We start from the raw sequence: 129,766 nt of genomic DNA on the forward strand, positions 1-129,766 counted from the left end.
TGCTGGGTGCTCTCATCCTCCATCAGCACCGGCCGGTACCCTACCTGCCCTAAGCTCTCTCCTGGCCCCTTACACTAAGTCTGAATTTGTCCTGCTAGGTGACCTAAACTGGGACATGCTTAATCCACCTGACCAAGTTCTAAAGCAATGGGACTCCCTAAATCTTTCTCAGATTTTCACCCATCCCACAAGGTATGACTCCAAACACCCAGAAAAGGCTACTCTCCTTGATGTTATCCTCACAAATAAACCTGATAGGTATCAGTCTGGTGTTTTTGGTAATGACCTTAGTGATCGCTGTTTTATAGCCTGTGTTCGTAATGGCTGCTCAGTGAAACGACCTGTCCTGATTTGTCATAGATGCTTGCTAAAAAACTTTAATGAGCAAGCCTTCCTTCATGAACTGGCCTCTGTAAAATGGTATAGAATCAGCAGGATCCCCTCTGTCGAAGACGCTTGGACCTTCTTTTTTGATATTTTCAGTGGTATTGTTAACAAACACGCCCCCATAAAGAAAATGAGAATTAAAAACAGGTTCAGCCCCTGGTTCGACCGTGATCTTGCAGAGTTACTCCACCTCAAGAATTGCATTTGGCGAAAGGCTCGGCACATGCATACTCAAGCTGACTGGCTATTGTTCAGGTAAATGAGAAATAAGTGCACTCAGGCTATCCGGAAGGCCAAAGTTAGTTACTTTAAGGAGCAGTTCTCTCTCTCTGGGTTTAACCCCAAAAAGTTCTGGAATACGGTTAAAGACTTGGAGAATAAACCCTCCTCCTCACAGCTGCCCATGTCTCTTAATGTTGATGATGTGGTTGTTACTGACAAGAAGCACATGGCTGAGCTCTTTAATCACCACTTCATTAAGTCAGGATTCCTATTTGACTCAGACATGCCTCTTTGCCCGTCCAACATTTCCTCATCTCCCACCCCTTCTAATGCGACTATCCCCGATGCTTCTCCCTCTTTTTCCTCTGCCCCACTACAAAGTTTCTCCCTGCAGGCAGTCACTGAGTGAGGTGCTAAAGGAGCTCCTTAAACTTGACCCCAAAAAACATCTGGGTCAGATGGTTTAGACCCTTTCTTCTTTAAGGTTGCTGCCCCTATCATTGCCAAGCCTATCTCCAACCTTTTTAACCTGTCTCTCCTTTCTGGGGAGGTTCCCATTGCTTGGAAGGCAGCCACAGTTCGTCCTTTATTTAAAGGGGAGATCAAGCTGATCCTAACTGTTATAGGCCTATTTCTATTTTGCCCTGTTTATCAAAAGGGTTGGAAAAACCTGTCAATAATCAACTAACTGGCTTTCTTGATGTCTATAGTATTCTCTCGGGTATGCAATCTGGTTTCCGCTCAGGTTATGGATGTGTCACTGCAACCTTAAAGGTTTTCAATGATGTCACCATTGCCCTTGATTCTAAGCAATATTGTGCTTCTATTTTTATTGACTTGGCCAAAGCTTTCGATACGGTAGACCATTTCATTCTTGTGGGCTGGCTAAGGAGTATTGGTGTCTCTGAGTGGTCTTTGGCCTGGTTTGCTAACTACCTCTCTCAAAAAGTACAGTGTATAAAGTCAGAAAATCTGCTGTCTCAGCCACTGCCTGTCACCAAGGGAGTACCCCAAGGCTCAATCCTGTTGCCCCACGATCTTCTCAATTTACATCAACAACAGCTCAGGCAGTAGGAAGCTCTCTCATCCATTTATATGCAGATGATACAGTCTTATACTCAGCTGGCCCCTCCATGGATTTTGTGTTAAATGCTCTACAACAAAGCTTTCTTAGTGTCCAACAAGCTTTCTCTACCATTAACCTTGTTCTGAACATCTCCAAAACAAAGGTCATGTGGTTTGGTAAGAAGAATGCCCCTTTTCCCACAGGTGTTATTACTACCTCTGAGGGTTTCGAGCTTGAGGTAGTCACCTCATACAAGTACTTGGGAGTATGGCTAGGCGGTGCACTGTCTCTCAGCACATATCAAAGCTGCAGGCTAAAGTTAAATCTAGACTTGGTTTCCTCTATCATAATCGCTCCTCTTTCACCTCAGCTGCCAAACTAACCCTGATTCAGATGACCATCCTACCCATGTTAGATTACGGAGACATAATTTATAGATCGGCAGGTAACGGTGCTCTCGAGCGGCTAGACGTTCTTTACCATTCGGCCATCAGATTTGCCACCAATGCTCCTTATAGGACACATCACTGCACTCTATACTCCTCTGTAAACTGGTCATCTCTGTATACCCGTTGCAAGACCCACTGGTTGATGCTTATTTATTAAACCCTCTTAGGCCTTACTCCCCTCTAGCTGAGATATCTACTGCAGCCCTCATCCTCCACATACAACACCCATTTGCCAGTCACATTCTGTTAATGGTTCCCAAAGCACACACATCCCTGGGTCGCTCCTCTTTTCAGTTCGCTGCAGCTAGCGACTGGAACGAGCTGCAACAAACACTCAAACTGGACAGTTTTATCTCCATCTCTTCATTCAAAAACTCAATCATGGACGCTCTTACTGACAGTTGTGGCTGCTTTGTGTGATGTATTGTTGTCTCTACCTTCTTGACCTTTGTGCTGTTGACTGTGCCCAATAATGTTTGTACCATGTTGTGTTGCTACCATGTTGTTGTTATGTTGTGTTGCTACCATGCTGTGTTGTCATGTGTTACTGCCTTGCTATGTTGTTGTCTTAGGTCTCTCTTTATGTAGTGTTGGCTCTCTTGTTGTGATGTGTTTTTTGTCCTATATTTATATTGTATTTATTTATTTTAATCCCAGGCCCCCGTCCCTGCAGGAAGCCTTTTGCCTTTTGGTAGGCCGTCATTGTAAGTAAGACTTTGTTCTTAACTGACTTGCCTAGTTAAATAAAGGTTAAATAAATAAAATAAAATAACAATTGTGGAGTAACTATAATACTGTTGATCCATCCTCAGTTTTCTCCTATCACAGCCATGGAGTACAGAGATGAGGTAGTCATTCAAATATAATCTTAAACACTATTATTGTACACAGAGTCCATGCAACTTAGTGACTTTTTAAGCACATTTTTACTCCTGAACCTATTTAAGCTTGCCATAACGAAGAGGTTGAATACTTATTGACTCAAGACATTTCAGGTTTTCAGTTAAAACATAATTCCACTTTGACATCATGGGGTATTGTTTGTAGGCCAATTACAAAATATTTATATTTAATCCATTTTAAATTCAGGCTGTAACGCAACAGTCTCCCTCAACAAATTATATTTAAAAACAAGTTTTATTAGATATAATTACTGGGAATAACTATAGTGACATAACACATTGTACACAGAGACGTCTAGAGCAGGGATCTTTAACCTTTTCATGCCCAGTGACCCCCCCCCCCTCCCCAACCCCATGTTAGCAACACATTTTGTCTTATCAGGTGAATGATAATGGCAAGGAGAAGTAATCAACATATTAAAATGAATGTATTTGGTAGACCTGCTCTTTCCATGACAGACTGATCAGGTGAAAGCTATGATCCCTTATTGACATCACTTTAAGGATGTTTAACCCTTGAGACAATTGAGACATGGATTGTGTATGTTTGCCATTCAGATGGTTAATGGGCAAGACAAAATATTTAAGTGCCTTTGAACGGGGTATGGTACTAGGTGCCAGGCGCACCGGTTTGAGTGTCAAGAACTGCAACGCTGCTGGGTTTTTCATGCTCAAGAGTTTCCTGTGTATCAAGAATGGTTCACCATCCAAAGGACATCCAGCCAACTTGACACAACTGTGGGAAGCATTGGAGTCAATATCCCTGTGGAACACTTGACACCTTGTCAAATCCATGACACTACAACTTGAGGCTGTTCTGAGGGCAAAGGGGGGTGAAACTCAATATTAGGAAGGCATTTCTAATGTTTTGTACGCTCAGTGTAAATGCCTCATGAGCTTAGTTCAACTGTCATACCCCATCAGAATCCAAAATACAAGCTTGTTTAACTTTGTAAACAAAGTATATAAACACCATATAGCCTCAAAACATGGTTAAAACTAGCATTTGTATATTTTGGAAGGTCACTCCTTGCAACCATAGCTCTATGAATTTCAGTGGTTACATTTCTCCAGCCCCAGTAGTCAGCTTTTTACCGAAACGGGGAGGACGATTTGTTATCGTTTCAACTGCCGATTGCCGCTTTAAAAAGGTCCCCAGCTGAGACAACCAACCCTCACATTAAGTAAATGTTCCTCAATAAAGCAGCCATCACTGAGCTGATCAAGTAAATGAAGTGGTAACCAAAGACTATAGTGGAAATTATATGAATCCCTACTGAACTAAGTATATGGCTCTACTCTGACTGCACAGATCTCAACTTTCACAAAGACCTTCTAGTACTTTATACTGCACATCTACGCATACCTTTTTTCACACTACTGAGCCAAACCCTAGGATTATTCTAGGCCAAGCCACGCTCTACTGTGCCAGCCTGGTTATGAATCCATTGTAGTTGCTAAAACTGTGCTGGAAAGCACCATGTGAAAGCCAGTGCCGTACGGTTGGGGTTAGCACAAGAGTGTGAAAGGGTATGAGTATGCTTAGTTCCTGGAAGTCAATATCAATACCATTTCCACTGACTTCAAATGTTACGGTCAATTATGAAGCACAGACATGTTTTGCAGGAAGTCTGCCAACGTTTGGCCTTTTATTGGACAATGTAACAAAGGTAGATCAGACAACACAAATCAACATTCAAAGGGACAAACACACCAAGAGGTTTTCATAAAGTGCTGACCAAGAAAACAGACAAAGTAACTTCGACATGAAGACCACATAGAAAAGTAAAAATATGATCAATGAAAAGACTCAGATGACATAACAAATTAAAATCTACCTCATGATAAATTCCCCCTCTGTAAAATGATAAATGGCTTTGCTTGTCCCTTAGTTGCCGTCGCCTCTACGTGTTCAAAGGATGTGTAACAGGCATATTATCAGTAGTAATTCGAGATTTGACCATAATAACAATTTTTAAAAAACTCAGTCCGAGCGCTTGTACTTTGTGCAATTCTCATTTGTAAAAAAGATTAAAACCCTAGTTTCTAGTACATTCTAACGCCACTTAGCAACAACAGTCATTTCTAAAGGCACACGAGAAACATTCCAACAGTGCTTAATTTGACCTCTAAAATGGAAAACACCCCATCATCCAGTCTGTGACAAAGAAAAACAAACGTCTATATTTAATCAAACCTCCATCAATGAAAAGCTTATCCACACCGAGGACAAACATTTAGTCCAGTTATATTTCCTGTCAAGCATTTGGTTACAGTAACCTGCTTTGTAATTAATAATTAACATTTTCAAAGTGTGCTGCCTTAGTTAGCCCCCTTTCACAGAAATGACCCTTTCTGAAAAGAAAATGCCAATGTTTAAAAAGTATAACTTATATGCAGAGCAAAATATGTATCAGATCAGATGGACAAAGATAGAGCCCTCACTAGGGAACCTCAAGACATACGAATAGATGATAGAAAGCTTTCAAAAACACTCAAAATGATGGAAAACGGATAAGAAACAAAAGGCTGTTGATGGGAAGTTGGTTTACAACGCTTCCATTGAGTGTTTCTGTGTTAGGCTAAAGGCTGAATTGAGCTGACCTCAGATAAAATCAGTATCATTCACTTCTCAACCCATTCAAAGACAGTATAAAAACGTACTTATTGTCAAATGCTATTGAAGCATGAGCTTTTGACGACAGGACAATAAAATGAGACAAGGTAAGTAACATTAAAAAAAGCTGACCAACTGAGAAACAAATGTAAAAATGGTAACGGTGCAAATGGCGTTTTGAAAGTTACACACTAGCTTGTGTCTTGACAGTTGCTGCATCTATACCCTGTTGGATATACATTTGTGTGGACATTGGTGTTCTGCTGAATCCTGTTTGGGGACTTATTCAGACAAAAACTGTGATGGAAGCACTAATGTTCAGTATGACAGTACAGTCCTTCCCCGTCACGTTACTTCGTCCCCCAACTACGTCTCACGTCTTCTGATGCCTTCTACCGTTCATTTCAAAATAAGGGTCCTCGCTTTTGTTCTTGAGTTGGGTCTTTGTGAGAGCAGTGTTCTTTTGGGAAGGGAGGGCTTTGATGTTGGGGCTGGTATTTTGGGGGGCCGTTTTGGTGGGCTGCGGTTTGAGAGAGGGGGTGATGGCAGAGGGTGCTTGCCTCCGTACTGCCCTCTGGGTAGTTGGTACCGTTCTCTGGTTGGTCTTGCCAACAGCAGTAGAGCCACTAGGGGCCCCTGGTAACCGCCCAGGGGTGCCACCACGTAGAGGCACAACCACTTTGGGGATGGCCCTGGTTTGGGCCTGGCTTTTGGCTGTGGGGTCTTTGCTCTTGGGGAGCGAGACGGTGGATTTGGGCAGGGCTGTTGTGGCAGTCCTGGACGTAGGGGTCAGTGTCCTGGTGGGTTGGGCCGTTGCCGGCCTGGGTGTTGGCACAGTCACACGGGGGGTTGGACGGACCCGTCTGGCAGCATCCAGACGAAGGCGCGAGGCCGGGGAGGCAGGCCGCCTCTGAGACAGGCGGCGTTGAGTGGCGCCGGTTGGGGGTCGGCCCTCTTTCTGGAAGGGGACCCTCGATGGGGCTGTGGCGGGGCGAGGCACTGTAACGAAGGTGTGGGTGGATGGAGTGGAGGAGGAGGGTTTAGGACATTTACAGGAGGGCTCGGGGCACACAGGGCTACGAGGCTGGGAGAGGGCGCCGCGAGGGGACGGCCTGAGCTTCAGCTTGGGGCCAGAAGGAGCCACAGCTGGGGAAGAAGAGGAATGGAGCAGTGGTGCCATCTGCTGGGTCTTGCCACTGTGAATGGAAGGGCTTAGGCCCTGCTGCGAAGACAGGGTGGGCGACACAGCAGCCACCTTCTTGGGGATTGGCAAGGGCTTCTGGGTGGGCTTCTTGGGGGAGGGAAGAGGCATCTGCAGGATCTTTTTGGGTGCTGCGGCTGCTTTCCTGGGCAGAGTAGGGGTCGAGACGGGGGTGCAGGTGGCTTTGGAGGCCGAACCAGAGGAAGACGAGGAGGAAGACGAGGGGATGAGGTTGACTGCAGCGAGAGGGTCCATGTCAGGTGGAGGGGCTGATGCTGCAGAACCGTGGCCCGGTGGACCCTTCTGGTATGCCAGGATCTTCTGCTCCAGAGTGGTGAACTGGAGCACCCGGCCGGGGTCGTACTTGAGCAGGAAACCCCTTAGGGTGTCCCAGCCACCCCCCACACGCACCATCACATGCTTCCCATGCAGCATCTATCACAGTGAGAGACAGGGATACATGTGACACATTGCAGTTGGTCTCTTTAAAGGGTTAACATAGTTATTTATTTAACTTAATTATTCCTTGAGACCCGCATCTACACTGACTCCTACTACTTACCACTCACTCCTACTACCACCACAACTAACCGCCCACTACTCACTCCTACTACCACCACTCATATCACCACAACTAACCGCTCACTACTCACTCCTACTACCACCAACTAATATCTACAGTGCTGCCAACTACCATCTACAGCTACCATCTATTTTTCAGCTGCTGTTTGATGGAAGTGTTAACGCTGTACCTTGGCCAATAATGATGTAATCCCTCCTGTAGGTCCAGTACTAACGAGATCCACTCTGCTTCCCTAATGAGCTTAGGGAGTGATCTGCTGCTGTGTGGAACCATGAGCAACTGAGACAGACCTTTCCTCCTTCCTTTATCCTACACCGCTGCTTTTTACACTTGGCACGGTTTTTTACTTTCCAATTGTATCAGCATTTTATCACCCAACATCGGTACTAAGCTTACTTGACTTTTCCAAAATGTCTTTGTCTCAAGTCTACAGGACTATCTAGCAGGTTGGTCTCAAGTCTACAGGACTATCTAGCAGGTTGGTCTCAAGTCTACAGGACTATCTAGCAGGTTGGTCTCAAGTCTACAGGACTATCTAGCAGGTTGGTCTCAAGTCTACAGGACTATCTAGCAGGTTGGTCTCAAGTCTACAGGACTATCTAGCAGGTTGGTCTCAAGTCTACAGGACTATCTAGCAGGTTGGTCTCAAGTCTACAGGACTATCTAGCAGGTTGGTCTCAAGTCTACAGGACTATCTAGCAGGTTGGTCTCAAGTCTACAGGACTATCTAGCAGGTTGGTCTCAAGTCTACAGGACTATCCAGTCTATAGTATGTGAAGGTATAAAAAGGACCAGACAAGTACTGACCATATAATTACGTAATGTGTAGTAATTTAATCAAACGTGTGCCAGGCCCCGAGGCTGAACCTTTGGATTAGTGGCCAGGTAATGAATGAGGTTACGGTAGAGAGATGTTTCCTGGTCTCTTGGCAGAGGACAGAAAGGGTGCGTCACTAGCTACAGGTCTAATGCTCACGTAGCAGTGGATTTGACCCCAACACTGTTGTTCAACGCTTGGGAGTGTTCAGTGTGTCACTATACGGTGCGTGCTGCTCACCCGGATGAAGAGGGTCTTGTCTCCCAGTCTGTAACGGCCCTCTGACAGGTATTCAATAGATACTCTCTGGGAGCAGTTACACGGAGGCTCGTCCGTCAGATGTTGCTCCTGTAACACAGAGAAGGAGAATTAACATGGGCCTATAGAGTCCTGGCTAAGGATGCAAGAACATGAGAAAGAAATTCTCTAAAACATTGAGAAACCCTGTTTCATTAACCCATCGCCTAAGGATAAAGCAGAGTTGCTAACAGGAAAACGCAATGAACCGATGAACTCAAATGAACCAATTTTAAGTTGCAAAGACTTGAAAGGCTATAGAACAGCATTCAGTAACAGCCTCTGAATACTGTTGTTGAAGAGGACCGCTTTGGCAAACACACTAATCAAAGGCTAAGAGTCATGCAGCTTAGGCTGTGGACACAGGAAGCGTTCTGATGTTCGTTGATGTTGTGACTGCGCTGGTGCCACAGGCTACAGAGTCACATGACCCCGGATGGCTGGAGCATCACAAGGACCATAATGACTCATACAGCCCTGAGCAGCGAGGCAACTAGAGCCACTGCTGCCGCCATTTTGGATCTGATGAACTGGGTCACCAACTAACTATTTTAATAGAACAACAAGAGATGAGACGAAAGTGGAGAGTCAAGTCCCTATTTAGTCAGTACAAATTTAACAATAGCAGTTTTAACTCCTGGAGTGACTTACCCCAGGCTGGTAGAGGCCCCCATGCTGGCAGCACACAGTGAAGGTTTTGACTGCAGGAGCAGGCTCTGTAGTCTTCAGCAGGGTCTCCTCCAGCTCAATCTCCTTCTCCAGTTTCACCAGCACCGGAGGCTCCACTCCATACCTACGGAGAAAAACAGATCAGTTCAGTGCTCTAAAGGGACTGTTAGGAATGGGAAAAAGATGCCACACATATTCATTTTTGCTGCCTTGTCCATCTTTCTACCCCAACAGAGCTGCAACATACCACATTGCATAACTACAGGATCAGCGAAAGGTCAAAACAAAACGTGGTGGTCATGTTCTAGAATGATCTTATCTTACATTTGTCACAGTGCAACACCTACAGTACATACAGTGCCAGTCAAAAGTTTGGACACACCTACACATTCAAGGGTTTTTCTTTATTTTTTTACTATTTTCTACATTGAAGAATAATAGTGAAGACATCAAAACTATAAAATAACACATGGAATCACTGTGGGCGTGTCCAAACTTTTGACTGGTACATCATCTATCAACCAAAGGAAACTTACTTGGAGACGATGCGGCCGATCTCTAGCAGACACAGACACACCTGCCTGGGATCCTTGTGCAGAACTGCGAGACAGAGAAAATACATACTGTAGAGAGACGACATGCTTGTATAGTATAGCAGCAGTGTCACAAACCCATTACTTTTAATGAGGAGGTGTCCACATAAAGAACTTATGTTAATTGCTCTCTATGGTGGATCCTATTATGTCATTAAGGAGGATGGGCTTTAACAAAAGCCAGACAATGGCTGCAGTGGAGGCATCTGCTCCGTTCAGTCATTAAAGACTTACAACTCAGCCCATGTTCCTTTGAACCGATTACACTAAGAAGTCATTAATCAACTCCAAGGGTAATGTAGTAATGTATCAAACAACTCCAAGGGCAACGTAGTAATGTATTAATCAACTCCTAGGGTAATATAGTAACATATTCATTAACTCCAAGGATAATGTAGTAATGTTACAAGAGTGGTGGGAAGGAATGGAGTTGGACCCTACCTCAACTGTACAACCATGGTTCTGCTCCACTGATTACACAAGACTGGATGGGTTTTGGTTTGATTGACACCTGTGGACATTCGTGCTAGAATGCTAAGCTACCTAGAGGCTGCCGAGGAAGAATAACCCAAATATGCACCTCAAAACTGTCTGGAGCGATGGCCGTTTGTGATTAGCCCCTACTTGCTGTGCCTACTGGTCAGTACAGCCTCCCCACCAAACTAAAACACGTACCTAGGCCCTCCGATTCAAACAGGTACGTCTCCTCCACGCCTATGTGGCGACACCAGCCCAGGAAGTTGGCAGTGTTGTCGCGGGCGAAAAAGGACCCTGGAGAGGCATTGCACTTACATGCCACCTTCTTCATGGGAAACAACTGCAGGGAAAGGCATTCAAAAAGTAGAACAAATGAACCACACATGCATTACATCACAGTTGACATATGACCATTCTTGGTTAGGTGATATTTTCAAATGGACAGAAAAACAAATAATTTCAGAACCAAAACGCACCAAATCGTTTCAGATGGGAAACAGACCGCCAACTCAAACTACCCTATCCTTACCACTCTCCCCACTCCCCTACTTTTCCTTAATATCCTGTTCCACCTGCCATTCCTCCCCACAGTTTACCTTGCCCATATCCGAGGCCCCGCTCTGAGAGATCCTGCTCTGCAGAGCTCCAATTAGCCGACACAGCTTCACCCCGTTGTTCAGCTCCGCCATGAAGCTCTCCGCTCTCACCTCCTCTCCTGTGTATCAGAGACAGAGAGGAAAATATTAGCATGAGTGTGTATTGTTGGGAGTGAGGGGTGAGTGACAGGGCGAGACATTGAAGGCCAAATTATTAACAAAAAAGGAAGAATTATAGGCTGCACATCCAACAAACTTCCATTGCCAGGCTCAGAGTACAAATTATGCCACAGGAACAAGACAACGACACAGTTTTTGAATAATTTCCCCCCATGACCCTCCTGGTCTTACCCAGCATCCCGGTGAGCCAGATGGCCAGGTCCTCCTGCATGGGTACCAGCGTGGCTTCGTGGCGCACGGCCAGCCACTGGTCATACTGGAAGACATCGGCCAAGCCCGGCCCATGGCGCAGCGTCAAAGGGCTGCGTGGACTCTGCAGGGGCGTGTCAAACTTCTCCCCGAACCACATCTGCGGGTGGGGGGGGGGGGGAGAAAAAAAACACATTGAGTGACAAACTATCACCAGCTGGTGTCGTTACTATGGGAAGAGGGCAGAAAAAGGTTTTGGGGGCTGACAATTAAATCTTCCTAGCATATCGCTTACATTCATCCGTCATTCAACCCTTCCATTATATTACAAGTGGTGTCAGCCTGGCAAAGGAAAGGTGTCATATTTTCAGAATGGATTCCAGCACTGTAGTGATTGTATCCAAATGCTCGTAGACTAAAGGATCTGCACGGATCACTGGAAGTGGGTTTAGACACTGTTGGCAGTGGGATAGACCGGGGGGAGAAATCCTTCACTCACACAGGCTACTAGAACTCAGCCTCTGGCACACAGACTGCTTTCGTCAGGGCAAGAATAACATGATTGAAGGATATCAATTTTCAAACATGTTGATACTCATCAGTATACAATTTCGACATTTGGCCCCCAAAAAAACTATACAGCTACACTAATAAGATTGAAGTGCAAATAGACGGAGGAAAGGTTGCCTTAGAGATTGAGCAGCATTTTGTACGACTCTAAAATGGAAGAAGAATAGAAATAGGATGTTGTCGAGACAACCAAGTCCTCTGAGACGGCCTACTAGATGTCTGTGGTGATATTCCACTCGCAGTGAGGGAAAGGAAATCAGCTGAGGGGAGGAGAATGCCTGGAGGCTGGAACAAGCCTTGTATCCTACAGTCACATCAGATTAACCTCCAATCACACACACAGCTGACAGTAGATCCGCCGTCGCTGCCTCTCTCCCACACCCTCATTGGCATATCATGATTGAGACTTTCCCTGGGTTTAGTCTCACAGAAAGGTCTCGGTTGTTCTTTGGGAGTTTTTCCACAACCCCATTTGAGTGACTCCTAAACTTCAGTGGGGCAGTGGGGGTAGAGAACGGGGGTGAGTCAAGTTATCACTGTTGGAGATATCGGATGTCACAGAAAACATCCCAGACTGACAAGAGAGTATGAGAGAGAAAGAGGGTATGAGAGAGAAAGAGGGTATGAGAGAGAAAGAACGAGAGCAAGTAGGTGTGAGATAGAAAGAGAGTGAGCGTAAATGTCCCTGCTCAGTAGAAAGTATTTAAAATTCTGTCTGGTTCTCAAAAAGAGATGCATTTAATTAAAACACAGAAATTAGAAGAAATTCTCACAACTCCTCCTCCCCAACCCCCCCTCCCTTACATAACTGTGTTCGAAGGATAAGGTGCCTGGCTGGTGCTCTGGGCAAGGCAACCCCAGAACATATGTTGTTTTCCATCTTACTCGCACCAAATATAGCTAATTAGAGAAAAGGCAACGAGGAGAGGAGTGTTTGAGTTCCATAAACATGTGGAGATTACCACCATAGCATTGGGGATTACCCGTGGTGACCTCTCCAGCATCACCTGACTCGATGCAGGTTTCACAGAAATGAAAGCTTTAGTAGCCCTCACGTGGGCTTATTGCAGTTAGACATCAATTCAACTGATCCTTTACGGTAGTACTTGTGCAGTAGAACACCCACCACCTTTGTGTCCCAATCAAATTGCTAAATGGTTTTGGGTACTGTGAAAACTTTAGACTCCTCCCAAGTATAGGTTTAGTTTTCAGAATAAGGGTGTAGGGGTAGCCTGTGTACAGGCAAGTAGACTAATTGTGGAAACAAATACAGCCTAATCCTGGTAAATCTGGCACATAAGGGAGGGAGATTGTAAGAGTTTTAAACATTGAACTTTAAAGCTCCCTTTTAATGGAACATAGTTAGGAAAGGGATTTAAAAAACAGCAACTCTACATTCCTAACTCGTTCTTAATGAAGCCACCAAATAGCCATTTAGGATGTGGATCGCACAGATGTACACATACTAGGCCTCTTGATTGCATGTTGGTGTGATCACAAGACAGACACCAAGCCAATGAGTTTGAATACTTCTTAAATGCATCCTTTCACCCCTCCTTAACAGAATCACATGATTTGAGTGCAAAAAAACTAAGTTTCCACTATATTGCTTTCACTAATAATGTCACATCAGATTAGTGATGGGGGGGGGGAATAAAATAAAAAAATTTAAGAGGTTTACAGTTACATATCGTGACAATATTTGTGCTGTACCTGCGCAAAAACGCACTTTTATTTCCCTGACCAATCAACACTCATTTTCTCATGGCTCTCATCCCTCTGCAGCAGACATAGGGTGAGCAATATGTTTGGAACATCAAAGCATAATAAAATCAAAGTATCGAATCGTAATACATATTGTATCGGCACCGACGTATCAAGATAATATTGTATCGTGAGGTCCCTGGCAATTCCCAGCCCTACATCAGATCAGTGATAACGTCAAGGACGAGAGGAAGGAAGGATTCAAACAGGGCCAGAGTTACACCTGCTAGTCCTTTATGCTCCTCCTAGTTGTGAAATCTTCCCATGGTTCTCGTTGACCTAGAGTAGAAACCCCACAGGCAGGGCCGTAACCAAGGTCTGAGTTTTAGTGAGGTCTGGACGGGGGAAAGATGAAGCTCATTTACTGCATTTCTATACCATTTAAAAACTCCAAAATGCTATATGAAAAACAGCAAAAATAACCCTAGCCATAATCACATTCCAATCAGTCCATCTACAAATACAGCCTATTAGCTATACAATTAGCTGCTAAACATTAACCCAGCGCCATGATTAAAAACTATAATTTAATACAGAGGGATCTGTTTGCAGCAAAAGTAATTTATTAACAAAAAGTAAACAAATGAGTTTGCTTTACAGAACTCTTATTTTACTTTTACAGACCATTTTCTGCAATTGTACACATTTTGCCACAGGGTGGGGATTTTTTAAATCAGATTTAAAGCACATTCTCTACAATTCTACACATTCTGCCATAACTTATGCCATGTTAATATAATATCTGAGTGAGAGTGACAAACAAAATACATGGGGGCACCCTGGAGGTCAGGGCCCCTGGGCACATGCCCCATCAGTAATTCAGCCATGATTACTACAAATTTAGATAGCTGGCTAAATTAACTGATTTACCAATCAAAACACTTTTTACTGACTATCAGTGAGTAACATAACTGGAAAACTGAAAATTGCACTTAGTGTATTCCACTATCCTAACTCAACAGTAAGTTGAGACCCTTGACTGTGTGCCCCCCCAAAAATAAACCAAATAGTTTATTTTATTTGTTTTATTCAACAACAAAAAATTTACGAGATCCAGACCTCTGTGTCCTCATATGAATTTACGGCCCTGCCCACAGGGTCTTATTGGCCTCCTCAGATATCAGATGGCCTTGAGAGCAAACAGATTATGTTGCTGGAGATAATAGACCAGTAAAAACAGTAAAGCGATTGGATTGGTGTCAATAGGGGCCACGGTATGAGAAGAGGTCTTTGAGGGAAAAGGAGTTACCCCTTCTGAACAAAAAACAAACATTCCAAAAATCCTTGTATGTTCATGATAAGTCATTTTCTTACCTGTATGCCAGCCTGCACTGCCATTGCTGCAATCAGAGGAGATTCACCTTTTCATCCTGAAACAGACATGAGGCTATTAAGTATAAAATATCTAGAAAACAGCATTGGAACATGGGCCACAGCACTGAGGGTATCAAAATCACCAATCTTATAGGAAATAGAGTTGAGAGTTTGCTTTGTGATTATATACCAATTATGGCAACACATTCAGGCATTCACATTCCATACATGTGGCTCACGCATCATCATGTCCTATCCACCACATGCTAACAAAAACACTACCAGAACATCTGAAACATCTGCAGCTGACTCACACATGGTGAGGATGATACAGTCCACAGAGCTGAGAAACATCTGGCAGTAGCAACCATCTCTGTATATTCTGTCATTGTAACTTTGATCACTTAAGAGTAGAGCTTCTCTCTCATCTAGGTAAGGACACTTTTCAAACACATTCGGCTAAAGGGCTGTTTAGCATGTAGTCTGGAAAGTTCCAGTATGGGATGGGACAATATTGATTCAACATCAGTCCATGTTATCCATTACACCTTCCAGCCTTAACAGCTTCTACCCCCAAGCCATAAAACTGCTGAACAATTAATCTAATGGCCACAGTACTATTTACATTAACCCCCCCTCAATTTGATTTGTACACTGCTGCTCCTCGCTGTTTATTATCTATGCATAGTCACTTCACCCCCGCATACATGTACAAATTACCTCAACTAACCTGTACCCCCGCACACTGACTTAGTACCGGTACCCCCTATATATAGCCTCGATATTGTGTTACTTTTTACTTTAGTTTATTTGGTAAATATTTTCTTAACTCTTTTTGAACTGCACTGTTGGTTAAGGGCTTGTAAGTAAGCATTTCACAGTAAGGTCTACACTTGTCTTCGGCGCATGTGACAAATAAAGTTTGATTTGATTGAAAAGGACATGAGTCCAAGTAAATGACATGATATAGGTTAGTGACAAACAAATGAAACTATCTAGATTAGCTGTAAAGCACTGTGCTTTACCTTAAGAGATTATGACTCAAAGATTTACACGTTTTTTATGACTAAGCACACACACAGACACACACACACACACACACACACACACACACCACACACACACACACACACACACACACACACACACACACACACACACACACACACACACACACACACACACACACACACACACACACACACACACACACACACACACACACACACACATACCAACGTATTGGAGGGCCATCACAAAGCCCTGACCTCAATCCTATAGACAATTTCTGGGCAAAACTGAAAAAGTGTGAGAGAGAAAGGGAGAGGGAGGGAGAGGGAGAGCGAGAGACAATAATGAGCTATACTAGCCTCTGACAGTTTAATCAACAAGAAAACACACCCCAAAATTGCTCCCTTTCTCCCTCAGCAATCCACCCAAATCCCCTTCCCAGTCTGTTCTATAGGATAGAGACTGAGAATTTAAACTTCTCTACTGGGCTAAGCTCCAGTACTCAAAACACAAATGTCACCATAGACCCAAGGGGCAGGCAGCACAAACTAAGACCCTAGCACTATAACCACATTTCAATGTCATAGATAGGGTTGCAAAATTCCGGGAACTTTCAATAAATTCCCTGGTTTTCCCGAAATCCCAGATGGAGGATTCACCGAGTCAGGAGGGAAGAAGCAGAAAATCCAGAATCCTCCACCAGGATATCTGGAAAACCAGGGAATTTATTGAAAGTTCCCAGAATTTTGCAACCCTGATCATAGATCCACATTTCAGCTACTTAATACGCTGTTGTCATTTCATACAGCTCTTTACGTGCACAAAAAAAAAGTGCGTTCAGTTACTCTGACACAGCGTGAAAGAAATCAATCCATGTCTCATCTGTGATGCGTTGCTCTCGGCAGAGGACAAGATGACAGCAGCGCAGACAAGCAGAATTACCTTAGGACAAGAGGAAGACAGTAGTCATGTACGAAAAGAGCTGCGTAGAACCCCCAGAAAGTCGGAAAAACCCGTCTCCACCCTGCTTCTGACCGAAAAGCAGAAAGCGCAGCATAAACCACGCAGGCTCCTACTGGCTGGTTCCAGACTTCAGAGTGTGTAATGTCGACACCGAGCGAGAGAATGACAGAGGGAGGAGAGAATGGAGGGAGGAGGGAGAGCCTTGACTAATGAAGTGGCGCGGCTCAGCGCTGCAGAGGCCCCCCACTCCTGCCACAGCCAGTCCTCCTCTCACAAAGCACCCATTGTTACACACACCCCCCACCCCCCCCTTCCAGCCACCCCACACGTCCATCATCCCAACTCTGCAGCCTGCCCTGGGCACTCCCTGAGAGGAGCTAGTGGAAATGGAGGGCTAGGGGGCCGGAGAACCAGCCACTTCCTCATCTCATCCTCCTTCCCCAACCCCCACCCCAAAAAACATGAGAGCAAGGGGAAAGTTTGGTGTGGGGAAGAGAGAAGAGAAAAGGGCCAGGGTTCAAATTACACATTGTGACTGTCCCAAAGTTAGCATTTTCTAATGCTTATGCGGGTGCCCAGGCCAGTGCACAAGTCCCGATTTGCTAAAAGGTGACAAGCACTGCCATAGTTAGAACCCTGGCAAGATTTGTTCCTGGAGGAGATCAGTAGGCCTAAACTAGTGGACAGTAGACAAACAAAGAGGGGGAGAAAGAGAGAACGGGGTGACTTTCAATTTGAGTAGGGAGGCGTATGGGGCTGACAGCAGAGGACAAAGGGAGCACTCGTCTCTAGAATGTGCTGCATCTGGGGCCCCAATGCGCGAGCTGAGAGAATGCCTCCCTGTGGGGACCAAAAGGGCAGCATGTGCGTCCACACCACCAAAAGTCAATGCGAGGGGGGGAGAAATGAAAAGAGAGGCGTTCAAAAACAGAATGTGTTTTATGCTGCTGGGTTGGATGAAGTGAATGTGCGAGTGTCTGAGGAAAGGGCAAGGCTTGACACTTGACAAGGGTCGCTGCCTCGCACATTCTCCAGTGGTTGCTGAAACACTTGAACAATGCCTGTTCGCTCTTGGCAGCCTTGTTCAATCAAAACTGGTCTTCCAACAATGACCTTCGGGTCCAGCAAAAATGCATGTTTGAATGAATATTCATTTGAGCTAGTTTTTGCTTCACAATGTAAACCTTGTTTGGCACATTGTTGGGTAAATTCGATTTCTTTATCTTCTTTGCTACACATTGTTGGAAAAGGACCAGTAAGTAAGCATTTCACTGTTAGTCGACTACATGTGAAATAACATTTTATTTGATGTTGATTCATGTGTTTTGCTTCTGATAGAACCGGGATGTAAAATTAGAAAATAAAAGCTGTCTTGGTAGGAATCAGGTTCTTTAAATGAATTGAAATGGTGGGTCTCCCTTTGTGGGAGTAAATGGGAAGGTTTAATGAAGTAGAGGGACATTAGCCAAGCCTCTCTGTAGTCCTGAAGATAAACATACACAGATGGATGAGGGAGCAGGGGTAGACTGGCCACATGTTCCCCACGCAGGTCATCATCTTGCCTCAGTAATCATTTAAGAGGATCAGGGGCTATTCCAGACATGGACGATCCACCCTCACCGATCACAATACTACAGACAGCACGTGGCACATGGATGGAGCTGCAGTCGGTGTACATCATGTGTTTGATGTGCATTCACAGTGGATTGTAAAGTGTGTGCGAATTAGTGAGTTGGGGGGGGGGGGGATTCGCGTATTTACCAATAGCATGGAGCAGCTGTACGAGTCTAACGTAAGCGTGTAAAGGGGCTGTAAGCCAGCACATGGGGCCATAGGCTTTTTATTTTTACCCTGCTCTGCTGCCAAACGGGGTCTGCTCCACTCTCCCCAGAGACTACCAACTTCTCATTCATTTAACTTCTCCCGCTGAGCCCTTTGTGTCTCAACTTAATTGGCCTGTCAGTTGAAGGTTTCATTCGGTGCCTCTCCATCGGAAATGGCCCTTGTATTCATTATGGGAGTAGGTGCATTCAGGCAGGATTAGGCCTAAGTGTAGCATACAGAATTTCAAACCCATGTCCTTTAAGAAGAGTTGTCCTGAAGATGACGGGTCGCCAGGAAAGCCCCTCATCGGCTTTTAGGTGTGAACTGAGGAGACACCTGCCAATCCCACTTTATCCTGGTTTGATTAGTCTATTACCACAGCATGCACTTTGAGGCTGCTGGGAAGTTTGTCTTGTCAACAAACCAAAAAATATGAGACAGTCGACACTTCTGGTAGGGAGTAAAAATGAGTGGATTTATTGAAGTCTGAAATTGAGGCAACCAAATGAAAGTTGTCAAAGGGAGCAGGCATTGAGTTAGGTCTCCTATAGGGAGATTGTGCCCGTTAAGCTGCGGCAGGCAGGACTGGCAGCTTGCCCATTCATCGGGGGAGTTCGCTCGCTGATTAACATAGGCTAGCTAGGCCACTGAATTGCAAGTCACCGCAGATAACATCATCCCTTCAGAAAACAATATCCCAACTGAAGTAGCTAAGAATATCCCGAAGACCACCAAGAGCACTGATCTAACCTGACAGTTTCATAAATGTTGACATTTGCTTTAAATACATTTTCCAGAACGACTAGGGCTCCATGGCCATACTGACAAAGTCCCCATCAGGAAGAGCTTTTTTGATTATCGCGGAGAGGGTTGTGATCTGATCATTGCAGTGATGGCAACAACTGCAGAAGCTGCTGTATTCAAAAAATGGGTCAGTTGTAAGGACAACGCCGTTAATGACCTCATCTGAAACTGTGACTGGATGATGTCAACAGAATAAAAAAAGGGCTTTGACTTAAAGAGGGTGTTGAGGAAATGCTCTGTGTGAAATTAGGGTATGCTGAAATGCTCTGTGTGAAATTAGGGTATGCTGAAATGCTCTGTGTGAAATTAGGGTATGCTGAAGTGCTCTGTGTGAAATTAGGGTATGCTAAAATGCTCTGTGTGAAATTAGGGTATGCTGAAGTGCTCTGTGTGTATTAGGGTATGCTGAAATGTTCTGTGTGTATTAGGGTATGCTGAATTGTTCTGTGTGTATTAGGGTATGCTGAAATGTTCTGTGTGTATTAGGGTATGCTGAAATGTTCTGTGTGTATTAGGGTATGCTGAAATGTTCTGTGTGTATTAGGGTATGCTGAAATGTTCTGTGTGTATTAGGGTATGCTGAAATGCTCTTATGACAGGAACAGACATATTTTTTTTATTATCTTATGGTATACAAGACTAGTTGTACCTTTCAAATTGTGCGACTTGTGTTCTCCATTGTGCTAAAATTCAAAGAAGAAAAATCCTAAAAAGGAAATTGGAACACAATGCAAGACCAAATATGGGCCTAAGATGTGTAGGCTAATTTGTAACCGGCTTTATCAAAGTGGTCAGATAAGCTGCTAGACGTCCGAGCCCCTGAAGAAGACCCTCACAGATGGTCAGGTAAGGAGGGTTACTTGCCTGTATGATAATCCCAGGGATAGAGGGGAGTGGGACTGGGTAAACCTTTCACCTTAACATGAAAAAAAGCTCAGCCCTCAGTAAAAACAAAAGCTACCATAGACCCTGTCGTCATTAACTAATGACCTGCTGTCATTAACAAAGACCTCCAAACACCCTTTCAGCATCCTCCTCTCATCCTGTTCATTGTTTTGAAACTGGACTCATCATCAATTGTTGTAGAGGAGTCCAAAGACCTCTAGAATTAAACTGGATATATTTCACAGGACGCCTAAAAGAAAAACTCCTCTCACTCTGTCAATGAATCGATGTTCATTGATTCAGGTCAGAGAGGTAATTTCAGTAAGGCCCTACCTATAGAAGTCAGTCAACCCTAGTAATAGAAGACTCCAGGAAAAGACGACACTCAAATCATGTCTGTTTTTATATCAGAGAAACTGAGAAATGTGATATTGAATGAAGTCATTAGCCATGTGGGTTCGGCAGGTAGAGAGTGAGACAATGGAGACGTTCGCTGTTAGCCAGACAGGCTACAGCCCAGCTGAAACCTGGCCAAAGGAGAAGACATTTAAGCCAACAGAGAAACATTTGTGCTGGGTAGTCTATGAAATATTCAAACCCTTGGTGAATGCATCCTTTGAATGTGTACTTTGAGAACCAGTAGCCTAGCATGCCATATGTTTGGCAGAAAGAGAAGAACTGCTGCTGAACAAAATGACTGCCCTAGGGCAACACACCAGAGTTACTACACCAACCAACCTATCCTGGTAATGAAAAAAATGTTTTATCATGAATGTATGCATCACTGGGGGCACACTGCCTGCCCTCCAGGACATCTACAGCACCCGGTGTCACATGAAGGACCTCAGCCACCAGAATCACGGCCTGTTCAACACGCTACCATCTACAAGACGGAAACAGTACTGGTACATCAATGCTGGGACCGAGAGAATTAAAAAAAAGCTTCTAACTCCAGGGCATCAGACTTTTAAATAGCCATCACTAGCTGGCCTCCGCCCAGTACCCTGCCTTGAACCTTAGTCACTTACTAGCCGGGTGCCCCATGTACATAGTTATTGAACACTGGTCACTTTAATAATGTTTACATACCATTTTACCCACTTCATACAGTTAAAGTAGGAAGTTTCCGTACACTTAGCTTGGAGTCATTAAAACTTGTTTTTCAACCACGCCACAAATTTCTTGTTAACAAACTATAGTTGAGACAAGTCGGTTAGGACATCTACTTTGTGCATGACACAAGTAATTTTCCCAACAATTGTTTACAGACAGATTATTTCATTACTGTATCACAATTCCAGTGGGTCAGAAGTTTACATACAAAGTTGACCAGAAAATGTCATCATGGCTTTAGAAGCTTCTGACAGGCAAATTGACATAATTTGAGTCAATTGGAGGTGTACCTGTGGATGTATTTCAAGGCCTACCTTCAAACTCAGTGCCTCTTTGCTTGACATCATGGGAAAATCTAAAGAAATCAGCCAAGACATCAATAATTGTAAACCTCCACAAGTCTGGTTCATCCTTGGGAGCAATTGCCAAACGCCTCAAGGTACCACATTCATCTGTACAAACAATAGTACGCAAGTATAAACACCATGGGACCATGCAGCCGTCATACTGCTCAGGAAGGAAACACGTACTTTGGTGTGAAAAGTGCAAATCAATCCCAGAACAACAGCAAAGGACCTTGTGAAGATGCTGGAGGAAACAGGTACAAAAGTATCTATATCCACAGTAAAACGAGTCCTATATCAACATAACCTGAAAGGCCACTCAGCAAGGAAGAAGCCATTGCTCCAAAACCGCCATAAAAAAGCCAGACTACGGTTTGCAACTGCACATGGGGACAAAGATCATACTTTTTGGAGAAATGTCCTCTGGTCTGATGAAACAAAAATAGAACTGTTTGGCCATAATGACCATCGTTATGTTTGGAGGAAGAAAGGGGGAAGCTTGCAAGCCGAAGAACACCATCCCAACCGTGAAGCACGGGGGTGGCAGCATCATGTTGTGGGGGTGCTTTGCTGCAGGAGGAACTGGTGCACTTCACAAAATAGATGGCATCGTGAGGAAGGAAAATTATGGGAAGTTAAAGCTTGGCCGCAAATGGGTCTTCCAAATAGACAATGACCCCAAGCATATTTCCAAAGTTGTGGCAAAATGGCTTCAGGACAACAAAGTCAAGGTTTTGGAGTGGCCATCACAAAGCCCTGACCTCAATCTTACAGAAAATGTGTGGGCAGAACTGAAAAAACGTGTGAGAGCAAGGAGGCCTACAAACCTGACTCTGTTACACCAGCTCGGTCAGGAGGAATGGGCCAAAATTCACCCAACTTATTGTGGGAAGCTTGTGGAAGGCTACCCGAAACGTTTAACCCAAGTTGAACAATTTAAAGGCAATGCTACCAAATACTAATTGAGTGCATGTAAACTTCTGATCCACTGGAAATGTGATGAAAGAAATTAAAGCTGCAATAAATAATTTTCTACTATTATTCTAACATTTCACATTCTTAAAATAAAGTGGTGATCCTAACTGACCTAAGACAGGGAATGTTTACTAGGATTAAATGTCAGGAATTGTAAAAAACTGAGTTGAAATTGGCTAAGGTGTATGTAAACTTCTGACTCTTAACTGTATGTATATACTCTATTCTAGTCAAGGCTCATCCTACATGTAGCTACTGCTGTACACACCTTTTCTATTCATATACTGTCCAGAGTATTCCAAACATTAGTAACACCTTCCTAATATTGAGTTGCGCGCACCCCCCCCCCCCCCCCCGCACCCCACCCCCTTCAGAACAGCCTCAATTTGTCGGGGCATGAGCTCGACAAGGTGTCGAAAGCATCCCGTGGGGATGCTGGCACTTGTTGACTCCAATGCACAGTTCTGTGAAGGGCAAGACAAAAAATGTAAGTGTCTTTGAACCGGGTATAGTAGTAGGTGCCAGGCACACCAGTTTGTGTCAACAATGTTCCACCACCCAAAAGACATCCAGCCAACTTCCCACAACTGTGGCAAGTATTGGAGTCAACATCGGCCAGCATCCCCGTGGAACGCTTTCGACACCTTGTAGAGTCCAAGCCCAGACAAATTGAGGCTGTTCTGAGGGCAAAAGGGGTGGTGCAACTCAATATTAATGTTTGGTATACTCAGTGCATATATTCCAGACTGAAATTGCACGTGCTGATATTTCTTAATTGACGTGTGTATTATTAGGTATTATTGCACCGTTGGAGCTAGAAATATCAGCATTTTGCTGCACCTGCAATAGCATCTGCAAAATGTGTATGTGACCAATAAAATGTGATTTTATTTCTCTGTCACTTCTCCCTCTCATGTAACCATTCCTCTGCCCCTCTCCCACTGGTCCCAGTCTGGCCATTAGTCAGCAGTACCCTAAATAAATGAGGGGAAAACCAAGAGGTCTTCATGATCTCCATTGCGTCCAGGTGAGATAGCAGCACATATGGGCTCACGTGGGGGTTTGACCCATTAAGCTGTTCATATCTTATCTGTGGCACAGGGCTTTTTGGTTTGGCCTCCTTCTGGAGACTCCACTTCCCCAAAATGTGAGGCATAATGCCAGAGATCAACCAGATGGTGATTCGGGGGTAGAATCGGGGCTGTTTTGGGGGCGCACTCCTCACGCATGCATGCATCTGGATCCAGTCCAGATCTCAAGTATGACCCTATGCCTAATTTTTATTATTTCTGTACAAAAGCTACCACAAGATGGTAAATAGTTGTCTGACAAAAGCAGCACAAAGGGAAAAAAATAACAATCTTTGTGTGGTAGGCCTACATATTATGAGAAATACCTATGAAAAAGATTTGTTTTCACATTACAGCTCAATTCATATACAGAAATGGGTACGTTAAAGAAACAATAAGCAGGTCTACTTGAGTTTCTAAAACGGGTATAGTATTTTGGATCCCTTTGCTGCTGGTGAAATGGTCTTCCTCTGGGGTAGCAGCACACACTTAAGCAAAGGGAAGCACCTGCACAACCTTGCGATTACGGTATTCCTCTAGCAGGAAACCAGGAACAGGAGATTTAGATGGACATAAAATCAGTCTGTAGTCAAACATGTTCTATCCATCTCAAGTTGTAACGGTAGGCTACATAGCCAGAAACATGTATTTTCTGGTATAGCCTAACATTATGTAGGCTAAAAGTAAGCCATAAAATCAAGGGCATCTCCTTTCCAGAGAAAGGTTGGATGGTTGCCAGAAGATATCGATCCAGGGCTCGAAGCCTTGGGTCTGGACACCACCCTCTGCAACTGGATCCTGGACTTCCTACCGGGTAGACCACAGGCTGTGAGGATTGGCAACAACACCCCCACCCTGACTCTTAACACAGACGCCCCCCCAGGGGTGTGTCCTCAGTCCTCTGCTGTACTCCCTCTTCACCCACAACTGCATGGTTGCACAACACCAACACCATGAAGTTTGCTGACGACACCACGGTTATAGGCTTGATAACCAACAACGAGTCAGCCAATAGGGAGGAGGTAAGTGAACTGGCATTGTGGCATCATGATAACAACAACTCCCTCAATGTCAGCAAAACAAAGGAGTTGATTGTGGACTTCAGGACACAAAGGGGGGGAACATGACCCGATCCACATCAACAGGACTGCAGTAGAGAGAGTCACGAGTTAAGTTCCTTGGATTGCACATCACAGAGGACTTGTCATGGACCAACAACACCGCCACCACCCATCTCAAGAGGGCGCAACAGCATCTCTACTTCCTAAAGGCGTCCACATGCTTCCCAGCCGAAACAGTTCAGTAGAGTTTGTGCATATATTATGACATTTTGTGGCATTTTTTCCCTCTTTTGGACTTTGGTGAGTGTTTTTTCAGCAGTTCGGGCACAATTGTTTTCTGGAGGCAAGCCAAAGTTCTGAGCCGAAGTCTACGTCCCTTCATCAGTGATTTGTTAACAGTAGGGACTCTTCAATTAAGTATTATTTTGTCATTCAACGAGAGACGACTCGTTTTCATGAAAGAAAATTCAGTTGAAAAATACTGACGAACACAATGACGAACACATGCTGACGAACACAATGATACATTGAGCAGATAGAAATACAGCTGAAAACTGCCCTTTCCATCCTCATGCTAGCTACCAGCAGTCACAGCAGCCATTTTTAAAAAGTCAGTGTCAGCCAATCAGATCCGTTGTTGTTCAACATCATGTGCCATTCCATAATGGCTGCAGTGGCTACTGGTAGCTAGCATGAGCACGAAATGGGAAGTCTTCTGGGAACACAAGTAGTATTTTAATCTTATCGATGGAGCAGTGTGGATAAAAGTCAAATTTGGAGTACAGTGGCATTGAGGTACGTTTTCCAACCCATATTTCACTCCAGCTCAACTGTGTCAATGGAGCCAGGACATAAAAATGTATAAAAGAGAGTCACACACACTATATACAAGCTCCCAGTAATATATTGGGTAAACCACCAATGTTTCGGCATCACTGTGCCTTCTTCAGGGTCATGAATGTAGCCAGGACAAACATATTTTCATGATTTCACTAATATCATCAAAATCAATAAATCATAGCATGGTTTTGGGCTTATTCAGTAGTTTTTACCTGATAATTCAACTTTATGTCAAAAGTACCATTTATATTCATAAAAACAGTGGTCACAAACTAGTCGATTGTGATCTTTAAGGCATTCCTAGTCGATCACCAAACATTTCTGTAGAAAAGCTAACGTTAAAGGCATAATGGCTTGCGATGCTTTTTTCTTCTTCTCCGTGTTACACTGTTGGCGGTAGGTGCACAGGGTCGGTGTTTCTATTTTGAACAATTTCATTTGTCTGAAAAGACTAACTCTGCCTACCCGGCGGACCAGGAGATCTGTGACTACATCGAGTGCGCATAATGTGCTGACCAATCCGATAGATCAATTCACTGTGCCTACCTACAGCTTCCATGACACCGGGCACAAAAAAAACTTTGATACTAGCCTACGTGAGACTTCATAACTTTTAAACCCATGACCAGAGAGAGAGAGTGTCAAAGAATACAGCAAATACCTGCTGTTTATATGAGTTTTATTCAACACCATTACAAAACGCACTCTACTTCCACTCGCACTGCAGCTGCAATGAATGAGTAGCCAAGTGTATCGATAGCCCTGCATTTTTATTATTATTTGCAGCTCGTTGTGTCTATCTGAATATTGAGTATTTAACTCTCTCTGGTCATAGGAACAATTTGTGCCTGAGGCAGATGCGGTGGGACTCAAGTTGCCATCAGGTGGAAGCCTGTCCCCTCTCTCTGATCAGTCTCAATGGAGGAAGGAGAGAGCAGGGACTGTGAGAAGAGGACCCCTCTGCTGTTCTCTCCCTACCTCCGCTGACACTAATGCCGTCTTTGAAACAACTGGGAACCCGGAAAACTCACTTTCGAGCGTTCAAGACAACTGGGAATTCTTTTAAAAAAACGAGATCCCACTGGAGAAAATCATTTTAGAACGGTCATCCAACTCAGAAACTCGGGCATCTTTATAGAGCTCCGACTTTCCGACCTGAAGTTCACTGACTTCATGATTTGACCTTTGAGGCCAGAGACTTATGGGAGGAGCGCACAATTTATTTTCTAGCCACCATAGCCTGAAAATGACAGTTGCGTTCTAAGTCCTACTACGGACTGGCGCTTATGACAAACACCGGTACTAAACCAAAGATAATGATCTGTTTTAAGGAATAGATTTTGTGACTTCTTGATTTATTTAATTTAACTAGGCAAGTCAGTTAAGAACAAATTCTTATTTACAATGACGGCCTACCCCGGTCAAACCCTAACCCGGTCGACACTGTGCCAATTGTGCACCGCCCTAAGGGACTCCCAATCACAGCCAGTTGTAATACAGCCTGGAATCGAACCAGGGTCTGTTGTGACACCTCTAGCACTGATGCAGTGCCTTAGATCGCCGCAGCACTCTGGAGCCCTATAAACTGCGTGCGCAGTTATAGTCATGATAAACGGATTACTATAAACTTTAATACTAACATCACCAATCTGAGGTAAAAAGGATGGGTATTTCCTGTAATTCGTGTGGTGAAAAAAAATGTGTCTTATGTTGTAACACATTATGTCCACCATGGGTAAATTTGAGTCATAAAACATAATTCAATGTCAAAGTAATTCAACACTAATATATGATCATACTACCTTAACCATGGAGAGTTAAAAAATGCCCGTAAACGCAATTTAACCTGGCACTCAAGACTAGAGCGTCCATAGGGTCTGTGCAGCAGGATGAATGTTTGACCACCATACTTAATGTAAGCATGATTGTGTTCCGACCGCAGTGCAGCTCAGTGTAAACAAGGGTAAAAGGTAGTGTCGGTATCTTCTGGCAAGGTGGATGGTTTTCCAAGGCCAAGCATTTCTGTTCCTTGCGGTTTGTATCCATGGTAACATTTTCAAACACGCAATCATTAGTAGGGCGTCTATAACCTGTGTGACATGATGATGCTCATTATGCAGGTTCAAGCATTGACACGTCGACAAATTTGGAGTTTGAGACTTCTTAGCCCATTTCGACATTTGTGTTTTAAAACCCTTTACCACGGTTTTTCAGAGGTGTACGCCTAACTGTACATTAAATGTAAAACAAGTTCAGTCATCTAAGCAGGCTACCAAATTACACGCCTTTCATTAAAACCATGAGACAAAATCTAGTATATTGTGTAGACTATAATACGGTTTACGAACTTAGAAACTACATGAAATAGTCTTCCACCCGAGAGAGTGATCAGCCACGGGGCACTTGTTGCTTCCTCGTGGGCTGAGAGAGACAAGGACAGATTCGTTCACGCTACGGAATCAATTCTGTAGTGTTAACCCCCCCCCCCCCGCATATACATTACCTGTTCCGTCTCTCGTATAGTTTTCTTTGAAAGTTTCCAAAAGGTTGAATTCTCTGTTATTAGTTGTCAGTTGACCCTCTCTCCAACCGTGCATGCACTGTTCGAAACAGCCAACCAGAGCACAGCCGAGGCTCTTCAAGGAAAAGGGGCGTGGTGAAGCTGCTGCTGGAAGAGCAGGTATACTTAGGAAAACTCAATCAATATTGCAATACTCAATCAATATTGATATAGACAAATAAATTGTGGTTCTTGAATATATCGTGACAAATCAAACCCCATTTATGTTATTTTGTCATATTTGTTTACGATATTTTCAGCTCTCAATTACTTTTCCATCATAGGCTAACTTTGGACATTTATGGACGACTTCTGGAATATTTATTATAATTGTTGTTGTTGCAGACCTCTTGTTGCACACATCTTCAAGTCTTGTCAGTGCCAAGTTGTCACAGATCTGGAATACTGTAAATTACGCACATAGTGGTTAGAGCGTTGGGCAAGTAACCGAAAGTTTGCTGGATCGAATTCCCGAGCTGACAAGGTAAAAATCTGTCGTTCTGCCCCTGAGCAAGGCTGTTAACCCACTGTTCCCTGGGCGCCGCGGATGTCGATCAAGGCAGTCCCCCGCACCTCTCTGATTCAGAGGGGTTGGGTTAAATGCGGAAGACACATTTCAGTTGAAGGCATTTGTACAACTGACTAGATATCCCCCCTTTCCCTTAATTGAGAGAGAGAGAGAGGGAGAGAGACACACACTCACTTGAAATGTCTCTATTCCTTTGGAACTGTTGTGAGTGTAATGTTTACTGTTCATTTTCTATTGTTTATTTAACTTTTGTTTATTATCTATTTCACTTGCTTTGGCAATGTAAACGTATGTTTCCCATGCCAATAAAGCCCTTTGAATTGAATTGAGAAAGAAAGAGGCCAAAGTTCCTCCTATCTGTCTCTGGATCAAAAGCAGATATATACTACCCCTCCAAGGCTGTTAGTCGTTACTACAAGCTAAAGACTGTTTTCTGGGGAGAATTTAAATTGAATGAACTCAATAAACAAATTACATATTCTCATATTCTCTATTAGCTTTTATATGTTGTTTTTTTAAGTCAACCAAAACAAAATGTGTGCTCTTGGTTAAAGATAGGCTAAATAAAAGATATTGAAATTGGGCCCACCAATTGTGTGTGCGTGTGTGTGTGTGAGAGAGAGAGAGAGAGAGAGAGAGAGACACCACTGGAACAACTACTGGGACTTGAATCAGGCTCAGCAGACATCTGGTTTGAGGGAGACCTAATTTGGACAGGGAATTGAGCCAGTGTGACTGGATGGGCAATGAGCACTCTCACACAGTGCAGACAAAATGATTCTAGATGGTGTACTGTCTGTACAATGACACAGCTATCTGATCAGGTTGGGCAATGTCTCCACAAACACCCATACAAAAGAAGCATCCTTCACCCTTATGCAAAACACACAACTTTTTTTTCTGAATAGTTTCAAGTTTTAATGTCACCTTCACAAGTACAGTGAAAAACCTTTCTTGCAAACTCAAAACCTAACAATGCAAAAATCAATAACAATGTAATACTAGAAGAAAAAAACATGAGAAATAAGAAAATACATTTTATTTCCCATAAAATATGTCAAAATGTAATTCTATACATAACATTAAATATAGTGTCATGAAAGAACACCCAAGCACGCTTCAGTCCAGCTTGAACAAAATGGGAATCAGGTGATGAAGGACTTGAAAATGTATGTCTCGTTAATACATTTCTGATCTATGCAGAAACAGGGTGCAGCTTATCTTAATTTTCCTGGATAGTCACCCGCTGAAGTGTCCTGGGGTATGGATTTTTGGGGGGGGATGAAATATAGGGTGCATTATATACATTTTTGCATATATTACAGATTTTCCATGAAAAATACACCATGTGACAGATGGCCTTTATAACTGTACATTTTGCTGGTATGTCTAAAACAAATCAATACATTTTTGCTAATTATTTGTTCCCTGATAATGTATTGGTTTGATCTGTATTAGTAACGTTTCTTACATAGGACATGGAACGTCTCATATGTTTGAACATGAAACACAACATATTACAAAATATTCAAGGAATCTCTTGCAAGTAAGATCTCCACAAGGGGGAGCTATTTTCCACGTTATGGGTTTACCAGCAGTAATAAAATGTTTTCCAGTTGAGATCCAGGAAATGTCAAGGACCTGGAAGACAAGAAGGACGTTACATGCAATTAGAACCCTGCTGAGATCTTTTGTCTAGGTGTGCAGAGGCAGCGTGGACCATGGCCCCATTTACGCCATATGCTATAAAAGGTCTGTCAGACCCAATGAAGACCAAAATGTGACATCACAACTGACCATGTTCATCACTGGATGGACACTGCTTTCAGCTTCACATCTCAAACCAGTGATGGCCGATCAGCTTTTTAACGTCAGGCAAAATATTGCACCTGAATGTATTTATTGAAACCAATACAAAGCTACAGAGCAGTGCTCATACAGTACAGAATCACATTAGAAATGTTGGTAATGTCAGGGATTTTGAGGAGAATTGTATTTATTTTATACAATGGCTAGGTATTGCTGACTGTATCACTGTCTGTATTCTCTTATAAAATTATATTGGCATCTGAAATCTCTTTTTAAGCAGTATCCTGTTCAACAAAGAGAACATGATTGTTTAAAACGTTAATGCCTAGAATAACAGGCAGTTGTTTGCCTGGATATATGCATTTTATTTGACATTATTACATGTTATAAACCCTACAATGCGTGCCTACATGTCATAGAACATTGCATTACAAAAGTATTGCGCTATAAGGAAGTTACTGAGAAATAAATAATATAACATTTACTGTAAATAAAGGTTAAATAAAATAAAAATGTACTGTCGTGAAATGGGTGGTGCCAACAGGAAGGTCTTACTGTGCCTTGTCTGTGTTGCTTGACTATAAAGCTGCTTCTTTCCACATTTTTTTTAATAATGATTGGGGGCCAACAGACTTTACAATAAAAGTTCACATGGCCTTGTAGGAGAGAAAATGTGCACATGTTCAATCTCTCTTGAAACATTTTTATGACATTATCCTGATCTGAGCCCAAGCTGAAACAATGGACATTTGCTGTGAACACTTTCTTTCTGTCTGTTTTAGCTTGATTCAGTATCCAAAAGTACATTCCAATACTGATCCATCAGTTATGTGAATTGCTTACAATGCAGCCACCATTATACATTTTTAGCAGGCCTTTCAAGTAGCTAGATTTTACTACAAATTGTATCCGAATCCAGGGCTTTGTGTTCCATTTCAACAGAGCGCGTGCTGCTAACTAAGCGCGCGAAACTTTGCCTTTCAGTTTATCTGTAGCTAGCCAGCCTGTGAGAGGGCACGTCCATGTAACTAGCAAATGTCTGTGTCAAAACGTGAAATTATTAGCTAAAGTTGTTTATATTCATTGTGAGATTATAGTTAGCCAGTTACTACGAATACGCACATCCCAGCTTCTGCGAACGTTAGCTAAATCAGAAGATAGAAAATTTAGCCAGCTAGATAACGTTAACTAGTTTCCGATAAGTAAAGTCGATATGGTTGTTAGATAAATTAGCTAGTTAACGTTAGCTGGGCAGTTGAAATAAAGTCATGGGTAGACTATTGGGGTTAGCGATTATTGGTTGAGTTTTCAGGAACGTTGACGTAGCTAACGTTAGCTGTTCAAAACCAAAATGCCTCTAACAAGATAGCTAGTTTTAACGGTACCTATCCAATAATAGCTAGCTACGTTGCCACCATGTCAGCAAATAAAACCCTTCTGTTCATGGAAGGAAACACGGAATATTTGATTAATTCCAATCCCATTCATAAACTGTCCTGGATCTAAAACTGGCTAGCTATGTGGCTAACGTTAGCTGCTGGCTAAATGTGGCTGACTAGCTAGCAGCCACCGTCAACTAGTAAATCCGAAATCGAATGCCTCAATGTTGACGAGCCGCTAATCTCAGTATTATTGCCATTTATTTCGCCGAATCGTTGATATCCAGTGGGCAAAGTCAGCTGCATCCATAGACTTTCTACTCTACAAAATGGGGTCTATTAACGTTTGTCTCCGCCATTTTGTGACAGAAATTTCTCTGAGCGCAGGGGTACGTGTAATGGTTGAATGTAGTAACCTCGTCAAGTAGATATCCGTCTGGCAGTTACAGAAAAGGGATCATGAGCAATTTCCATTCATCCCAGGAGACTAAAGTCATTTCTGAGTGCTAGGCTATTGGTTCCAACGCCGGTGATAACCTGGTAACTGGTTGCTCTCAGGCAAGGGCTGCAGATACCTGAATAAAGTTACATTACTAGCTATCTCCAATTAAGCTATGACACAATATGGCATTATCACTTTGAAATTGTAGCTAGATTTGGTAGAAAGGAGAGTTGCGGCTATTGAAACGAGGTGATTTCGTTATCACAATATAACCAAGATAAAGTATTTGTGAACAAACAGTACAGTAATGATACATTATTATAATTTGTCTTCATTTCTACATTGACAGTTTAGAGTACCGTCCTGGACCCAGCCAACTTAGTTATGAACTGTCACAGCTTTGACACAGGTGTAAAGCAATGTGGTGTAATGAGATAACTAATATCATGAACCACTCATTTTGTGGATGAAATGAGCAAAACTGAATTTACTGTGGTGACTTTATAAACTGAAATGATTAGTCTAATAGTTTAGAATATTCAGAGAAAGCAGTCACTTCACCAAACTTTACAATTCATATGAAACCATTACACTACTAGGAAATTAGTTGCATGTCAGTTGCATCTAATATTGATCAACATATAGCCAACTTTGAGAATAAAGTAGGGCTATCACAGCACAGGAAAATGTCTGAAAACTCTGAATATTCTATTTTGAATGGTTGTCAACTTGTCATATTAGAATTATTATAATATATCCAAAAGCTCCCCTCCCCCACGAACAGTAGTAATTCTGTTCTGTTTGCACGGGTCTTGTAAATTTCAGATGAGCTCTAAAAAAGACAACACTGTCTATTGTTCCAATAAACCGCTTTGGACAGTGCAATACCGTTGTTTCTAGTAGAGGGCGCTGCGTGGTAGTACGAGCTCGAGGCCTCAGATCTTTTTGTCTGGAACTGGATCCCGCTGCCGCTCTACAGTGTGTGCGATTGCTTGGAGTCGCGTCCGTAACACACTGTCAAACCACTCCAAACGAACACATTTGATACCAAAACTATTAATTTAGCATATTTTACAATGGCAGTTTTAGTTTACCGTTGAAATCGGTCGTTATTCTGGCTAAGTGTTTATTACAACTTACTGAATCGGCTTGTTTTCTGTGTGTAGCTGTGCATCAGTCTTTATTAGCGAGCTGGCGCTCTTCTTGCTATTAGCTATTTCTTTAACTTTTTTAAACACTCAGCTTCGCGAATGACTGAGCGCCGGCGGAGTATGGGATCCTTGGTGTCTTAGGAAGCGAGTGAGTGGGGTTTTAACCGTTTTTACATGCAAAAACAATGGCAAATTCGACGGGGAAAAATGTACTAGATCAGCGAAGGAAAGGACTGGCTTTCCTGGACGAGCTGCGGCAATTTCACCGAAGCAGAGGGTGAGAATGGGGCGTTTAAATACACCTTTAAACATCATGTACATATGCCTATGGATGCTTACAAACTATAAGTAATACTATTCTCCATGTATTTAATGATTTTTTCCTTCAGATCGCCGTTCAAGAAGATTCCTATCGTGGGTGGGAAAGAGCTGGATCTTAATGCTCTCTATATCAGAGTCATTTCGTTAGGTGGATTTGCTAAAGTGAGTGCAACTAAAAGTGCATTTTCGCACTCTCGGTTTTCAGTGAAGTCTTCAGTGAACCGCTAGAGAACTCTCTTTCGGCACCCCGAAGAGCTATTTCATACTAAAACGGCTGTAGGAGAGAGAGGATTGCGGTCGGCCTTGTGCTAGTTTGCCGTCTATGCAATGTGGTGGCTTGTGTTGTGTATGGTTTGAATTGAAAGTCCGTACCGTAGCTGCACTGCTCGGAGTCTGAGTGCAGTTAGAGCAACTCAAAATTAGCGGGCACGTTTAACATCGATTATCGGCACAGAGCACTGGCTAGGAAGAACTGTTCGCCGCGGGGGATAGGTAACATTTTGTGCAACTAGATTTTTTTACGATAATTTGGGGGAAGCTAGTTATTCGCATTAGCCATCTTTGGCTCTACGGCTGAAGACAAATGTAGGCCGCACACAGGCCTATTTATTGAAAACTGTAAACGTGAAAACAATTCATCAAATAAAGACTGCTCGCCATCATTCCATCATTGTTGCTAGCATTGTGCTGAAGCGGGTCATCGTTGTCTCGGGCTTTGGTAGCTACCACATTTAGCCTGCACGCTTGGCTTGCCAGAAAAGTAATGTTAGCCAGATTGCTAACACTAGCTTGTAAGTAAGCCATCCAGTTCAAGCTGTAGCTAGCTGTGAGTTGTTGCTTGCGGTGATAACTAGATGGCTTGCAAACATGGAATTAAATACACAGTTCTAGCTAATAAAATTAGCACACATTAACATCTTATTAGATGCTAATCAGATTGTTCATGACTGTCTTATCCATATTTTATGCATCCTGATATTGCTTAATTGAAAAATGTATAATAACATCCTCATTTACTTTACAGGTTTCTGACAAAAATCAGTGGTCTGAGCTGGGTGAAGATTTTAATTTCCCAAGGAGTTGTTCAAACGCAGCATTTGTTTTAAAACAATACTACCTTCGGTAAGTGGCATGGTCTTGCATTAGCTACTACACTCAGACAGCATGTGGCAAATGTTTACAAATTGTGAGAGGCTGGAAGCAGGAAAGGACCATGCAACAATCCAGCATCGCTGACAGTTTTTAAAGATGTTGAACACAGAAAACAAAAACACTATACTGGACCTTACACTGGCTGCAATGTTTATGCCTCATAACAGTATGTTTTGATGTAACATTTAGTACATTTTAGTGGGTTAATGCAGATCACTATTTTATATATACCGGTATATATATTTTTTTATATGCCATGTCTTACTACTGGGGATTCTGCCATACATCTTCTCTTTGTAGATGTAAACTATTAGTAAGGGACATGAACTGGGAATGCTTTTTAAATGGTCCGTGATTTGTGTGTTACTGAATGCTGGCTGGTCATTTGTCATTGAATAGGCTAGCCGTTGCCATAACTGTGCAATCAACAGCACGTTACCCTAAACACCTTTTGCCCTCGGTGTAGATGTGGCACCAGCAGCAAGCCTGTGGACAGTGTGGAGCTGCTTCTCTACTCAAGTCTCCTTTTCCCTCCAAAATATTGCCATCGTTGCCACGGCCACCTGCTTTTAAGAGGAAGGATCACATTCACCAGTCTAACCAGGAGGCTGCTTATATAACCCTGCTTTGCCAGTTAGTTGAAGCAGCATATCTTTAATAATCCTGTTCCATTCATCACCTTCACATTTTGGGAATGGTTGAAAGAGCAGTAGGTCAACATAGTCTGCAAGTAACCAATCATGTAGGCATGTCAAATTCTAAACAAGGTTCACACAGACTCTACCTAAGTGTCATACCTGCCTGCAGATGTGGCTTACGAATTTGAACAACTCGGCATAGGCCTGAAGATGTTATTGCCTTCCTCTCTTAAGTCATTGTGGGATTTTATATAGGCCCTACATGCAGAGCCAATGATGGGCCAAGCATTGTAATGAAGTGTTTCCAAAGGGTGCTGGTTATTCCAGCATTTTTAGCAAAGGATTTCATTCTTGGCATCAGATGAACAATAGTAACACTTGATACCCTATAAGAGTTTATTGAATTCAAATATTTGAACATTAACTTCCTGATTTGATATTGGGCAGGCAATTTCACCCTGTGAGGTTGGGTGCAGGCTGTTCTAGCCCAGCTGCAACACCTGATTCTACCAATGAACAAGGCCTAAATGGTCTTCAACCAAGAAACAGGTGTGTTGCTGCTTGGCTGGGTACAAAAGCCTGCACCCAGTGAGACTTTTTTTTCGCTTTGAAATTGTCATTTGAAGAGTCATAGGCTAACTTATGATATTGCCTAACGCAGGGCTCTACAATGTGACTATTTTGCTCGCATATGTGTATCGTCACAGCAAACATGTTGTTGTGACGATACAAGTATTGTGATATTTTATTTAGGAGCACCAGTGTGCCGAGAAGAACGAATGATTCTAGCATTATTACTTCAAATATTTTTTGTTGCGCCCCTAAATTTCTTTGTGCACCTGGCTACACTTTCCAACTTAGGTGCACATGTGCTCCTTGTAATTTTTCCCAAAAAATGTCAGAGTAGAGCCCTGTAAAACAATATTTGACTGAAACACAGAGCTGTAAATAACCTAACTGACAGCACGTCAGCAGGTTGGAAGGAGCTGTTGGGAGCTTCCCAGATGCATGATTTATTTTGCTTCATATATTCAAACAAATGCACAGGCCTAACCCGTTTCAAGCCTGCAATTTGACCTCACTCCCTTAAACTTCTCCTGTGTTTTACCCCATGGCACACCCCACTTGAATCACATGTTAGTTGTAGACCAGAATGGTCAAACTTCTATTCCTTGGAAGGTTTTTTTCACAGCTTATATAGGTAGTTTATTTTACCATACTCCTGTGTCTTTACCAAACAAAAAATTGAATTGGCCAGGTTAAGACCGCCTTCTACCGTTAACTCAAACTGGTTTAAGTGGGAGATGTAGTCCAATGCCAGGTCTCTCTCTTATAGGGCAAGCAAGCCTGTAGCGGTGAAAGTTATTGGAACCAAAGAGCCCTTTGGTTTAACTGGGAGGTGTAGCTCAATACCAACGCGGTCTTAAGGGCAAACGCTGAATAGTCAGAAATGTATTGGAAGTAGGGAGTCCTTTGTTCGCTTGTTGGTCTTCTTGTACCACTACTTAAATTTAACGTTGCCAAGGGCAAGGCACTTGTCATTGAAAATAGTAAGTAATCCTGGAACCTGAGCAAAACCTTAGTTCAGGTGCAGGAGATGATGTCTCTTAAGACTGAGATGCAGCTTGTGAATAGACTGTACCCAACATGATGTTGTTAGCACTGTGATGCCCATGCCAAAATAAGAGCTGGATTAGAACTACCTTGCTGTTTTCTTGCATACGTGAAGTCAATCAAGTTGTCTCATTCACACAGCGTTTGCTAGTGAGATTAGCCTTGGCACCTGAAGAAAGGTGAAACGTGGCCACAGCGTTTATAGATCTAGTGTTACAGATATCAGGGGACAGCAGGGTATGTCTTTCTCTGATGCTAAGTAGAGGGTGCTAAAATGATGTAGCAAAACTCATGTATCATCGAGCTACAGAAAACGCACTCTGCAAGCGAGTCTGCTGAAACTTTGGAAATGCATGTTATTTTTTGACACGGTCAACAGTTTCCTGGTGTAACCCAAGCAGTTTATACCATGTTCATTTTTATGAAAAGTCCGTTTGATTTCTAAACCAGTGTCATATAAATTAGGGCTGTGACGATACAAGTATTGTGATATTTTTTCCATGGCAAAAATGGAAACACGAAGCGGATATCTCTTTGGTCCTTTAAAAACTTGCTGTATGTGAAGTATTGTGTTTTATAGCTTGGAAAACACAGTGAACAAAAATAAACGCAACATGTAAAGTGTTGGTCCCATGTTTCATGAGTTGAAATAAAGATCCCAGAAATGTTCCATACGCACAAAAAGCGTCTCTCTCAAATTTTGTGCACGAATTTGGTTAAATCCCTGTTGTAAGCATTTCTCCTTTGCCACGATAATCCATCCACTTGATGGGTGTGGCATATTAAGAAGCTATTTAAACAGCATAATCATTACACTGATGCACCTTGTGCTGGGGACAATAAAAGGCCACGCTAAAATGTGCAGTTTTGTCACACAACACAATGCCACAGATGTCTCAAGTTATGAGGGAGTGTGCAATTGGCATGCTGACTGCAGGAATGCCCACCAGAGCTGTTGAAAAAATGGAATGTTCATTTCTCTACCATAAGCCGCCTCCAAAGTCGTTTTAGAGATTTGGGCAGCGCGTCCAACTGGCCTCAGACCACGTGTATGGCATCGTGGCCGAGCGGTTTGCTGATGTCAACGTTGTGAACAGAGTACCTCATTGTGGGGTTATAGTACGGGCAGGCATAAGCTACGCACAACGAATGCAATTGCATTTTATCGATGGCAATTTGAATGCATAGAGAGATCATGACGAGATCCTGAGGCCCATTTGTCGTGACATTCATCCCCTGCCATCACCTCATGTTTCAGCATGATAATGCACTGCCCCATGTCGCAAGAATCTGTACACAATTCATGGAAGCTGAAAATGTCCCAGTTCTTCCGTGGTCTGCATACTCACCAGACATGCCACCACCCATTGAGCAGGTTTGGGATGCTCTGGATCGACGTTTATGACAGCGTGTTTCAGTTCCCGCCAATATCCAGCAACTTCGCACAGCCATTGAAGAGGAGTGGGACAACATTCCACAGGCCACAATCAGCAGTCTGATCAAGTCTGACCTTCAACCCCTACTTTTTTTTAAAGGTATCTGACGAACATCTGTATTCCCAGTCGTGAAATTCATAGATTAGGGCCTAATGAATTTATTTCAATTGACTGATTTCCTCATATGAACTGTAACAGTGAAATTGTTGCATGTTGCGTTTTTATATTTGTTAAGTATAAATGTGAATCTGGATGACATAAGGATGTTTGTTTACAACTTTTGGGCTGTTTTCCTAAATAAGTTAAATCCGCTTCGTGTTCTGTTTCCTTGCCACAATAGTAATAAGTATCGCGATGCTGGTATCGTACCACCCCCTAATATAAATATCTGGATTAGGTGTTTTCTATCATCAGATGTAGGCCTAACAATAACAATCCACTAAAGTTGAATCACTCCATAGTTCCCCACTTAGGTCGATAGGACAAACTGCTGTGAATGATGGGCAGCAGAAGTTGTTCACTCTATAAAGAAAGTACACCCGGGAACCACTGTCTAAGAACAGCAGCTCTCCCTACTCCAAATCCTATTTCTAATGCCTGGCATACATTACAAGACTTGACTGGCAAGTAGGACCTAACGTTGTGTGTTGGACAAAGAAAACTATAGAACGTCTGCTTGTTTGCAATTTGATTACAGGTGAAGCACCATTTGCTTAGGTTTTGTTCTGGTTTTCCGCCACTGCTTGAGGCCACTGCTAGCTCTCCCTCAGCATGCTCTCCCTCAGCATGCTCTCCCTCAGCTTGCTCTCCCTCAGCTTGCTCTCCCTCAGCTTGCTCTCCCTCAGCATGCTCTCCCTCAGCTTGCTCTCCCTCAGCTAGCTCTCCCTCAGCATGCCCCCCCTCAGCTTGCTCTCCCTCAGCTTGCTCTCCCTCAGCTTGCTCTCCCTCAGCTTGCTCTCCCTCAGCTTGCTCTCCCTCAGCTATGCTCTCCCTCAGCATGCTCTCCCTCAGCATGCTCTCCCTCAGCATGCTCTCCCTCAGCATGCTCTCCCTCAGCATGCTCTCCCTCAGCTTGCTCTCCCTCAGCTTGCTCTCCCTCAGCTTGCTCTCCCTCAGCTTGCTCTCCCTCAGCATGCTCTCCCTCAGCATGCTCTCCCTCAGCTTGCTCTCCCTCAGCTTGCTCTCCCTCAGCTTGCTCTCCCTCAGCTTGCTCTCCCTCAGCATGCTCTCCCTCAGCATGCTCTCCCTCAGCATGCCCCCTTACTTTGTCACTAGTTATCTGCTTGCCATGCCTTTCTCTTGACTTATTGTAAAACCTTGTCGGCAACAACAGCTAGGAGAGGTTTTGAATCACAGATAAAACAGTCCATAGAGGTGGGGATTGGAGATGTTGGGACTAGTGAAAGCTAGCAACACTACTACTACTACTACTACTGGTTTAGGATTGGGCATACAGTCCCCATTTTCTTTGACTGTGGTAAGCTCTCTGCAGATCACACAAAGAAATGTTTGAAAGTGAGACAGACTTTATAACTTTGCATCAAGCAAACTATACCAGCGGAAAATGTATTTAGGGGGCTGATAAATTAAACTTACCCACCATTCTCGTTATGTTAAGCATGGTCTTAAGCTCAGTGTTTCCTTTTGTCTAATGGCATTATTTTACCTTTGTGATTCCCACCTTGATTGTAGTTGTTAGCTTTCTTCTCAGTGTAGTTTACCATTGTCTCCCCCAGACCAGTTTCTTGTCTTCAACCGAGTACTTGGATTTTACCCACCCCCCACTCTCAGTAGTGGTCTGTATATAGTGCTTCCATTTATTATGTTATCAGCAATAAAACCAGCCTATGGATTGATGTAGCTTTAGGCTACATAATCTGGATTTCTAGTGTTGCTCATTGGTCCCTGTTGTATGCCCCCATGTTTAAGAAGTTGTCTCTGTCTGCTCAAATGAATCTGCAAGCGTAATAATTTTCAAGGTATAATAATATATATATATTCACCTATTTATAGAACCGTAGTAATGCCAGTTTACTCAATCTGATTGTGTTCTTGTCCAACAGGGGGCACCCAATACTCTCTCACCCACACACTCACTCACTGAGGCAGCCTTTATTGAGAGGGTTGCTCTTATGTCCTATCAGCTCTTGTACGATCTGGACGACCTTAAATTACATCAGTTTACAAACAGTCACCATTTGCAGTGGTAGATCTATGGCTTCAGTTGCCTACATTTTTGTGTGCCGTTCAGGTTAATTGAAAAAAGGTCATCTTGTTTAGATTTTTTTGTTGTTGCTGGGGATAAAAATGACAGGTAAGAGCCCTGTTCCACCTTAATTGCTTGTTTTTTTTTTACCTGCTGATGGTATGACACCTGCGATGACACAATTTTTATATGTCAACTTGATTAGACACTGATAAAATGAGGCCTCTTAATTCTGAGATGCTTTTCTGTGGCACACTGGCTGTTGTCTTGTCAGAAGAATGGGAGCTTTTTGCCAGCCATGTATGAAAAGGGAAGTGCAGACATGAGCAGCTGCAACAGAACATACACCCCCTTCCCCTTCTGCCCGTGCCCAGACAAGTGTGTGATGACGCTGTGCAGAGCCCAGGCCCCTCCTCTCCAAACAGAGAGTTGGTGTATTTATAGTCCAGTGTGTCACGCGCCGTGGACGGGGGATTACCTTGGCCGCTGAACCAGCAGCAGCACTGGGACTCCGTTCAGAATGGGGCTCTCACTCTGACTCACGGCAGCACACACACTCCGCGCTTAGCCAGGGCTTTCCACGCTACCACTGCTGAGGTATTTCCTGCTACCACCACTGCAGCATGTGTGTCTGTGTAAACAAATATTCAATGTGCAGATGTGTTGGTCCGTCCCTACCTAAACATGTGAGAGACGGCTGCAACACTTGTTAGACATTAACTCAAGCAAGGCTTTTCAGGTTTTTTTGTAGACTTTTTTTTTGGCATTCGACAGAAAGCTATCAGTCTTTGTTTCATTAAAACTCCCTTTGCTTTTCTGCACCTCTCCCCACCTGAGCGGAGTGGTCATTTGAATGAAGACATCACCCCAGTGTCTAGAATATTCTGTCTGTGCTGGTGATAAGATCATATCATATCCCCACCTGTGTCACATCTGAGCTGAATATAAACATATTAAGGAAGACTGGAATTGGTTGTGACTCTTGATAAACTATTTTGCCCTAAGCAATAGGGCACAAAGGATTCATCACTTGTACTCTGCTTAAACACTTGCACTGTCATGCAGATGGTGTAACACATGTCTTTTGATTTGAGTCAGCTAGGTGTAAACATAATTATTTAATCTATGTCAGAAACTTGGATTGGATTGTATCTCACTCTGGCAGTATTTTTCATTTCATGCTTTGTCTTGTAGTCATTCATATTCACTCTGTCGATAGAAGTAGGCGAGAGACATTGGTTATGTTGTAAGCCCCGTTTTGTAGTTTGTTCCAGTCTGCAGCGGCTGAGTAGTGGAATTGCTTTGCGACTGGGGTTGAAATAGGATGTGGGCACAGATAGCCTGACAACATTAGTGTTGTCTGTAGGAGGACTTTGAAAATGTTAGGAGTTCACAGAAGTAGACTTGAGGTTTAATAGGCCAGAGTGAAGCCTACCAGTTTACTTGTGTAATTGCAAGCATTAACCAAATTCCTCAGAGTGGCTGTCATAAAGAACTCCATTGGCAAATGATATGATGGGAATGTGCCAGGGTGTCCAGTTTTGTTATCAGGGATTTGGAGGCACAACAGTTGATGGTTTAGCCACAGTCTAAGGATGCAGGACTTATCCTAGTTAGGCAGGACTTATCCTAGTTAGGCAGATTTGAGGATCGGGTGAAACAGGATTATTTGCTATAGAGGCCATTTTAGATTACATTTTGGAAGTAGGTGGGGTCTTGGATCAGTCACCCTCTGAGCGTTAAGTTCTCTTTTGTCTACAGATATTTAGAAAAGTATGAAAAGGTCCATCACTTCGGCGAGGATGATGACGAGGTGCAGCCTGGGAACCCGAAACCATCTCTTCCAATTGGTGCAATCCCCTGCTCCTACAACTACCAGCAACACACTGTATCAGGTAAAGCTTTCCCTCTTTTACAAAATATCTTCAAACAACCACAAAGCAATAATTAGCTACATAAGTTTGGCCCAAATCTTCTTGGTTGGGCTAGGACTTGAAATACAATAAATATTCTTGAAGGGATGGCCCCATATTCTGTATACTTCTGGCCCTTCTTGGGACACTGTGTTAACAAACCTCCAGACGAGCTTCAATGCCATTCAACACTCCTGTGGCCTCCAACTGCTCTTAAATGCAAGGAAAACTTAATGGATTCTCTTCAACCGATCGCTGGCCGCACCTCCCCGACTAGCATCACTACTCTGGACAGTTCTGACTTAGAATATGGACAACTACAAATAACTTGGTGTCTGGTTAGACTGTAAACTCTCCTTCCAGACTCACATTAAGCATCTCCAATCCAAATTAAATCTAGAATCGGCTTCCTATTTCGCAACAAAGCCTCCTTCACTTATGCTGCTAAACATACCCTTGTAAAACTGACTATCCGACCGATCCTTGACTTCGGCGATGTCATTTACAAAATACTCTACTCAGACTTCATCCAGTTTGCTATCACAGTGCCATCCGTTTTGTCACCAAAGTCCCATATACTACCCACCACTGCGACCTGTATGCTCTCGTTGGCTGGCCCTCGCTTCATATTTGTCGCCAAACCCACTGGCTCCAGGTCATCTATAAGTCTTTGCTTGGTAAAGTCCCGCCTTATCTCAGCTCACTGGTCACCATAGCAACACCCACCCGTAGCACGCGCTCCAGCAGGTATATTTCACTGGTCATCCCCAAAGCCAACACTTTATTTGGCCGCCTTTCCTTCCAGTTCTCTGCTGCCAATGACTGGAACGAATTGCAAAAATCACTGAAGCTGGAGTCTTATATCTCCCTCACTAACTTTAAGCATCAGCTGTCAGAGCAGCTTACTGATCATTGCACCTGTACATAGCCAATCTGTAAACAGCCCATCCAACTACCTCATCCCCATATTATATATTTTTTTGCTCTTTTGCACCCCAGTATCTCTACTTGCACATCATCTGCACATCTATCATTCCAGTGTTAATGCTAAATTATTTCGCCTCTATGGCCTATTTATTGCCTTACCTCCCTAATCCTACTACATTTGCACACACTGTCAGCTTAGGGATTCGATCTAGCGACCTTTCGGTTACTTGCCCAACGCTCTAACCACTAGGCTACCTGTCGCCCCAATACTTAGGTGCCGATACGATATGTATTGCGATTGTTTATATATCGCGATTCGATGTTCCAAACACATGCTCACTATACTGTATGTCTGCTGCAGAGAGACAAGAGAAAGCCATGAGAAAATTAGTTGTGGAGGTTAAAGTGCTCATGTTGTTGGCTCAACTTTTTTTTTTGGGGGGGGGGAAATAAGATGGAGAAAAAGCTGTAGGATGATGAATACCTGAGTTGTGGGGCAGGTACACCTGACTAGCGTTAGCTAACGTTAATAACCAAGGTTACCTTGAACAATTATAGTGACAGTAACGATGTGAAACCGTCAAATTATATTACGATACTCTACTGTATCCATACTGTGAGGTAACGCGACCACCCTTTGGTGGATTTTGGGATGCTGTGAAATAAATAAAAGTAGTCTTAGGTCAGAGGACAACCTTGGTGCAAGTTTATCAAGGTGGATATTTCTTCAAGTACATTTCTTCAAGTATCGAGTGATGGGGCTGTTGAAGAACATGGCTAACTCTGAATTTGAGTCAAATTTACGACTCAAATGGAGTCAACATTATGGCTACCTTAAGCACTGAACTTCCTCTCTACTAAGTCTCTCGACTCACAGCACACGTGTTAGTCATCGGTCATGCATATACTGCAGGCTTGTTTGCTTTGTCTTTTCAGACAGTTTATTGCACCTCATAACATAATCATAGATTCCATAAAGAAAGAATTTGGCAGCTCTTCTCCAATTGTTAGTCATAATGGTGCTGCTAGCCTGCTCCTACGGTAAAGCCTGCTCCTACGGTAAAGCCTGCTCCTACGGTAAAGCCTGCTCCTACGGTAAAGCCTGCTCCTACGGTAAAGCCTGCTCCTACGGTAAAGCCTGCTCCTACGGTAAAGCCTGCTCCTACGGTGAGAGCTTATGGTAATACCGTTATACAGTTGCTTGAAATGGCCAAATGGGTGCTGAAAATTCATTCCTCCATTTTTTTTGGGGGGGGGGGGGTAAAGAAAGCTTGAGGAGGATGTTAGCAAGACAACAAGATCTTAAAATATATGATGAAAGTAGCAAATATACCAAGACGGAGGAGTTGTACTAGGATTTGTCTTTGAGCTGTTGAATGGTGTGTTTCAGAACAGAGATGCAATGTACTTCATACTATATTAGGTCTGCTACATTTATACTCCTTTTGTTTATGCACAAACATATGGGCCTTTAAACCAGAGCACTGCCACCAGAAGCTCATATCCTCCCTCATATGGCTGTTGAGATAATTGTTTGAATAATCTTGACTTTGTATTACAATTTTTGTCCAATCTTGCCCAGGCCTGAGAGACCCCCCCCCCCCCCCAATCAGTAAGAGTGTATCTGAACTGAGGTTGTCATGTCCCCAGGCATGCAGGCAATTTGCAACTGTGTGTTACCATGGTGCTGTGTGATGGTGCATTACCACCATACCCGCTGTGTGTGAAGTAGCTCTAGTTCAGGAGTCCTGTCAGCCCCACACACACACACACACGTGTGAAACAGATGCAGGGCTGGCGGCTGTGAGGAGTTGGCTATTTATATCCCGTTGATTGCACTGTAATCAATTTCAAATAACTGAAATATGCCATACAATCATTGCCATCCCAGCAAAGTTATGCCAAGAGACTGTGGCTTCAGGAAGTTACACTTGTTAACTCCACCCCTGCATGTGACTTTTTAATCACTGTTTCTATCTTTGAATGCATATTCATTATCAGGCAGGTGTCCCAGTGCATGCAGTTGCAATCATTTTTCTGAACAGTCTAAATGAACTCGTAAATCATCATTTCTCAAGGTCTTTTATAGCACAACATTGTAATGTTTTTGTACGTTTTCATCAGGCTTTCTTTACGTTCACTTTGAAGTTGAAATTACAACTGGATTTGTGGTTGTTTTTTGTCCCCAGACTATCTCCGCCAAAGCTATGGACTGTCCATGGAGTTCACGGCCCCATGCGACTATAACAAACTGGTGCTCTCTCTCCTGTCGGGCTTGCCCAATGAAGTGGACTTCGCAATCAACGTTTGCACTCTCCTCTCCAACGAGAGCAAACATGCCATGCAGCTGGAGAAAGACCCCAAACTCATCACGCTGCTGCTGGCACACGCAGGCGTCTTCGATGACTGTACGTCTTCAACACCTTTAAATATTCTTCATTAGTATCCAAATCGATTTTTTTCAGGACAGTAATTAGAGTTGTATGGGTGTTTTTTGTCATCTTTGTCTACCGTGGGAACTTGGTGGGGGAAACTGTTGAGACACTCGCACTACTGTGCTCAGTTTCCCTTTTTGGGCTAAGTGGAAATGGGGAGAAAGTTGTTTATTCCCTTTCATTTGCCTGTATGGAGACTAGATGAGTTATTACCTCCTTGGTAAACTTGTTAAAAAGGCAAAAATCCAGGCTTTAGCACAATAAAATGTAAACACTGCATTCCTTTTCAAGGCACTGCCATGGCAGAACCTTTTTATTTTTTTATTTGTTGTGATCCCTCAGGTGTGAAAGTACCTTCTGTCTCAGGATGTAAGGGTTGGAATGTTCTCTCTAACAGTACTCTTGTGAATTTGCAGCACTAGGCAGCTTCTCCTTTGTATTTGGGATGGACTGGAAGGAGCAAACCTCCCGGGACTTCATGAAGGTAGATTTAACTGAAAGACTCACTATATATGTATACTATAGGTTTGTAACTTACAAGGCTTTTGGTCAGAGGGAGAGAAAAAAACTAGTTTCCTCGCCTCCAGCCATTCAGGGATCTTAGTGAATACGGTGTGAAATCTGGCTTCGCGGGAGTACATCAGCCTTAACCGCTGTTGTTTTTTTATAGCAATGCATCTTTTCAGCAGTCAGTATTTCAACAATAATCTGTGAATATGATTCTACAGTTCTGGAAGGATGTGGTAGAGGATTCTGAAGTCAGGGACCTCATCTGGGACAAGACCAGCCTGACGCAAGGTAAGCAGTTTATGCCGACAGACCAAATTTCAATGACCCATTGCACAATAACAATTTCTTTTCTCGCAACAATGGGAAAAATATTACGTCAAATAAATATTTCGACATTGTTTTGTGAACTTTTTGTGTAATAAAGTATTTGAAGATTTCTCATACAAAAGAATACTCTTAAGGCCATTGCTCTGACATGGATGTCCTTGGTGGATCAGACATTCACTGTTCTCTCTGCTCTTCTCCCAGTGACAGACACTACGTCGGGGGACGAGCGCTGGGGCGCCCTCTTCCACCCTCCACGCAACCTAGGCATCGGCGACATCGAGGGTCAGCGGGTCCTGCAGGTGGGAGTCATCCTCCGCAACCTCTCCTTCGAGGAGGCCAACGTCAAACTGCTTGCTGCTAACCGCACCTGTCTGCGGTTCCTCTTACAGTGTGCCCACTGCCACTTCATCTCCCTACGGCAGCTGGGATTGGATACACTCGGCAACGTGGCCGCAGAGGTGAGGTGTTTCTACTGCTATATTTATGTTCTGAAAGTTATTATTTTGTGCAGTATTGAGCTATTTCATTACATGAATTAGTACTATTCAGTATAATATTGTATAAGGTTAGACAAGGCTGTAGCTGTTCCAGAGCATTTGTGTTATTGATGATTCTATGAGTTAATATCTGTTTTCTCTCCCAATAGCTTCAGTTAGATCCTGTTGACTTTCGAACAACCCACCTAATGTTTCACACCATCACCAAATGCTTGATGTCAAGGGACAGGTTCCTGAAGATGAGGGGTGAGTGTCAGAGCCCGTGCTTTATTTTGTCAGTGTCTGGGTCTTTTTCTATTACAAATGTCAGATTTATTTTTATATCACGGTCCTTTTTAATGTGAAAGCGACTTCATGTCTTTACGTAACAACAGTAAGCATGAATTGTGATGAAGGTCAAAGTGTAGATTTTCCCAGAGTCTGACCATTTGTTCCTCCTCCTCCCCTCAGCCATGGAGATCCTGGGTAATCTGAGCAAGGCGGAGGACAACAGCGTGCTGATCTGTGAGTACGTGGACCAGGAGTCGTACCGGGAGGTGATCGGCCTGCTGTCGCTGCCTGACCTCATGCTCCTCATGTCCTCCCTGGAGGTCCTCTACCTGCTGGCCCAGCTGGGGGAGATCCCCTGCAGCAAGATCGCCTCCGTAGACAGGAGCATAGGTGAGACACCAACAACCTAGCCCTAACCAGGGTACCAGTAACTTAGACACTAGTCAGGATTGAGGATACATGCAGTAGTATAAACAACCAAGACAGAATGGAGGGGTTGGAGAACCATCTAACTGGGATAGTGTGAGTATAGCATTAACAACTTGGCTAATCGAGTGTTTGGGTACTGTTTGATTAAGTATAGTCTCTTAGCATGGCACAGCAACCAAGCTGCATTAATTGACAATCAAACTCGTTCCGCAGAAGATATTCGTCATCTCTTGGAGGAATAGGAAATTCAATGATTTTCAGAATTGGGAAATCAAAAATAACTGTCATGCAACAATTTAGACACATGTTATTAAACGGTATATTTGTGTCTCTCTGGGCAGATCTGCTGGTGCGGCTGGTGTCAGTGGACTTGCACACGTTTGGTCCGGATGCCCTGACGGCCGTGAGGCTGATGGAGCACCAGGCTGCTGGGCAGAGCCAGGTGGCCGAGGTGCGGCCGCAGCTTGTAGAACAGCTGCCTGCTCCGCTGCAGGGCGCACCCATCCCAGGTGAGCATCTTAACACTTAAACCCTGTCCCCTGATCTTCAGATGCACATTGAAATTAAACTAAGCCAGGTTATATTTATGTTGTACATAAAATCAGAATTCAGAGCAAGCCGTGTGAGGGCAATAATTAGCCATATGGTATAAAGGAACAGTTCCCTGAGACAATGGCCTGAGATTATAGGCTCAGCTCTGTGTAGACTTGCTTCTTGTCGAGTATGTTAGAGACTGATCGAAAGCTGACTGCTCATCAGTTTACGTCTCCCATAAGCCTCTGCGACCACACCTGTCTGTAGAGACTTTCCATCCGTTGGTGATTTAGAAACATGGATGATCAGGCAAACTGGTGTAAACCCGTGTTGTATGCAATCAATCAGCTAAAGTTGAAGTTGGCATGAGGTGCTAGGAATAATTCAAGCTAGGGTGAACACAGCAATCTGCTTGTACAGTGCTGTTGCTGCTCCCTAGTGGGCAAAATGAGGAACAGCACACTAAACACACAATGTATGACGGGAGCACTGTTCTGCAGATTTGACAGTTCAGTCTCACATCAGAACAAAAGTGTTTTCAGCATAGAGAATGGGTTTATTCAGAAACTTTTGTAAGTTGATCAAATTAGACTCACTAATTATGTCATCTCTCACTTCAGCAGCAAGAGTCCCTGTCCAGTCCACTCCTCCTCCTGGTATTGTTGAGCTAGATGGGGAGAAGTTTACAGTGCAGTGGTGAGTCCCCTCTCTCTCACACACACACACACACACACACACACACACACACACACACCCTCTCATAGCCATGCTCTCTCTGTGACACCTCTTAGCCCCTCAGTTTCTCTGTAAGTTGAACAGTGGTTCTCAGTCAAGCAGTCAGCTTGCTGGTCACAATTGACCCCTGAGTAGCTATAGATGCATCCTGAGTTCCCTTTGTCTCCACCAGGCTGAACGCCCACTTCGAGGTGAGCGGCGAGAGCTCCGTGTCGCGCTCAGAGATGTACTCGGAGTACCTCACCACCTGCAGCAAGATGGGACGCGCTGGCATCCTAGCCTCCCAAGGCTTCCTCAAATGTCTACGGTTGGTTGCCCCCCCCCCACACACAATTGTGGTCCTGGAAGCCTTGTATTCATGTTATGTTTTCAACCAAGAAATCACCCTATGGACAAGTTACAATACAGTGGCCCAAATTCAATGACTTTGAGAAACATGATTGTCAATGTCACCATGTCTATCATTTTGTAGGACCATCTTCCCAAACCACACAGTGAAGCGGCTAGAGGACACCAAGCCCAATGCGCAGGCACACATACACGTGGTGGGGGTCAAACGGAGGGCCATCCCACTGCCCATCCAGCTGTACTACCAGCAGCAGGCTAGCCCCACACCAGGGCCCAAGCACGACGTCCCTGTCGACCCACAGGCATCCCCGTCAGGTAAACTCACTGTACAACTTACTACATTTTTGTAGTTAGTGGCATTAAAATTCAAGTTTCCACCTACCTTGATTGTTATCACAACAAACGTCAGACATAGTTGCTATACATGTTGTCTTGGAGTATGGTGAGACATACTTTGCAGTTGTGCGAATTGGACCTCAGTCAATGATTCTAATGTGTTCTTTGTTTTCTCTCTCTTTCTCTCTCTCTCTCTCTCTCTCTTTCTCTCTCTTTCTCTCTCTTTCTCTCTCTTTCTCTCTCTTTCTCTCTCTCTTTCTCTCTCTCTCTCTCTCTCTCTCTTTCTCTCTCTCTTTCTCTCTGTTTACACTTTGTCCCTGGGTTTGCCCGGCCTCTAGTCCCCAGCCTTACTGCTAACCCGGCAGCGCCACAGGTGGCCTCCACCATGCAGGATGGTGTACCCCTCCCCCAAGCGGCTCAGACTGTTCCTCGGCTCCCCCTTCACCCCCAGGCCTCACCACATCAGCACCCCCACTCAGCTCAGCAGGCCAAGCCAGGGGATATCCTTAAGACGGCCATGGTCCAGAGCTCCATCCCCACCTCTGGCCAGGTGGTCCAGAACCACAGCCCCAACATGGCCCAACAGCTCCACCATCAACAAGTCATGGCGCCTACCGGGACCCCCGTCACACTGTTCCAACAGGTACAGCAGGGCCACATCTTCACGGCGCGGGTTCAGGGGGTGCCCATCGCCCAGCGACCGCCCCTGCCGCACACTCCCTCCTCAGTACCCCAGGCTCTCTCCCTGGGCCCCCAGCAGGAGACGGCTGTGTTCTCTTCCCCCCCTCACTACGCTGCCGTGTCTGCCCCCTGCTCCTCGCTGCAAAACTTCCAGATGAGCGGGGGCCAGGTGTTCACCATCGCCGGCGTGTCCAACGCCCAGGGCTCCCGCGTCACTTTCCAGAACATCGCCCCCAAGCCTGCACCCTCGCAGGCCAGCGGACCACCTACAACCACTCATAACCAGCAGCAGCAGCAGTCCAGCGTGGTCATCGTCAGCCCCAATCCCCAGCAGAACCAGGCCTATGCCCCAGCTATCCATCAGATCGTTCTGGCCAACCCCTCCACCATGTCTGGTGGCCAGGCCATCCAACTGGCAGGACAGCCTGCCACTCCTTCCAACCCCCCACCCTGCCCTCCCACCATCGCTCCACTGCCCCAGGGCCTGCCCTCTCCTTCCAACACCCAGATTCCAATGCAGGGCTCTGCTTCTGTCAGTCAGATGCTGTCGGTCAAACGGCAACCACAACAATTGAACCCCCAGCAGCAGTTTCACCCCCAGCAGCAGTTTCAGATTCAGGCCCAGCCCCTGCCTCAGCAGCAGCCGCCCCCCCAGCCTACCTCCACAGAGTCCAGCCTGATCAAACAGTTACTGCTTCCAAAGCGGCCCTCTACGCCGGGCGGCAAACTCATCCTGCCCGCGCCCCAGGTGCCTCCCCCTAGCAGCACGCAGCGTGCCCCCAGCCCACAGGTGCTCTACCAGGTGGCCTCACAGGGCCAGCCTCAGCCCCAGCAGCTCAATGTACAGCTGGTCCCCAGCCAGCTTCAGTCCCCTGGGGGGCCTCTCCAGACGGTGCAGCTCATCTCCACCAGCAGTCCCACCACCATCATCCAGGGCCAGGCTCCTGGTGGCCAGGTCACCTTCACTGTGGTGCCCAATACGGGCTTCACCACTTCAGCCTCTGCAGCCGCCGCCCAGATCAGCCAAGGAGCCGCTGCACCAGGCCTGCCAGTGGTCCAGACAGGCAACACCCTCCATGGGCCACCACCGCCCTTCAGGGGGGACAAGATAATCTGCCAGAAGGAGGAGGAGGCCAAGGACGCCACGGGTCTGCACATCCACGAACGCAAGATCGAGGTGATGGAGAACTCCTCTCTGGCCGATGGGGCTGGCACCAGAACCAGCAACGGGGACCTGGCAGGGGCCGACGCTCCAGGGGCCAAGCTGCTTAACGGGAGGAAGTGCATGGACTCCAGTCTACCTCCATACCACTCAGGGAACAGTCAGGGGGCCTGCATCAATGGACCGGCCAGCGAGAGCTGCCCCACCAACGGGAAGCAGCCCTCTGGCCCGGCAAACCCACAGGAGGGACACGTCGACCCCAAAAAGGCTCTCGTCAACGGGGTCTGTGACTTTGAGAGAGGGGACGCCTCCACCGGTGCCCACTTAAGCAAAAACATTCCAAATCACATCGCTTCCAAACACTTGGGGAACGGGGAGGTGGGTCCTCCTCAGAAACTGCATGGGGCTCCCCAGGAACCCTCTGTTCCCCAGCAGGATACTGCCAAAGCTGAGCAGGCAGAGCGCCTTGCCAATGGGCCTCAGGCAACAGGCCCCTTCTCTAACGGACCTATGGGGCCGGGGCCTAACTACACCCTGCCTGCTTTCAGGCAGCAGCTGTTTCCCACTGTCACTGTAAACTCCCAGGGCGCCACGGGGCCAGGGACCCTGCCGGCCAATGGTTTGAGTGGCGAGAGCCGTGCACTCAAGAGGCCGGCGGAGGAGGACAAGGGGGCGTCTGTGATTCCCTGTAAGGTGGGAGTGAGGATCATCACCATCAGCGACCCCAACAAGGCGGGCTGCAGTGCCACCATGGTGGCCGTGCCTGCTGGAGCTGACCCAAGCACAGTAGCCAAAGTAGCAATAGAGAATGCCACGCAGCAGAGGAACTGCTCGACCATACAGGCAACCAGCTCTACGGTGAGTTTCACATAGCTCAACAATTTGTTTCTTGTCCCAGTTTTGCAAGCCGTGTCAACTAGTTGGCTAGGAAACTCATTAGATTGCTGACTTATCTTGAATACTTTATTGGATCATTGACATTCTTTCCCTGCTGGTAAAACATGTGACTCTGTTTTTCTTCACAAACATAAAATGCATGGCTCGACATTAACGCTTGTTCTCTTGTCTGGGACAAATAAAAACAATGCTTAGACAAGAAGATTGTAGATTGAAGTTCAGACAAGAGTAATAAAACACTTTTTCACAAACAATTATTCAGATCAGAATTGGATCAGAGGTCAACATTGGAATAATATTCAAATCTATTTTTATGTACATTAATAAAAAAGCCTACATGTCAAAGTGTAGATGATATGCATGTTGGCTACAGCCTCACGTCCAAACCGATGCTGACATGAGGGAGGCACCAGAAAATGTAGCTAAACTTTGAGACTTTTAATTACATAAATATAGGCTGAACACCAGTCATGTTTGACAAATATAATGAAGGGTCATTAACGTCTAAAGGCTTGATTCGACATACTCAAGGCACGGTTCGTTCAGATCAAATGGTCACAAGACGGGCCTGTTGCGCACCGCACATCACCCACCTTGAATCTGAGTGGAGGGGTCTGCATTTTGAAGCTGTTTATAGGGCAATTCCACCACTTTTTGACCTCATTCATCATTTCCAGTGTATACATATGTGAAAACAGCATGTTTCTACAATCTGTGGTTACAAAGATGAGAAGAGAAGTCCTAAAGAAATGCTTCTCTGTGACCTGTAATGTGTTTTTAGCCCAAGGGAGGTAATTTCTTGCTCCCCACATCACTGTGAATCTGTGTTTGAAAATCACTGTTAATGTAATCTAGTAGAACTTTTTTACTTTAGGGTTTTTCCCTACAAAACGTATAAATGCAGTGTTTTCACATATGTTGACACTGGTTTTGTGCTGGAGATAATGAACATGAGGTTGGTGGAGTTGCCCTTGGTCCATAAACGTAATTGTTTGAAACCTGGATGTTTTGTTATTTTATGACGCATGTCTTACCTTGTTTCAAAGTATCCAAGCATAATCCTAGTCGTATTAGTAACCCATGCTAGTTGATCAAATCAAATGTATTTATGAAGCCCTTCTTACATCAGCTGATGTCACAAAGTGCTGTACAGAACCCCAGCCTAAAACCCCAAACAGCAAGCAATGCAGGTGTAGAAGCACTGGCTAGGAAAAACTCCCTAGAAGGGCCAGAACCTAGAGAGAAACCAGGCTATGAGGGGTGGCCAGTCCTCTTCTGGGTGGAGATTATAACAGAGCATGGCCAAGATGTTCAAATGTTCATAGATGACCAGCAGGGTCAAATAATAATAATAATAATAATAATAATAATAATAATAATAATTAATAATCAGTGGTTGTAGAGGGTGCAACAGGTCAGCACCTCAGGAGTAAATGTCAATTGGCTTTTCATAGCCGAGCATTCAGAGTATCTACCGCTCCTGCTGTCTCTAGAGAGTTGAAAACAGCAGGTCTGGGACAGGTGAACAGGTCAGGATTCCATAGACGCAGGCAGAACAGTTGAAACTGGAGCAGCAGCACGGCCAGGTGGACTGGGGACAGCAAGGAGTCATCAGGCCAGGTAGTCCTGAGGCATGGTCCTAGGGCTCAGGTGGAGAGGTAGAGAGAGAAAATATACACTTAAATTCACACAGGAAAAATACTCCAGATATAACAGAATGACCCTAGCCCCACCAAACCCACAAACTACTGCAGCATAAATACTGGAGGCTGAGACAGGAGGGGTCAGGAGACACTGTGGCCCCATCCGACGATACCCCCGGACAGGGCCAAACAGGCAGGATATAACCCCACCCACTTTGCCAAAGCACAGCCCCCACACCACTAGAGGGATATCTTTAACCACCAACTTACCATCCTGAGACAAGGCCGAGTATAGCCCACAAAGATCTCCGCCACGGCACAGCCCAAGGGGGGGCGCCAACCCGGACAGGAAGATCACGTCATTGACTCAACCCACTCAAGTAACGCACCCCTCCTAGGGACAGCATGGAAGAGCAGCAGTAAGCCAGTGACTCAGCCCCTGTAATAGGGTTAGAGGCAGAGAATCCCAATGGAGAGAGGGGAACCGGCCAGGCAGCGACAGCAAGGGTGGTTCGTTGCTCCAGTGCCTTTCCGTTCACCTTCACACTCAAGCATAGGACCTACTGAAGAGATGAGTCTTCAATAAAGACAAAGGTTGAGACAGAGTCTCTCTCTCTCTCACATGGGTAGGCAGACCATTCCATAAAAATTGAGCTCTTATAGGAGAAAGCCCTGCCTCCAGCTGTTTGCTTAGAAATTCTAGGGACAGTAAGGAGGCTGTCTTGTGACCGTAGTGTACGTGTAGGTATGTACGACAGGACCAAATCGGAAAGATGGGTAGGAGCAAGCCCATGTAATGCTTTGTAGGTTAGCAGTAAAACCTTTAAATCAGTCCTTGCCTTAACAGGAAGCCAATGTTGAGAGGCTAGCACTGGAGTAATATGATCAAATGTTTTGGTTCTAGTCAGGATTCTAGCAGCTGTGTTTAGCACTAACTGAAGTTTTATTTATTGCTTTATCCGGGTAGCCGGAAAGTAGAGCATTGCAGTAGTCTAACCTAGAAGTGACTAAAGCATGGATTAATTTTTCTGCATCATTTTTGGACAAAGTTTCTGATTTTTGCAATGTTAAATAGATTAAAAAAAAGCTTTGGGTGCTTGAGCTTTTGGACAAGTAAAAAATCTGACCTACCTGTCCAAAGGACACTAAGTCAAGTCCTTACATTTGTAGGTGGGAGAGTGCTATCCATCACATGCAACTACAAGGCTTTTCTGTTGCTGTTATTTGGGAAAATCAACTGCATTGTGATGAGTAGGGTTAGAGGCCATTTAATGATTTAGACAGACTTGTGTTTTATATTGCACTTATTGGATTGGCAGGTGTGTGATCTTGTCATCGTATAGCAATGCAAGGCTTACAGTTGTTAATTTTACAAGCAAATTACTTGCATGAAACAAGATTAATGATGAAAGTCTTCAGGTTCTAGGACCTTGAATAATTAATTCAAACTCTTTGTTCATATTTTTGTTTAATTCATTTCTGAATAACTAATAAGCAAATTGTAGGTTATTCATATTTATTGTATCATATTTATTGTAAGCAGAGGGTAGCTCGGCTAAAATTTAAATGTGTTTCTTCAAAATTAGCTTAATTTATCTTGTCAAACTTTTTAAAAAGGTAAAATAAATACAAACATTTTTTTTGACTTGTTTGTTTTATTTGGAAAATAGAACAATTATACAACACAAAATATCACTTGCTTATTTGATCTAATAAAGCTTTGCCTGGTTTTACGCAGCTTCCGCCAACAGTGGCTCAGCCTGTGCAGGCTGGCAGCGCCAGCCCCAACGCCCCCCTTTCTGGGCCACAAGCCGTGGTGGCACCCCCAGAACAGACCAGGAAAGCGGGACAGAACTTCAAGTGTCTGTGGCAGTCCTGTAAACGGTGAGTCAATCTCTGTCCATATTGACTTGACCTACTTAAAGAAGTCCTGTGTCATGAAAGGTGTGTTCATATCATGGCTAACTAAAACGGCGTTTAGACAGGCAGCTCAATTCTGGTATTTTTCCCACTAATTGGTCTTTTGATCAATCACATCAGATCTTTTTCAGAGGTAATTAATCAAAAGACCAATTAGTGGGGAAAAATATCAGAATTGAGTCTAAGTGGCCTGTTCATTGACTGTCCCGTTGTTATCCGTGTTGTTTTTCCAGGTGGTTTGAGACGCCGTCTAGGGTGTTCTACCATGCAGCCACGCAGCATGGTGGCAAGGAGCTGTACCCAGGCCAGTGCCTCTGGGAGGGATGTGAACCTTTCCCCCGACAGAGACTGTCCTTCATAACCCATCTACAGGTAAGACTACACCCTCTCAATCTATCAGTCCATGTTTGTGGCTTTTTGCTGACAATTATCCAATTTTCTTCCTGTAGGATAAGCATTGTTCTCGAGATGCCCTATTGGCCGCACTAAAACTGGAGCAGGAACCGGCACAGACGCAAGACTCCAATCAGAAAACTTCCAAGTATGTACCCTCTGGTTAGCTTAGCATGCTAGTGCTAATGTCCATTCTGGTGATGCTAGAATGTGCTATGTGTGGCAGACTCTTTTGCATTGTTCCACAGGCCTCAGCCAGTGGCAAGCAGCACTCCAGCACCGCGAGCACAGAAAGCTATTGTCAATCATCCGAGCGCAGCCCTTATGGCACTACGCAGAGGCTCTCGGAACCTGGTGTTCAGGGACTTCACTGTGAGTATGGCTGAGCTTAGCTGTTTGTTTACACTGAAGGTGTCCGGCTGACATTTGACAGAATTGTCTAATTTTATACGTGGAAATAAGGTTTAAGATGTTAATCATTGCAGTCCTTGACTACTCCATATTTATCATATATTCCCACTTGGAAATCTTTTGTTATCAATGTATCTTGTAACTGATGAATTTCACAATCTTTTTCCTTAGGATGAAAAAGAGGGACCAATGACCAAACACATACGACTAACTGCTGCCTTAACGCTAAAGAACATCGCCAAGTATTCAGACTGCGGTCGAAAGTAAGAACTTTTTCTCTTTTTTTTGGAATACATTCACAACTACAGAAGGGTCTTCTGAGGACTCCTCGTGCTGTGTTTGTTCGACGTGATGAATCATAATCAATTAAACCAATGTTGATTTACTGTTTGATGGAGAGTATGTAATGACAGCTTCCTGTCTTGTCTTCTCAGGTTGGTGAAGAGGCATGAGAGTCACCTCTCTGTGCTGGCACTCAGTAACATGGAGGTCTCCACAACGCTCGCCAAATGCCTTTATGAACTGACTCGCTCTCTCCAAGCTTGAGTCCACAAGGGCAACCCCACCCCCAAAAATAGGAGAACCATCCTTCAAGGGGTGTCATGACAATGGGGCACACGGTGGGCAACACCAGACCATGCCCTTTGGACTCCCCTCCCTCACCCCACTGTGCTCAAATCCCCCCCCCCCCCACCTCCTTCACAAAACAAACTGCCACGGGGTCTTCCACCAGCCGCCCAAGAGGGGGAGCTCTTTAGACTGCTGCCCTGAGGGACTCAACTAACGAAACCCTAAATACGAGCACATTTTTGTAATCCTGGGACTGTTTGCAGAGAACTTATTTGAGTAGGAGCGGCAGTACGTTGAGGAGTTTTGCTTTGCCGAGGGAGGGGAGTGGCTAGAGGTGGGGGAGGGAGACACAGCTGCAGGAGACTGGCTCGATTGTTTTTCTTTACAACTTGGTAGCGTGGTTTTCTTACTTGAGTCAATATATTTTCACTTATTTATTATTGAAATGAATACCATTACAATTAATGAAAAGAATCTTGTAAATATTTGTGAATATATATATATAAAGAAAATCCTCTCATGCCGATACAGCCACTGGGGAACTTGCTCTGTGGAGTAATAGAAGCATTACTTTGGTAGAATCTAAGTTTCTTTTTTTTTTATGATCCCTGGTTACTTGTATCTAATGTGATTCTATACTCAGCAGTGGATGAATGTACTTAAAACCTGTAAATACTTCTGCAAAGGTACTGATGCTGTAAAGTTAAGGGGGAAACAGTTTTTTTGTGGAACTGACTTTTTTTGTATTATAATACCTTGTAGAACTCATTTTGCTGGCTGAAAGAGTATGGAATAATATATCTCATGTCATTTTGTAGAAGAAAATAATATTGAAGGTATTCTCTCACCCCTCACCCCCAACATGTATCCACTGTAAACGTTTGTCATTGTACGAGCACAGTGCGCGTACATTTTTTTTTGTATTTGTAAATTGGTTTAAATACATGGAGTTTTATACAGGTTTTCTCCTGTGTTCTTTGCTTTATGTGCAGGTATATTTTCTTCACTACTTTTTTTTCTATGTTAATATAGCGTGGCGTTTTATTGTACTATTTTTTTCATTCTTAATACCATGCCACATTCCGGCTCACGTCCTCAGACTATCCTCTCTATGGTGTGTTGTGTAACATTAATGACTGCCTGTTAGCGTCCGAGCGGGGCAGCCCACCCATCCTCATTTCTGCAGTGTCAGTAGGATGTGCTATTATACATAGACATAACAGTCTGTTAGATTGGCTTTATTTACTTTGGTGACTGTTTATAGTTTTTAAATAAAAGACTGAACAATTTGTCTTTTTGGGGCTCTTGTTTTGTGGTGTGAGGAGGCAATGGGTGCCTCTGTTCCACAATGTTATATGGCTGTGATTATCCACTTTTTAAATACACACATTTTAATGGAAAATGTTTTTCCCTAAATGTGTATATTCTGTTGAGCTGTTTTAGAAAGTTTCTTTCCTAGATCATCTCTCCCAGTGAAAAATGGATCAGAATGATTTTCAATCTGAAGGTTTGTCCACCCAAACTACCTTAATCGGGTATATATGGCTGTGTAGCTTACCTTTTACTTGAATGTTCTGTTGATGGCCTGTCACAAATTGTCAGTCTCCTGCTACTGTTTATGAAATGACAACCTTTTAGCCCCCATGCCAGTTACTGGTATAATTGTTTCTTGTCATTTTATTGCATATACATTCCGTTCAATGAAAAGCAAGGAAAATATCAATGCTTTCTTGAAAATATTTTAATATCATTGGCAACTGAACAGTGTTCCGGTTATATCTGGGACCGGAAACAGTTGAATAATTTTTTTTCCCTAGTGTAAAGTGTATTGCAGCGACACTGTGCGGTGCGGTTTAAACTTCACAGGTCTCAGACAGACATCGAGACATGTGGCCGAGACGTTCTTAAATGTATAACGAGTTAGCAGTGCTATCTATTCGGCTATATTCAGGTTATCTTCTAGCTTTGGAGTCTAACCAATACACGGAAATAAGTGAGACAGCAAAAAATAAACAACCACGCCAGTTTTCTAGCTATTGATTTAGCTTCGGGTAAGTCAACAAACACGTAGCTAGCTAACCAATTTAGCAAGTCTGCAGCCGTTGGCAAGCAAAAGTATCGTTAGCTGCTAGTTAGCCACGGTAACAGCTACCTAGCTAATATAGCGTCTGTACTGTAGGCCAGGCCAGTCTCGTTAGCCAATGAAGTTGAATAATTAACTAGCTAGCTATGAGCATATTTGTTTTGTTTATTGTTACTTAGCTAAATACCATTACGTTGTCAGTAGACTGCTAGCTAACATCTGACTAGCCTATATCAACCAAAAGTAGTTAGCTGACTAGCGCCTGATTATGACCATCTTGTTAACGTTATCTGAATTGTAAACTAGCCAGCTAACTTGTTAACTTAGTTATCAAACTAGTAGAAATAACAAGTAGCTAGTTAACCAGCTAAACATAGAAGTTAGTTGAAGTTTGAGGGGCACTAGTACACACTAATACAAGAATAAGTTGAAAGGTCGTGTTACATCACACATGGGCCACAAAGTTTAAATTGTTAACGTCAGCGACCGCAGGGCATTTCATAATGTTTACTAAATTAAATGTCAACTTACTTGACAGCTATCTGCGAGGTATTTGGTTAACTAGCTGGACATAAAATACAAGACCACAACTCGCCAAATTTACTAGATAGTTGGAAGCTAGCAAGTTTACGTTAGTAGTTGGCTGACTAGCTGGTAAATTAAATAATCCAAGATGCCATTGGATGATAGAGAACATTGCTAACGTTAGTTATTTTAGCAGCTCACATGGTAGAGTGTTGGCCTCAGTGACCTGTATAACCCATTTAATTGAAATATCTGCGACTGTGTCCAGGCCTGCTTGTATTTTAGCCAGAGTTGACACACTGGTTAAGCAATACCTTTTGTTGTACTCTTACCACTGTGGTAAACCCGTTTGCTCTGGCTTTCACTGGACAGTGTTTTGCTTCCTGATTCAGAGGTTAAATGCATAAGGCTAGTTGAATGCATTCAGCTGTACAAACTTTCCTGTTGCTCCACTCACCAAGCAGACATCAACTGGCTATGTACACTTTGTGACAGTGTTTTATTTGATTTTTTTCAAGTTTATTTTATTTAACCTTTATTTAACTTGGCAAGTCAGTTAAGAACAAATTCTTATTTACAATGGACGGCCTAACCCGTACAACGCTGGGCCAATTGTGCGTCGCCCTATGGTACTCCCAATCATGGCCAGTTGTGATACAACCTGGAATCGAACCAGGGTCTGTAGTGACGCCTCTAGCACTGAGATGCAGTGCCTTAGACCGCTGCGCCACTCGGGAGATCTCCAGAGCTCTGACGTCTCCAGTCTCCTGCTTCATCTGCTGGTCGGGAACCCGTTTAGCTAGCGATCCACTATTCAAGTATGCTTGTTTCTTCTATTGGACGTGGAGACCGAGAGAAATCCTTGGCCAAATCAGCCTTTCATTCAAGTAGTTACTCGCCAGACACATGCTGGCAAAGACGAGACCATTTGTTCGCAGTTGCTGTGCTTATGCTGATACAGTTTTAAGTTTTGTCTTATGTGCGGGATAGGCATGGTATACATCGTCCAACGAAATGCTCACTTGCAGGTTCCTTCTCGACAATGCAACAACAATACGAACATAAAGTAAATGACAGTAGAATAGAATAACATTTTTAGCATTAATATAATACAGGAAGGTACAATGTTTACATGTGTATTGGGGATAGGGGCAAGTGTATAAATTGAGAAATTAGTAAGAGTCTGGTGTCAGCAATTGTGATAAGGTGTGGAGAATCACAGCAGTCTGATGCTTGTAGATAGAAACTGTATCTGAGCCTGTTGGTATCAGACCTCATGCTCCGATATCGTCTACCGACGGTAAGGGAGAGAACAGCGCGTGTGGGGGGTCCTTGATGCTGCGTGCCCACCTCAGGCACTGTTTCGAGTAGATATCCTGGATGAGTGAAAGCACCAGTGATATACTGGGCCGCCTTCAACCCCACCCCCATAGGATTATTGTTTATTTACATCTTAGTCATTTAGTAGACGCTCTTATCCAGAGCGGCTTACAGTTGGTACATTCATCTTAAGATAGATAGGTGGGACAACCACATCTGTTATAGTAAGTATATTTTTCCTCAGTCAAGTGATCTTGTAGTGGATACGAGCTTCGACTGGAAGCCAGTGGAGCGTGCAAAGGAACGGGGTGAAATGGGAGAACTTGGGAAGGTTTAACACCAGGCAGGCTATGCCATTCTGGATAAGTTGCAGGGGTTTGATGGCACAAGCGTGAAGTCCAACCAACACCGACTTGCAGTAGTCCAGACGGGAGATGACAAGTGCCTGGATTAGGACCTGCGCCGCTTCCTGTGTGTGACAGGGTCGTACTCTACCGATGTTGTAGAGCATGAACTTGCAGGAGCGAGTCACTGCTTTGATGTTTTCAGACAGAAATTATTCATGACTGGGCAGGAATATAGTATGTGGGTCTGGTTAGCCCTATTCTTCCAAAGTTACGCTAGCAACTTGGTGTGATGTCATGGTTGTAATTTGATTGTGTTATTGGAGTTTTGGAAAATTCAGTCAATATTTTTCATGAGTATTCCCTCGAGTAGAGAGTTGGTTGTCTTGGACATGTTTCTAGATATGTCCTCCCAGTCTTATTGTGTTATTACTATTTACAGCTCGTCTTCCCAATTGGTTACCGCTATAATATTCTCCTTTTTTATTTGATAATTATGTATATGTGCATTTACCTTATGTATTTGCTATTTATCTAATTAAAGGATCTATAGAATATATTTCTGTGCTGTAAGTAAGCTCTTTTCAAGGGAAGGGTCCCAATTTATGGGTCCTATGACCCATGCTACCCAAGGGAAGTGGTAGCACAATTGGAAAATAATAATTTTGAATAGCCTTTGATTTGGGCCTGGGTATGTCTTGAAGTCCAGTATGAACAAAACAATTCATAAAGACAGTGTCATTTTTAAGTACAGGCAATGGAACAATAAATACAGCATAATGGGAAAATGAGAGGGGACCAGTGTATTATGGGTACTACAAGAAACAAAGAGAATGACACCCGTTATGAAGATTTCTAAATACTTAAATGGCTGTTGAAATAAAAATTACTTTGTTTAACGTAAATGGCCTTAATAGCCCCATTAAAAAATGACAAATATTGTTAAAATTGAAGAGAGATGGAGGTGATATCTTTCTCCAAGAAACACATCTAAAGAAGAACATAGAAAATTAGAACTGGCATCAGCACAGTTGTTTTCCTCATCCTACCATTCAGCAAGAAGAGGGGTAGCATTAATGACCAAAAACAATATCCCTTTTCACACAAAGAACCATTGTAGACAGAGTGAAGATACATACTAGTAAATGGAAGGTTTGAGGGCACGGAAATAACGTTAAATGTATATAACCCAAACGAACAAGGACCCGAATTGATATCCAAAATGCTAAACCTACTTATCATGGAGCCAAAGGGGACAACAGTAATGGGAGGATACCTCAACCTTATCATGAATCCCATGTTAGATTGTCAACATAAACACAAGACAGAGAAGGCTGCGGCGACACTAAGAAGGGCAGACTTGGCGGTGGGTCTAATAGATGTTTGTAGAACTCTACACCCTATTTTAAAGCACGCAACAAATATACTCGAAATTAGACTATTTCTTCATGTTTAAAACAGACCTAGCCAAAGTCATTAACCTCCACATTAGACTAATTGAAATATCGGATCATGCTAAGTATGAAACTAAATATATGACAAAAGAAAGGCTTGACAGTCTAGAGATTAAATAATTCACTTTTCATGACATTGAATTTAAGAATAGAATCAGGGCACACTGAAACAATATCTGGAGATTAATGATGGAGGTCTCCCATAATGGAATGGGTGGGGGCCAAAGCAGTGCTTCGAGGCGCGATAATATCATATGCTTCTTCTTCAAAAATAGAGTACGTACCAACCTGTAACTCCGCTATTATTACTGTTCATAAAGAAGGTAAACATCCAGCAGAATGTGCATCGTATCAACCAATATTGTTGCTGAACGGAGACCAAAAATTGCTTACATAAATTATTGCAAATAGATTCAGTAATATAATCCCAGATATCATAAACTCTGACCAAATGGGTTTTGTGTCCAGCAGACTTCTGAGAAATTAATGTTAGGCAAAAGTTTAATTTGAGTGGCGCAGCGGTCTAAGGCACTGCATCTCAGTGCAAGTGGCATCACTACAGTCCCTGGTTCAAATCCAGGCTGTATCAAATCCGGCCGTGGTTTGGAGTCCCATAGGGCGGTGCACAATTGGCCCAGTGTCGTCTGGGGTAGGCCATCATTGTAAATAAGAATTTGTTCTTAACTGACTTGCCTTTTTAAATAAAAACATTAATAATGTAATGGAACACGCTCTCAAGAAAAAACATAAATAGCTTATGCTAACTCTAGATGCAGAAGCAAATAATACTTTTGTGAAACTTTCCTGAACTTGCTGCAAATGATGCAAAAAACACTGTCAGAATAAGGGTCAATGGTACATTATTCTCTAGAGTTCCCGCCACTATGGATGAAATAAAACCATAATGTCGTATCTGGATACAGACTAAATACAGGGAAATCAGAACCAATTACTGTAGGTCAACCAATATCCCAAGACATCAAAACTAAGTTTAAACTTAAATGGTATCAAAATAAACTGAAATACCTATTGATTACTATACCCCAAGACCTGACATTGGAACACTGTGAAACCAGTTTAAACAGGACCTACCTACAAATATGGACATTAGTGCCTTTTAACAATAACAGGAAGAATTTAAACTATTAAAATGAATGTCCTCCGAAGATTTTTATTCCTGTTCCAGAATCTATCAAAAACTATTACTCCAAACACTTTTAAACAGTGGGATAAACTCCTGAGTAAAATCATATGGAGAGGATGAACAGTCCCTGTCCCAACTTAAAACAATCAAACAATGTAAATAAGCAGGGGGACTAGCATCACCAAACCTAATGCATTATTATATAGCCGTCCAACTAAAATAATTGTTTGGATAAACCCAGCATCAACAGCTAAATGGAAAAACCAATAAGTGCAACTATATTTATGAAGATAATCAATGCAATCAATCACACTAGGAAGATAGAAAATGCCTGTATAAATAACACAATAAAGGTCTGGACAAAGATCACCAAAATTAAAAGGCATCCAAACAGATCTTACAGTGGGGGGGGAAAGTATTTCATCCCCTGCTGATTTTGTACATTTGCCCACTGACAAAGAAATGATCAGTCTATAATTTTAATGGTAGGTTTATTTGAACAGTGAGAGACAGAATAACAAAAAATCCAGAAAAACGCATGTCAAAAATGTTATAAATTGATTTGCATTTTAATGAGGGAAATAAGTATTTGACCCCCTCTCAATCAGAAAGATTTCTGGCTCCCAGGTGTCTTTTATACAGGTAAAGAGCTGAGATTAGGAGCACACTCTTTAAGGGAGTGCTCCTAATCTCAGTTTGTTACCTGTATAAAAGACACCTGTCCACAGAAGCAATCAATCAGATTCCAAACTCTCCACCATGGCCAAGACCAAAGAGCTTTCCAAGGATGTCAGGGACAAGATTGTAGACCTACACAAGGCTGGAATGGGCTACAAGACCACCGCCAAGCAGCTTGGTGAGAAGGTGACAACAGTTGGTGCGATTATTCGCAAATGGAAGAAACACAAAAGAACTGTCAATCTCCCTCGGCCTGGGGCTCCATGCAAGATCTCACCTCGTGGAGTTGCAATGATCATGAGAACGGTGAGGAATCAGCCAAGAACTACACGGGAGGATCTTGTCAATGATCTCAAGGCAGCTGGGACCATAGTCACCAAGAAAACAATTGGTAACACACTACGCCGTGAAGGACTGAAATTCTGCAGCGCCTGCAAGGTCCCCCTGCTCAAGAAAGCACATATACATGCCCGTCTGAAGTTTTCCAATGAACATCTGAATGATTCAGGGGACAACTGGGTGAAAGTGTTGTGGTCAGATGAGACCAAAATGGAGCTCTTTGACATCAACTCAACTCGCTGTGTTTGGAGGAGGAGGAATGCTGCCTATGACCCCAAGAACACCATCCCCACCGTCAAACATGGAGGTGGAAACATTATGCTTTGGGGGTGTTTTTCTGCTAAGCTGACAGGACAACTTCACCGCATCAAAGGGACGATGGAGGGGCCATGTACCGTCAAATCTTGGGTGAGAACCTCCTTCCCTCAGCCAGGGCATTGAAAATGGGTTGTGGATGGGTATTCCAGCATGACAATGACCCAAAACACACGGCCAAGGCAACAAAGGAGTGGCTCAAGAAGAAGCACATTAAGGTCCTGGAGTGGTCTAGCCGGTCTCCAGACCTTAATCCCATAGAAAATCTGTGGAGGGAGCTGAAGGTTCGAGTTGCCAAACGTCAGCCTCGAAACGTTAATGATTTGGAAAAGATCTGCAAGGAGGAGTGGGACAAAATCCCTCCTGAGATGTGTGCAAACCTGGTGGCCAACTACAAGAAATGTCTGACTTCTGTGATTGCCAACAAGGTTTTTGCCACCAAGTACTAAGTCATGTTTTGCAGAGGGGTCAAATACTTATTTCCCTCATTAAAATGCAAATCAATTTATAACATTTGACGTTTTTCTGGATTTTTTTGTTGTTATTCTGTCTCTCACTGTTCAAATAAACCTACCATTAAAATTATAGACTGATCCTTTCTTTGTCAGTGGGCAAATGTACAAAATCAGTAGGGGATCAAATACTTTTTCCCTCACTGTTCCTACCTGCGAGAAATTGTAATGGACTGCGACTTTAAGCCAAGGATGATTGATGATACATTTAAATTATGGGCTGACCGGGTATCATCAGATGTTCAGACAAGGGGGTAGATGCATTTCAGAATCTATAAAAAAAAAATACAACCTCCAGAACTGTATTTTACAATTACTTACAAGTGAGAAGTTCTTACTAAAGCAGTGGGACCTAATAAAACGCTTAGTGATAAAAATACATTCCACTCCAAAATGCAGGAATATTAAGTTAAAATTGAAGACAGTTTAATTTTATCAGTTGATCTCAATAACATCACCAGTCAATTCTATATTAAACCAAAAAATTATTTAGCTAGCGTAACGTTACTTTATTTTAGCTAAAAGTATTGCGTACATCTAAATAGGGTTGGCTAGACTTAGCTAGGTACCTTGGTGGGTTTTTTGGACGATCTGATGAGAATCTGAAGAAGATTGGTAACTTGTCAATTATTTGATATAATATTGAATTTGACCTTTAATACTATAGCCCATAGAAACACATTGAGTAACACATTCATAAAAGACAGTCCAAAAAGAAATCATAAGAAATAAGGGTTTGAAGTGTCTGTCCTATATCTAGGATATATAAGAAGGCTCATGAAATATATATATATATATTTTTTTTTTGGATGCATAATTACCCCTTATTTGTTGGCACAAAAGTACCTCCATACTTCCATTGGTTTGTATGGGTTACCTTCAGACGAGTCCTGTGACACTTGTGGGGGTTGTAGAGCAGTCATAATAGTTTGTAGCCATTCGGACGCTACAGATGTTTTCGTGAGAAGACAGATTTTTGGGATGTCTCAGTCTGACAAACACCACTATAGCTCGGCCACCTTCCACCGCAGATGCGGAAGGCCGACATAGGTGGATGCGGTGGATTGCGATGCAAGCTATGCAAAAAAACTGATATCTCTAGTTTAAACTGACAGATGGGAAAAAAATGTAATAAATTGTTACTTAAATTGACAAACAGGTGTGTCAATAGACTCTTAAGGATTAAGTTGGCCATTGTGTAAATAATGCATTAAAGTCGATGGAAAACTTGCTTGACAAATTGGTTACACACACAGATCTCAAGTTTAATGTAATTAAGTGATGGCACTGTGACTGGGTTGTTAACAAGAATCTCTCATTAATTTCTATTTCCAGGGGTCATCTGGTCATTAGGGACAAAGCAACACAGATGACGGGTGTGCCAAAGATGACGGGTGAATCAGGAAATGGTAAGGAACTGCCAGCCAGTCATCATGAAAAAGATCTTTCAGTGGGCTTTGGCGTGATGATTTCATTTGAAAGTCTCTACCCTCAAGTTTGTTCTTGAATGACAAGCTGTTGTGCCACCTCTCTCTGGTTGTCAGACGGACAGACCCCAGAGGGCGACCCGGAGCCGGAAGAGGCGGAGCGGTGTCCTATCTGCCTGGGCGCCCTGGGCCGCTGTGTCCTGGCCATGCCCGACAGCTGCTGCCATTTATTCTGCCTCAGCTGCCTCCTCAGATGGGCAGAGGTAAGCACCATGTACTGTCCTACCCCCTAGACACATCACCCTCTGTGGCAACAGGTAGTGCTGCAACTGGCAAGTTGTCTATTGTGATAAGCCATGGTCTTACTCCCGGTGAGGCTCAGGAGACTATACATGGCTAAGATGTGTGTTGGACTGATGTTTTTTTTTTCTTCTGTGTTTAAGTTGCAGGCAGTTCCATCCTGCCCAGTGGACAGGCAGCCTTTCAATGTTGTCTACAAACGTGATGCTGTGCTGGGATGTGTGACGGTAAGCAGGGGTTTCTCCACTGGCTCGACCTTCTGTTTCATAATTTGTAAATGGCATGTCATGAAACTTCACAAGCTACATTATAGCTTTAGTCACTATGCAGGAAGAATGTACGTGATTTGACTTCAGTTGTGATGTGAATCTCAGGTTCCTGTGAAGAAGAGAGTCAGCCAATCAGAGCTAGAGAAGTGTGGCTGCACAGACCCGGAAGCCAGTGGCTGTTTGTTGAAGTGAGTAGAGGTCTTGTGTTAGTGAAAGGGTTGCCCTGCTGCACAGTTAACCTGACAAAGACCCTTGGTCAAAACGTGGTCTTTAAACTTAGAGAGCATTCAAACAGTGTGCAGCTTAATGGCAGTCACTTTGCGGTGCATTATTATATACTGCTCAAAAAAATAAAGGGAACACTTAAACAACACATCCTAGATCTGAATGAAAGAAATCTTATTCAATTCTGTTTTCTTTACATAGTTGAATGTGCTGACAACAAAATCACACAAAAATAATCAATGGAAATCCAATTTATTAACCCATGGAGGTCTGGATTTGGAGTCACACTCAAAATTAAAGTGGAAAACCACACTACAGGCTGATCCAACTTTGATGTAATGTCCTTAAAACAAGTCAAAATGAGGCTCAGTAGTGTGTGTGACCTCCACGTGCCTGTATGACCTCCCTACAACGCCTGGGCATGCTCCTGATGAGGTGGCGGATGGTCTCCTGAGGGATCTCCTCCCAGATCTGGACTAAAGCATCCGCCAACTCCTGGACAGTCTGTGGTGCAACGTGGCGTTGGTGGATGGAGCGAGACATGATGTCCCAGATGTGCTCAATTGGATTCAGGTCTGGGGAACGGGCGGGCCGGTCCATAGCATCAATGCCTTCCTCTTGCAGGAACTGCTGACACACTCCAGCCACATGAGGTCTAGCATTGTCTTGCATTAGGAGGAACCCAGGGCCAACCGCACCAGCATATGGTCTCACAAGGGGTCTGAGGATCTCATCTCGGTACCTAATGGCAGTCAGGCTACCTCTGGCGAGCACATGGAGGGCTGTGCGGCCCCCCAAAGAAAGACCACCCCACACCATGACTGACCCACCGCCAAACCGGTCATGCTGGAGGATGTTGCAGGCAGCAGAACGTTCTCCACGGCGTCTCCAGACTCTGTCACGTCTGTCACGTGCTCAGTGTGAACCTGCTTTCATCTGTGAAGAACACAGGGCGCCAGTGGTGAATTTGCCAATCTTGGTATTCTCTGGCAAATGCCAAACGTCCTGCACGGTGTTGGGCTGTAAGCACAACCCCCACCTGTGGACGTCGGGCCCTCATACCACCCTCATGGAGTCTGTTTCTGACCGTTTGAGCAGACACATGCACATTTGTGGCCTGCTGGAGGTCATTTTGCAGGGCTCTGGCAGTGCTTCTCCTGCTCCTCCTTGCACAAAGGCGGAGGTAGCGGTCCTGCTGCTGGGTTGTTGCCCTCCTACGGCCTCCTCCATGTCTCCTGATGTACTGGCCTGTCTCCTGGTAGCGCCTCCATGCTCTGGACACTACGCTGACAGACACAGCAAACCTTCTTGCCACAGCTCGCATTGATGTGCCATCCTGGATGAGCTGCACTACCTGAGCCACTTGTGTGGGTTGTAGACTCCGTCTCATGCTACCACTAGAGTGAAAGCACCGCCAGCATTCAAACGTGAACAAAACATCAGCCAGGAAGCATAGGAACTGAGAAGTGGTGTGGTCCCCACCTGCAGAACCACTCCTTTATTGGGGGTGTCTTGCTAATTGCCTATAATTTCCACCTGTTGTCTATTCCATTTGCACAACAGCATGTGAAATGTATTGTCAATCAGTGTTGCTTCCTAAGTGGACAGTTTGATTTCACAGAAGTGTGATTGACTTGGAGTTACATTGTGTTGTTTAAGTGTTCCCTTTATTTTTTTGAGCAGTGTATTTATTTTTTACCACTTATTTGTTTTGTCATTTTTTTGTTGGAGGTGGCTGTTACAGGTACAATATACATGTTAATTTACACACTTAGTTTATACCACATGTACCTGTACTCTAAAGGATACAAAACTAAGAAATACATAGAGAAATGATTGTATTAATCACACAGGATTTTGTAGTAACACAAGTGGTATGTAAAGAAACAGAGGTGGGCCTACACTCCCCAGCCTAACATGCCCGCCCCCCCTTTCCCATCCTGCCTAGCAACACAGGTTGGATGTCAGTTCCCCCATATCTCTATCTGCCCCCCCTTCCCATCCTTCCTAGCAACACAGGTTGGGTGTCAGTTCCCCCATATCTCTATCTGCCCCCCCTTCCCATCCTTCCTAGCAACACAGGTTGGGTGTCAGTTCCCCCATATCTCTATCTGTAGTTATTTGGCGAATTTAGTTGTGACTGATACAAACCTTAGAATGTCTTAGAAATCAAAGCATGTGGACTGCATGATGCGACTAGGCTATTCTATTTGAAAATGTTGCATAAAAAGCTTGCACTCTTCCTTGCCTCAGGCTGCGCAACCTGTTCTCTCATCAAATGATCATATTTTCACCCATCAGACTATTTTCAGTTTAAATTTGTCTTTACTAATATGTCACATTTGTTTTGATTTAGAATGGCCCATTATCAAATGGGTAGGAACAGGGGGAGGGGAAAATGTACTTGTCATCCTTATGCACTCGAATAGCGAATGGAGGCCGCGTTCCCACAGTTTAAATTATGCCAGGTAGGCTATTCCTGTTTTATAGCGGAGCAGATGAGAAATAAATATAGTAGCAGCTGGGATCCTCCTCTTTTTAGTGGCAACCATCAAAACCCTGCTTTCACACGGGATTGCATATAGAAATGTCTGGGCTTATAAGAAGACTTATTTCACTTTGTGGATGAATCACTCTTTGAAGAGTATGCATCCTCACTGCGTGACAGGTGATATACTGCACAAACTATGTATGCCACGGGCTCTCCAACCATGTTCCTGCAGCTACCCAGTACTTAATTTGGGAAACTAAGTGAAATATCTTCATGAACATCAATAGTAACATGTTTTCACAAAGAAACATATTTAAACTGTTGACAGCCCCTATCTGTGCACGCTTGAGAAAGGAATGAAGGAGAGAGAGAGGAGGAGATGAAACACAATGGTGATCTATTCTGTAGCTAAAGTTAATGTCAGCCTATTAATTATGAATATATTAAACATACCCTATTACTAGGCTATTCAAAGTCACTATAATTGTAGGCTAAGTCTGTAAGCCACCTGCACAATCAATGAACCAACAGCATCACCTAGGCCTTATACCTTCACTCCCAGACTCATGGATAGTTTGGAGTGTAGCATAAGGTAACCAGTCCATCCAATATGCATAATAATACAGTCCACACTCCAAGGCGATTACTCCCCAAAAAATGGTTGGGAGTCTAGACCAATTATATATCAAAGACATCTTAAATCTGTGTTTTTATAAAATAAACGTTTTTCTGCCGTGCGAAATGTATTGTATAACAGCACAGTAATTATTTTAATTCCGGGTATTTTTTGGGGGCTTGGGCTCATAAAGGCATATGTCTATACGTAGGCTCTAATATTCGTATGTGTGTTCTACATGCAACGTCTTAAATGCTTTGAATTAATCATCACCTTAAAAAGCGCTCTCCATTTAGTTGTTTGACATTGAAACAACGACCATGTTCAATTTGAAGAACTTCTTTCTTCAAATTGATCATCAGTGAGGTCCAAAAAATGTAGCCTAATGGTGAGGTTTAAAAGCATGCTACTGTTTTAATGATGTGTTTGATGTGATTTTCGATATTTGCATTGATGTCAGTGGTTAGAGGGACAATACAGCCCTGAGTACCAGACCATTAGTGACCTAATGGTCATTAGCGATTTGGGTACTACCAAAAAGACGTCGAATTTAACTGCGGTCATTACAACCCTAGTTGGGAGTTGGGTCCAATTTCATAACTTTTCATTGGTGTTAAATACCAACTTAAAATGTACAAGTTAAGGGTTAGGACACCAAGGTCATATTTTTCCATATTCTATTCCAGTTAAATGGTTGTTCAGATTCACTTTGGTCTTTGAACCATACTTTTTTAATGGCGAGCACAGAATGTGCTTTCCAAAAGTTGCTTATATATTATAGAGATTCAATATTTTTGGGAACCCAGATTATTTATAAATCCTGTCATTGGCATAGATGACCTAAATTGTAAATATTTAAAAAAAGGAGTCGATTGGTAATGTGTATGTCTTTTAATCTTGAAATGTTCTCAAACCATTGCCGTCCATGATATCGGCATGGGTAGTGATTACATATTTGGACCATTTAGAGGGATGCAAAAGGCATTATTGTGAAATAATTGAGTATAATAGGACCATAGCGAGGTTTACAATAAGGGATTTATCAGTGAAGACTACCTCTTCCAGGGCAATGGGATACACCATATTTCTCTCTATACTCAGCCAGGGGTGGAAGAATCATGTCTAAACCAATTTAGGATGGGGTGAAATGCTAGTGCCTGGAAATACAATTTAAAGTTTGGTACAGTTAGTCCTCCTACGTCTTTCCCTCTTTGTAAGTTCATTTGAACCGGGATCGCTTACCTTGCCATATTAATTTTGAAATCACACCATTAATTTTATCCCAATAGCCAGAAGGGCGAGACATGGGAAGCATTGAACTACAGAAATTAAGCCATGGCAATATTCCTTTCTGACGATATATATGCTGCTGGTTAATCTGAGGTTGGATTGAACGTTCTGTTAAAATTTCTGGCAATGGTCTTATATCTACTCCCAAATGTTTGAAATGGGAAACGATTGTGATTTCACAAGTAGAGATGGAGTCCTCCATCGTAGAGAACGGCCGAGCCGATATTGGCCTTTCCTAGTCTTTCGGCCCTTCTCTATCGGCTTTGCCTATAGTCCCTCTACATAGCAAACCTACTGTTACATTGAGATGTACAGTTATTTATAGAAGAATGTCTTAATTTGGGTTCTGATAGTAATTCCCCTGTTTCAGATTCAATAGTTGCTATATCAGCTAATTGATCATTACGGCTTAGCTTGTTGGGCAGTAAATGACTGGGACGATTACCATAGATGTCATGGTTGAGTCTAACTCGATGGATGGCAAATTCTGCTTCGTCTTGTCAATAAATTAAGTTGTGTCTTGACTTTGGAAATAGTAATAGCTACCTGGTCTGAAAAAAAGGGTTTGTTGAAAACGCTCTAATGCAGTTGCATACATTTTTATAAAACCTTTGATGGTATTCCATAGAATTCTGACATTTGTAGTAAGGGTGATGATCAGACAAGCTCATACAGTGCCTTCGGAAAATTTTCAGACCCGTTGACTTTCTCCACATTGTTACGTTACAGCCTTATTCTAAAATGTATTAACTTTTTTACTCAGTCTACACACAATATCCCATAATGACAAAGCAAAAACAGGTTGACATTTTTACTAATGTATTAAAAATAAAAACTGATGACATTTACGTAAGTATTCAGACCTTTTACTCAGTACTTTGTTTAAGCACCTTTGGCAGCAATTACAGCATCGAGTCTTCTTGGGTATGACGATAAAAGCTTGGCACACCTGTATTTGGGGAGTTTCTCCCATTTTTCTCTGCAGATCCTCAAGCTCTGTCCAGTTGGATGGGGAGCGTTGCTACCCAGCTATTTTCAGGTCTCTCCAGAGATGTTCTATGGGGTTGAAGTCCGGGCTCTGCCTGGGCCACGCAAGGACATTCAGAGACTTGTCCCGAAGCCACTCCTGCGTTGTCTTGGCTGTGTTCTTAGGGTCGTTGTCCTGTTGGAAGGTGAACCTTCGCCCCAGTCTGAGGTCCTGAGTGCTCTGGAGCAGGTTTTCATCAAGGATCTCTCAGTACTTTGCTCTGTTCAGCTTTCCCTCGATCCTGACTAGTCTCCCAGTCCCTGCCACTGAAATACATCCCCACAGCATGATGCTGGCACCAAACGTGACGCTTGGCATTCAGGCCAAAGAGTTCTATCTTGGTTTCATCAGACCAGAGAATCTTGTTTCTCATGGTTTGAGAGTCTTTAGAAGCCTTTTGGCAAGCTCCAAACGGGCTGTCATGTGCCTTTTACTGAGGAGTGGCTTCCGTTTGACCACTACCATAAAGGCCTGATTGGTGGAGTGCTGCAGAGATGGTTGTCCTTTTGGAAGGTTCCATCTCCACAGAGGAACTATAAGCTCTGTCAGAGTGACCATCGGGTTCTTGGTCACCTCCCTGACCAAGGCCCTTCTCCCCCGATTGCTCAGTTTGGCTGGGCGGCCAGCTCTAGGAAGAGTTTTGGTGGTTCCAAACTTTTTCCATTTAAGAATGATGGAGCCCACTTTGTTTTTGGGGACCTTCAATGCTGCAGAAATGTTTTGGTATCCTTCCTCAGATCTGTGCCTCGACACAATTCCTTCGACCTCATGGCTTGGTTTTTGCTCTGACATGGACTGTCAACTGTGGGACCTTTATATAGACAGGTGTGTGCCTTTCCAATTCATGTTCAATCAATTTAATTTACCACAGGTGGACTCCAATCAAGTTGTAGAAACATCAAGGATGATCAATGGAAACAGGATGCACCTGAGCTCAATTGCGACTCTCATAGCAAATGGGCTGTTTAAAAAATTTAAAAAAAACTTGTTTTCGATTTGTCATTATGGGGTATTGTGTGTAGATTACTAAAGGGGAAAAAATAATTTAATACATTTTTGAAGGCTGTAACATAACAAAATGTGGAAAAAGTCAAGTGGTCTGAATATTTTCCGAAGAAATTGTATGTCGAATTTATTTTTTCTTCATTTTAGAAAATAAAGGTGTAGATAAGAGAAAATGGAGTACTCTGTTTGAGTAGAAACTCCTAAAGCAAAAGAGTAGACTATGTGCTCACCGGGCATCAATGAGGTTGTAATCAGAGAGTATATGTTGGAGGGCCTTGGTTACATGTGGATTGTAGTTGGTCTTTAGATTTGTCCCACATGTTCAAAATGGCATTCATGTCTGTCCCAATAACTAGTTGGATTTCAATTAATTCTAACAATAGGCTGTTCAGAGAATCAAAAAACTTGTGATCAAACGAATTTGGAGCATACACATCAATAAAGGCAATTTTCTTTCCATTATGGATACATTTAAGGAACGTGATTCTGCCTTCTTGGTCTTCACCTTAACCAAGATGGTGATTATTTCTTGGAGCATTGCTATATCAATATGGTTTCTTGCTAGGATATCAAGACAGCTAGGACATTTGATTAGTTGAGTAGGTATCCACTTTAGAAGTGAGCAATGACGAGATTCATTTACCGGTTTTAATTGCAAGTCGAGGGCAGAGGTAATTTCTCCACAAACAATCTCTTGCATAGTAGCAGCCAACTCTTTCTGTTCCCACCTGCTAGTTGTTTCTCCACCTTTAATATGGTGTTATATGTTGACAATTATTTTAAAATCTACTCCGGGGCCAGTTTATTACGTACACCCAGTACTGGGTCGGACCCCCCTTTGCCTCCAGAGCAGCCTGAATTCTTCGGGGCATGGAAACATTGCTCAATTGGTATCAAGGGACCTCATGTGTGCCAGGAAAATAGTCCCCACGAATTGTGCGTTCCGAGATGCCGTTCTTCACACCACTGTTGTACTGTGCCGTTATTCGCCTGTTTGTGGCCCGCATGTTTGCACGATTCTTGCCATTCTCCTTCGACCCCTCATCAACAAGCAGTTTTTTCCCACAGGACCTGCCACTGACTGGATGTTTTTTGTTTGTCACACCGTTCTCTGTAAACCCTAGACCAGATCAAATATCTGTTTGGGATTCTTGCAATTAATTTGCAGTCAATTTGCAGTCTACAAATTTGTAATTATGTTCCAGTCTCCTGACCAGCCGCTCAAGAAAGAAAATCAGCCCACGGTTGAACTAGTTGATGACCACTGTCGTGCATGAAAAGTCCACCGACGATCATACCACGCTCAAAGTTGCTTAGGTTACTCCTTTTGCCCATTCTAATGTTCAATCGAACAGTAACTGAATTCCTCGATACCGATCTGCCTGCTTTATATAGCAAGCCACGGCCACGTGACTCACTGTTTGTAGCAGCAAACCAATTTCGTGAACGGGGTGGTGTACCTAATAAACTGTGTAAGTCTGTAAATGTAAAGTTATTTTGCAAAAAAATTCACGAGAAAGCCACACGTTTCAATGCATGCCACATTTTATGACAAATGTAAAAAACACATTTATATTTAAGGAAACAAGGAGGAAGATGGAGGAGACTGAAGACGGAGAGGACATCAGAAGCCAAAGGCCTTATTCGGAAATGTATGTGCTTATTCTCCTTGCATAAATCATCTTTCCTTCATTTGTGGGCATTTTATTCATGAAGTGTAACAAGATAAATTGTGTTCCCCAGGCAGCGAGGATGACCCCTCTGTGTTGACCAAGAAGAAGGTTAGTAATTTCAGGCCCCTTGTAGAGGCATCTATTTCATAATAAATAATATGTACGGTTCATGCAAGATTTTATGGGTTTAGAGTCCAACTGTGAAGATATGTAATGCATGCGATGCAACTAAGAAACAAGTTTGTTTTAGCATGCTAGATTCGCATTAGATTCACACTACATGCACACACGCATACCGACACAACACAAATACATTCGTGCATTCGTAAAGTATTTAGACCCCTTGACTTTTTCCACATTTTGTTACATTCCAGCCTTATTCTGAAATTGTTTAAATAAATTGTTTTCCTCAATCTACACACAATACCCCATAATGACAAAGCGAAAACAGGTTTAGACATTTTTGCATTGATTGGAGTCCACCTGTGGTAAATTCAATTGATTGGACATGATTTAGAAAGGCACACACCTGTCTAGATAAGGTCCCACAGGTGATAGTGCATGTCGGAGAAAAAAACAAGCCATGAGGTCGAAGGAATTGTCCATAGAGCTCAGAGACAGGATTGTGTCGAGGCACAGATCTGAGGAAGGGTACCAACACATTCTGCAGCATTGAAGGTTCCCAAGAACACAGTGGCCTCCATCATTCTTAAATAGAAGAAGTTTGGAACCATGAAGACTCTTCCAATAGCTGGCCAAACTGAGCAATTGGGGGAGGGTCAGGGAGGTGATCAAGAACCCGATGGTCACTGGCAGAGCTTTATTTGGTATTTTATTAGGATCCCCATTAGCTGTTAAAAGCAGCAGCTACTCTTCCTGGGGTCCACACAAAACATGGAACATAATACAGAACATCATTAGACAAGAACAGCTCAAGGACAGAACTACATACATTTTTAAAAAGGCACACGTAGCCTACAAATCAATGGATACACACAAACTATCTAGGTCAAATAGGGGAGAGACGTTGTGCCCCGAGGTGTTGCTTTATCTGGGTTTTTTTTAACCAGGTTTGCTGTTTATTTGAGCAATATGAGATGGAAGGAAGTTCCGTGCAGTAAGGGCTCTATATAATACTGTACGTTTTCTTGAATTTGTTCTGGATTTGGGGACTATGAAAAGACCCCTGGTGGTATGTCTGGTGGGATAAGTGTGTGTGTGTCAGAGCTGTGTGTAAGTTGACTATGCAAACAATGTGGGATTTTCAGCACATTAATGTTTCTTATAAAAATAAGTGATGCAGTCAGTCTCTCCTCAACTCTTAGCCAAGAGAGACTGGCAGGCATAGTATTTATATCAGCCCAATGATTACAATTAAGAGCAAAACATGCCGCTCTGTTCTGGGCCAGCTGTAGCTTAACTAGGTCTTTCCTTGCAGCACTGGACCACACGACTGAACAATAATCAAGATTAGACAAAACAAGAGGCTGCAGAACTTGCTTTTTGGAGTGTGGTGTCAAAAAAGCAGAGCTTCTCTTTATTACGGCTAGACCTCTCCCCATCTTTGCAACCATTGAATCTATATGTTTTGACCATGACAGTTTACAATCTAAGGTAACGCCAAGTAATTTAGTCTCCTCAACTTGTTCAACCACCACACCATTCATTACCCAGATTCGGCTGAGGTCTAGCACTTAAGGAATGATTTGTACCAAATACAATGCTCTTAGTTTTAGAGATGTTCAGGACCAGTTTATTACTGGCCACCCATTCCAAAACAGACTGCAACTCTTTAAGGGTTTCAGTGACTTCATTAGCTGTGGTTGCGGATGCGTATATGGTTGAATCATCAGCATACATGGACACACATGCTTTGTTTAATGCTAGTGGCAGGTCATTTGTAAAAATAGAAAAGAGTAGAGGGTTTAGAGAGCTGCCCTGCGGTACACCACACTTTACATGTTTGACATTAGAGACGCTTCCATTAAAGAAAACCCTTTGAGTTCTATTAGATAGATAGCTCTGGATCCACGATCTCCACAGATTTCCTCTGTGGAGATGGGAGACCCTTCCAGAAGGACAACCATCTCTGCAGCACTCCACCAATCAGGCATTTATGGTAGAGTGGCCAGATAGAAGCCACTCCTCAGTAATAGGCACGTGACAGCTCGCTTGGAGTTTGCCTAAAGGACGCAGACCATGAGAAACAAGATTTTCTGGTCTGATGAAATCAAGATTGAACTCTTTGGCCTGAATGCCAAGTGTCACATCTGGAGGAAACCTGGCACCATCCCTACGGTGAAGCATGATGGTGGCAGCATGCTGTGGGGATGTATTTCAGTGGCAGGGACTGGGAGACTAGTCAGGATTGAGGGAAAGATGAACGGTACAAAGTACAGAGAGATCCTTGATGAAAACCTGCTCAGGACCCCAGACTGGGGCGAAGGTTCACCTTCCAACAGGACAACGACCTTAAGCACACAGCCATGACAGCGCAGAAGTGGATTCGGGACAAGTCTCTCAATGTCCTTGAGTGGCCCCGGCAGAGCCCGGACTTCAACCCCGTAGAACATATCTGGAGAGACCTGAAAATAGCTGTGCAGCGACGCTCCCCATCCAACCTGACAGAGCTTGAGAGGATCTACAGAGAAGAATGGGAGAAACTCCCCAAATACAGGTGTGCCAAGCTTGTAGCGTCATACCCAAGACTCGATGCTGTAATCGCTGCCAAAGGTGCTTCAAAAAGTACTGAGAGAGGGTCTGAATACTTACGTAAATGATATTTAAGTTTTATTTTTAATACATTTGCAGAAATGTCTAAACCTGTTTTTGCTTCGTCATTATGGGGTATTTTTGTGTGTGTGTAGATTGAGAGAGAAAAAAAAACCTATTTAATCCATTTTAGAATAAGGCTATAACGTAACAAAATGTGGAGAAAGTCAAGGGGTCTGAATACTTTCCAAATGCACTGTACATACACATGCCTACTCACACACTTAATTTACTGCTGTTACTATGTTCTTTATTATACTCTTATTGTTATCTATCCTGATGCCTAGTCACTACCCTGCCTTCATGTACATGTCTACCTCAAATACCTCATACCTCTGCCCTTTGATCTGGCACTCCCTGTATATATCTCATTGTATATTTTGTATTCCTCTTGTGTTACTACTTTGTTTTAAACTCTGCATTGTTAGGAAGGCCTAGTAAGCAAACATTTCACGGTAAAATCTACACCAATTGTATTCGGCGCATTTGACATAACATTTGATTTTAGATTGTTGGTTAGAAATATGTTCAGCATTCCCCATGTTTGAATTTGCTCAGCCAAGAGTTTTCGATAATACTCTGGTGTTGAATAAGTAGTATCAACGTGGCCCCATGTCCTCATAGGCCCATTTGTTCCCACTGGGTGCTTGTCTGGTATTTGCAACCACCAAGCCTCCTTTTGAACGGGTTTCTCTCTTTTCCAGGTGAGAAGACCTGTGTGCTCTTGGTCTGCGGCCCAGACAGGCACAGCAATGGGGACTATGACACAGTGCATGTGAGTAGGCCACTTCGTTAACATTTTGATTTGCAGCTCACCGAGCAGAGACACAGTAACTACTTCTTATGGTACTTCACAATTTGTTGGAAACCCTGTTCTAATCATCATTGTCCTAACAAAGTTTAAATAAATGGACTCTTTCTCTCTCAAGTTTGTTTTTGACTTAAAGACAACCAATGAAAGATGTCCTTTTTCTGTGTGTGTATATTGTGTCCTTTGTCTACTCTGCAGTGCAGAACCCCTTTGGGTGCCCGAGGAGGAGCCGTCTGAGGATGACTGTAAACAGTGTAGCCGCAAAACACAAGACTGCCCATTTATGCCTGTTGCTGTACCCGTTCCTGCCAGTGGCAACTCGAGGTGAGTTGGTTCGCACACAATTAATGTATGTAGTTGGAGTGTGTGTATATATTGTAGGTAGAGGTTGTAGGTTGAGTTAAAGACCCTGTGAAAGGTGATAGTTTTTCAATGGAAAGTGATTTTAAGTGAGTAGTGATTTTGAGTGCATTTGACAGTATGAGTGAAATTGGTCAGCATAATTTGTAGAGCTCTGATCTGATATTTCCCTCCCAGGCAGTTGTTCCATCCCTCTGAGTGGAGTAGCAGCCCCTTTCCTCTGAGACCCCTCTCACCGTTCTCTACTACTGCTTCACCTCTCGGCTCGGGGCATTTTGGTGAGTCCTGCTTTGAAATGCTTATCAACCATTTAGTGAGTCTGTTCAAAGGAACCCCCTCAGGTTTCCCCCCCCCCCCCCCTCCCAAAACCCGGTATAAATGTTAACTTGAATCACTGAGTTTGAATGAGGTCACGCAAGGTGACTGTAAGCTGCTTGGCTACACGAAGCTACATTGTGGCAGTAAGCTACTTTTTCTGAATAATTTCCATCATGTGTCTGGGTTGTACATCAGGAGTTCAGTTTTCCTGGCATCAGGAGTTCACTTTTGTGAAGGCACCAAATCCAAACCTTTAATCCATAGGTTATGCCTAATTTTATGCTACATTTGACCATTGTTTGATTTCTCACAATACTTCTAATATTCATGATTATGTCTCATAATAAGTCTTTCAGGGAAGAGTTTGCGCAGTCACCTGCCCCAAAGGAGAGGAGAAGAAGGGCACACGTGGATCTGGCTCCAAAGGCCCCTCCAAACAGACAGAGGCCCTGACAACTAGGCGCTCTGGCCGCCACAGCAGGGCTGAGGAACAAGCTCCTGCACAAGACCCTGCATCTTCGCAGTCCCACTCTTCAGATTCCGACACTTCCACAAAAGCGGGCAAAAGCACCGCAGCCGCTGGTAAGAGGAAGGGCAAATGGGCAGCTCAGCGAAAGCCCAGCGCCAGGAGGAAAGCCCAAGCGAGAAAAAAGGCCTCCAAAGTCATCCTCAGTAGTCCATCAGGAAGTGAGGAAGAGGAAGCCAAAGAGGAGGAGGAGGAATTAGAGCAGCAGAAGAAAGAGGTAGAGGAAAGGGAGCAGCTCTCAGACACTGCAGTGAGCCCACAGGCTGTGCAGCGCAGCTCCAGCGCTACCGAGGAGGAAGGCCGTCCAGAACCTTCTGCTTGTGATGCCCTGAAGGACACTGAGGACCAGCCATGCGAAGATGAAAATGATCTTTCTGAGGAAGAGGAACGTGGGAAGGAAGAAGAGGAGGATGGTGAGGAAGAGGACCAGAAGTCACCGTCGTCAGATGTAGAGCTGAATACCCCTGGGCTCTCCCCCGACAGGGACCAAGGTGCAGGGGAGAAACACCCGGACCAAATAGAAGACCCAGAGAAAAGCAACTCACCCACCTCTTCCAACTCACCAGAGAGACCATTGGAGAGCCCCCAGTCTGGGCAGTCAGGACAACTTGGGGAGGAAGATGCTGATGCCGTGGAAGCCACTGACGATCCAACAAAAGTGAAATCAGATGATGAAGCCTCAGTGAAGGAGGAGAAAGCAGAGGTCTCTCCCTGCCCAACTGCAGAGCCTGAATCTTGTACTGGCTCGACTCATTGTGACTCTCCAGACGGGATTGTGTCCCAGAGAGTTCAAGGCGCCTCAGAAGCAAAAGTGTCCGAGGAGGACAGGCCGCATGATCCAAAGGATGTCACAAATGAAAAATCAGCAACCGGCAGCAAAGAGGACGGTCTGTCTGAGGATGACACAGAAGCAATACCAATGGACTGTGATTCACCCAGTAGTGAGCGCAGCACCAACCTGGCCTCTGATCCACCAAAAGAGACTGAAAGTACAGCTCACGAGTCCACAAGCCAGGCCACGGAAGACAAGAGGAATGGTAGCAGGCAGGAACGGGAGAGCTCGGTCAGAGAGGAAAAGGTAGAGGAAAGGAAGAATGGCAGGCAGCGCAAGTCGCGGTTCCACTCTGCTGCCACCACTTGGTCTCCCAAGAGAGAGTCGAAGCAGGACTCATCGAGGAGGTCGCGCTCCAGATCTCAGGAGCGCAACAAGGAGCGTCAGGCCTCGGGCAGCCGCAGCAGGGAACGGGACGCTGAGAGGGACGCCCCCAGGACGGACCGTAGTCGTGACCGTAGTCGTGACCGTAGTCGTGACCGTAGTCGTGACCGTAGCCGTGAGAGGAAAAACAGGAAGCGCTCTAAGAGCCGTTCCAGATCTAGTTCCAGGTCCAGAAACAGGTCCTACCGAAGAGGGTCCTCCCCGCAGCGCCCAGACTCAGGGGGACAGTCACCACGGAAGAGGGATCGCTGGACTGGAGATGGATGGAGGGCTGGGCCGGGTAGCGACCCCTCTCGGAGGAATTTCCCAGAGAGGCCGGCCAGAGACGCGGGCCGCTCTGAAAACGGCGGCTTTGCAGATGTTTCCCCCAGCAGGGAAAATCCTGACTGGGTTATGGAGAAGGCGCGTGCTGACACAGAGGCCAGGGTGACAAGTGGCCCTCGCTGGGAAGATAAAAGCTGGGGCGGAGATCGTGGACGAGGCACAGGACGAGGCCGGGGAGCCTACGGAACCTCCAACCAACAGGGGGAGCAGGCAGAAAACCGGTGGCAGCCCAGAAACACATTCTCAGGGACCTCAAACAATTCAGGGGGCGACGCCTACAGCCGATTCAACGAGAACCGTGGCGGCCGCAGGAAGGAGTCTGAGATGGGCGAATCGATGATGGACCGCTCCGGCTGGTCATCAGCTTCCAGCTGGGCTGTGCGGAGGACACTCCCGGCAGATGTGCAGAACTATTACTCCAGGAGAGATCGAGGGGGAGGTGCAGGCTCTGGCAGCTGGAGCAGGCAGGAGGAGACGTCAACAGCAGGTCAGAACCCTTCTTTAGATTGTGTGCCATGGAGTGTATGCACTCATTACTGTTACTAGTTTCACTGCGCATATCGAAATGGTATAGCTGATGCCTGTTGCACAGTTGATGTGGATCCCACTTCTGCCACCAATGTAAAACTTAATAAAAGCCCAGAATGTACATTAGGTAATCTAATATTATTCTTGATATTTATTTTTGTCTATTCAGACCCAGCTCAGAGTGAGACCAATGCCCAGCCCAATGCAGGTGGAGAAGCTCCACCCGCCCTGAACGTCATGCCTCCCCAAATGAACGTCCTGCATTACCCAATGGGCCCGCGAGGCCCACCTGTCAGCCTGCAACCACCCCCCTTCGGGATGCCTCCTCAGGTCCCCATGCACCTCCACTCCTCAGTGCCTGTCCTGCAGGTCCCTGTGACAGCTGCCCAGGGCCTCCCACCACCACCACCACCACCACCTCCCATGCAGCAGGGCAGCATGACGGCCATACAGGCAGATAGCCGCACAACACAGGTAAGGAGAGGAGTATTTTGCATCCTTTTTCAAAATATAATCTTCTGGACCCAATCAATCTGTTTGAGTATTTTCACTTCTCTCGTACTTTGTCCCCATGAATTGCCCTGCTGAATACCTCCATGCCTCTTTCCCAGATGATGAGCAGCATGGCAGGCCATGGCAAAGCCCCCTTCATGCCCACCATGACCAAAGTAGGTGGCGCCACCACAGCCCAGGCCCACAGCATGGCCATGCCATCCTCCACCACCCAGCACAGCAGGGCCGCCCCCCCAGACAGCTCCAAGAAAGAAAAGGTAATGTCACCGCCACAAGTAACAACCACAGCACCAGGTATTGTTCTCAATATTCTCAAGTGGCTTCCTATACTTTGTGTTTTGTATATACTGTGGGGAGCTACTTTGCTAGTGAATGATTTATTTGCATTCTGACCCAGATAATGAATGATCCTTTTATTAGATTAGAACTAGATTTCTTAACTTGATATCTGCTTTAGAAACAACAGATCCAAGAGAGAGCCGTCAATGAAGTGAAAGCAGCCATGAAACCCTACTACCAAAACAAGGACATCACCAAGGACGAGTACAAAGAGATTGTACGCAAAGCAGTTGAAAAAGTGAGTGGTTAAAAACCTTTGGTATTTGAACTTAGCTTTTAGGAGTATTAAAACGACTTAGCTTTTAGGAGTACACGTAGCTTTTAGGAGTATTAAAAATAAGATAAATAACCCAGCAGAACTCAAATAGGGTGTCTAACAAATCAAAACAGTCTGTTTATTTTTTGATTTGCTGAGGGCATTTTATATTTCAGGTCTGCCACAGCAAGAGTGGAGAGGTGAACTCTGGGAAAGTGGCAAACTTGGTGAAGGCCTACGTAGATAAATACAAACACGCTCGCAAGAAATGAACCCTGACATCTGCTGAGGGGGAAACGGTCTCAGCCCATCTGCTTAAGTGCAATTTCTACCAGGTGTAACACAGCCTCCCGGCTGACAGACTGGAGCCCGACTTTTGATATCTCTTAATTTACCTTGAAGATTTTTCTATAGATTTCATATTTTGTTTAGAAATAATCCAATCGGAAACTGTAGTGTGAGAAGACCGTTATTTCAAGTAGATCTTGTGGCTTGGGAACTACTATGAGATAGATGCCCAGAGTAGCTGGAGCAGTAAGGTTAGCACCTGTTCTCTGGTGAGATGGACATGGAGCTATGGGTAGTACAGAGGAGAGCACCCTCTTGTGGAGCCAGCTGGTATAATGAATTTCTCCCTCTCTCTACCGTGGACCTCCTAATGACTTCTTAGTTAAAAAATATTGTCATTGTTTCTCATTTTGTTTTTGTTTTATAAATATTATATTATGATAATTCTGGAGAAAGCCTAGGTAAATGTGCATTGCCTTTATGACTCTCTAGGCTGCATCACACAGGCAGCCCAATTCTGATCTTTTTCCACTAATTGGTCTTTTGACCAATCAGATCAGCTCTGGAAAAGATCTGATTGGTCAAAAGACCAATTAGTTAAAAAAATATCAGAATTGTGGTCTGCTTGTGTAAACTCAGCCTTAGTCATCACAGCTCAAAGCTTGTGGACTGGATATGTCTTTTTGAGTGTAATTGTATCAGGGACTTCATTGGTTGAGAGTTGGAGATCAGTTGTCCAATCAGCAGTGAATTTGTAGCGTGCGGTATGGGTCTGGCAGATCAGGTGAAAACGGCCATGTCCCTTACTTGTTAAATGTGCTGCGTAAACATTGTGCGAAATAACTAGAGAGCAATGAAATAAATTAGCTGCTTCATGTCTGGCTATGTGTGTGTGTTTGTGGTCAATCATGGAAAAGTTATTGACCCCATCCATCAATTTTAACATCAGAATTTCTATTTTTAAAGGTCCAATGCAGCTGTTTTTCTCTATCAAATCATTTCTGGGTAACAATTAAGTACCTTACTGTGGTTGTTTTCAATAAAAAATTGTAAGAAAATATATGTAAATAGCTTCTTGGCAAAGAGCAATTTCTCAATCAAGAATTTAACTAGGACTGTCTGTGAGAGGTTTGTGTGGGGAGGGGAAAACTGAAAGGTAGCTGTTATTGGCAAGCAGGTCAAAATGCCATCCCACCAAAACAGACTGAAATTTCAGGTGCTTTTCACACAGCTCTTAACACTGAAAGGGCATCATTTTTCACAATTTTACCTGACAGACTTCTTTTGTTATGGTCATGAAGACCCACTTGCCAATGTGTCACAAAAGCAGTCGAATGCACTGCTTGTTAACCTGAAAATGTGCTTCACTAGTTTCACCAGCAGGGCAAGCTTGTCAAAACCATCGTCAGGTTTTTTTTTTTTATCATAGAAAAGATTTTAACAGTTAACACGACAATCAACATAACATTGGCAATCAGGGCCTTTTCCAGTTATAAGCGACATAAACGGTTGCTTAGGTCGGGGTCTCAATCTAGTAAAAATTGTAGAATACGCCAGGTGCAATTTCGAAATGTGGTTGTGCATCAGCCGTTTTTCTCTTATGACAGTCACACCAAGTTTCCATCCAAACTTTTTATGCGAGTAAAGTACATGAGTGTTAAAACATGTCATGACAGACCTGATGGAAACAACATTTTTCGGTAAACTTTCCAAATGTCGGCAAAAAATACACTGGACAAGGTGAGATCTTTTTGTGTTGGTAAAATTATTTATGCGAAAACGTCGGTGGGAACGCTTTTATGTGCAAATATTGATATGCGTAGTAACTATATCGAAGTAAACTTGGAGTCACGCAATGACATGTATGGTCCTCCCATTAGGACTCATCGGGAAAGAAATAAAGTTACAGATTAGAATAAATTATGATAAACTTCAAAGTGATGACTGATGCTCCTTTCCAGTAAATATCGAGGGATTTATTCTTGTGACATGATGATCGATCTTTGGCTTCCGTTTGACAAATAAAAATAATCTCGCTCTTTTGTCCATCGTAATAATAATCTCATGTAGGCTGTATGGGTGATTCTACGGAAATGGTGGATTTTGAAGAGCACGTTTTTTTTTAAACAAAACTTTGTCAGATAATAGTTAACCCTTTACCATTGTAAATCAACATACATGCCTGTTTAATTACATTTAATATTTGTAATACATTACATAAAAAAATGCTAGTTCTGCCTTTTTGTCACTGGTGTTCCCTATATTTTAGATGACAATTCAGGCTTTCCTGAATGTAATTTCACATTTTAATTTGCATATATAATCAGACAGAAAAGGTTAATGCTAATATTAATACATTGTTTAGATTTGTAATAATTAACTTTAAGTAAATAAAAAATGGTGTCATTTTCATATCTCTACCACGTGTTTTGTGTTAATTGAGGTTGAGTCATCAAAATTAGATTATCATATCCTTAAAATGCTTACTAATGAATGCAGCAGCAGTTGGGTAGATACAGATAAACATATTCTATGAAAATGGGCAACTCTGATGCCAGAACACAAGTATCCACAATGTGAAACCAATGACATACAATTATTTCATACAAATCTGATCAATTTAGTATTTTTTTTATTACAAATCATTTTAGAACGTGTTGATTTTATATGAACAATACAATAATGTTATTGGTCAAAGATTAAGACCAAAAGATGAAGCCTATTGCTTCAAATGTATTTCCTAACACATTGTCGTACAAACATAAAATATGTATATTAGAACTGTAGAAACACAAGACCAATAGAAACACAACGTTGAACGTAAACTAAGACTAAGTTTTCCCAAAAGCACTGATATAAACATATTGTACGCAGTAACACATGTTCATGGAACAGGCCTATTTCCTGTACTAATTATTTCCCATAACTTCACTTTTACTTGAGATTTGTTTGTCTTTATGTTATTGTATCACATCCATCTGTTAGCATCTCCGAGCCAGTCTCCCTTGCTTTTTATCCACTGACGCCTTCTTCTCTGGGAGCCGGTTCACATCTGCCACTTTCACACATTCAAGTGCTCCTCTAAGTACTTCCAGATACTGTGGCCAATCTGAGCTGATCTTTTGTTCACTGGCATTGGCTTTGGCATCAGACACACAATGTGATCATCCCCATACCAGTTGATATCATCTCTTGGGCTTGGCCAGAAGAACTTGTTGACTTCATTCCTGTGCATGCACTTAACTTTGACGTTATGTTCTTTGACCTCCAGTATAACGGCAGGGTATGGTGGTTCATCGTGGTTCACAATGCACCACTGTCCAGTGTGGTGAGACTCGATGACATCTGGACAAAATAGAGCTGAGGTATCCGGGTCGATGACATCTGTTAGATGTGGAGGTGAAAGACCATGGCCATTAGCCGGCACTGTCGGGAGAGTGATTTCTTGGAGTCCATAACATGGGCAATCCCACACGCTTTGCGCTGGTTGGCAGAGATGACTTGTCTCTGTATTTTAGGATGCCAGGCGTGATTACTCAGAACCTGGTGCATTTGTATGGTTACCCCATAAATCTTCTGTGCCTTACTTTCCACTTCTTCCTCACTGACATAATGCAACTGTATTTCAAATAAAATCTGAATTTGAGTGCCGGAGTCCCTTACCTCCTGATCGAAAGACATTGCATCCTTTATGTCTTTCCCATGGTGGAACAAGAGGTCAGCTGTCCTCTTTAGTGAACCACTCACTCCACCCAGAGCACCCTTTCTGTGAGTGGCCTCATAAAAGTTCCACGTACTCCCCTGGAAACCCTTCTTGAAAGGTTCAGTGCCAACCATATAGAAGTTGCCCTTCTGTTTATATTGGGTGGCAGGGCCATTACTGAAGAAGTGTTGCACGGTAGGCTACTGCTGTCTTATCATGTCCAGGATGGGGTCCAGGTGAGCCCATATGGCTGCACGGTCAAGCCTTCTGCTGGGTGAGATGGTGCAGAAGGAGATTTGGGACTCCTCTGCCACATAGAAGACATCAGTGTGGAGCGTCACCTGCTTGTATGAACCCCCAAAGTGAACTGACTGGATCTCTGAAGCATACTTGCTTGTGAAGTTTTCACTTAAATCTATATGGATCAGGCCGTTATTGGTCAGGTTCTCTCTAAAGGTCTGGTAGCTGTGGTACTGTCATCAGATGTTGAACAGATGTTTCCTAAATTTAAAGAGCCTATACTGGAACTAGATAACCAGCTCTTCCTCAGTTATGGCTATATCCTTCTTCACAGTGATTAAGCTACCTTTCTCTTGTTCTTCATTTGCTCTGTTGTGCTCTATCTTGTCCAGACATCGCCGTTACCTGGCACTGTCGGGAGAGTGATTTCTTGGAGTCCATAACATGGGCAATCCCACATGCTTTGCGCTGCTTGGCAGAGACAACTTATGTCTCTGTATTTTAGGATGCCAAGCGTGATTACTCAGAACCTGGTGCATTCGTATGGTTACCCCATAAATATTCTGTGCCTTACTTTCCACTTCTTCCTCACTGACATAATGCAACTGTATTTGAGTGCCAGAGTCTCTTACCTCCTCATCGAAAGACATTGTATTCTTTGTCTTTCCCGTGGTGGACCGAGGTCAGCTGTCCACTTTAGTGAACCCCCCCACTCCACATCTTAGTTGGATTGCTGTCTAGCCGGTGGTGCAGTGGAGTGTTCACATTCTTGACATGTGCCTTTTGAATTGTTACAAACTGTGCTATCTGCAATCTCCTCCAGGTTGCTGGACTGTGAAAGACCAAGTTTGTGCATTTTATCCATCATAAACGGCAAGTTCTCAGGAGTCTTGCACTGGCAAGTTTCTCAGTCTCTCCCCTGCGGTGTCACCACCAAAAAGGGGTTTTCCCTGCAAAAGAAGCGGTCTCTCTCTCCTGCTCTCAACATCTGTGTTTTTCTGACTTACCCGTCATTACTTTCGCTAGTCTTGTTCCTCTTTCTGTGAGATCATTCACTCTCTTTCTTTTTTGACTCTCTAAATCCTTTAAATAAGTAAGTTGTTTTTTTAATGTCTGCTGCTCTGCGGTCTGGGCAGCATCCCTGCGCTCTCTGTAGAGTCTTTGCTTTTCAGCAGCACTTACTTTTTAAAACCTGTATAAAACCTTATGTTGATATAAAAAGTTAGCAGTGTGATTGATTGTCACTGGTGTTAATGTCATGTCACTGGTGTTACCAGCAGGAACAGTAGTAACACCAGGGACATAACACCATTGACAAATCTGCTGACAAGATGGCATATCTAAAATGGGGGCCACAGTAGCTCAAACCACACTTCTTAAATTGTAAATAAATCACTTAATAATATGATTGGATCAATTATTTCAATCATATTTCCTTTCCCCATACTATAAACTGTATAACACCAGTGAAGGCTTTTAAAATTTTATTTAACCTTTATTTTAAATCTTTACATCATCAAATTGCTAATATGAAGAGAGAGTGCAGACTCACCATGTGCTCTTAAAACAGCCCCGCCTCCAATGAACCTTTGACCCAGGAAAAAGTTGGCAAGGATTTGTTATTTTTTCAAAGTGGTGTTTTTTTTTAATTAAGGGTAACACCAGTGACATGAAATTGAAGGACAGCTATTTCCTGTAAATTATTTATAATATTTAGTTCATATTTTAAGTAATTCCCTAAACAGCTATAATACTTTAATTGTATTATGACATTTAAAATATGTCACTAAACCATGACTCCTGTCTCTAAGTCATTTTCATGGTGCTGAGCGTGTTCTACGATAATATGAAAAATATAATTTGCAATATAACTGTCTTACATATGTTTATTAACAATTGAAACAAAAACATATATTTTGTGTCATTATCAGATTTTCCCTGGTGCGCATGTGCCAAGAGTTTTTTTTAATGAGAAAACAGTAGAGTTGAAAATGTGATGGAAACCCATTTAACTTGTATTTTTTATTTGGTACATGGGAATTTAACCACAAAAGGTATTTGATGTGCAATACATCATCACGCACAGCATTTTATCTACAGCAAGTCAATTTGATGGAAACATCTCTGATGGGAAAATGCACATATTGTTTTTATGCCGATTTAGAAGATTTGCATGAAAATCTGTTGCCAATTGGACGGAAACCCAGTTACTGACAGTCACTCAATTAGCCATGTCAGCAAAAAAAAATGTTTTATTGGTAGTTAGCCAGCTATCTAAACTTGTAGTAATCATGGCTGAATATCTACCTCCAGGAGATATTAGTTAGTCATTCTCACTCAGATATCTTATTAACATGGCATACGTCATTACTAAATGTGTAGAATTGCTGAAAATGTGCTTTAAAACTGCCAAAATATCACTCCACCCTATGGCAAAATGGGTAGAATTGCAGGAAATTAGCTGTAAAACTGAATTTATTTTATATTTGCCCCATGGCAAAATGTGTAGATTACTCTCCACCCTCACGAGGGGGGCCACTAAATGTTTTGCTGTTAGGTGGGAGGCCCCTCAACCAAATCTGGTTTAGGGCTCCCAAAATAAAATACTGTGTCTGGAACGCACTGGCAGGGACAACCCACAGGGCGGTTGGAGAGGGATGGGTTAGATCGTATGGCCTTGTTGTTGGTTTTTTTGTGTTATTATGAAATTTCAAGGTAAATGACCCCACTTGACTGTCACAGTGATTTAGTTTCATATGCAGAAATCACTTCAAATAGCTAGGTTTCCATCCAATTGGCGACAGATTTTCATGGAATATTCTAAAAATATGCATAAATAATATATGCGATTTTCCCACCCGTGGTGTTTCCACCAAACGGATTCCTTGCTGATAAAAATCTGTGCGTGTTGACATAGCGCACACAAAATGTATTTTTTTGCTTACGTTTTCATGTACCGAATAAAAATGTAATGTTCAATGTGTTTCTTTCCATTTTCACCTCTACCAATAGTTTTTACACAAAAAGTGTTGCGTTAAATAGCAAATGTGCCTTGTCTGGTCTTGGCACTTGCCCTTTCGCTAAACAGCTCGCAGATACTGTGCGGGTAGGTTCAGCAGGTAGGTTAGTCTACAATACATGATGAGATTGTTATAAACGCGAGAATATTTGTATTTGTCAAACGGCTGTCAAGCATCGTTCATCATGTCAGCAGAACAAGACTCTCGATATTTATTGGAAAGGAGCGTCAAACCCATACCGGTCCGTGCACTTTCACCACCCTGTGAAGTTCATCATAATTTATTTCATAACGGGATGACTACACATGTCATTGCGTGACTCCAAGTTGATTTCAATATTTGTATTTTATTTTGCATACCCATTTGCTGCTGCAGCAATATTAATGGAATTTATATATACACACATTAATACACACACACTTCTACAACATATCTACAATACACAATCCATATGTAATGTGTGTAGAGTACTTGTGTTAGCGTGTGTGTGTATATGCGTGTGTATATGCCTGTGTCTGTGCCTGTGCGTGTGTGGCTCTTCACAGTCCACGCTGTTCCATAAGGTGTAGTTTAATCAGATTTTTGTAAAATCAGATTATACTGCTTGTATGAGTTACTTGATGTGGAATAGAGTTCCATGTAGTTAGTCATGGCTCTATGTAGCACTGTGCGTTTCCCATAGTCTGTTCTGGCCTTGGGGACTGTGAAGAGGCCTCTGGTGGCATGTCTAGTGGGGTATGCATGGGTGACTGAGCTGTGTGCTAGTCATTTAAAAAGACAGCTCAGTGCATTCAACATGTCAATACTTCTCACAAATACAAGCGATGAAGTCAATCTCTTCTCTATTTTGAGCCAGGAGAGATTGACATGCATATTACTAATGTTAGCTCTCTGTGTACATTTAAGGGCCAGCAGTGCTGCTCTGTTGTGGGCCAATTGTAATTTGCCTATGGCCCTCTTGTGGCACTTGACCATATGACTGGACAGTAGTCCAGGTATGACCAAACTAGGGCCTGTAGGACTTGTTTTGTTGATAGTGGTGTCAAGAAAGCAGAGCAGCGCTTTAATACGGACAGACCTCTTCCCATTTTAGCTATCGTTGCATCAATATTGTAATGAAACAGCAGCCAGGGAGCAGGTCTTGAACCCTCGACCTTCAAGCCCGAAGTCCGGCGCGCTATCGACTGTGCCGCAAAAACATGCTCAAGCGGCAGAGGCGATTTCCGCGGTTATAAACCCAGGGTCGTTACACTACTCCCTCCTTTCAAAGAGCGCGTCCTCGCGCTAGCTTGCGACTCAACGTCTTACAGGAACGCTCTCACCGGCCAAGCACACGCACTGTCGTGGATGCAAGGTCCGATCACTTCTGACACCAATGTAATGAAACAGCAGGGGGCAGGTCTCGAACCCTCGACCTTCAAGCCCGAAGTCCGGCGCGCTATCGACTGTGCCGCAAAAGCATACTCGAGCGGCAGAGTCGATTTCCGCGGTTATAAACCCAGGGTCGTTATACTATGTTTTGACCATGACAGTTTACCCTCCTGGGTTACACCAAGCAGTTAAGTCTCCTTAACTTGCTAAATTTCAACATTATTCATTACAAGATTTAGTTGAGGTTTAGAGTTCAGTGAATGATTGTTACTACATCAATATTTGCGCGTAAAGTCGTTTCCACTGCCTTTTCTCGCATAATTGAATGTAAACGCACAAAGATTCCACCATATCGAATGAACAAATGATCTCTCAACATTTATAAAATTGCAGCGAAAGTTCCTGTTTCATCACAGCTGTCGTGATTTGTTTTTCATAGGGTGGATGGAAACGTGGTTAATGAGGCCATTTGCATGGTTCGGTCCATTGAGTTGTGCTTTTATTTATTTCAGCAAGGCAGAGTAAAGATATGTCTTATACATCTTTGGCTGTTCAAATCCAATCAACAGCACTACTTTAACATCATGTCTAGAATAAGGCTGTGTCCTCCTGTCTCCTTATATTCATCATTTGATCTCAAATTGCTGGAGTAATACTTCACTGGCCAAACACTTGTGGACTTATGATTCTGGACTATATATCTCATTCATGCCAACATTTGAAAAATGCATCATTTCCCACCACAATATTTAGACAATGTAATATTCTCTCCTGAAATTGTGTTTTTGTGCAGTTTATTAATCAAAATTGAAGGGGTTCCAGTTCTTTGTCTCAGGAGTTGCCATCACGTTCCTGGCTTATGGTGGGCTCCCTGCAAAACCACACCACAATCAGCTGGTCTGCAAAATACAACTGACACAATAAAGACCCGACAATGTGTGGGATTATCTTTGACTTTATTTTGACAATAATTACATGATGTACATAGTGTTTCATTGAAACAAGAGTGTAACACTGGTGGGCGATGCCCTCTTTGCTCCTGAGGTCAAGAGATGGCTCACATACTCTCTAACCAATATGTGCATGTGAGAACAGGTTATCAGGGTCACAAATAGAACAAGTGTGAAATGTGTTACACAAAGACCACTGCCACTATGCTTTGGTAGGTTCCACTTTAAACATGGTCTTTCAGAATTACAGCAAGTGGAAGAGGGAAAACTCTCTCACTATGGTTCCAGAAATGAAAGTGAACAGCTCCATACTTAATCATAGGGGGGTAAATTGATAAAGACCAAATTCACCAGCAATTTTTACAGCTCTAGTTTTAGTGAAATGCCAATAGAAGGTTAAACAAAACAGAGCATATATACAGTAGTTCAACTCATAGATATATACACATATATGTACAATATATAAATATAGTAAAATAGATAAAATTACATTGATTTCATGTTCTTCCATAAATAATCGCAGGACAATAACAGTTTGGATGATGTGTGAGGTTAACATTGGAAGCAGTGAGCCGCCCGCATCGTGTTTGTGACAAGCCGACTTCTACACTATCCTTATCAATCATTTCGTTGTTTTTTTTGTAACTACGGTTATGTTTAATAAGGAGAAGCTGCCAACCGTTAGAAAAACACGGACATTTTTGACAGATACACTGAGCAGCTCACACGACATTCCTCCGCCTTCCCTCAGTTCTGCATGGAAGCCATTATGTAACGTTGATGTGACGTTTGGTTATGTGCGGTCTCAAAACAGTCAGAAAACCAACTATTTTTGCAAGGTAAACAGGTACATTACAACCACGCATGTGGTCAAATTCAAGATATTCTTCCTTAAAGAAAAAAAGTGTAACGTCCCCCTACCCTTAGCATCCGGGGGATTTGACAGGGAGCATGCCCCATCTACAAGCAGTAGTGTCATCGCTGTATTACATTTGAACAAGGTCTTCAATACATTATAATGTGTAATACATTTCTTTAAAAGAGATTTCTCCTAAGAGATCTTTTGCAACTTCCAGTGTGGGGTTTTGAGAAGGCAGGTTTCGTTGATTCATACTAAGCATTTTACAAGTTAAGCCGACACCACTAGCTAGGTCACACAGCCTTGGTACAAATACTGATAAGCGGTCTAGTAGTCCTGAACAGACAATTTCCTCACGAGTGTGCTGAACATTAAGTGCTTTTTAAATATATAAACACATATTACAAATACCTTTTTTGGCAATGTTTTAAAAAAGAAGAAGTTTAACGCTAAATTATTCACGTCGAGTAGAGTCTGCTGTCATGTTCTTCACCTCTAATGAGTTCTGGGATCCCAGGATGTCCGCGGTTGCGTGTGGCCCTGGTTGAGAAAAGTTGTCGCCGTGCCAAAAAAGCTGAGCTCACACGCAGTACCTGAATATGAGCTGCATTGGAACTCTACAACTACACCATCCCTGTTTGAGGCACCATCAAAAGTTTCAACTGTACCAGAATCACAAAAAAAAAGAGAAAACATCCAAAACGGAAACGAAACGAAACAAAGAAAGCACAACGAAAGGAAAAAATAAAACTCACCACCTGTGTGGCTTAACTGCATACTGTACAAAGTTCAGTACATTCTCATTGGAATGGTATAGTCTCTTGCTTAGAGTTCAAAGCCGAACATTGTTGTATGTGAGGTCCTTTTCTTCTTCTTGGGTAGCAGTCTAAGCGGTCAGATGTTTAGCGGCTGAGCTGCGGATGGTGTGGTGCCCCCCCCCCCCCCCCCGGTGGATGAGGTATCCTAGTGTCCGTCGGAGGCTTGTGAGGCGTTGTTGATCCAGTCAAGGGTGATGAGGGTCAAGCTGCCGATCATGACGAAGAAACCACTGCACAGGAAGATGGATGCCTGGAGAGGGAGGACGAGACGGTCGGGCTTAGCACAACAAGGCTTTCTTCCCCACTGATTGATGCTCCTTGCCAGGAGTCACAGACCACAACACCCACAAACACATCAATTCATGGACCAAAAAGGAGCGGGATGGTTTCTTACCCCGATTTTCTGCACAGACTTCATGGGCTCCTTCTTGACCAGTTTGATATAGAAGGCCGAGGGCAGGATGAAGATCAACATGGCTGCCGCAGATGCACCTGAGGAGGAAGATGACAGGCTCAGTGGGGATGTTCACCTCTTTTCTTTCTCTATTACAATTTCTAGATTCTGTGAACTGCACCTGACCAACTGAACACATTCACTCACCGATGAAGCCGAAGATGTCTCTGATGGTGGGGACGAAGATGACCAGACAGTTTGTGCAGGCCAGCAGAACCACGGTGATGATGGTGTGGCGGATCCAGCTGAACTCCTTGGAGGCACACAGCAGCTGGTTGACCGACGTGCGGATCTACGAAGAGACAGACAGAGACGGGGGACCATGGTCAACATTGTGGCAATGCCGAACTTGACAATGCTCGCAAGTTTTGGATGGATGGATAGAAGGACAGCTGGATGGACAGACAGGCTGCCAGCCAGACAGATAGATGTGGGGCTTACGGGAAACAGCACCACAGGGACAGTCAGGGTGACAGCTGTCAGCACGGCCAGACGAACGATGAGTAGGATCACGTCAGACTTGTAGACCTTGGAGTAGGTGTGCAGAAGTTCGGGCTCCACATGCACTGTAAAGCCAATCCAATATGGTCATTTAATTTATGCTTGTTTCCTTCTCACTTATAAAGCCACATATTCAATTCATTTCCCTTAGGCTGATGAGTCCACACCTTTCAGATATTCAGACATAGGGCCCATGTGTGACCAACTGGGTATCGAACCCTGGTCAGCAATGCTCTATAATAACCCGTACGGTCAACATTCACTCATTTTGCTGTGTTATTGGTGTTCGTTCAGAAATGTCTTTGGAACCTGCCTGTTACATGTCCAGCCAAATCAAACTGAGATTGAGAGAGATCAATTGTAATACAGTTTAGATTATTCAAGGTTGCGCGATGTCCTTGCCATAGCAAATATACAGGATCATTGGTGTATTGGACAGCTGATTCTGTGTCTTGTTTTCTCATGGGGGACAGTACTTGCATAACAACTGGTTGTATGAGCCCAAAACGGACTGTTTCCTGCTCAAACTAGTTTTGTATCCAACTGATAAAAAAAAGGATGAATGTGTTTCTAAGGGGGGCGTGGGTGGCTTACCGTTGAAGGTCAGATATCCGAAGAGAGCAGCCAGCAGGTACATGATGAACATGGCCAGGAAAGACACGTTGGCCACGCCCTGCATCTTTCTACGGGAACGACTGGGAAAGAAGAGGAGGTTTAGACAACACAGAACCAATGTTCTTTTCTCTGTCTTCCTTCACAAGTTCTACAGCTATAAACTGTGTGTGTGTGTGTTTGTGCACTTGTGTGTGAAGCCTTGACAACATGGCAGCTGGGTAAAACGCAATAGACTCACTCTTTAAGCTCCTCGTACATGGGCAGGACGGCGGGGTGGCAGACGAAGGCGAACGTCAGGATAGGAACAGCATACACAGTCTGAAGGAGAGCGTTAGACAAGACCGTTAGACATTTGACACATGCACACAGACAAAAAAAAACAGATCACACAACAGCAGAAAACAAATACAGGTACGAAAGCACTTGGACATTCATTAAGTAGTTCTCTTTCTATTTATCCATTTACCACTCAACATATCTGTCCATTTCTCACCTGAGAGTTGAAGACAAAGTATTTGGGTGTGCAGACGTCCTCGTTGTAGACGACGGCGGTGGTGGTGTTGAGGAAACCCACCGTGTTGTTCAGGACCTTGCTAACCGTCTCGTTCAGTATCACGTCCATGTCAGGGATGTAAGGGCACGGGATCTGGAACTTCTTATAGATCACCTGGAAAAGAAACCAAGCCCATTTAGACTCCCATACAAAAGGTACAGAGTATTGGCTACATACATTGCTAATATTATAACTACTACAGATTAAAACTAATTACTTTTAGAATGCTTGCTCATGGTCCGGCTAGTGTGAGCAGGTCAGAATTGTAAACCAATGTGTCACAGTTATTCAGGTGTTCTATCTTAATTTGACCAGTTTCTCACTGCAGGAAAATAGTCCTGCAGCGACAGGAAATGTGAATTATTGTATGGATTATAATTAATGGAAATGTGGTTGATACATTTTAGTTAGGATAAATCAAGATTGACAGTATTAAAGTGGAAATTACTAACTTTAGAAGCCGCTTTAATCCTTAAATACACTACAATTTGCATTTCCTACTGTGCAGGAACATTATCTTCGACAACAGAGTGATAAAATGAAGATATCATATCTTTGGTGAGCCATTCACTACAATAACCTGAACTGTAAAGACCATAACAGCAGATTAGTTTAGGATGTTGACTCACCACAATCAGGAAGAACACCATGCAAAGCAGGGAGAAACCACTTGTGTAACCAAGGTAACCTGAAGTAAAGTAACAGAGAGAGAAAAAAAAACTATTGAGTACTTCATATACTGTGGAAATCTAAGATAGGAAATATACTAACAACTGTGTAATATCCGTTATAACATATTAAAACTATATTACAATGAATAAGAATGTACTCTTCTAAGGCAATATATGAACTTTATCAGTCAAAAAGGAATCTAATGTAAACAAACTGTTCTGGCCTCTACTACACACCTACGCTTCCACAGTGCGTCACCATCCCCTGTCCTTTCACAACATTTTACACACACACACACACTATTGTGTCTTACCGAGGTTCCTGAGAAGTGAGAGTGGCAGGATGATGATAACTGACACCAAGATCACAAGATAGTCCCCGTTCACATACCACTCTCTGGAACGTACAGGAGAGACAAGAACACGTCATACACTGTACACACATCACCACACAGTTCCATATAATAACACAGTTACACCCACCCACACACATTCGTATCCCAACATTTATCTAGTTTTTGTCAAAAAATATGACCTATATCAAAGCTATTGTAGCGTTCGTTTCTCGTTTGACTGTTGTTGTAAAATACAAACATGGCAGAATGTCTGCAATGCACAAATAAATAGCAGCCTGCTCTTAGGGTGGTCTAGCTACATGCTGGCAACACTACATGAATGTTTGATGGGCCAGTTGGTTGGTCTGAATGAGCTCATCCAGAGGTCTGTCTCGGTGCGGCACTGGCTCTTCTAAAAGGACCCTTTGAACGGCCGCCGACAACACACCGTCCCTCCTCCCTCCTCTCTGCTGAGAGGGACAAAGAGGCCTCTTCACATCTTCCCAGCGCAGCACTCAAAAACAACCCGTCGCCATTTTGAATGACACCAAAGTCACTACTTCACCTCGAGGGTCGACCGCTCAAAAACAACCATGGGCCATTTGTCAAACCAAACTGCAGACTAAAACACACACACACACACACACCCCCCCCCCCAACGGTCACACAGAATCTAGAGACAAAACTGCTTACCCGTTGTTAGCTCCCATGAAGGCTTGGATAACGATCGGCAGCTCGTACTTCACAATGTAGAGATAGCTGGACATGGCTGCAAAGGTAAAAGCAAAGTCACGGTTAGTCAAAGTCATATTGTGAATCAGTGACTTTGCATCAAAACATGCCTTATTTTGTTCCAAAACAGACATCTCTGAGAATGTTCGAGTAGCACTAACCAAGGATGAATAGGCCTATTGGTTCGCAGAAGGGATGTTTGTTCCATTGGAAAGTCTAGTACCCTTGCAAATATTTATTGTAAACATTTACAGAACCATTTGGTTTATGGGAAAGGGGCTGCTCTTCCTTTTCTATGTGTGACATCACTGACATTTAGACTTTGGACTTTTTTCCACATAGTCAACTCCTAGTGGATCAATGAGACTGTCTCCCCGACTTTGATCTGTCTTCCTGAATGACCATTGAAGTGTCCTTAGTTCTCACCTCCGATGTTCTGCATGGTGATGGAGATGGATGCAGCCAGTTTCCCAGGCATGCCGAAGGCCTTGTAACCCAGCTGTTCATAGACCAGCGACCCTCCTTCATTGGCTGTCTTTAGAAGCAAGTGCACAGAGTACAGGGAGAAGATGGACACAGCCACCAGGAGAATTCTGTGGAGAGAAGAGGAACATTGTATCATGAGTAAGGTACGGATACAGGCCTGCAAGACCTGGACTATTATCGACTGGCATTAACCACACGGACACCCAGTAACACGGTTGACTACTGATAAGTGCACATTGGATAAGTACAAGCTTTGTTTCCGTTCGGTGCATTTCACCAGTCCCAATTCAAACATATTATTTTGACTTGATCTCCCGATGGTTCCATCTGAAAGTGGAGACAAACCACACCAAAGGTCAACACAGGGCTTAAATTCACATGGAAAATGTGTTCTGACCATCGCAAGGACACATCTCATGTTGACCATGTTGAGGCTGAGGAAGTGACCTTCTCTACTGTACAGTAGCACCCAAAACACAGGGATCAATAGGTTCTGTCTGTGAGCTGATCTGCAAAGACCTTGTCATGGGGACAGCTTTGATGCAACACAGCTATGCACAATCCAGATACAGGGATGTGATTGGACAATGAGCTCCAGATCAGGATATTCTATCTAGCAGCCAAGCTGTGCAGAGCTAACACTGACTCACTGTATTAATAGTAGCAATTGTGCCACTGAGAAACATTATCTCTAAGCGATATGAGCTAGGTTCACATTATGAAGGCCTTGTGCAAATCCTTTCACTCACACAACTTCAGAACCACAACACAGTGGTATAGAGACGATTACTTGACTATATCCGAGCACAGCTCTGTCGACTTGGCTACTTCAAATCAAATTAAATGTTTTTATAAAGCCCTTCTTACATTAGCTGATATCTCAGAGTGCTGTACAGAAACCCAGCCTAAAACCCCAAACAGCAAGCAATGCAGGTGTAGAAGCACTATGGCTAGGAAAAACTCCCTAGAAAGGCCAGAACCTAGGAAGAAACCAGTCTATGAGGGATGGCCAGTCCTCTTCTGGCTGTGCTGGGTGGAGATTATAACAGATCATGGCCAAGATTTACTTGTCACCATTTACATTTCTGCCCATAATAGTTTTAGTCTACATCTTATCACGTCATATGCACTTCACTGACTCATCAAATATACCTTAGATGACCCTAAGGTAATTGTTTTCACTCTGTAAATACTGAATCTACCCAACGGTGAAGTGTTCGCAAGTCCCATGGTGTAGAAACCTTTTGCAAACAAAGATTTTTTTAAACTGAGGCCTTTGTGAAAATACACAAAAGCTTGTATACCCTGAAGAAGGTATGTTGCGGAAATGCATAAGCCAAATCAATAAAGGTTTTGCATTGAGTGCCTAAGTTTTTTTCAGTATGGTTTATATATTTTACAGAATTTCTCCTACTTCACAATGCTACACAAATAATCAGAGGTATTATATTCATAATTCATATTCATAAGCTATTGGTGCAAGTGGCCCTTCAAACTGGCAACCCACATGGCACAGAAGTCATTTCAACATCTAGTTTTGATTTACATTTGGTTGATTTGTCAACTAACGTGAAATCAACAAAAAATGACACCATGTCATTGGATTTAGGTTAAACGTTGTTTGAAATGATGTGTAATGAGTGTAATGGCGAGAAGAAGAGTCTACTGGAATGATCTCATGGGAGGCCCGTTTCCCGTACCTTACCCTTTATATAACTCTGGCCCCTTTGCAGAAAGATTAGCGCTGCTTCCCCCTGGCTCTGTATGACTGGCCCACATGAAAGGCCCTGATGCTAGTGTGCCACACACCCAACCCCAGCGCTCACACTCGTACACCCACTGTTCGTAAACACTGGCCTGCGTGGCTACTAGCTACTGTGCCCTGCGGTAGCATAAGCTTTGATCTCTGTAGGCTGTCTCACCAGCTTACTCCAACTCCCTTCAGGGTTATCCAATGCCCTGTCTTAGACAAGGACACATCTCCAGTAGACTGGATAAATGCTGTGCTCAGGTTGTATGCACAGTATCTATGCCTCATATTGGTAGATATTGAGATGTGTGACCTTGTTGTGCTCTACCTGGTGGTATATCACACTGCTAAGTTTAGAATGTGCTGTATTGCCTCTGATATGACTGAGTGCATTCAGACTCAGAGACTTCCACAAACTATCTTCCACACTAGCAACATACAGTGATATTCTATATTGCATTCTAGTCAATGTGATGTTGACTTAGATTTTAGTTATTTAGCAGACGCTCTTATCCAAAGCAACTTACAGGAGCAATTAGGGTTAAGTGTCTTCCTCAAGAGCACATCGACAGATTTTTCACCCAGGGATTCGAACAAGCACACTTTGGGTTATTGGCCAAACCCGCTTAACCGCTAGGTTACCTGCCACTCCTAATTCCTACTACCTACTTCCCAGATTCATAAAGCTGAGCCCCATTTCAATTGTGGATGTGTATTTTCATTCCAATTATTTATATATAAACTAGTTCGACTGACAGGGAGTGCTGTTTTGAAGCCGCTGCGCCTTCATCTTGGCACCACCCTCCACCATTGTAAAAAATATTTTGGAAGCTATAAAATAAAAATGTATTAGTGTATACATTTGTTTTTGCCACATTTATTAGTGTACTGACAACTAAATGCATAATTGAAATGTGAGCTAAACATAAAAAAAATGAAAAAATGAATTATTTAAAGTATATATTTTTTAAAGTACTAATGTTACCGTCCCCACGACAACAAAATACTTAAAATACATGTAATTTTGTCCTTGAAAAATTGTATTGAAATACTATAGAATTCCATTCATTCCTATGGAGGACTACTCCTTCTGGGGACTGCCAATATGGCCGACCGGTGGCTTCAAAGCCTCTCACTGGCCAATACATAGCATCAGCAATCCTGGAATATATCATTGGTGTCAACCACTTTAAAACAGACACCACTAGCTCTTCGTCACACCTTGCAAGCTGCGGACATTGCCATTGGATGACACAGTGTGATCATTCTGATTGAACCCGCAGTGCAGTTTTCCTTCATTAATCAAATGTATTTATAAAGCCCTTTTTACATCAGCAGCTGTCACTAAGTGCTTATACAGAAACCCAGCCTAAAACCCCAAACAGCAAGCAAAGCAGATGTAGAAATCATCTGCAATTGATTTCATTGAAACCCAAGTCTGACACTGGCATACAGGAACACTAGAACAGTACTCACACAAAGAGAGCAATGCCAGTGTTGGCCATGGCATAGGAGAGACCAAGGATGCCACTGCCCATAATAGCATTGCCCAGGTTGAAGACTGACATCCCAAAAGAGGCGGTGCCTGGATGCTGTTGAGAATAAAGTCAAATATACCCAGTTAGAAAAAAAACTAAAATAAATGCACAGTAAACCATAAGCCTCAAATTGGTAGCCTATATGTTATCAGGACAGCACTTACATAATCCGTTTCATACTTCTTCTTGTCCAGGTGGTAGTCTGGAAGGAAGTTTTGACTCTCCGCATCCATATCGGGATATTGACTGGAAATCAAACATGCATAAAGCATTTATTTAATGGATTAATCCCATTCCAATTCAGCCTTTAAAACAAACATAATACAAGTTCTACAAAAATAAGCAAGTTGATGACATTTCTGCGGTTAGAAACACAGGCATAAGTCTACTGCAGAGCATCTTCAGACCCAGCAGGCTGCAGTGCCTCACCTGTCAATAGGAACCTTCTTGGTTGGACAGGAACTGTATTCATGACTATTGGAACTGATACTGCTATCCTCATCCGGGGAAATGTTGAAGCGGCTCATCTCTGTCTTTGCAGATGCCTGTTTCATGCTATAAAATAAACAAACGGAAAACATTGAATCAATTTGTGTTTATTTGCGAACTTCTTGCCTGCGCCATTCCAACTCTCTTCTGTCATAGGACCGTGAGTTCTACCAGGGACGTTGAATAATCAATATTGGAATGGGAGAGACTAGGCTACTCATTGCGCTGCAGCTACCTCATAAATCTGAAGTCATGTGACCAGACGAAGGGGGGTTGACCCATCCCAGGAGCCAGTGGAAAAATACCAGCCGCCCGGCATCCGCGTCTATCCACATCAGCGCAGCGTCACATACCCAATATGAATGACAAAAGCATTGCGCAAGTCTTTTCATCTCCAATTTCAACGTGTTAAATAAGAATGACATTATAATAGGCCGATATATGTAACTAACAAATCCCGTTTATTCAAACAGAATGTGAGATCATGTTATAAGTTTAGGGTTTTAAATGATAGAGCACAGACTAATCTATAACATTTTAGGCATGGGACTGTTAAATCATTTGATTTTGGGCTCCATTTACTAAGATTTCTTCCATGACTGACTGATGGAAACAAAGGCACGTGCTTGTCTATTATGGGCATGGCACCATTTTGCGCAGAGCTGTAGTCCTATATCTGTTTTAGATATCCTCAGCTGTAGCCTACAGGCATTAATTTGGGTTGCATCATTTCTTGGACATTGATGTCTTATTTACAAATATGCCAAATAAGGGAAAAGACTCAACCATCAAATCCATTACATTCCTTTCTTGGTTACCGCCCCGACATTCCTCTGTAAATAATATAGCCCACTAGCCTACAGCGTCAGTACTATTTATTTATTTCCTTGTGAGTCTGGCCCATTGCGCTGTGTAGCCTAGGCCTATAGCATAGCATCATAAATATTATAACGAATATAGAAATAAAACATCTATAACCTAATAAATCTGATCTTTGCGCCTAATTGATCGTGGCTAATTGACTAGGGAAATAACCTGCAAGAGATTAAATACATCGGCCCGCTATTTCAACACACAATATATAGGCTAACATTTTACATATTTTCAATGGAATAGACTTAATTATTAACAATACATCCATTTACTAGGCCTATAGAATTGTAAATTACAATTTATAGCAAGAGAATTACAAGATAATTAGCCTACACCCGGTAACCCAGCATATTTCCCGGAAGACAGTAAAAGATGCGGCGCAGACAGAATCTTACCTTTGAGAAAACGAATAAAATCCCTATGAAAAAGTGGCGATCCTTTTCAATTTTATTTTGAAACAATTCCTTCACGGTTGAATGTCTCCAATATCCTACTACAAAGTATTTATCCTTGAAGTTTTATTCAGTAACAATAAATGTACTTAAGATACAATTCAATTGTCCCAATTAAATAGGAAAATAACTTACAATGTGGACACGATTGTATAATAATAGCTTAAAAGCTCAATTTTAAGCTGTTATATAAATCAAATTGCCAATGATGTGATACGCAACTTGAATTTACGTTGTTCTAAACTAGGTGGGGTTTAGCTGCACCTTTATATCTATCCAGCGTTGCATCAGCCCGAGGAGGAAGGGGAGGGGCTTTTTGTCTTGGCGACAGGCATAGACTTTACACACACCAGAATGAATGATTCGGTTTGTGTACAAACACACGGTCCAGTAAAGGGGGTGGTTCTGAATGCCCTTCACAATGTGCATTCGACTATCTTGATTTCTGCTCATGGAAAAAGTTGAATTCAGATCATGTATTTGGATCACTGTGTCCTCGTTAGTTTTTTGTTGTGTGTTGCACCGAGAAGACAATAAATAGCCTAGCCAATAGTCTATACTTTAAACTATAGCCAATAGTAGGCTAGCCCTACATTCCTTTGGCTTAACGACCCCGATAATTAAGCCATGGCTCCTTTTCTGGACAGTTTTTTACTTGCTTCCCGGACATGAAATTGACGAGACGATGAACTGATGAGAAAGCACGAGGTTGTGTGACAGTAGAATTTAAAATGCGACTAAAGCTTCAAAGAAGACCTCCCAGTATCAAGAAGATTAATGTACGCAAACGAATCATGTGACGACGGTTCAGTGAGCGCGCCAGGAATCCGTGTCATCCCAATCCCCTTGTCATGAAGTGACTCCCACACATCGGCTTTAGGTTCACACTCTGCTCCTTTGCGAGTCTAAGCAACGCGCGGGTTCTTTCACCCATGCTGTTAAAGTTATGTTTACACATTTTTTCTAAACAAACTAAGCTACCCCCTACTACACACACAGGCTCTGTCTCTCTGTCATGGTTATCTGTTATGGTTATCACACACACAAACACAGCTGTTTCTTCATTGTAGCCCATACATGTTAGGCTATTACACATGTATTAGGCTATCACTTTATTATTGTCCGTAGCAGGGTCAATGTTTCTCAGTATGCTACACATTTTAGATTGATTCAACTGGGGTGTCTGACATTGAGGTGAAATCACACCGTTTCGTAACAGAGACCCCTTTTCCATTCATTATGCAACCATATTAGCAGCAGTCTTTATGTCGAGCCTTCTGGTCTTTACTTTGGCTTCGTGAATTTGTGACACAAGTACGAATGAACCAATGGCACTTTTAGAAAATAAGGATCTCTGAGAACAAGTTTGCAGATGAACAAAGTTAATGTTGTTTAGTGGTATGAGACCAGTTTGACCTCAGTGGTTAGGGTTAGTTGCTGATTCAGGAGATATTACTGTAAAAGGGCCACTCGTCTACAACGTCCACTATTCGTGCCAGGTTCATTTCCATGTGATAGTAGAACGGTATACAATATAAAACATACTAACCCTGTGTAGGTATGAACAGCCTCCCAGCCTATAGACCAAAATGTAGCAACACAGATGTACACACTACACACACACAAACACACACACACACATTATTCCCCTCAGTCACACATGAGTTAGTTTGTGTATAGGTCTGTGGGAGCCATTGTTTGGGGCTTTAGAGTGACCCTGCCAAACTAAGACGGATCAGGAAAGTGGAGCAGGGCCTGGATTTGGGCCGATTCCCCAGCCTCGCCATGGCCCCATGCTACATTAACACATCATTTAAGCTGACGCGTCCAGACACAGGCCGTGGGGTAGGCACCTCAGGAGTGGAAATTATCTTAAATTAACATAACTTTTGACTGATATACGAGAGTGTGAAGCCTAAATGCTGTCAATGTCTGTCTATGGATTTGGATGGAATGCATCCAATTATGTATTTCTATAGGACAATCTAGTATAAACAATCATTTGGTTTATCACCTGTGTACCCTGTTACTGTCCCAAATACCTGTATGAGTAGCTTAAAGCATTTCTTCCTCCTTCAAATGCTGCTGAGCATTCTAGTTCAGTGGTGTGCTACTAAACCAATAGCCTACTGTCAGCTGATTGGCTGCAGGACAGGTACAGGATGGCAACAACAACTGCCCGAGTTACACCAGGAACACACAATCCTTCCAGCAGTGCTCAGACTGTCCGCAATAGGCTGAGAGAGGCTGGACTGAGGGCTTGTAGGCCTGTTGTAAGGCAGGTCCTCACCAGACATCACCGGCAACAACGTCGCCTATGGGCACAAACCCACCGTCGTTGGACCAGACAGGACTGGAAAAAAGTACTCTTCCCTGACAGGTTGAGGTTTTGTCTCACCAGGGGTGATAGTCGGATTCGCGTTTATCGTCGAAGGAATGAGCGTTACACCGAGGCCTGTACTCTGGAGTGGGATCAATTTGGAGGTGGAGGGTCCATTATGGTCTGGGGCGGTGTGTCACAGCATCATCGGACTGAGCTTGTTGTCATTGCAGGCAATCTCAACGCTGTGCGTTACAGGGAAGACACCTCCTCCCTCATGTGGTACCCTTCCTGCAGGCTCAACCTGACATGACCCTCCAGCATGACAATGCCACCAGCCATACTGCTCGTTCTGTGCGTGATTCCCTGCAAGACAGGAATGTCAGTGTTCTGCCATGGCCAGTGTAGAGCCCGGATCTCAATCCCATTGAGCATGTCTGGGACCTGTTGGATCGGAGGGTGAGAACTAGGGCCATTCCCCCTAGAAATGTCTGGGAACCTGCAGGTGCCTTGGTGGAAGAGTGGGGTAACATCTCACAGCAAGTACTGGAAAATCTGGTGCAGTCCATGAGGAGGAGATGCACTGCAGTACTTAATGCAGCTGGTGGCCACACCAGATACTGACTGTTACTTTTGATTTTGACCACCCCCTTTGCTCAGGGACACATTATCCCATTTCTGTTAGTCACATGTCAGTTTATGTGTCAGTTGTTGAATCTTGTTATGTTCATACAAATATTTTCACATGTTAAGTTTGCTGAAAATAAACGCAGTTGACAGTGAGAGGACATTTCTTTTTTGGCTGAGTTTATATATATGTCTATATACAGTACCAGTCAAAAGTTTTGGACACACCTACTAATTCAAGGCTTTTTATCTTTTAAAACTATTTTCTACATTGTAGAATAGTAGTGAATACATCAAAACTATGAAAATACACATATGGAATCATGTAGTAACCAAAAAAGTGTTCAACAAATCAAAATATATTTTAGATTTTAGATTCTTCAAAGTAGCCACGCTTTGCCTTGATGATAGCTTTGCACACTCTTGGCATTCTCTCAACCAGCTTCACCTGGAATGCTTTTCCAACAGTCTTGAAGGAGTTCCCACATATGCTGAGCACTTGTTGGCTGCTTTTCCTTCACCCTACGGTCCAACTCATCCCAAACCATCTCAATTGTGTTTGGGGCCGGGTGATTGTGGAGGCCAGGTCATCTGATGTAGCACTCCATCACTCTCCTTCTTGGTCAAATCGACCTTACACAGCCTGGAAGTGTGTTGGGTCATCGTCCTGTTGAAAAACAAATGATAGTCCCACAAAGCGCAAACCAGATGGGATGGCGTATTGTTGCAGAATGCTGTGGTAGCCATGCTGGTTATGTGTGCCTTGAATTCTAAATAAATCACTAACAATGTCAACAGCAAAGCACACCCACACCATCACACCTCCTCCTCCATGCTTAATGGTAGGAACCACACATGCCCCCTGTATTAAGCCTCGTTATTGTTATTCTTATTGTGTTACTTTTTATTATTACTTTTTACTTTAGTCTACTTGGTAAATATTTTCTTAACTCTTCTTGAACTGCACTATTGGTTAAGGGCTTGTAAGTCTGCATTTCACGGTAAAGTCTACACTTGTTGTATTTGGCGCATGTGACAAATAAAGTTTGATTTGATTTAATTTGACATGCGGAGATCATACGTTCACCTACTCTGCGTCTCACAAAGATACGCCGGTTGGAACCAAAAATCTCCAATTCGGACTCATCAGACCAAAGGACAGATTTCCACCGGTCTAATGTCCATTGCTTGTGTCTCTTGGCCCAAGCAAGTCTCTTCTTATTATTGGTGTCCTTTAGTAGTGATTTCTTGGCAGCAATTCAACCATGAAGGCCTGATTCACGAAGTCTCCTCTGAACAGTTGATGTTGAGATGTGTCTGTTACTTGAACTCTATGAAGCATTTATTTGGGCTGTAATTTCTGAGGCTGGTAACTCTAATGAACTTATACTCTGCAGCAGAGGTGACTCTGGGTCTTCCTTTTCTGTGGCGGTCCTCATGAGAGCCAGTTTCATCATAGCGCTTGATGGTTTTCGCGACTGCACTTGAAGAAATGTGGTTCTGTTCAGAACGATTGGGAAATCATTTTGGTTCCAACCCCTGATTCGCACAGAGCAAAATGACATATCATTTATATGCCACTTGTTGCAATGTGTTTGTTACCCTCATGGAAGCCAATAGGGGTAGAACAGCCTCGAACCAGTCACCCCCATGTCCAGGCCAAAGATCATTTCCCCATTGTCTTGGCAGAGGGCCCATTTCGTTATCATGTAACCCATTTATCCACAAGGATACTAGATAAATAGTTATTCTCAATGCATCCGACTCATTCATTGCACCCCCCCTTTCCCCCCTCTCTACACACGTACACACACTAACTGGCTTGGAAGTCCGATCCCTAACCTTGGCACATAGCTCGCTAGCACGAGAGCCCCCTCCTTCTCTGTTTTATAAAGACTTTTCATTTTCCCTGGGTTTAAATTAAGGATTTTCATACTCCAATCCTTTATCCACCTTCCCAAAACTCAGATTCTGAGAAGGTTCATCTAAGTAGGGGATATTTCAATTTGGATGCCTTTTGAAAGTAAATTAAAGACGATAAAATCTGCCTGTCAAGTAAAGGGCATTTGTTGTTCTTTTTGGCGTCCAGAGGCAGTTTCAGGAGATTTACTGAACTTTTTCAGGGGTCACCATGTTTATGGGGTAACTGAGGACGCTACCACATAGTTGGTAAAGCAACTGAGAGCAGCTGAGGTTCCTTTACACTGCACAACGGTTCAAAGACAGTTTTTTATCTACTTAATGCTGCAATATGTAACTTTTAGGGCGACCTGACCAAATTCAAATAGAAATGTGAATTATAGATTTGTCATTCTCATTGAAAGCAAGTAAAAGAAGTGGCAGATCTGTTCTGTGTGCTATTTCTATGCTTCTCATTTTTGCATCTTTTACTTTCGGTTTTGTACACCAGCTTCAAACAGCTAAAAATGCAATCTTTTTGGTTATGGAAAATATATTTCACAGATGGTACAATGACTCTCTACGCTATACTTGCTTGTTTTGTCACATAAACTGAAATTAGGCAAATTATTCGAATTTTAGCAACCAGGAAATGGTGGAGCAATTCCTGTATGGTGCACCTTTAAATAAGCTGGCCGATGAGACTGCTATTGCCTTTGAGGACACTGGAATATACCCTTCAGTGTGAGGTCACATGCTCTTGATTTTTCTGTTGTCATGTTCTATCTAGTCCAGGGGTTCCTCTGAAAAAAAAACCGCTGCCCTAGTCAGTCTTAGAGTCCATTTAAGGACAATGGCAACAATAGTCTCATGGTCTGGCCATTTAGACCACACAACACACAGACACTCCTGCTCTTTAAAGACCCACTGCAGTGGAAAGTAAACTTTTCTGTTAAACTATGTCTTGACCTTATCTATGATGTTGCACAATGGTTTGTAAATAATTAATTTAATGGATATGAGTTTTGTTTTGTTTTCAAGTTGCCTTAAAAAGCAAAAGGTAATCTATCATATCAAATGAAATGATATTGCTTTTCTAAAAATAAAGCTTACAACATGCAGTACATGCCAAGTAAGTGACTCATAAACATTTGCGATTTGAGTTTGATATATTCAAATGCATTCTCAGTGGTCCTAATGGTTGAAGACTGTTCCTTGGAAGGCAGTATGAACCATGACTCAAGGCTGCAACTGGACACCGCAGTGAAAGAATATAATTGTTGGTGGCAGCCACATTAGTGACAGATTCTGTGGAAACTGATGACGTCATCCCATGAGCTATCTCAAAAGTAATTAAAGCGAGGGAAACAGAGTGTAACAGATCTTTACTGAACAGTGGGTGCAAAACATCTGTAAAACATCCTAACTGAAAGATGAGACAAAATGACCCAAAAGTAAATGCTGAGTTCATGTCTACTAATCAATATATTTTTTAATTTTTTTTATTTCATCTTTATTTAACCAGGTAGGCTAGTTGAGAACAAGTTCTCATTCACAACTGCGACCTGGCCAAGATAAAGCAAAGCAGTGCGACACAAACAACAACACAGAGTTACACATGGAAAAAACAAACATACAGTCAATAATACAATAGAAAAAGTCTATATACAGTGTGTGAAAATGAGGTAGGATAAGGGAGGTAAGGCAATAAATAGGCCATGGTGGCGAAATAAGTACAATATAGCAATTAAACACTGGAGTGATAGATGTGCAGAAGATGAACGTGTAAGTAGAGATACTGGGGTGCAAAGGAGCTAAATAAATAACAGTATGGGGATGAGGTAGTTGGATGGGCTATTTACAGATGGGCTATGTACAGGGGCAGTGATTTGTGAGCTGCTCTGATAGCTGGTGCTTAAAGTTAGTGAGGGAGATATGGGTCTCCAACTTCAGTGATCTTTGCAATTCATTCCAGTCATTGGCAGCCTGAGAACTGGAAGGAAAGGCGGCCAAACGGGGGAATTGGCTTTGGGGGTTGACCAGTGAAATATACCTGCTGGAGCGTGTGCTACGGGTGGGTGCTGCTATGGTGACCAGTGAGCTGAGATAAGGCGGGGCTTTGCCTAGTAAAGATTTATAGATGACCTGGAGCCAGTGGGTTTGGCGACGAATATGAAGCGAGGGCCAGCCAACGAGAGCATACAGGTCGCAGTGGTGGGTAGTATATGGGGCTTTGGTGACAAAGCGGATGGCACTGTGAAAGACTGCATCCAATTTGCTGAGTAGAGTGTTGGAGGCTATTTTGTAAATTACATCGCCGAAGTCAAGGATCGGCAGGATAGTCAGTTTTACGAGGGTATGTTGGCAGCATGAGTGAAGGATGCTTTTTTTTTCAAAATAGGAAGCCGATTGTAGATTTAATTTTGGATTGGAGATGCTTAATGTGAGTCTGGAAGGAGAGTTTACAGTCTAACCAGACACCTAGGTATTTGTATTTGTCCACATATTCTAAGTCAGAACCGTTCAGAGTAGTGATTCTGGACGGGCGGGCAGGTGTGGGCAGTGATTGGTTGAAGAGAATGCATTTAGTTTTACTTGCATTTAAGTGCAGTTGGAGGCCACGGAAGGAGAGTTGCATGGCATTGAAGCTCGTCTGGAGGATAGTTAACACAGTGTCCAAAGAAGGGCCAGAAGTATACAGAATGGTGTCGTCTGCGTAGAGGTGGATCAGAGAATCACCAGCAGCAAGAGCGACATCATTGATGTATACAGAGAAAAGAGTCGGCCCGAGAATTTAACCATGTGGCACCCCCATAGAGACTGCCATAGGTCCGGACAACAGGCCCTCCGATTTAACACACTGAACTCTGTCTGAGAAGTAGTTGGTGAACCAGGCAAGGCAGTCATCTGAGAAACCAAGGCTATTGAGTCTGCCGATAAGAATGTGGTGATTGACAGAGTCGAAAGCCTTGGCCAGGTCGATGAATACAGCTGCACAGTATTATCGATGGCGGTTATGATATTGTTTAGAACCTTGAGCGTGGCTGAGGTGCACCCATGACCAGCTCGGAAACCAGATTGCATAGCAGAGAAGGTACGATGGGATTCTAAATTGTCGGTGATCTGTTTGTTAACTTGGCTTTTGAAGACCTTAGAAAGGCAGGGTAGGATAGATATAGGTCTATAGCAGTTGGATGTTTTTGTACTGGTCAAGGTCTGGAGTGAACCACGGGCTATATCTGTTCCTGGTTCTACATTTTTTGAATGGGGCGTGCTTATTTAAGATTGTGAGGAAAGCACTTTTAAAGAATAACCAGGCATCTTCTACTGACGGAATGAGGTCAATATCCTACCAGGATACCTGGGTCGATTAGAAAGGCCTGTTCTCTGAAGTGTTTTAGGGAGCGTTTGACACTGCCACATTTGACGCAAGCAATGTGGCAGTGATCTCTGAGATCCTGGTTGAAGACAGCAGAGGTGTATTTGGAGGGCAAGTTGGTTAGGATGATATCTAAGAGGGTGCCTGTGTTTATGGATATGGGGTTGTACCTGGTAGGTTCATTGATAATTTGTGTGAGATTGAGGGCATCAAGCTTAGATTGTAGGATGGTCGGGGTATTAAGCATGTCCCAGTTTAGGTCACCTAACAACAGCACAAGCTCTGAAGATAGATGGGGAGCAATCAATTCACATATGGTGTCCAGGGCACAGCTGGGGTGTCAGTGTGCTCAAGGAAGCAGGAGGGTCGAAGTCAGGCGCAGGAGACACAAGTCCGTGAACACACGTCATTTTTATAAATAATCCACACGTTGCCAAGAAAACAGGTAAGGCAGGGCAAAGCAATACAAATGCCCAAATAACAGTCCGCACGCAGCGTAGGGACGCAGCCCAAACACGCTACCACAATACCCACAGGCAGAGGGAAAAACACCTGTACCTCAGAACAAAACCCCTGACAAAAAATGATCACGCACAAAGAACAACCTACACAAAACGACTAAATAACCCTCCCCCACTAATGAACTAATACTAAACAGGTGCCAACTAAACTAGACCTGACCAACAGAAAATAAAAGAGGATTGGTGGCAGCTAGTAGGCCGGCGACGACGACCGCCGAGCGCCGCCCAGGCGAGGAGGGGCGCCACCTTCCGTCGATGTTGTGACATGGGGGCAGAAGGTGGTCTATAGCAAGCGGCAACGGTGAGAGACTTGTTTCTGGAAAGGTGGATTTTTAAAAGTAGAAGCTCAAATTGTTATCTAACTTATCCATTGAAATCGAAATTGAAAATCTTCATATTTTAAAAAAAATACATTTTTATGAGATTGTATTCCTTTTCTACAACAGACATAGCATTGATTTAATTTGCAGGTGCCAAAGCAATGCTTTCCAAAACATGTACATTTCAGGGATGAGGTGATGTTGGGCATTTAGGATGTACTACCTTGAACACAGTTTGTCAAGTTTGTCATGTTTAGAGGGGAGAAAATAGGTTAGTGAGTGCCATTCCACACTGGAGACACAAAGGGCTAGTAGCCATCAGACTGAAAGGCAAACATGTCGCCAAAGAGGAAGTGAGTTTTGTTTTGGTATCCCACACACACACACACACACACACACAGAAACACACACACACGCACCAGTTGATCCTGATCGGACATGATGTCTGTGCCGGCCAGGAGACAGTGCGTAAACATTGCCTACATCAACACCGTCACAAAGAGTGGAAAACCAAAGCATGAGGGGACCCACAACACCGACACCACTTTCTGTCATGTGGGATGACGGCTAAAATGAAGGCAGAATCATTTGACGCAGAGTTTTATTTTACAGAATGGACCATCAACTTGTTGTCGATACTTAACAGCAACACAGTAAAGAGTTTTAAAAGCAATGTGTAGTATATTGATAATGTTAAGGTCTGTACATTAGGTCATGGACATTATAGAACACATTTAGACTGTTTGACTATTGACTCCAGGGCTAAGCATCCTATACTCAATATTCATTTCCATCCTGTCCAATTTCTATGCTAATAGCTGTCATTTGCTTCCACCCATCTTATCTCTCCCAGCATGTGACCTTAACTAGGGTGATTTGAAAAGGTATACTTACGCAGGCTAAAGTGCTTTTACAGTGGTTACTACAGTATCAGTTACGTTTGTGGACTGACATGGTTTGCAACATGGTCTTGACCCTCACGTGGACATACATAAGGTTTTCGTCACAGTACAGGACAGTGTCCAGTCTGACATCAGTCTTCTACATGAATAATTAAATTCAGCCTCCCAGCGGCTAGATCGACCGTAGCATCTTTTTGATATGAAGCATTACCTTGGTAATCCTCTTAGTGGTGGGAAAGTGGTTTAGAGGTGCATTCTTTATAACAGCAGCACAAATGGGGGTGGATCACGGCCCCGAGGGGCCTGGGTTCAGGGTAGGCCACTCCCTCTAAGGCTCTTCGAAACTTTCCATGAAGATTTCCTGGGATGGGATCGCCCGCCTGCATCGCAGTGAACCCGCTGACATCTCTGCACAGTGTGTGATGTGATGGGATGGAGAGGTGGAGGGAGGGGGCGAGGGGAGGTGGGCGCCGGGGTGGTGGGGGGTGGTTTGGGTTCAATCCGGACGGGAAACTCAGGGAAATGGTGTTGCCGCGGGAATGCAGGGCTGTTTGAGCCATGATGGCTGAGAGGATTAAGGGGATCAGGAGCGGGAAAGGTGGCCAGACACACACACATACACTCACACAAGCGTATACACACACATGTAGACACACACTAATCAGGGCACGTCAGTCGCAACATTCTCTGCAGCCCACGCTGGGACACGATGTCCTTAGGTGGGGAAAGACAGAGAGACAGAGAGACAGCGAGACAGATTTACGATTAGCATTGGTGTAGTGGGGGCTATACGACATATACCCACTTTCTTTTCAGTGAGAATTGCATATTACTTCTTAATCCGCACTGATGCGTATCAAAGTAGTATAGTGAAGGTAAACGCCATATCAATTATGTAGTACAATTGCGAAATCATGCACAAAGTAGCCTACACAATCGCAAAGTATGTGAATATAGGCTATTCACATTCATGCTGCACACATAGCTAGTTTTAGCGGAATATCAGGCAGCAAGAGCACACAGCTCTCAACTGGTTGTTGTCGCATGGAGCAGCTCACAGAATTGAAAGACATCAGTAGCTGGTTATAGATTTCAAACTTCAAATTTCTGAAGTTTTTCTATTAAAAATGGTAATTTTGAGAGTGAAAACATTAAACAACTATAGGAAAATGTTTGGAAAATGTTGGGCAAAAGTAGAGTATACCCACTTCTCCAAGCACCACTACACCACTGACAATGAGACTCAATGACAGACAGACAGACAGACAGACAGACAGACAGACAGACAGACAGACAGACAGACAGACAGACAGACAGACAGACAGACAGACAGACAGACAGACAGACAGACAGACAGACAGACAGACAGACAGACAGACAGACAGACAGACAGAGAAAGAGGCGTACAATGAGAGACAGACAGACAGACAGACAGGCGTACAAAGAGACTCAATGAGAGACAGGCAGACAGGCGTACAATGAGACTCAATGAGAGACAGACAGACAGGCTTAAGACGACACTAGAAAGACAGGCTTAAGACGACACTAGAAAGACAGGCTTAAGATAAGACTTAATTAGACCACTAATACATTGGCATAACTCTTTGTAAGTGTTAGAGAAAGTACTCTGAGACTTGCAAAGATCCAACAGCATACGCTGAGATAATTATACACACAAGTGATACACTCAACAAGTGGTAGAGCATGAAAGAAACAACAACAGAGACACTGAGACAAGGCTGTGAAGAAGACATGCAGACTAGGCCCACTTACAGATGACTGCACTGTTTTCCCTCTGCCACAGCAACGGCAGTCAAAGTTCCTGTCTTCCAGTCGTCGTTGTGTGATTTTGCTCTCTTTGCTCAACGGCATTGTCGCAGTGCACCATGCCGGAAGTGCTGTGAAATACCATCTCCATGACCATTTCCTGTGGAGGACAGGAGGTTAAGGGGACAGATATGAGGTGGGCATTATGACACAGCTTCCTGTCTGACATAGCATCAGCATTGGAGAAGATAAAACAATATGTTCTCAGGAAGAACTGTAAGAAGTGTTTTCAAGTGTCATCTGGGAAGGGGAAGGAAATGTGGTGTTGTGATGTTAATCAAGCACATTTTACATTGTGGCTGAAATGTTGCCTGAAACAGTGGCTAAGATGGTGGCGTAAATAGCAGACCGGACGACTACTATTTCTACAACTAGTTGACCAGTAGTTCCTCATTGCAAATGGTTAGTGCTCTTTTCTTCGACAGAGTCAGACAGTGTTTAACCACATCAGACAGAAATAAAACATCACCACATTAGTCTGGAGTTAGTTTCAAATCACTTCTGAACACATTTCTATCCACAACACTTCCTGTTCTCTCATTGCTTACATGTCATTTTTTGTTGAACAACTCTTTTATTTTATTTGAGCAGTAAAATCCTTTAGTGCAGACAAGCTTTTCTTGGAAAAGACGTGTTGACAAGCCGACATTGGTTAGTTGTGTGAGTGTGTTACTAAAGCTGAACATTGGCATGTCGGATTCATTTCCTGTCTATGATTGATTTAAGTGGTCACTTTGCTTCCAAAATATGAACAGAAAACATTTTAAAGGTTGCATTGTGGTTTGCATAACAGTTCTAATGATAAATGTGAAAGTAATTGTGTGACGTGGGTGATGGATTGTGACAAAAAAAGACAATTTAATGTTTTATTGTTGAGAAACGTGAAGAAATGTAAATGGCCAATAATAATTATAGTGAACTGCACCCAAAAAATATGATCATCAACTTCCTACATAAAACATGGAGGCAGATTCATGACATGATGCTGATAGTATATCCGTCATAATTCCAAAATGACCTACTTACAGAGTGGTGTGAATGTATTGTAGGTTTGAACCTCCTAGTGTAGACTGTTTGAACCTCCCAGTGTAGACTGTTTGAACCTCCTACTGTAGACTGTTTGAACCTCCTAGTGTAGACTGTTTGAACCTCCCAGTGTAAACTGTTTGAACCTCCTAGTGTAGACTGTTTGAACCTCCCAGTGTAAACTGTTTGAACCTCCCAGTGTAAACTGATTGAATCTCCCAGTGTATACTGTTTGAACCTCCCAGTGTAGACTGTTTGAACCTCCCAGTGTAGACTGTTTAAACCTCCCAGTGTAGACTGTTTGAACCTCTCAGTGTAAACTGTTTGAATCTCCCAGTGTAGACTGTTTAAACCTCCCAGTGTAGACTGTTTGAACCTCTGTGTATACTGTTTGAATCTCCCAGTGTAAACTGTTTGAACCTCCCAGTGTAGACTGTTTGAACCTCCCAGTGTAGACTGTTTGAACCTCCCAGTGTAGACTGTTTGAACCTCCCAGTGTAGACGGTTTAAACCTCTCAGTGTATACTGTTTGAATCTCCCAGTGTAAACTGTTTGAACCTCTCAGTGTAGACTGTTTGAATCTCCCAGTGTAAACTGTTTGAATCTCCCAGTGTAGACTGTTTCAACCTTCTAGTGTCTTCAGGTTGACCATATAAGACATGTTCCCATCTTTGTTGTTTCTTCTTCTCCTTGGTTTCTGACCATGGTTTTCAAGAGGAGATTCTGTGGATATTACTCACAAGGCCATCACACTAGGAGCCCCTGACACACACAGACACTCCACCCCGCCTACTTTCCACATGCCAGGTGGGACCTAAACCCACTTTCAGCCATGTTTAAACTCTAGCAAACTCTAATATAAGCTACGTTGTAACGGCTGTCGTTGGGTAGAGAGGACCAAGGCGCAGCGGGTTGCGTGCTCATCATATTAATTTATTAAATAAATGTGAACACGGGGAAAAAAGAAAAATAAACAAAAGAAGACCGTTTAACAGGCTATACTTACTACAGCAGTGCTAAAGACAACTACCCACAATTAACAAACAAAACACATCCCTATATATAGGACTCTCAATCAAAGGCAACTACAAACACCTGCCTTCAATTGAGAGTCCAACACCCAATTACCTAACATAGAAAATAGTAACTAGAAAGAACATAGAAATACAAAAACATAGAACATAACCCAAAACCCAGAAATAATAAATCAAACACCCTTCTAAACAAACCACCACCCTGAACCACATAAACCAAATACCCTCTGCCACGTCCTGACCAAACTACAATAACAAATAAACCCTATACTGGTCAGGACGTGACATACGTTATCTGCTTCTTTTTTCCATTTTATTGTAGAAATACTGATAAGCACGATACAGTAAAATTCTATGCAGAAATGTAATTGATATAAGGGCTCAGGAGTAAAAAAAAAAAAGAGGATTGTGACTATGCACTTTCATGGCTTACCATAGCTAGCATCTTCGAACTTCTACAGTGGACCACACTTTGATAAGAGTTTTGTTTGGAACATCATTATTGTTTCTTTACTTGGGGGTTCATTCTAAAACTGCACTTCTAGTGCTGTTCAGTCATAAATTATTGTTGACTCCAGCAGCATTTACAGACTTGGTAGGGATACTGTAGCTATTAGTTCAAAATGGAGGATACCATATGTGACTATTCATGTCCTGCCTTGAGGAAAACTATGAAAGTCAGAACATCTGTCTGGAAGAACCAAATAGTACGGATTGCAACGACCATCAAGTGCTTCAAAAACCAAGACGAGCCAAGAGAACTGGGTTGACTTGAGTTGCGTGAACCTCTGGAGGGGTGAGAAAGTAGAGGTGGGTTACCAGGTGGCAAGGGGCCCGTTGGCAGTTATGGAAGGGTCAGGAGAGGCTGTGGAATCTGATAGGGGAAAACCTGGAACTTTCTCTCCTCTCAGTCGCTTCTTCCTCAGACCCCACGGCTGCCTGGCTCTCTGACTGTCTTTTTCTGTGTCCAACATTGATTATATAAGTCTACGGTGTCTGTTCACCCACCCACTGAGATAGAGCATATGAGATACTGATACACACTGCCAGTGATCTCTACCACTGTGCAGGGGGTAGAAACAGTTTATTTGTGCAGTCTCATTATTACATAGGCATTCACATTCACTCAAGTTCTTGGTATGTGCTGTAGGAAAATAGGAACTTGTTCACACACAAACTTAGCTGTCATCATAAGTGATTGGAACGTTTTTCTCACAACAACATATTGATTGTCAGAATGTTGTCTCTAAAAATGTGTTCAGGCATGACCTAGCAAGTATAGGGACCCTACCTGCATTTTTCCCTCCCAAAAAAGCTAAAACTTTAGTTACTTTCAAAGATGGATTCAGTTACTTACATGACAGTAGAGGGTAAAGATGAAAAGTATATCTTAAAATGTTTCCCTTTTGGTGCTGTCATGACGTTGGCCTGTTGGGGGAGGTTTATGACCCCCATAAATACCTTTACCCTTTTCTCTCTCTCTACTTTATAGAGTTGACTCCTGTAAAGCCTTTGTAACATAGAGAGTCTGGTAACATCAAAAGGTGGGAAACGGAACCATATTTCGGTAATCCAACCAGTTGAAAATATGCGTTGGTACTTAATGAATATGATCTCAGATCAGTTGTTGTCATAGACATTACTACTAATGACAGGATGACATGAACTGTATCTTGGAAAGTCGACACATTCTAGTTATCAGATTCACATGGAATTGTTGTGCAATTTAAATGTTTAAATATGAAACTATTTGTGAAAAGATGAAATGTCATTTTAGCTTCTTAAATGAGAGAACGGTTTGTCATAGAGAAACTCTGCTCACTCAGAGGCCCCGCCCAAGTGAACAGACATTGCTTGTAAACTATGAAACACCCCCTTCTCTTCACCCCGATATAAGCCCGTTGACGAAAATCCAACTTTCTGTTCCGAGGACGTGAGGACGACGGTCCTACGTTAAAAGGGCTCAGATAATAACCTAACAAAATTAGCATCGTGTTCAATGTGAAGGTGACGATCGACACGCCGAAAGGATGAATTTCGACTATACCAGCCAGAATATAGCACGAGCTTAAAGTATGGCAACTTGATATGAACTTTGAACTCTTATTCACTCCAGAAGTTTTACCTCCTAGCCGTTGAGTTAGCAGCAGCTGCTAAAAACGTGGGCTAGGAAAGGACTGACGACGTATCCAGTCTAACACACACAACGATACTACAACGTATTCAGTTTACCACCAGAGACATTCTTCAGAGGACAAGAGATCCCTACTGGGCAACTTCTATCTACGACCAATCTACCGAAGCGCAGCTCAGAGTAAATATTTATTGCATTTTCCTTTTCCAAATGGGCGGTTATTTAGAATGCATAAGATACTGTATTTACGATAGCATAGCTGCCTACGGCCCGATAGAGACACAAAACCTTTTTGTTCCTTAGTCTTCCCGCTCTTTCATTCAAAACCCAACCCCCTTTCTTTGTGTAACCAGCCGTCATATCTGTTCCAGCCGCTAGGGACGTTTTCCTTTATGACATCATTTGTAATCAATGTATGATGCATTCTGTGTAGATGTAATTCTGTGTGATTATTTAGGTATTTTGTAAATAAATAATTCAACCAAATGTTGTATTGCTAATTCAACTTGTTAGCCAGAGTTCATGAAGATAACCAAGAATGTACAACTTTCAGATGAGACTGAATAAGGTGACGATTAAATATTGACTGCTATTGAGGAAAAAGATGACCAGGTCTTTAAGAGTTTATTCAGAAGATAACAGCTCTATAAACATTATTTCATGGTGCCCCGACTTTCTAGTTAATTACATTTACATGATTAGCTTAATCAGGTAATATTAATTACAGAGAAATTATTTTATAGAATAGCATGTCATATCTCTTAATCCGGCATAGCCAAAGACACAACAGTGCCATTCCTTAGAGGTTGGCACAGTGGACAGTAATCGGTAGCGTCTGGGAACACAACAAACAGGTTACCCTCATGTTATAACATCATGGTTCTGTCCACAGCATTATATAGAGATAGGCCTGGTCTCGCAGTCATCTAGTTGCTTTACTGCTACTTTCCTGGAAGATCCATGTGGCAGCACCAAGCATTGCATATCCTGTGACAGAGCACAACGCTATCAATCCTAATAATGAACATATTAGTCTAAACACACTAGCTATCAGCATTATGTCAAGGAAAAACATGCAATAACCTAATTACTGGTCTAGGATCACCTATGATCGACACACAATGGCCATAAAGAAGGAGAGAATGTGTGCCCAAAAATGTACGTTTATTTAGCGGTGTAGACGCCTCTCATTGTTTGTCTCTAGTCTGATTTATTTCCTGCACAGTCATTTCCCTCTGGTGCTCTCAGGTTTACACCTGGAGAGAACATCAATGGTCACTCTATCGCAACTCCGGATGACTCTGCCTTTACTTTTTGAAAACATTTGCTGTTGCATAAAAAACAAACAATGCCACCAAATAACAAGTGAACAGCTTTTGAAGTTCACACCTGAAAGATACGGTTAGCTAACGAGCACTTTTCAGATAATGTTTGTCAACTCGTGTCCGGCATCCTGATACCAATCCAATCATTGATTTTTACCTCAGATAATGTAGCTATTGATAAAGTAAGTCTAAAGAGTAGAGCGATTGTCTTGAAAAGCTACGTGCTTGGTTCCTTTAGGAATGGCCCATTATGGTTCCGTGTGGCTCAGTTGGTAGAGCATGGCACATTCAATGCCAGGATTGTTGGTTTGATTCTTATGGGGGACCAGTACAAAAATGTATGCACTGTAAAACATTTTTTTAAACTGTCTTCCGGTAGGTGGCATCACTCCTATCCAGCACTGGTCTGTCAGACAATGGGAATTACCTCAATAGATACTTCCTTTTGGGACAGTGCTCTTTCTCTCCTAAGAGCTGGCAGGATCATGCAAATACAATCCATTTCCATGGTATGAGTTGGTCACAGGATGTACTGTCAAAGACTATTGTCCAGCCACATCATAACAACAAAGTATACTGTACATAGTGGTCTGAAAAGTGTCTCGAAGACCATTCTGTGGCCAAGGGTTTCTTTCCATCCTACAGCAGGCCCTTTGGACTGAACCATTGATTTAGGTGGGCGCAATCTACTGCACGAGATGGCTTATCACTGTGTTTGGAATGTCGTTGGGGAATGCTCACGTTCTTTCAGGGCTATAACACCAGCGACTCAGAAATGATCAAAGCTGTGTATCTTATCAACAGGAAGCAATAAACGGGATTCCACAATAAAACCCCAATAAAACCCATGTTGCATCATTTTCAGTGGCTTTCAAAGCCTGAATGTGCCATGATGAATCTATTTCCTGTTTGTGACAAAAAGGGGCACATACAGGCACCACTTGAAGAATGCTCCTGTGATGGACCTTAGTGGAGATCAACTTCAGGATGCGAGGTCCTTTTAATACTTAGGACATCCAGTCCATCAGCATATATATTAAGGCCATCATCTGCACATGAAGACATTCTGTCCTGGTACATTAGGATCATACTGTGACCATCAACTGGTATACTAACATTTCAGACAGACGCTGTCTACGTACAATAGTGTATGTGTCAAGACTGTGGCATTGAATTGGCCAACTAGCCTAGTTTCCAAGGCCATTGCCCAAACCTGCTTCATTCACAGTTACATTTTAGTTGTACTTAAATTTAGAAACACGGAAAGCAAGCCGGTTTGTTTGCCTTGACCTCCAGAGTCTGATGCATGTGAGACTCATTTAGCAACAGTCAACAGTAAACATTGGAGGCAATGTCATCACATTACATTTTCATACACAAATAATACTTTATTTCTACATATCTGTAGCCTATAGTCATAGAAGTGCTCTTAGGGTTGTTTAGCCCAGTGACGGGAAAATGCCTATGGGCTCTCATTACGCCTTAGCCTGTGTCTCTGTGATTGGACTATTTGTCAATCACATGTTGACCAGGTAAGAAGGGTTCCTGAGAGGTCAGATTCATGGTCATTCTGAGTGGAGGTGGTGGTCAAAGGTTGGTCTCTCACACCAAGCGGCCGCTTCTCTCACCGTGTTGCCATTTACAGGGTCTTGACCCCCACTTGTGTATGACACAACAACTTCCAGTAAAGGACGTAGGAGCAGTAAACCGTTGAACTCCACCAAAACAGATAAAACGGGGTATACTGAAATAGCTTATAATGTACAGTATAGGCTATAAGTAATTAAAATAGCTGATCATAATAACTGATATCTCTAAAAGCTAATGATAACATTTCAACTGTTATATCTAAAATAACTGATCATCACTGATATCTCCAAAATAGCTGATCAAAACATTTCAGCAGTTATCGTTAACAGAACTAGAGAGACGGGCTGTCATCACAACAGTTGTCCAAACTCATAAAATAATCGCTGTCACACAACCCTACATCCGACATTCAACCTTTGTGTAAACGTTAACAGAAGTGGGAGAAACTGAACTGCTCCAGTTAGTCTGTGATTGTGTACATCAGGGTCATTAGTGCAAACCGTAGCAAAACGCATCGCAACGGAACACGTTTTGCAATGAAAACTAACGTTTTTTATTGGACAAGTTTAGGTTAGTGCCTCCCTGTTTCAGTTCGTTTTCTTCCACTTGCCGCCTAGTGAATACGACCCAGATGTTTCCCTTACGTACGGTATGTTCCTAATGCAGGCCACACGAGGGTGGCAGGACTAAGCGATCTGACCGAGGTCATCTCAAACATGGACACTGGATTATTAAAGGTGACAGTTTTCCTGGAATTCTCCCCACAGTGCAGGACAGTTAATCCTCATAAAATAATGATCTGAGGGAGGGAGGGGAAGGAGTGAGAAGAAATTAAGGTAGAGCGAGGGAGAGAAACTTTAGGGGTAAAGAAAATAAATAGGCACATAGGGTAAGAATGTCTAAAGTTAAAGTGGAAGAGGGGGAAGAGAAGGAGGGAGAGGGACATTGGAAAAGAGGATAGACAAATTGGATGAGAGGGATATGGAGGGATGAGGTATAATAAAAATAGCTGTGGTTAAATATATGGGCACCCTTGCACAATTCACTATTTCTTTTAAAACAAGTTGATTTTTATTTATTTCACATACTGTATGTATTTGTTTGATATGCAACTGCACTGGGCCAAGAAAAAAAAAGGAGTCAGAAAATGGCCTGGACTAAACTATAACAAATTCTAATGAATTTGGTTGGATGTAAGTGATTCTCATCTATGTGTAACTTATCTCACCAGTGGTACATTTCAGATGCCTACAGGGTAAAAATAGCCATTCAACCACTTTCTAAAAGACAAACTGTAACATTCTGCTCCATTGCACATCATTGTAAAGTGCAAGGGTGCCAATATATTTGACCGCAACTGTAACACATAAAGTGATTAATGAAGGGCGTGAGAGAATAGTGGAGAGCAGAGTGGGTGAAAGTGGGAGTGGAAGAAAGAGAGAGAGGAGGGGTTAAAGAGAGGGGTTAAAAAGACAAGGGGAAGGGTTAAAGAGAGGGAGGGGTTAAAAAGAGAAGGGGAGGGGTTAAATAGAGAAAGGGAGGGGTTAAAGAGAGGCGGAAGATGTGGAGGATGTGAAGACAAAAGGAGAGGGTAGCCAAGCCTTTATTTACCTAGTCATGGCAGTCACACCACTGTGTGACATGACAAACTGATCCAGGTGAAGTTATTTAGAGTGCGCACAAGGTATAGAGTTGCCTGTAAACGCAGTAGCTATTAAATAAACACAGCCTTGGTAACAGCCAAAGATCTTCAACGTTGCAGGGATAATGGTATGGGGATGAGGACGACACCCAAAATCCAATGTCTAGAAAGAAGAAATCCCCCAAAATAGGCACAATTCAATCCAGCAGCGTTGAATGTCAAAATGTTTTACCCAACCAAGTCAGTGGAGAATGTATGAAGTAATCCAAATAATTAGTCCACAAGAACTTTGATGAACAATAAAGACTACTATTTAAGTGAATATGGGTGTGGTCAGTGGCCGGGCGGGGCCCAGTTAAACCTACATACACACACGCTAAGTAATTATGGAACCTTGTAGTTACATGGATTGTATGGGACCATAACAGCCATGCAATAAAACTACAGGGAGACTGTCTAAATTGCCTGCTATATGAAGTAAAAGGCCAGTCCTGTAATGGGCACTGTACTGTTTGAGATTACTAGTTTTAATGTCATGTTGTCTATGGTGAAAAGACAACGCAACTACACTGAGCTCCAAAGGTATTGAATTCATCGTGAATAATGATGAATGAGAACGTTACAAATATCATAGACCCCCAAAATGCCAACCTTCCCTGTTATTGTAATGTGGAGAGGTTAGCATGTCTTGGGGGTATGATATAAAATGCCAACCTTCCCTGTTATTGTAATGTGGAGAGGTTAGCATGTCTTGGGGGTATGATATAAAATGCCAACCTTCCCTGTTATTGTAATGTGGAGAGGTTAGCATGTCTTGGGGGTATGATATAAAATGCCAACCTTCCCTGTTATTGTAATGTGGAGAGGTTAGCATGCCTTGAGGGTATGATATAAAATGCCAACCTTCCCTGTTATTGTAATGTGGAGAGGTTAGCATGTCTTGGGGGTATGATATAAAATGCCAACCTTCCCTGTTATTGTAATGTGGAGAGGTTAGCATGTCTTGAGGGTATGATATCCAACAAGTTGGTAAAGTCAAAAGCGTGACGTAATCATTGAGTGCTAGGAATATGGGACCAAATACGAAACTTTTGACTACTTTAATATACATATAACTGCATTTATCCCAATACTATTGGTCCCCTAAAATGGGGGGGACTATGGTACAAAAAGTGCTGTAGTTTCTAAACGGGTTCACCCGATATGGATGAAAATACCCTCAAATTAAAGCTGACAGTCGGCACTGTAGTTCAAATCAAATGTTATGTGTCACATGCGCTGAATACAACAGATGTAGACCTTACAGTGAAATGCTTACTTACAAGCCCTTAACCAACAATGCAGTTTTAAGAAAAAATACCTAAAAAATAAATAAATAAAAGTAACAAATAATTAACGAGCAGCAGTAAAATAACAGGGGGAACCGGTACAAAGTCGAGATTAGTTGAGGTAATTGAGGTAATATGTAAATGCAAATAGTCTGGGTAGCCGTTTGATTAGATGTTCAGGAGTCTTATGGCTAGGGGGTAGAAGCTGTTTAGAAGCCTTGGCGCTCCAGTACAGCTTGCCGTGCTGTAGCAGAGAGAACAGTCTATGACTAGGGTGGCTGGAGTCTTTGACGATTTTTAGGGCCTTCCTCTGACACCGCCTGGTATAGAGGTCCTGGATGGCAGGAACCTTGGCCCCAGTTATGTACTGGGTTGTACGCACTACCCCCGAGCAGTTGCCATACCAGGCAGTGATGCAAACAGTCAGGATGCTCTCGATGGTGCTGCTGTAGAACCGTTTGAGGATCTGAGGACCCATGCCAAATCTTTTCAGTCTCCTGAGGGGGAACAGGTTTTGTCGTGCCCTCTTCATGACTGTCTTGGTGTGCTTAACCCATGTTAGTTTGTTGGTGATGTGGACACCAAGGAACTTGACGCTCTCAACCTGTTCCACTAAAGCCCCGTCGATGAGAATGGGAGAGTGCTCGGTCCTCCTTTCCTGTAGTCCACAATCATCATTGTATCATTTCAAATCCAAAGTGCTGGAGTACAGAGCCAAAACAACAAAAAATGTGTCACTGTCCCAATACTTTTGGAGCTCACTATATGTGACTCACATGTACACAACCTCAAATAGCATCTGCATCAGCATGTGTCTTAGCTCTATACTGCATTTGAATTCCAACACACCATGGCTGAGTTTCTGGGGAATATGTCAGTTTGCTGGCTACAATCAATTCCTATTGATTCTGTGCCAGGAGATATTGATGTATGTGCTGTTGGTTAATGGGAAATGGAATCAGCAGGCATAGAGGCATTTATCCTCAACAGTAACACTTCGCCTCATCACTTCTTGGTAAGGCCTGCCTTTGGTAGGCCGTCATTGTAAATAAGAATTTGTTCTTAACTGACTTGCCTAGTTAAATAAAGGTACAAATAAAAAATGTGAATTTGCAGGATGTAACATATTATACATAACTGGATGACGTAGTACACAAAAAACAGAGACCCGTTTTGGCTCGTGAGCACCCCTTTAAAAACGACTGTCTGAAATTATACAAAAGTTCTGGAGAATCACTTTAAGTCATCTGTCATAAGAGTTAATGACTGCATATAATGCATATTATGTCACTGCTATGACAGTGCTACACAAGCCTTACTACAGAGGATTCTGTACTTACCTCTTCAACAAACACACTATTGTGGTACAGCATATTTACTGTATATGGAATTCTCTAGACCAGAGCCGTATATCAACAGAAATGGCATTGGCCTAGACCTTTTTGTTTTGAAATGAAATCTCTGAGACGTCTCATTGGATGAATTACTGTATCACAGTGTCATAGAAGGACACAGAGAAGGAAGGTCAGTGCATCACTGGAAATGAGGTGAGTATGTGTCCTTGGTGGGACAGGGTGAGGATAAAGAGATAGAGGGAGAAAGAGAGAGAGGGGGGCGATAGAGGTAGGGGATGATCCAGAGGCAGAGGCGTTATGTAACCAGATCCACAGGGAACCATGCATAGGAGTGTGACCTGCATCCTGAGTGAGGCTATGAGCTGGTGCTCACACTCAGACACACAGACACACACCCAACAAATGTAATAATACAAGAAAGTAGTATTCTCTTTTTTACTGTTATATTTTACTACAACATTTAGTGGTATTGCTTCATAGCCCAATTTCTTGGAATTTACTTATGGTATTTCCCCAAATTTCATAGCATAAATAACATTTATAGCATTCATAATTAACCATGAACTGAACGCACTTGAGCTACTGTACAGCCAGTACAGTTGGAATAGTGTCTTAATTCAAATGAAACTCACAACCTGCTTCACATCATTTGAAGGCTGATTCATAATCTTAGATGTTTTTGGTAAGGTGGAGGGTAGAGGACAACACCTCCTAGCTCCCACCAGCGTGTGACCAGTCCTGGAACATGACAAGTGGGTTCTAGATGTCAGTGCTGGATGTTAAATAGACAGGATAGAGGTATATTTCTGGACAGGCCAGACTGCACTGTGTCATTATGCCAGCAAAATTGCTCCCAAATCAAGTCGGTCACAGGCGTCGTC

The 129,766-nt window shown here is 43.1% G+C and overlaps 4 protein-coding genes across 7 annotated transcripts; 2 read left to right on the plus strand and 2 right to left on the minus strand.

Moving 5' to 3' along the window:
* Positions 1-4,644: 4,644 nt before the first annotated feature.
* LOC106609514 (uncharacterized) lies at positions 4,645-28,432 on the minus strand. 2 transcript variants are annotated; one of them, XM_014208421.3, is made up of 9 exons: positions 28,287-28,432; positions 14,894-14,949; positions 11,228-11,405; positions 10,877-10,995; positions 10,479-10,620; positions 9,747-9,810; positions 9,193-9,334; positions 8,485-8,592; positions 4,645-7,279 (listed from the first exon to the last, which is right to left on the minus strand). In XM_014208421.3, the coding sequence occupies exons 2-9, from the start codon at positions 14,915-14,917 to the stop codon at positions 6,017-6,019; spliced, it is 2,040 nt and encodes a 679-aa protein (XP_014063896.3). In that variant the 5' UTR covers positions 14,918-14,949; positions 28,287-28,432; the 3' UTR covers positions 4,645-6,016. The 2 variants fall into 2 exon arrangements, with proteins under 2 accessions (XP_014063896.3, XP_014063895.3); XM_014208420.3 differs by lacking the exon at positions 28,287-28,432 and adding an exon at positions 16,847-17,129.
* A 4,987-nt stretch (positions 28,433-33,419) lies between these two features.
* LOC106609515 (AT-rich interactive domain-containing protein 2) lies at positions 33,420-59,247 on the plus strand. Of its 2 annotated transcripts, none has more exons than XM_082977764.1 (21): positions 33,420-33,930; positions 34,043-34,136; positions 34,999-35,096; positions 42,782-42,915; positions 46,050-46,268; positions 46,712-46,779; positions 47,024-47,093; positions 47,334-47,590; positions 47,779-47,875; positions 48,080-48,289; positions 48,670-48,837; positions 49,486-49,558; positions 49,770-49,904; positions 50,070-50,260; positions 50,620-52,982; positions 56,403-56,548; positions 56,818-56,956; positions 57,034-57,125; positions 57,226-57,349; positions 57,560-57,651; positions 57,823-59,247. In XM_082977764.1, exons 1-21 carry the CDS (start codon positions 33,839-33,841, stop codon positions 57,932-57,934), a joined length of 4,974 nt encoding a protein of 1,657 aa, XP_082833890.1. In that variant the 5' UTR covers positions 33,420-33,838; the 3' UTR covers positions 57,935-59,247. The 2 variants fall into 2 exon arrangements, with proteins under 2 accessions (XP_082833890.1, XP_014063897.3); XM_014208422.3 differs by having other exon boundaries at positions 33,421-33,930; positions 49,483-49,558.
* A 521-nt stretch (positions 59,248-59,768) lies between these two features.
* Positions 59,769-86,308, plus strand: LOC106609516 (uncharacterized). Of its 2 annotated transcripts, none has more exons than XM_014208424.3 (15): positions 59,769-60,009; positions 68,008-68,081; positions 68,217-68,362; positions 68,543-68,626; positions 68,774-68,856; positions 76,904-76,974; positions 77,066-77,103; positions 80,472-80,542; positions 80,777-80,902; positions 81,116-81,216; positions 81,605-83,809; positions 84,020-84,324; positions 84,462-84,620; positions 84,821-84,940; positions 85,135-86,308. In XM_014208424.3, exons 2-15 carry the CDS (start codon positions 68,042-68,044, stop codon positions 85,228-85,230), a joined length of 3,645 nt encoding a protein of 1,214 aa, XP_014063899.1. In that variant the 5' UTR covers positions 59,769-60,009; positions 68,008-68,041; the 3' UTR covers positions 85,231-86,308. The 2 variants fall into 2 exon arrangements, with proteins under 2 accessions (XP_014063899.1, XP_014063901.1); XM_014208426.3 differs by having other exon boundaries at positions 84,830-84,940.
* An 8,211-nt stretch (positions 86,309-94,519) lies between these two features.
* LOC106609517 (sodium-coupled neutral amino acid symporter 2) lies at positions 94,520-105,913 on the minus strand. The gene is made up of 15 exons (XM_014208428.3): positions 105,600-105,913; positions 104,272-104,397; positions 104,007-104,088; positions 103,781-103,896; positions 100,495-100,661; positions 100,030-100,105; positions 99,316-99,398; positions 98,960-99,018; positions 98,271-98,444; positions 98,016-98,095; positions 97,757-97,857; positions 97,103-97,227; positions 96,809-96,953; positions 96,602-96,699; positions 94,520-96,457 (listed from the first exon to the last, which is right to left on the minus strand). Exons 2-15 carry the CDS (start codon positions 104,394-104,396, stop codon positions 96,353-96,355), a joined length of 1,536 nt encoding a protein of 511 aa, XP_014063903.1. The 5' UTR covers position 104,397; positions 105,600-105,913; the 3' UTR covers positions 94,520-96,352.
* Between the last annotated feature and the right edge of the window lie 23,853 nt (positions 105,914-129,766).

Source organism: Salmo salar, chromosome 07 (assembly GCF_965601325.2).
Source record: "Salmo salar chromosome 07, fSalSal1, whole genome shotgun sequence".
NCBI classification, from domain to species: domain Eukaryota; kingdom Metazoa; phylum Chordata; class Actinopteri; order Salmoniformes; family Salmonidae; genus Salmo; species Salmo salar.

Bases quoted from the DNA above. Each gene is read 5' to 3' on its own strand.
- LOC106609515 (XM_014208422.3), top strand. From the start codon at position 33,839: ATGGCAAATTCGACGGGGAAAAATGTACTAGATCAGCGAAGGAAAGGA. The intron at 35,097-42,781 runs GTAAGTGGCATG...TTTTGTCTACAG, and splicing joins TTAAAACAATACTACCTTCG to ATATTTAGAAAAGTATGAAA. The intron at 57,652-57,822 runs GTAAGAACTTTT...TTGTCTTCTCAG, and splicing joins TATTCAGACTGCGGTCGAAA to GTTGGTGAAGAGGCATGAGA.
- LOC106609517 (XM_014208428.3), bottom strand. From the start codon at position 104,396: ATGAAACAGGCATCTGCAAAGACAGAGATGAGCCGCTTCAACATTTCC. The intron at 100,106-100,494 runs GTGAGAACTAAG...TTACCTTTGCAG, and splicing joins CACCATGCAGAACATCGGAG to CCATGTCCAGCTATCTCTAC. The intron at 96,954-97,102 runs GTAAGCCCCACA...GTCTCTTCGTAG, and splicing joins TCCCTGTGGTGCTGTTTCCC to ATCCGCACGTCGGTCAACCA.
- LOC106609516 (XM_014208424.3), top strand. From the start codon at position 68,042: ATGACGGGTGTGCCAAAGATGACGGGTGAATCAGGAAATG. The intron at 68,082-68,216 runs GTAAGGAACTGC...TCTGGTTGTCAG, and splicing joins GACGGGTGAATCAGGAAATG to ACGGACAGACCCCAGAGGGC. The intron at 84,621-84,820 runs GTAATGTCACCG...TATCTGCTTTAG, and splicing joins ACAGCTCCAAGAAAGAAAAG to AAACAACAGATCCAAGAGAG.
- LOC106609514 (XM_014208421.3), bottom strand. From the start codon at position 14,917: ATGGCAGTGCAGGCTGGCATACAG. The intron at 11,406-14,893 runs GTAAGAAAATGA...CCCCACCCGCAG, and splicing joins CAGTGCAGGCTGGCATACAG to ATGTGGTTCGGGGAGAAGTT. The intron at 10,621-10,876 runs GTAAACTGTGGG...CTTTCCCTGCAG, and splicing joins GGGCCTCGGATATGGGCAAG to TTGTTTCCCATGAAGAAGGT.